Here is a 102,949-nt window from a genome sequence, read left to right as displayed (position 1 = left end):
GAAATTTTCCCAGGTCTTCACCAGTGAAATATTTAGCATTTGAGCTGCTACCTTCCTCTAGGGACTAATTGGGCTTCCATCAACCAGGATGATCATCCTCTTCCCCATCCCCTCGGAGACAGTCCCAAATCGCCAGCTTGCCACTGTTTCCTCAGACCATTTATGTTATTTCTGGTCCTTCCACAACAACAGGACTCTATGTGCAAGAGACTTAACAGGGGGAACACGTGTGAGGGAAGATGAGCAGGGCACAGGTCAAGGGAAAGTTGGGAGGGACATCAGGCAGTGATGTAGGTGTGACCCCTGTGAACAAGAGACAGAGGGATGGAAGGTGGTGTGGAGTCTTTGGCTGCAGTTCAGATCTAAAAGGAGCAACACCACTGGAGAGCCCTTGTGCCAAAACTGCCTGCCGGGGAAGTCTTGTAGCTCCCAAAAAGGAACCCACCTTAATCGTTGGCTGAGGGCAGCCTGTGAGCCTCAGCACAAACTGTGAGGATATCAGAGCGCAGCCACAGGGGCCAGTCTGAAATCTGAGAGGTGCATCTTCATAGCCACCACACATGGTCTAGGGGTTTCTCTCCATTGTTGCTCTAGACCCAAAGGAACAAAGGTGTCTGCATTTTCTACCTGAGGGCGGTACATACTGAAGCTCCTGGCTTTGTCACATATGAGCTTTTTTGGCCTAACTTCTCTGAGCCTTATTTTCCTCACCTATAAAATGGGAATAAAAGTTGTGATGATATGTATGAAAGTGCCCAGCACAAATGGATTCTCAATATATCATTCGGTTGAATCCGATGTATTCAAATACATAATAAACACCTAATACAAGCTGGGCACTCTCACTCCCGAGGAATCTCCAGATAAGATACAGCACAGGCCCAGAGAAGCTCAGAAAGAGACCATCTGGGCAGCCCGGGTGGCTCAGCGGTTTAGCACCACCTTCAGCCCAGGGCATGATCCTGGGGACCTAGGATCGAGTCCCACGTCGGGCTCCCTGCATGGAGCCTGCTTCTCCCTCTGCCTTACGTCTCTGCTTCTCTTTCTCTCTCTGTGTGTCTCTCATGAGTAAATAAATAAAATCTTAAAAAAAAAGAGAGAGAGAGAGAGAGACCATCTGTGGTGTGCAGAATAATGCCCACCACCGCCGAAGGCATCCACGTCCAAATCCCCAGATTCTGTGAACATGCTACGTGACGTGGCAAAGGAGAATTAAGGTTGCAGGCAAAATTAAGCTGCAGATGAGTTGACCTCAAGAGATCATCCTGAGGGGCCCAGTGTCATCACGAGGGTCCTTATAAGTGGAGGAAGGAGGCGGAAGTGAGTGGCAGAGAAACGCAACATGAGAGACACGGCCAGTCATTGCAGCTTTAAAGATGGAAGGCGCAGAGGCCAAGGAATGTGCGCAGCCTCTGGAAGCTGGAAAAGGCAAGAAAACATCATCCACTCAAGCCTCAGAAGGCATGCAGCCCTGCCAACACCTTGAGGTTAGCCCAGTGAGACCCATTTGGACTTCGGACCTTCAGAACTGTTAAGATAATAAATCTGGGAGGTTTTTAAAAAATTTTTGTTACATAAATGAACCCATTATAGGCTAGCAATGTTTCAAATGGTGGAGCTTCTACTGGCCTCAGCTCCTCCCGTCTGATGGCAGACTTGACTGTGACAGCAGAAGTGTTGCCGTGGGTCCAGACACCACTAGTTTTCAGGCAGGAACCCCAACACCAGATGCCCACAACTCCTCTCTATCTTGGTTTTGCCCTAGAAGGAGTAAGTGTACTTGGCTTGCTGGCTTAGATTTCCACTTTCTCCACCACTTTCCTGAGAGAGGCACTATAACAGATTCCACATTTAGCACATTTCTGCCCTTCCTGGTGCGTTAGTCCATGTCACCACAGACTAGGACTGAGCCCAGCGAGCAATACATCTGTTGTTTTAAGTCACTAAGTTTGTGTCATAGCAGCAACAGAAAACTAACACAGCATGAAACAAAATGACCTGCTGTGATCTGTACGATGACAGAAGTGTGTGCCGGGCACAGGAACCCAGGACAGGGACGCTGCATGCAAGGTGGCCCCAAGGGAGGCGAGAGGGAGGCAGAGGGCCGAAGTGCCGTGGGAGGTGTGGGCTTGGGGGGCTGCGCATGCAAGGGGGGCTGCGCCTGCAAGGCCCCGACAGGGGGTGCTCACACACATACCTACAAACACAGTCCTGCCACACAGACAACAGACAAGGGCATGCATGTTCACACACGTACACTTGCACACGTGTCCACCCTCGTGACACAGGCACTTTGCATGCAGACACCATCAGACACAGGCCTGCCCATCACCTAGGGTCCACCTGTTTATGGTGACCTCTCTCAACATCCACATTTCCGAGGGGCAGCTGAGTTTAGCAGGTGGGGCTGGGGGTCCCTGCTGTGACCCCATCACTGGAGGCCTCACCAGTGGGAGGTGGCCTCGAGTCATTTCTCTGCAGGGGCTTCAGTACGTGAGGTGCCAGGGCAAGCCTGACCACGCACGTGTTCCCCTCAAGCCCCCCCACTGTAGGATGGAGCCGACTGGGAATGGGCTCGTCCCCCGAAATCACAGAGTGCCCATCTTTCTGTGCATTTGTCTGCCTGTTACGCATTCAGTCAACATATGTTTATTGGTATTTGCTGTGTGCCAGTGCCTGTTCTGAGTTCTTTGGACCCCAAGTAAAATAAGCTGTCATCCATACTCTCAAGGTAGGATATCGAGCATAATCTGAGCTGTGACCAGGTGGGGACAGCTAGGGGCCTGCAGAGAAATGGGAGCAACCTGGGGCAACAGAGAAGACTTCCCAGCATGAAAAACTGACGTGACTGGAGTCATTTTAAAACAGTCAGGGAGGCCATGACAGAGAAACCGCCTTACCTGGCCTTGTTTGAACTGGGCCAAATGGCAGTTGTTTTAGGAAGTCGTCCACAGAGTCAACAGGACAGCGGGCACCCTGGCCATAAAACTGTTGGGGACTTTCTGAAAACAGAGTAGTTAACTAAAGCACACCAGGAATGGTTCTGTTTACGAACAGCAACAGAATAGTCAATCCGTGTGTAGCCAAAAGCAGTGCAGCCTGTCAGTACCGAGTCTTGGACTTGCCACCCCCACTTCCTCTCTCTCTCACGAAACCCCTTGCCTTCGCCGAAAGGCAGGACACTTTTCTGGTTACTGCCAGAATCTGTGCTCCCCAAGCTGCAAATCTCTGATCTCAAATACACACCCATTTGCCTCTCATTGTGGCTCTTTATTTTCAGGTGGACATCTGAAGAAATGACATTTACACTAAGCCTTAGACAAGACAAGGACAAGAAGGAGCTAGCTGGGCAAAGGGGAAGGAGAGGAGGGCAAGGAAAGGACGTTAATTAAGGCAGGACGTGACATGTGTTTAGAAAGATCTCCCTGGTGAAGATGCACAGGGAGCCAGGGAAGCAGGGAAGGTAGCTAGGGGAGGCCGCTGCTGTGGCTGTTCAGATCTGAGAATGCAGGCAGTAGGGCTGGAGAAACATACCTGGGGTGGCATCTGTAGAGGGGATGTGGGGAGAAGGAGGGGACGGACAGGACTGTCAGGATGGTGCCTGAGAGACCTGGACATGGCCACAGCCTCAGAGTCCAGTGGACAAAAGATGGCCCTGGCGCCACAAGCAGCCGCACACTTCCTCGGGGACCCTGGTGGAGAGAGGAGGGTGGGCAGCATTTCCAGGGTCTGGGAGGGGTTATGTCCCACAGCGTCAGACAGGCGACCCCCTGGCCCCAACCCAGACACACCATACAACCTGAAGGAGAGAAATCAAGTAGCCACTCTCTGCTCTGCAGCTGAGGGCTCCATGCTTTGGAGAAGTTAGATGACCTGCCCAGTTTCCAGTAGTGTCTGATGCACACAGGTTTGAGTCCAGGCTTGGGTGACTGAGTCCTGCTCTCACCCCCCCGCCCAGCCATCATACTTCAACCAGGCCAGTCTTGGCACCAGAGGACGGAGATTACAGGGGACCTGTGACCTCTACCTCCTACTCAGCCAGGCCAGGCCACTTAGAGGGCCATTCAGGGCCAGGAGCACACTTCTATGACCTCACTCTCCTGGGGACTGGACCAGGACATAAAGTTTCCTCTGCTGGTAGAATGAGCTAGGGCCTCCAGGGAGAGGACAGAAGGGCCCATAGCTGACTCAGCACCCTTACAGTCTCTCTACACCGGCTGCCCACCCCACACACCACCTGAGAAGTATATATCCCTGTCTGGAAGCAAGGGTGCTGGCCTCCCTGCCAAGAAGAGCCTGGCCCGGCTCGGCCTAGCCCAGCTCACCCCCCACCATCACACAGCTCAGGGAACCTGGGCCTTCCAGGTCAGAAATGCATGCCCGGTCAGGAGAAACAGTCCAGGGCTTAGAACAGGGATGTTCATGTGATCCCGGTGAGGTCTGGTCCTGTCTGAGCCTGTTTCCTCATCTGAAATATGAGTTTCGGCTCGTGTATCCTAAAGCTTCAGCAGCTGGGATGCTCTTTTTGTGTCTGCTCTACAGACTCTGGCCCCATTCCAGTCGAGGGGTTGGACACCAGATGCCTGGTCCCTACAGAGAACCCCCGACTCTGGCCTCAGAGATCCACCTCCTCACTCCCCGCAGGTCCCCCGAGGTTCACTGCAGCCCCAGCCAGAGGAATGTGAGCCATTCCCGGCATCTCCTCCCCTGTGGCCAGCCCAGAGAGGAGCTGGGGCCTCTGGGCCATTCTGACAGGAAATTAGCTGGGCCTGGCCTTCCCCACTACCAGCTGCTCTGCTGACCCTGACCCCGTGTTTTCTGAAACCTGATACTGCAAATTTCAGAGCCTCCTCTCCATTCCCAAGGAGGCCAGGGTGAGCTCTGTGTCTAACCTCCAGCCTGCATGCTGGTTAGCCTTCCTGCCCTGGGAACCCCAGCCCTGCTGTGACCCTAAGCAGGCCCTACTCTCTCTAGGAGAGCGGTGTCCCCATGTCTGAGGCTTGAGGCAGAACTCATGTGCAGAGTGGCTACAACGTGGAAAACTTGCTTGGAGGGAGGCAAGTGGGAAGGGCTGTGGAGAGACCACGGAAGAGGCTGTTGTGGTCCAGGGAAAGGGTGCTGGTGGTTAGGATCAGGAAGGAACTGGGAAGATGTGAGGAACTGGACAGAGTCCAGAGCTGCTGAGGCAACATGATGAAATGGGTGGTAGTCTGGCCATGGAGACTGCAGGAAGAGGTGTCTGAGGCCCCCTAGTTTCCTGAGTTGCAAAGCTGGATGCCGGGAGGTGCCTCTTGGGGAGACAGTGAGCACCAGGGGCTGAGCAGGGCTGTGGGAGGAAGAGAAAGGACCCCAAGTTTGCCTTGGACCATACAGGCTTTCCGATGTCCTAGTGAACATGCGGATACCAAGAGGAATGGGCTGGAAATGCGCACTGGGGAGGCAGGAGAGTAGATGGTAACCCACTCTGAGAGGCGGCCAGGGGTGCCACAGGGAAGAGAGATGCCAGCCGGCGCCCAGGGACACCCAAGCGGGCGACCTGCGCGGGGTGGACGCGGAGGGCGCGGGCGAGGAGCGGCGAGACGCGGGAACCACGCGAGAACGCTGTGCCCACCAGGGACGGAGGAGGGCGGTGCACGCGGCCAGCGCCGGCAGCTGCCGGAAGCCTCGGAAGAGGAAGCCCGGAGAGTGTCCTGGGGTCGCAGAGCACCTCCGGGAGCCCGATCTACGGAGTGGGCGGCCCAGGGGACAGGCCTGCAGCGGGCCGAGGCCGCGGGAGGCGAGAGCGGGCGGCCGGGCGCTGGGGCAGCGGCGGGAGGCCGTGGCGTCAAGGGCGAGCGAGAGGCAAGTGTTTCCACGCAGCCGAAGAGGCCGCGTCACCGAGAGGTCGAGGCAGCAGCCGCGGAGGCAGGGCCGACCCCCGAGGAGGAGGCATCGCGACCGCGGGCGCCTTGTGCGGGCCGCTCCGCGCCTGCGCGGCCAGCGAGACGCACGTGCGAGCGCTCCCGCCCCGCCCCGTGCACGCACACGCACACGCACGCACGCACGCCGCACGCCTTAAAGCTCGGGCATCCTGACGTAAAATCCTGACGTAAAACCCCGCCTCAGGTCGTCTGTCCTGGAGGTGACGGCCGGAGGCGTCCCCGAGACGTCAGGTGGCGTCCAGCGACAGGCTCCTTCCGGAACGACGGCAGGCTACTGTCGCACGGAGTCTTCCGCTCACGGGTTTTCCACGAAACCTGCGGTTCGCCTCCGCCCGGGAGGAGCCCGGAGCCTGCGCCGGTGCCGAAGGGCGCCCCCCGGGGGCCACGTCGCGGCCCGGCCCTCCCTGTGCGCCGCGCAGCCGAGCGGGCCACCTCCCCCCGGGGCGCGGGAACCGGGTTCGCCCCTCGCCTTCCCGAGGTGTCGGCGGCGCCTGGCGGTCCGCCCTCACGCTGAGACATCCTCTCCCCCGCCCCTCCGCCCAGGGCGCCCCGACCCCGGACCTCGTCCCCTCTGCGCCGCCGCCCCCCGCACCCCCGGGGCTGGCGCCGAGTCCCGCGTTGGAGTCGTCGTCGTCGTCGTCGTCGTCGTCACCGTCGTCACTCGGGCCTAAAGCTCTTGCCGAGCCGCCTCGGGCGCCCGCTGCCTCCTGACGCCTCCACGCGAGCACCCGCAGGCAGCCGCTGGCTCCCTGACCTGGGACGGGCGCATCTCCTCCCCCTGCACCCCCGGCCCGCCCGCCGAAAAAGAAACCTTGCTTCTCTTCCTCTGAAACGGGAACTCCGTCCTTACACTTGCCCCGGCCACGGGCTGAGTCGTCCTCCACGGAAGGTTCCGTGCTCTCGCACCCACAGCTGACCCTACCTTCAAAACACACCCTACACCTGACCACTTGTCACCTTCGCCCACTGCCAGCCTGGCCCATCTCCCGCCGGGGCTTGTGCCGGAGCGTCCTACGCAGCCTCCCTGCTTCCACCCACCAGTGGCCAGGGAAGGCTCTATAGATACAAGTTCATGGCATCCTCCGCCCAGCATCCTCCAGTGCCGTTCCCTCTTCCTTGGACTGGAAGTCTCTAAGACCTTACAACAGCTTCCAAAACCTGTGGTGATCTCTCCCCCTTCACTGCCTGTTGGACCTCGCCTCCTGCCATGGGCCCTTAGCTCACCTGCATCAGCCGCCACCACACCTGTCCTGCCCTCCTGTTAGGGCACTCCTCCCCCAGACTTCCATGAGCTCACTTCTCACTTTCCTCTGCTCTCTGCCCAGAGACACTCCCTGACATGACCTGTGCGTGACAGCACTCAGCCCTGGCCTTGCCCCCGCACTCCTCGCCTGCTCTCCATTGCCCACAGCATTGCCCCTCACAAACAGCTGCCTGTCTGTCCCTCCCCTCAGAAAGCAGGCTTCGTGAAGGCAGTAACTTCCTGTTCACAGTCTTACCTCTCTCAACACATGGAAGCATGGTTGAGGCACAAACATGCACATAAATAAGCACTTGATAAAAAACTTGGAGGAAGGAGCAAGAGTAGCTGAAGATGGCTGCTGGAAAAAGGCTTGGGTGCCCACGCAGCTGAGGGGGAACCAGGAAGGACAGACTGAGAGATCCACAAAAGATGAAGAGAAGAGCTGTCCTTCCTGACCTGGCGGTTCTAATCTGCGTGAGGCTTGAATATTGGTGAGTTCTGCACACCAGTTCTCTGGTGAGTTTTTTATCTTCAGCCATCTGCCACCTCTTTCCTGATGATACAGGTTTCTGGTCCTTGCAACCAAAATAGTCTTGACTCAGGCACTATCCTTCCATCCACCCTCCACATCTCCACCCTACAGTTAGCCTCCCAACCAGCTAGACATCTGGTCATCTGTCTTAACATCTGTCTGCAAATCAAACAGCCTACTGGACTCTTCATCCCCAAGAGTGCCTACCTGCCCAGAATCCACCCATCCACCTATCACAACCAATAACTACCCCTCCACATGTCAACCTCTCAAAACACACGTGGTAGTGTAGGGCCAGATCATGAAGAGGTTTGACACCAGCTAAATGGTAGGGACCTATGGAAGAATTTTGAGCAGAAAAGTTACATAATCAGTTCTGTATTATAGAAATAGAACACTGGCAGTTGTGAACAAGATGGATTAGAGGGGTGGAATCTAAAAGCAGGAGGACCAGTTGGGTTAATAATCCAATATTCCAGATGATGAAATGGGGCAGAAGCAGAGTGGCTAGGGAAAGGAAACTTTGAGGAAAAGACAGGGAAACAGCCGTGGGAGCAGGCCTGCCCAGATGGGGGACCATCTAATGGGCCGTGGCTTAGCAACCCTCAGGTGGGCCCAGGCACTGTGCTTGCCGCAGCTCTCAGGTAAGGCTGCGTCTCCTGTACATTGGGCCCCAGAAGTTCAGGATGGTAGTTCCCGGGGGCCCAGTCCAGAACCAGTACTTTCTGGGCCCATCTAGAGCCCTCTGTCCTATAGCTCAAACCCCTGAACAAGTAGTATTTCCAGAATACACTGCCACCACCAACTCCAGCATCACAACTCAGCCCTGGCTGCAGAAAGCTGGGGCCTCTTTTCTGTTAATTTTCTCCAACTGCTCAGAGGCTGGGCCTCAGGCCCAGTGAAGTCACAGTTTGGGAGGCAGCCCTGGCTCCCTGCCGCCCACGGAGTCTATATTTGGAGCAAGACAACTCCCTACAGACATAGACTAGGGACCCACCCTGCAGCACTGCCCCAACTGATTTTACCTATTCAAGCAGTCACTTGCATTTTCATTTATTTGCTTATTCATTCATTCGGTCACTCGTATTCATTCCATCCCCCTAGTATGATGTGGCAGGGACAGTAGGATGTGTGGCAGGCATGTATCGGTGTGTCAGTATATATGGGTATCTGGGTTGAAATAGGGGTAGCAGAACAGTCTCCCAGTGCTCTCCTCAGGGTTCAACAGTGTCGGTGACTCAGGATCAGGTCTAAGTGGCGTCTGTGGACACCTGTGAGTATGTGCATGCAGGCACGTGCTCTCTCAGGAGGCAGCTATGACTCAGCTGCACACGGCGTCTGTGTGTACCTGTGCGGCTAGGGCTATGTGTACAGGCGCGAGTTCTTGCCGCCACAGGGTGGGGGAAGTGGTTGCAACTGACTCAGCGGCATGTGGTGATTGGGTGCCCACAAACCAGCTGTGACTTTACACCTTGCTCACTTGCCAAACCAAACAACCAGCGTTGGGTGCAAATATTCTGCATAGAGTGTGCAGGGACAAAGTTCCAAGCCAGGGGCCTCCAATAAGCAGTGTGGGTCCAGCTGATTCTGTCCCTCCACTGGCATAGGGCCCCCATCTCAACCTCTCTGGCCTGGCCTCCTGGAGGCTGGGAGACTGTGCCGCACATGGACTCCTCCACCACCCTCACCCACCAGTCCGAGTCTGCACACGTTAGGAATCAGGCCAAGAGGTACAGAGCTGCCAGCCCAATCCATTTTTCTCCCACTCCCCAAACGCCTCCTGTTTCAGCCCAGATTGTGTCTTTCTCCATCTGAGCCCAGTCGCAAGCTTAGCAAGCACGACCCTAGGAGCATTTCCATTCCTGGGGCTCCAGACCCACTGCCTCAGCTATGGCACTGCCTGGTCCCTCCCCATCTTCTTCCTCTGTGTTCCTTGCCCATCTATCCCCGACTGTCTCTCTCCTTATCTGTCCAAGGGTCTATCTTTGTCTCTTTCCGAGGCAGACTGTCTGCAGTGGAGGCTTCGCAGAAGTGGAGGTGCTGACAGGGTGGGGGTGTGAGGAGGCCACTCTGTGTCCCTACTTGAGCCTTATCAGGAAAACTGAAGTTACTGCTTAGGGCTCAGGCTGGAATTTCGCCCTAGATGACCTTGCTCTGTTTGCTGGGGCCTCCCCAGGGACAGCCAGGGTCAGACCAGTCAGAAAACAGGCCCTTGCTTGTTGGCGGCTCCCCCTCCCTCCTCACCCACTCTCATCGCACCGGTGGCCCCCAGCCAAGCCTGTCCGCAGAGGACACAGAGGAGAAAGAGCTGCCCCTTCCTCGGCTCTTACCGGAACAGGGCCCGAGCTGTGTGCGTGCTGGGGGCAGCGGGGAGGGATGAGTCATGACCAGAATGCTGCAGGCTACCAGCAGGGCACTCCCCAGGCCTCCAGAAGGAAACCTTGGGGCCTTTGGAGGAAGGGGGCTCCCCCACCTTCTCTTCTCATGGGCTTCCAGGCAGGCCTGCACTGCAGACGTGTGGTACATGCGGAAGGGCTGGGAGAGGCTCTGGAGTCAGGACACCTAGGCTTTGTCCCCCATCCGTCACTGCCTTCCCTTGAGCAATTACTTAACCCTCTGAGCCTCGTTTTCCTCATCCGTAAAGTAGGGGGAAATAGCACCTTTTGGGGCTTTTGAAGACAAAATGGGCCCGCCCACGGCTGGCTCTGGTGGGCTCCGCGTCCAGTGGTTTTCTTCAGCCCTTGGCGGGGCAGGGCCCTTACCCACCCGCAAGGGACCGATCCTGCTGCGGGTGGGACAAGGGATGGCAGGGAGGCCAGGCCGTGGCGCACGCCTGCCACCTGGCGGCCCCCAGCAGCGTCACTCAGGCCAGCGTCCCACTTCCCCAACTCAGTCTGCCCACGCACAGGGACACAGGGTCATTCCTTCAAAAGTGCCCACAGCTTACAGCCCCTGGCCTGGGCCACTTCAGGACCTGCCTGGCAGGCTCGGCGGGGACGGCTTCGTAGGGGTGTCCCTCTTTCAAGCCCAAAATAGGCCTGAGACTGCTGGCAACCCCGGTCCACTGTCCGGGGAGGGGTGGGGATGGGGGTGGATTCTGGCAATATTTTATTCTCTCTCCATACCTCTTTTGTCTCCATTTTCCACATTGAGTATTACTTTGTGTAAAAAAGAAAACTACAAACGTTATTTCTTTTATTAGATTTTATTTATTTGAGAGAGGGGGTGGGGGTGTAGGAGAGAATCCCAAGCAGACACTGCACCCAGCGCTGAGCTGGTTGCTGGGCTGGATCCTTCCATCCTGAGATCATGACCTGAGCCAAAATCAAGACTCTGTTGCTTAACTGACTGAGCTCCCCTACCTCAGGTGCCCCCAAACGTTTTTTTGTTTTTGTTTTTGTTTGTTTTTGTTTTTAAATCAAGGAGAGAGGGGGCCTAACTGGCTTATCCATCAGGGAATCCTGGAAGTTTTGACTTTCTAGTATCTCTGTTTGCATGAAGTCTCCCATGGTTCGCTGGGAGGAATGGAGACTAGGACTTGAGGGCCTAGGATTGTTGGCCCATCTTCATGTGGCTGCCATTAATGCTCTTAAGAAGAAAGGCAGGAGAAAGTATCCCCAGCCTCAGGACAGGGTGGGGTAAATAAACAGACCAGAAATTCTGTAGAACAGAGTTGCTTGCAGGTCACTGTTGTCTCCTGTGAGCTCTGATCAGGCTCAGGGGAATATATCAGGGACATATTTGAGGACAAGGTTGTCTTGCCAAAAGGGGCCATTAGGGACACCTGGGTGGCTCAGCAGTTGAGCATCTGTCTTTGGCTCAGGGTGTGATCCTGAGGTTTTGGGATCAAGTCCCGCCTCAAGCTCCCTGTAAGGAGCTTGCTTCTCCCTCTACCTGTGTCTCTGCCTCTTTCTCTGTCTCTCATGAGTAAATAAATAAAATCTTTAAAAAAAAAAAAAAAGAGGGGGCCATTAAAAAGCCAGCCTTTGCTAAGGACCTACTAGGTGTCAATATAGCCATGAAGAGTCTGTCCCGCCCTTACAGAGCTTTGGGCTCACCTCTGAGAAAGTTCATCAGAGCTGAGTGCACTAGGGAGCCTAACCCCACAGGTGTTGAGACAGAATCAGCAAGAACATCAGAAGTGGCAGTGGGAGCAGCTGCTGGGTGAGGCCCTGAGAAGGGAGTGGCTACTGCAGGATCCCAGAGGGGAAAGCAGAGGCAGGGGTTTCTGGGGCTCCTGGGAGTGGCAGTCCCAGGCTTTTGAGACCCACTTCAGAGCCTCGCTGTGGCCTTCCGAAGGGCTGGTGTGACTGGAAAGTGGGAGTCTTGCTGAACAGGAGCCCTCATCCTGACTTCAAACATTTGCCAAGTACCTGTCTTTGCAGAACACCTCAGAAGTGACACCTGCCTATGGAAATGCAAAGAGCACATTCTCCAGTAGCTTTGCATGATCACCTATCTCAGTCACCTGCAGACTTTTCTCCGGTCTGCAAGTCTTTTGCCAGTTCAACAGCCAAATCCCCATTTTGTGTCCTGGCCCAGCCAAGTTGGAAAGCCCCTCATCACATGACTTTTGAAAGAAAATGCACCAGGTTGAAACAAGGCACGTGGGGGTTGGGGGGAAGGTATGTCTCTGCAATGTGAAGAAACCTGAACTTGTTGATATTCCCTCACCAGTGATGGACACCTGAACAGTATGTGAGACCCCTGGACACCCCTGGAAGGATACTTGACCTGTGCATGACCCCCGCTGAGAAGAGAGAGTCTCACTCAGGGTGACACAGGAACGTAAAACCACGAGTAGAACCCAGATCTGGGTCACTCGGAAATCCAGCCTCCATTCCCACTCAGTACTTTTTTTCTTTAAAGATTTTATTTATTTATTCATGAGAGACACAGGCAGAAGGAGAAGCAGACTCTGCATAGGGAGCCCGACATGGGACTCGATCCCGGGTCTCCAGGACCATGCCCTGAGTCAAAGGCAGACACGGTTTCAACTGCTGAGCCACCCAGGCGTCCCCCCACTCAGTACTTTTGAAGGCCACTGACTTAAATAAAATCTTTAAAAAAGGGCAGCCCTGGTGGCGCAGCGGTTTGGCACCGCCTGCAGCCTGGGGTGTGATCCTGGAGACCTGGGATTGAGTCCCGCATCGGGCTCCCTGCATGGAGCCTGCTTCTCCCTCACCCTCCTTCTGCCTGTGTCTCTGCCTCTCTCTGTGTGTCTATGAATAAATAAATAAAATCTTAAAAAAAAAAAAAGGGATCCCTAGGTGGCTCAGCGGTTGAGCATCTGTCTTCAGCCCGGGGCGTGATCCTGGAGTCCTGGGATCGAGTCCCACGTCGGGCTTCCTGCATGGAGCCTGCTTCTCTCTCTGCCTGTGTCTCTGCCTCTCTGTGGATAAATAAATAAAATCTTAAAAAAAAAAAAATGAAGGCCACTGACTACTTGTAATCTCAGGCTGTGAGGATAGCCACACTAGAAAAAAGCCATTCACCCTGTCTCTTTAGCCATCTTACGGCTGATTGTGCTGTGGCAAGTACAGGGCCTTGGGACTCAGGGGTTAAGTTTTCTACACTCCTTTTAGGATTCCTTGTGTGTTCCGGGGAAACATATTTCAGATGCGAATGGCCTTCAAATGGGAACAGAGAGCCCAGTTTGGCAGCCCTAGGCAGTGGTGCTGCTGCTTCTCACGTGGGAGGAGGGGGCTGGGCCTGGGCTTCTGAGGGGAGCAGAGGGACAGAGGAGTGTGGAGGTGGCAGCGATCCCGGCACCCTGAAAACCAACCTGTGGGCTCACAGTACATCCCTGGGAAGCTGGCCCAGGATGGCCCATCAGGAGGGCAGAGCATCTGAGATCAGAGGGAGGAAATGCACAAAGTGGGGCCCACAGAGGCCTGCTCTGAGACCCAGTGTGGGCGGCAGGGGTCAAAGCAGAGTATCAGCTGAGGGGAAGAGGCAGGGTAGCAAGGGACAGGAAGTGAGGGGTTCAGATGGGGAGGAAGAGTCAGCTGCTAGCCTCAGGGACTGAATGGAATGGGGGCTGCTTGCCTCTCCCCACTCCACGCCTTGCTGGCTCTCAGCCAAGCCCTGTAGATTGCTGCTGAGGAGGTGGACATTAACAGGGGGAAGGTCCGCAGTCCTGTGGGTACGCAACCCTAAGACAGAAGAGGACAGAAGAGGAACCTGAGGCTAGCTCTGGTTGGAAGTTAGTGTCCACCACAACTTGGCGACTGCGCAGGGCCGAGGACTCAGCAACCTCAGGCCTACAGAAGCTGAGCATAGGACTAGAGCAGTCAGGGCCCTCCCTCCATAGAAAGCTGAAGCATGGACACACAACTGGCTGGGGTAATGGGGGACAGAAAGACACTGAGGTAAACATGTTTGATGTCCAAATGTAAAGAGGAGGCAGAGCGTATAATGAACTGCATCCTAGAAGACGTATTCCAGTGTGGATTTGGCTCGTCCCCTTCCAGGTACTTCTCTGCAAAGTGAGGGGTTTAGACAGACTGACCTCTAGGGACTAGCCTGGCATTCTCGAGGCACTAGAGTTACAAATAGGGACCAGAACAAACCTTGTGTGTGAAGCTGATACATTTTACTTATAGAACAACTATGCATTTCCAGCATCCCAGGAGGTTCACTTACGCTCTTTTGCAATCAACAACCACCCTTCATACCCCAGGGTCACTAGAATTCTGACTTGGAAATCCACCAATTAGCTTTGGTGGTTCTGGAAATCAATAATCATGCAGAATGTTCTCTGGTTTCTTTGCTCAACGTGATGTGAGATTCATTCATGTTGCATCTCTCAGTGATGTGTTAGACCTAATAAAAAATGCAGTATCCTGGGGCACCTGGGTGGCTCACTCAGTTAAGAATCTGCCTTCGGCTGAGGTCATAATCCTGAATTCCCTGGACCAAGTCCCCAGTCTGGCTCCCTGCTCAGCAGGGAGTCTTCTTTTCCCTCTGCCCCTCTCCCACTGCAGGCACGCTAAGTAAATAAGCAAGGAAAGAGGAAGAGAAAGAAACCTATATCTTAAATGATTCCCAAAACTGATCCTTTCAATACATTTTGAGCCCCAGCTGTGAACTGGTGAAGGCTGGGCAGTGCCTCTTCCCACCCCATGTGGCCTCAGGCTAACTGCTCCTGGCTCTGCGGGCTGCTGTGCCTTGCTGGCACTCCTCTGAGGGCACAACAAGAGGCTCTGTCAAGCGGAACGGGCACCGAGGCAAGGCACACCACCAGCTGGACAGTAAATCTGACACTCACTCCTTACCACCCACTCAGTGGTTCTGGTAGACCCTCCCTCCCTCTTCTGGAAAGAAAATCAAGGTCATGGCAACTTTTGTATTTCACACCTCAGCAACCTGCATCGCAGAAAGACTTTAGAACATAGCCAAGGCAATTCTCTTTGGATCTGTGTTAAAAGGGCAATTTTACAGAGTTTCTGAAGCACAACGCCCCACACTGGCTTGTGCCAAGGCTCCTGCCATCTGCTCTCTGCCAGCTCACAGAGCAAGTGGCCTCCCTCCTTCCCATTTCTACCGAAGAGGTCAACTCCTGGGACTCCTTGAGGGAAAACCCTGACTCGTGTTCTGGACACTAGAACTTGCCTCTCTGTAGGGCAGGTTTTCTCAGCCTTGGCACTACTGACACCTCAGGCCAAAAGACTCTTGATTACAGGGGACCAACTGTCCCTGAATTATGGAATGTTTGGCAGCATCTCTGGCCTCTCCACACCAGATGCCAGTAACACACACAGTTGTGACAACCAAAAATGTCTCCATATGTTGCCAAATGTCCCCCAAGGGGGCAAAATTGTCCCCTGTTGGGAACCACTACAGTAAAGAAAGATGTTTAAAAAAATACCAGTGAGTGTGTGCTCTCTCCTTCTAGAAGGGAAAGATCAGCTTTCCAAGACACAATCAAGCTAGACCGAGTGAGTGGGCCAGCTTAGTCCACAGTAGGCATTTTAATCCTGGCAACCGTGTGAGACTAAAACAAAAAACCACACTGTTTACTCTGGTAAAAACCGAAAGAAAAACTAACAGGCATAAAAGGAAAATTCGGGAAAGCAGAGGTTAAGAGGATTCGGAGGTAAGGGCAACAATGAGGGAGAAACCATCTTTGTAAGTTCCCGTTTATGAGCGCACACGTCGGCCATGGTTTCCCACATGAGTGACTCAAACACCAAACATGAAGCCATAGCTAACCTCATGACAGCTCTGGTTTGGGGGGGTCCAAGCTCCAAACTCAGTATTTTCAGGAAGTATCCCTAAACTCAAGTTCATCTCATTCTATGAAAATACACACACATACACACGACCTTACCTTCTGTTAAATCAGACAATTTAAAATGCATGCTGTTCTGGTACTTTTATTTTCTTACTGAGTCCATTTTACTAAAAAACAAAACAAAAAAAACCCAAACATACAAAACATTTTTAATACATCTTAGAAAATTAGCAAAAAATTAAGAAAGTTCAGCATATTACATTGTACAATATTTAGGTAAGAATACTTGAAAATTATAAATATTTGTTCCCTCTCAACATAGGACATCATAAAAATACATTTTTAAAACTTTCTTCATGTATAATTCCTATAAATGATCAAGTCCCTATTTATTAAGGAAAGGCCTGATTATGACAAGCATTCACACATTCCTGAAATGTTCTGTACAGTTAACTACAAAAGTAAAAGCAAGGGGTCTGGCAGCACACTGACCGCTGAAACCATCTTAAATATTAGAAAGGCTTCAGTTAGTATCAAATTATCATTCCAAATGGGATTTACCGAGTTCATCTCTGCGCTGTCTTTGATTCCTAAGTTTCTATCTCCGCCAAAGCACTGCGTGAAGGCATTTCCTTCCTGGAGCTGATGCCACGGGGCCGGGATGTCAATCAGCATCAGCAGAAACCGATACATAGGGGACAGCGACCTCCCAGCGCAGGCCAGGACCCCCCGGGCCATGGGGACCCCTGAGTGGGGGCCACTCGCAAGTAGCCATGGCAACTGGCTCCACGAGGCAGGCAGAGCAGTCAATCTAGCTGGAAGGGCATGTGCTGGGGAAAGGCTGAGCAGGGGCCCCAGCGGTGCCCCCACCCCTACCCCTACCCCCGTACCCATGGCAGCTGGTGGCACCCGCCCCCCGCCGGCTCTGTGCTCTGCCTGATTCCAGCAAGCACCTGAGGGAGCTAAAGGGAGTTTTCAGAAGCTGAAGTTTTCCAAGAAAGTAAATAAAGAGCATGATAGTGTCGACTTTTTCTTTTCATGTAGGCCCTTATTTTCAGGAAGATAAACAAGAAGGCTTCCTTCGTATATTGAGCTGACAGGAGGCAGGGAAGGAAGAAGGGTTGGAAGCAGCCAAGCCAGTTCCTGTGTGTCCAGCATCAGCATCCCAGCTACAGCCAGAGGGTGCACACTCGACGGGGCCCCTGCCCGCTCGTCACTGCGTCACTGGTCACTCAGTGCTCTTCTTCCCTTTCCAGCTCTTCTCTCTCTCTTCAAGTTCCGCCTGGGTGAACGCTGCAGGGCCCCAGTTAGTGATCAGGTGGGGGTTTTTGGAACCTAGGGACAAACACACATTACATACAGGAAGTCCCATACCCTTCACTTAACACAACCGTTTTCCCACAGATAAAACAGTAACTTTCTCTTTTATTTCTGAGAAATATCCATAAATGTCATACTGGCCAAAACAACCAGAAGACGTGCACAAGAGGAATTACCTGGGCCTTCTGATCCTTTACACAGCAAATTATTTAAGAGAAATTGACCCTAACTAGCTTTTTTTTTTTCTTTTTTTTTTTTTTAAAGATTTTATTTATTTATGAGAGACACAGAGAGAAAGAGAGAGAGGCAGAAACACAGAGGGAGAACAGGCTCCATGCAGGGAGCCTGACGTGGGACTCGATCCAGGGTCTCCAGGATCACACCCTGGGCTGAAGGCAGCACTAAGCCGCTGAGCCACCTGGGCTGCCCCACTAGCTTGGTTTCTATATATTTGGGCTAACGAAGATTTTCAGCACAACTCAAATACAAAAATAAAACAAAAATAAACTGGAAATATATCTGAACACTTCAAGGAGCATGTTACCTGGCTCTATCAATCGGATTAACCCTTCATGCTGTGCCACTTTGTCCTTCCAGCTCTTGGTCTTACTAGTTGCCATCTCCAGCTTCTTCTTAACTCCCTGGAACAGAAGTAGATTTCGGATCATGCAGACACAGTGGGAGTTTAAGAGCCAAGTAATAATGTCTGGGCACTTACTACATCCTTTTGGGTAATCCCACGGAATCCTCCAGCCACTCTAAAGAGGCAGGAACTCTTACTACCCGCATCTGACAGACACAGAAACCGGAATGCAGAATCTGACTAACCTGCCCAAGGGCGCCCCACACACCTAGTTGCAATGCTGCACAGGAATGTCTCCTGCGTGCACATCAGGCTCACCGCCCCTAGGCTCCACATCCCGTCTTCCCCTCCTGCGTGTGACTTTAGGGTAACTCTCTCTGACAGCTGACACCACTTCAGCTTCATCAGTAAATGGCCCTGAAGGGACGCTGAGGAAGGAGGTTTGCTTCCAGGTTCCACTGGACCCTTCTAAGTTGCTAAGAACCTGCCACTCTTCTCAGCAGCCTAGCATGTGGGGCACCCAGGTCTCACCCCAGTGGGACTTAGGGACACCGCCCTGTGGGCTGCTTCCTCCAGTGCTCAGAGGACAGCCTCCCAGTCACAGCTGTTCTGCTGTCCAGGGGGCCAAGGCCAGGCCCTCTTCAGGGAGGTCAGGATCACTGGCAAGGAGCCAGGGGAACCCTCCTGCATCTGTATTCCCCCTCTGGGTGCTCGGCCTCAGCCTCAGAGGCACGGGCTGCCTCCCGTAACTGCCGTTCTACCTGTAGTTCCTGCATCCTTAGAGTCTTCTCTATTGCTTAGCAGGTAATCCCCTTGTTGTGGGTAATCACTGCTTCTATTAAGCTTCCCGTGTTCAAATTACTGTGTGCCTCCTCACTGGACATCACCAGATCCACCTCACCACCTGCAAGAACTACTTCTTACAGCTAAGCAAAATTCTCACTGTAGCCTCTTAAAATAAGCAAATATTATTTCTCAAGGTTTCAGTTTTTACTTTAATTCCCGTTAGTTAACATAGAGTGTTATATTTAGAGGTCTAAATGTTTGGTTTTACCACTTTACATGCACATTTGCAGGGATGAGGTTAATTACCTCATACTGCTCAAGTGCCTGTTTCCGCTCGAGCTCGAGTTGCTCCAGCTGTTCCATGGCTTCCTGAAGGGCCTGTTCTTTCATGACACGCTGATTCTCCAACTCCTGCTTCTCTGCCTCGGTTGTCTGAATGGCCTGCTGCTGCTCCAAGTGCCACTTTTCTAGTTCAGCCCTCTTGGAAGATTCTTCCTCTAGCAACCTGTAACACAGAGAGTCAGGATCAAACCTGCCTGGGCTCCCACACCCACCCTAGCAGGTGATAGAGCCACTGAGAGGAGCACACAGACCTCAGGTCATCTAATCCACCTCCCTCATTTTACAAGGAAGAAACTAGGAGCCACAGAGGCCCATATTCACAAAGTTGGTAAGGTAACCCATGTATCCTGCCCTGCTCCTGTTTCACCCTTTTTTTTAAAACAAAAGTAACATTTATGAAAGGTTTAATGTGCCACAAACTGGGCCAAGAGCTAAGTGTATTTTCCCAATCCTCACAATAAACTTAAGTGCTATCAATATGCACAGGTCAACGATGAAGAAAGTGAAGTGACCTGTATCAAGTCATTCACCTGGCAGGTAAGAGGGCCAAGTTTTGAAATTTGCCTGGTTGCTAGAGCATTAAAACACTTTTCATCTAATACAAACCTATTATCAAGGACAAAGCTAACAAACTAATAGAAGGTGAAGGAAGAAGGAGCCAACAAAAGGCAGAATAAAACAGATACCACTTACTGAACAATCACTACATGTCAGAACCATAACTTCATGATTGCTAACCCCCCATCAATCTGCAAGGTATTATCATCCCTCCAGATGAAGCAATAAAAAATCAGGGTGTTTAAAAGTATGTTGCTCAGGTAGTAGTGGATTTTAACCAAGGTCTGTGTGACTCCAAAATGTTATCTTTGAATAACTGGCTATCTAAGAATATCCAATTACGGAGACATTTAAATATACTAACGTATAATCCAAACCTGTACCCAAAGTACAGACAGTGTAGTTAGATGCCAGCCCAGCACGGGGCACACCTCCAGTGGCCTGACCATCAGCATGCTCTTTCAAAGCCAGTGACTGAAGGAATAAAGTAATAGTCCAGACAGCCTCCTGTCACCACTCCCAGCAGGCCCTCTATGATACCCTGCGGGCTGGTTATCCTGAGGGATGGGCCACCCACTGCTTCACAAATTTGGTGAGTTTATTTACAGGCAGCCTCATCCCTAGGAAGTTCTTCCTCAACTAGAAGGAGCTCTCCCACCCACTACCCCTAGTACTACACAAGACCATTCACTCCCTCCCCCTATGTCTCCTGGAGTGTGAGATCCACAACTGAACACAAGACTGCAAATGTGGTATGACCAATGTTTACCTACTCAGTGTACATGTAGTATGCACCTTCTGTGTGCTTTTCTAGGGACTGAATGAGACTAGAAAGGCCTGTTGTTTCTTCATCCTAGTGGTAAGAGTATGGAGGGGAAATGGACATTTGGAGGTATTCAGGCTACCCAGTGTGAATCCCCTTCATGTGTCCAAGGAATCTACCACAGTAGGAGTCTTGGTGGGAAGCAGGGCCCATCTCCCACTACATAAGCCACAGACCCCCGCCCTCCTGCCCTTTGGCAGCCAGGGCTCAGTGGAAGCCTGAGCTGGGCTTGGCTAAGCAGATGCCCTTCCTGGCACTCTGACACTGAAGCAACTGACACACAGGAGCAGAGACAATGGAGACTTTATCTTGCTGCTGGTGGCAACATCCAGTGTTGAGTGACAGCAGAGGCAATGGTGACATCAGCAGCATCCTCAATGATCTCTCCCCCATGGATGGGTTTGTGCTGTGGTTGGGCTGCTCAGCCTCCTTTGGTTAAGCCAGTATTCAGGTCTGGCCACCTGTCTGCTCTAAAATAGATAGAAGGCCTGTCCAGAGCCCCAGAAGCAAGGCTCTATCAGGGCCCGAGAATGAGAACAAACAAGTTGGCCAGCCAAGCCTCCAGGGTCTTTCCAATCTGGCAGACAGTCCCCCCTCTTCACCAGGACCTTAAGTCATTCCTAGAAATGTCGTTAGCCCAAGCAAAGTACTTAAAGGCACAGGATACAAACTGATGTGGCACCTGGCCTGAAGCTTCCTCACAGTCTCCTCATCTTGCCGGGCCTGTCTCTCATCCTCGAGAGCCTCCTGCAGCTTTAGGTACATGTCTTCCAGCTCCCGTACTCGCTGCAAATACTGTTCCAGTTCAGAGGACTTCTGGGCAACCTGTTCTTCCATCTGCTGTCTGATCTGATGGCATAAAAGGGTCACGTTAAACTCAGGTTGCTTTTACCCTCAGGGCAAGTCTCCCACTGCTCCACCATCATGAACGATGCCACTGCCCACAGTGCATTGGGGTGGGCAGGGCCCAGTCCTTCCCTCCCAGAATGGCAGGTGGAGGAAGGAAAGCACCAACTCAACACCAATACCAACACCACACCCAGAGTCTGGGGACACAAACTATGATTCCTCCCCAGTAGGGTTCCATCCCTTCCATGCCACACTTTAAGGTCAAGTCAAGAAAAAAAAAAAACTATTTCCCTGAATAATTTCTTTTTAAATTCTTTTCTATTATAATGCCACAACCTCTTTACCCACAATCTTCTCCAAAAGGAATGAATCTCTGCCTTAGAACAGTCAAAGGATTAAAATAAAGGGGAACGGGAAGACTGAGCAACAGCCAGGGTCCTCTCACTTCTGGCTGCTCAAGGCCCCTTTGCTCCGTCCCTGGGGCACATCCAGCCCTGGGGGGACTCAAGTACCTAAGTTAGTGCCCTAACAAGTATATGTGTTCTCCTTTCTGAATTAAACAGTTTTAAATCTCTGCCTTAAAAATTGAAAGACAAGGACATCTAAATGTAACAGCACAGTATGTGTCTGTAGTTTATAAAATTCTCACTGCTCACTTCATCCTCAGAAGAGTCATGAGATATCACATGACAAGGCCTCCAACTTAAAGAAGAAAAAAACTAATGCTCAAAAGCAGGTGCAGAGAGGAAAGAAACCCAAATCTTCTGGCTGTGAAAGCCGTGCTCCTTCACCCCACATCTGCCTGCCTGTGTAATTTTCTCTCATAACAGGAACACGTCTGTCTCAATGCGAAGCAACAAAAAGTTACTTAAAAAATGTCAAGAGCATCTACTTAATGGAGAGTGGGCTCAGTTCTCTTCCACACATTACAACTCTGTACACAGACCTGTGTTCCAATGAACTAGCTAATCACCTAAAGCAACCTGGCTCTTGGGTCTCTTGGGGGATGGGAACCTCTAAGATGAATCAGAGCTGCTAAGAGCAGCAGATCAGAATTCGTATGTTCTCATGATCTCAGAACCTCCCCACGAACTTTGCTCATTACAGAAGAGAAATACCATGCTTACTTTTTCCATAGCTATTTATTTTCCAAGCCAGGACTCTTTGAGAAGGAAAAGGGATGCTGTTAATAACTATATCCGGATAGCAAGGACTATCCTAGGCAAACCAAGATATATAGTCACCCTAACCACAGTATTTAGCCCCCACCCCATTCCATGAATTTCTCTTCTGGAGTCCTGAAAGCAAGGTTTATATCTTTTTATCTTTAGATCTTTGGCATGGTGCCGGGCACACAGAAGGTGCTCAATAAACCCATAATGAATAAAGAAACACAGAACTTCCCCATAGCTCACTGCATGTCAGAAGCATAGCCTAGCTGACACAAAGGCCTCACTCTGGCTTCCCAGGCCTTGGCCCCTCCCGCTTCACCCAGACTGGCTCTGTGAGCCAATGCAGCAGCATTCCAAGTTCCCAGCTGTGTGGTACTCACAAGCTTCTCTCGCTCCAACTCTGTGCTGAACCTGGCCTGTAGTTCCACTTGAGTCTGAAGGCGTTTCTTTTCTTCTTCTGCTGCACGAGATGCTGCTTCTTCCAGTTTCTACCCAATCAAAAACCCACCCATAGAAAAGCAGTAAATATTAGAGTGGAGGTGTGTTAGAAAGTGAAATGGGGGCACCTAAGGTGGCTTAGTCAGTTAAGCATCTGATTTTGGCTCAGGTCATGATTCCAGAGTCCTGGGATGGAGCCCTGCATCTGGGCTCCCCAATCAGTGGGGAGTCTGCTTCTCCCTCTGCCCCTCCCACTGCTCATGCTCTCTCTCTCTCTTTAATAAATAAAATCATGGGGGATCCCTGGGTGGCTCAGGGGTTTGGCACCTGCCTTCGGCCCAGGGCATGATCCTGGAATCCCAGGATCAAGTCCCACATCGGGTTCCCTGCACAGAGTCTGCTTCTCCCTCTGCCTGTGTCTCTGCCTCTCTCTCTCTCTGTCTGTCTCTCATGAATAAATAAATAAAATCTTAAAAATAAATAAACAAAATCTTTTAAAAAAATCTATATATGAAAAAAAGGAGAAAAATGGCCACACTTAAGCACATGGGAATAGCCAAACATTCTTAATGTTCAATCAAGATGGAAAAAAAGCTTTTAGATCCACTGGAATTCCATTCCAACAATTTTCCATTCAATATACAAAATAAATTAGGTAAATGAATGACTTTTTAAGTCTGAAGAACATCATGAAAAGAAAATTTTGTATAGTCATTGAGTTAAATTTAACTTGCAAATGTACTCATGAGGTTCAACATCTATTTCTTTTTTTTTTTTTTAAGATTTTATTTCTTTATTCATGAGAGACACAGAGAGAAACACAGAGGCAGAGACACAGGCAGAGGGAGAAGCAGGGCCCATGCAGGGAGCCTGACGTAGGACTTGATCCCATGTCTCCAGGATCACACCCTGGGCTGAAGGCGGCACTAAACCGCTGAGCCACCCAGGCTGCCCTCAACATCTATTTCTTGAGTTCTTTCTGTACGGTTTTATCATCTCACACATTATTCCTTAAAACTTAACAGAGCTTGACTTAACAAGGGTGGCAATGAGGAGCTCCATGGACCCATTCCCCTAGTGGAACATCCATAACTGGTGAAAATAATTTAAAAAACAAACAAACAAACAAAAAAAAAAAAACACCAAAACAATGATTTAAAGTCTCTGGAAATTATCTTAAGAGCATACAGCAAATTGAGACCATTTATCCAAGAAAATCTACTAAATCTTACTAAGAACAGTGAGTCTGTGGCATTTGAGCCATAGTGTGCCTTCTTCCTTTCCTCCCTACAATGTCAGTGAGAACAAAGTTCTACTCCTGGTAAAGAGGGAGCTCTTTCCTCAGCTCATAGTCTAGCTACAGTACCCCACCCCAGAAAGAGCAGCCACTAGTATTCTCATTCTTTCCAGCCCCATGTTGCAGAACCTCTATTCCAAGCAAAAGTGACTAAGAGGTCTGAGACTCTTTCTTCCACCCAGCCCCGCTGAACTCAGGGATGACAGGCGGAAATTACTAGGCACAATCAGCCCCTTGTCCCAATTACCTGTACAGAAGAAATTCCACACCAAAAGAGGCAAGCCTAGAAGACCAGAGGCTACCACCTCCCTCTGGTGACAGGCTCATAAAGCAGGAATACCATGCCAATAGAAAGAGACTATTTGTTTCTGCCACGAGCTCCAGAGCACTGGCACATCGGTTTGGCCAGACAGATAGGCAAGATCAGAAGTTCTCCCCAAAAGACATGACATAACTTTTTAAAAAGATTTTATTTATGGGATACCTGGGTGGCTTCAGCGGTTGAGCGTCTGCCTTTGGCTCAGGGCGTGATCCCCAAGTCCTAGGATCGAGTCCCACATAGGGCTTCCTGCGGGGAACCTGCTTCTCCCTCTGCCTATGTCTCTGCTTCTCTCTGTGTATCTTTCATGAATAAATAAATAAAATCTTTAAAAATATTTTTTTATTTATTTATTAGAGAGAGAGAGAGAGAGCATACAAGCAGGAGGGGGCGTGGGCAGGCAGAGGAAGAGGGAGAAGCAAGCTCCCTGCAGGGCTCAATCCCAGGACCTTGGGATCATGACCTAAGCCAAAGTCAGATGCTTAACTGACTGAGCCACCCAGGCGCCCCAGAAATGTTATTTAAAAGGTTATTTAAAACACAGGGTGAAGAAGTTCAAACTTAATGATACTCTTGAAAGCAACAGAAATTTTAAGGAATTAAGAGGTGGCTCATTGCTCCACAAGACCAACAAACTAAACCACAGATCAGCTAGAAGTTAGAAACTGAGACAGAAAAGAGCCCTCATGTAATAGGAACAAGTCTCAAAGACCACAAGTGGGCTTGAATTTAAGTAATATCAGACTCCGGAGCAATTTAGGTCCAGTGCCACTGTTGAAAACAATAGAACTCTAACAGCTGGATAGGATACCAAAAGAGGCAGACAGCTTAACAGAGATATCAGAGACAGAGACACACAAAGAGAACCGTGCTAACGTCCTGGTCATCCCAGGGTGCTTTGTGCGTGCCCAAGGCTGTGCCTGAAGAAGACAGTCAAGAGGCTTCACAGTGTGAAGAAAACAGACCTCACTGTAATAGCCCAGCCACTCACTAAACAAATGAACAAGCAAACAGCATGCCCTGAGGGGAGGGAGGAAATCCATACCCAGAGTTGCTACAATATATTGTCTAAAAAGTCCAGTTTTCCAAATGGAAAGATATTTCATGATCATGGATTGGAAGAATAAACACTGTTACAATGTTCCACCCAAGGCAATCTAATGTAATGTAATCCCTATCAAAAACCAACAGCATTTTTCACATAACTAGAACAAATAATCCTAAAATTTGTATGGAACCACAGAAGACCCTAAATAGCAAAAGCAATCTTGAAAAGGAAGAACAAGACTGGAGGTATCACAATCCCAGATTTCAAGATAGACTATATAAAGCAGTAATAATCAAACAGTATGGTACTGGCACAGACACACAGATTAATGGAAAAGAACAGAAAACCCAGAAATAAACCCACAATTATATGTTCAATTAATGTACAACAAAGGAAGCAGGAATGGGAAAAAGTCTCTTCAACAAGTGGTGCTGGGAAAACTGGACAGCTACATGCAAAAGAATGAAACTAGATCACTTTCTTACACCATACACAAAAATAAATTCAAAATGGATGAAAGCCCTAAATGTGAGACTTGAAACCATAAAAATCCTAGAAGAGAGCACAGGCAGTAATTTCTCTGACATCACTTCAGAGCATCATTCTTTTAGATAGGTCTCCTGAGGCAAAGAAAACAAAAGCAAAAATAAACTATTGGGACTATATCAAAATAAGTTTCTGTACAGCAAAGGAAACAATCCATAAAACTAAAAGGCAATCTACTGAATGGGATTAAATATTTGCAAATGATCTATTTGATAAGGGGTTAGTATCCAAAACACATTAAGAACTGATAAAACAAAACAAAAAAAAGAACTGATAAAACTGATAAACTCAATACTAAAAAATATAGTAATAATAATATAGTAATAATAATCAGTTTAAAATGGGCAGAAAGGGGTGCCTGGGTGGCTCTGTCAGTAAAGTGTCCAACTCTTGATCTCAGCCTGTGTCTTGATCTCAGAATCATGAGTTCAAGACCCGTGCTGGAGCCTACTTAAAAAAAAAGGGGGGGGGGGGGGGACAGAAAACATGGGCAGACATTTCTCCAAAGAAGACCTACAGTTGGGCAAGACACACGAAAAAGATGCTGAACATCACTCATCAATCAGGGAATGCAAATCAAAACCACAATAAGATGTCACCTCACACCTGTCAGAATTGCTAAAATCAAAAACAAGAAACAAGAGGCGTCAGCAAGGATGTGGAGAAAAAGAAAGCCTCATTCACTGTTGGTGAGAATGCAAACTGGTGCAGCCACTCTGGAAAAAGTGTGGAGATTCCTCAAAAAATTAAGCACAGAATTACCATATGATCCAGCAATCGCACTATGGGGTATTCCTCGAAAGAATACAAAAACATTAATTCAAAAAGATATATGCATCCCTATTTTTATTGCAGCATTATTTACAATACTAAGATATGGAAACAACCAAATGTCCATCAAAAGATGAATGGATAAAGAAAATGTGGTGTATATACACACACACACACGCGCAATAGAATAGAACTCAGCCACGAAAACGAATGAAATCTTTACCATTTGCAACATGGATAGATCTAAAGGATCTACTACAATGGTAAAATTCAGAGAAAGACAAATACCATATGATTTCACTCATATGTGGAATTGAAAGAAACAAAACAAAGAAAAAAAGAAAGGAAAAAAAAACAGACCCTTAAATACGAGAACAAACTGGTGGTTACTAGACGGGAGAGCTGGGTAGGGGGAATGGGTGAAACAAGTAAAGGAGATTAACAATACACTTACTGTGATGAGCACTGAGTATTGTATGGAATTGCTGAGTCACTATAACGTATACTTGAAACTAATGTGACACTGTATACTAATTATACTGGAATTAAAAATATTTTTTTTAAAGATTGTATTTATTTATTCATGAGAGAGAGGCAGAGACACAGGCAGAGAGAGAAGCAGACTCCATGCAGGGAGCCTGATATGGGACTCAATCCCGGGACTCCAGGATCACGCACTGGGCTGAAGGCAGGTGTTAACCCGCCAAGCCACCCAGGGATCCCAAAAAAATAAATTTTAAAAATAAAAAAAATGTCCAGTTTTCAACAAAAAAAAATTATATGAGATGTACAAAAGAAATATGTGACACATATATAGGGAAAAAAAGCAGACAACTGATTGCCTTTGAAGGGGCCCTGATGGTGGATTTAGCAAACATTTCATAGAAGTTATATGTTCAAAGAACCAAAGGAAACCATGCTTAAGGAAGTAACAAAGTATAGAGATTATGAATAAAAATATATAAATTATATAAATTATAAAATATAAAAAGAACCAAATGGAAACTCTGGAGTTGACAAGCAAAATAACTAAAATAAAAAAATCACTAGAGGTTCTCACCTATGTATTTGGGCTGCAAGAATCAAAGATCAATAGGGAGAAATGCAATTTGAAGAACAAAGAGAAAAAGGAATGAAGAAAATGAACAGAGCCTCAGAGAAATGTGGGACACTGTTAAGTGTACCAACATCCACATAATGAGAATTTCACAAGAAGAGGAAAGAGAGAAAGGAATAGAAAAATGTTTAAATGGCTGAAAACTTTCCCAATTTGATGGAAAACATTAATATACACATCCAAGAGTTCAACAAACTCCAGGATAAACACAAAGAGACACATACTCACACACATCATAATAATTAAACTACAGAAAGACAAAAAGAAACTCCTGAAAGTAGGGATCCCTGGGTGGCGCAGCGGTTTGGCGCCTGCCTTTGGCCCAGGGCGCGATCCTGGAGACCCGGGATCGAATCCCACATCGGGCTCCCGGTGCATGGAGCCTGCTTCTCCCTCGGCCTGTGTCTCTGCCTCTCTCTCTCTCTCTCTCTCTCTCTCTGTGACTATCATAAATAAAAATTGAAAAAAAATATTAAAAAAAAAAAAGAAACTCCTGAAAGCAATAGGAGAAGAATGATTCATCACACACAAGAAAACACCAATAAGGGGCAGCCCAGGTGGCTCAGCGGTTTGGTGCCACTTTCAGCTCAGGGCCTGATCCTGGAGACCTGGGATCAAGTCCCACGTTGGGCTCCCTGCATGGAGCCTGCTTCTCCCTCTGCCTCTCTCTCTCTCTCTGTCTCTCATGAATAAATAAATAAAATCTTAAAAAAAAAAAAGAAAGAAAGAAAAAGAAAACACCAATAAGATTGAGAGCTGACTTTTCTTAAATTTTTTTTTTAATTTTTTATTTATTTATGATAGGCACACAGTGAGAGAGAGAGAGGCAGAGACACAGGCAGAGGCAGAAGCAGGCTCCATGCACCGGGAGCCCGACGTGGGATTCGATCCCGGGTCTCCAGGATCGCGCCCTGGGCCAAAGGCAGGCGCTAAACCACTGCGCCACCCAGGGATCCCGAGAGCTGACTTTTCAACAGAAACATGTGACTAGTACTGAGCAAAGTACTGTAAATAGAAGTGAAATGTGATACTTCTGGGCTGGAGTACTTAATCAGCAAATCATTGAACACTTTTTTTTATTAAAGATTTTATTTATTTATTTGACACAGAGAGAGAGAGAGCACAAGCAGGGGGAGTGGCAAGGCAGAGGAAAAGGGAGAAGCAGACACCCCACTGAGCAAAGAGCCCAATGTGGGACTCAATCTGACCCCAGGATCATGACCCAGGCCAAAGGTAGACAGCCAACCAACTGAGCCATCCAGGCACTCCACTGAACACTTTTTCCTCTGGTACAATGAATAGCAAGACTTGAAATAGTAGCTATTGCACCAGCTTGGATTTCATAATTATAGATGTATATACTCTGCTCCAGCAATCCCACTTCTAAAAATTTATTCCAGATACATTGAAATGTGTATAAAATGACACAGGTACAAAGTAATTCCCTGCAGCACTGCCTATTTAATCAAAGATTAAAACAACCCAAATGTCCATTGAGAGGGGACTGGCATTGTTTTCTTAATTTCTCTTTCTGATAGTCCATTAGTAGTGTATAGAAACAACAGATTTTTAAAAATATTTTTAATTTAATTTAATTAATTAATTTGAGAGAGAGAGAGCACACACAAGAAAGCACAAGCAGAAAAAGGGACAGAGGGAGAAGTTTAAGCAGACTCCTCACTGAGCAGGGAGCCCGATGTGGGATTATGACCTGAGGATCATGACCTGAGCTGAAGGCAGATGCTTGATTGACTGAACCACCTAGGCACCCCTAGAAACAACAGATTTTTGCATATTGATTTTTTATAACTTTACTGAATGTTTATATTAGTTCTAACAGTTTTTTTGACAGAGTTGACAGTTTTTTCTACATAAAACATCGTCATCTGCAAATAGTGACAATTTTATTTCTTACTTTTCAATTTGGATGTCTTTTTCTTGCCTAATTGCTCTGGCTAGGACTTCAAATACTATGTTGAATAAAGGTGCTGAGAGTAGGCATCTTTATCCTGATCTTAGAGAAAAAGCTTTCAGCTTTCCACCACTGAGTACAATGTTAGCTATAGGCTTTGCGTGGTATTTATTATGGCAACATAAATTCTCTCCATACTAAAGAAATCATGCAGTATTAGCAAACCAAGTTAAAAGAACCATATACCATGATCAAGTGGGATTTATTCTTTTGTATCATTCAAAATTTGAACCATATGATTATATTATCTATACAAAAGATTGTATTTTTTAAAAGAAACCAAAGTATAAACAAAAGTTATTTGGGAACAGAGGGGGATGAATAAGTAAAACACAGAGGATTTAGGGAAGTGAAAATAAGCCTGAATGATATTGTAATGGTAATACATGTCATTATACATTTGTCCAAACCTACAGAATGCAGAACACCAAAAATGAACCTTAAAGTAATCTATGGACTTTGGGTGCTATAGGTGTCAGTGTAGCTTCATCAACTTTAACAAATATATCACTCTGGAAGGGGAGGTTTATACCAAGAGAGACCATGCATCTGTTGACACTGGAGGTATATGGGAAATCTCCATTATCTTCCTTTTAATTTTGTCATGAACCTAAAAGTACTCTACAAAAATAGTCTTTTTTCAAAAAAGAATATTTGGGCAATCTCTTTAAAGAAATCTATTACTTTACAGAAACTACCATAATTTCTTGTTCCTTCTTCCAAGTGAGGCCAATCAAGTCTTACAAACCTCACAAATGTTATCAAATTCCAGGTGATTAAAATATTCATCCAAGCAGGTTTTTTCTAAATATGTTTCAATGAAAATTGATGAATTTTATTTTTTAACAAGAAAAATAAAATTAAAGATTATGAAGGGATCTATTATAATTCTCAACATTTACCATCAAGTTAGTTGCTTAAGTAATTCTTGTAAAACTAGGTAGTAGGAAAACTGTCTACTTTGGCCTAGGTCCTTGCCAACACTGGGCATACATTCACATAAAGCAGAACAGAACATGTACATGCTCATGGGAGGCAGAGTTTAAAAGAGTCCATATATAGTTTAAAAGGATGCCAGATGCCTAAGTCTCAAATGCATGATGCTAAGTCAACGAACCCAGTCTTGAAAACTTATATACCGTGCAATTCCATTTAAATGACAATTTGGAAAAGGCAAAAACATAGAAACAGAGAATAGATCAGTGATTTCTAGAGGTTAGGGATTAGTGGACAATCTGAGTATAGGGGACAGTGTGAGGAAATTCGTTGGGGCATGAGAATTTTCCTTCATTCTGTCTGTGCTGGTTACAAGAATCTAGACACATATAAAAACTCATGAAACGATATATAAACCATGAATCTTACTGTTTGTAAACTAGTAAAAAATTAAAAGGGACACCAGAATTTTGTAATATAAATATACATATATATATAAATATAACTTGGAAAAAAAATAAATAAATAAATATAACTTGGGTAGTAATTTCAGGGGTATTCACTTTATGATTCTTTGTATATACTCTATATATGATATGTGTATATATAATGGAATATTCCTCAGCCACCAAAAAGAACGAAATCTTGCCATTTGCAATGCTGTGGATGGAACTAGAGGGCATCATGCTAAGTGAAATAAGTCAGAGAAAGACAAATACTGTAGGATTTCATTCATATATAGAACTTAAGAAACAAAACAGATGAACATAGGGGAAGGAAAGGAAAAATAAAATAAGATGAAAATAAGGAGGCAAATCATATGGGACTCTCACCTATAGTAAATAAACTGAGGGTTGCTGGAAGGGAGGTGGGGGGATGCAGTTATTGGGTGATGGGCATTAAGGAAAGCACCTAAGGTAATGAGCACTGAGTGTTATATGCAACTGACGAATCACTAAATTCTACCTCTGAAACTAATAATATACTGTATGTTAACTAAATTGAATTTAAATTAGAAAAAAAAGGAGGGATGATGGATAGGAACAACTATTTCTAACATCAGATGCTCACATAATTTGTAAGGTTATAAAAGTATTAGAAAATTATTTGTGAGTCTACTCAGAGGATGTCAGCACAAAGTGTGGCATTTTCATGGACTGCAAAGAGAGAACCCCATCAGGAATGTGGGGGCTGGGGATCCCTGGGTGGCGTAGCGGTTTAGCGCCTGCCTTTGGCCCAGGGCGCGATCCTGGAGACCGGGGATCGAATCCCACGTCGGGCTCCCGGTGCATGGAGCCTGCTTCTCCCTCTGCCTGTGTCTCTGCCTCTCTATGTGTGACTTTCATAAAAATAAATAAATAAATAAATAAATAAATAAATAAATAAATAAATAAATGAATGAATGAATGGAATGTGGGGGCTTATACTGTGAGCATCTCTCATACTCCAGGAAAAAGGTGCTACATAGGAGACACAAAAGGGTCTTTGATCTTATAGTTAGGAGGTGCTCACTCATTTAAGGCAGACAGGCTCAACCCATCCCAAACAAGGACGGTGCTTATACACTGAGGACCCACTAACACCCCCAGAATCATGATACAACTGAGCAACCAGTTTTTCCAATGAATGTCAACTATATAATCTACAGTACTTGACTTCCTAGCCCTGAGATAAAAAGAGAAACTAACCCAGACTCTGTATCTTTGACTCCAAATGGTAAGTGAGACCCACAGTTCTATACTAAGGGTATTCACAAGTAAGGATGGGAGCTAAGGGGAGAAAAACTAAAAAGGCAATACATCCTGCCCAGATCACCAAAAGTGACCTTGACATCCTTAGGGGAATAAAATTCCTCATACTTCTCTGACAAAATTCAACTGTGCTCACTATTCTTATTCTTTTTCGGTCAATGAAATGCCTTGGGCTGGGAAAACCAGGATATCTCTCTCACTCAGCAATCTAGACATACTTCCTGAGAAAACAATTTACCAAAACATCTCGCTAAAACTGTGCACCTGGTCTTGATGGAATCAAAGCTTATAAGGAAAGTAGCTGTGGCCCCCACAGTGAAACAGCCCTCCTCGGGCCCAGTGGCCATTCTCACCTTCCTCACGGTCTCCAGCTCCTGCTGCTTGTTTTCATTGGCAGCCTGAAGCTCCTTCATCTGTCGCTCCAGCTCCTCCTGTTCAGCCAGCAGCTTTTTCCGGAGTTCTTTCCGTCGCTGACGGGCTTCTTTATGTGGTGGGGGACTGCCCAACTTCAGCAGATGGATAGTAGAATGAATGGCTATAAAAGGTGTAGGTCAGAAACAGGGACAGACTGTTTATTCTTCATAAGCCTAAAATGCAGATGGCATACTGGAAAGAAAACCAGAGACCCAGTGTAGATTCTGATCCTGCCACTGAGTAGTGGTGTGACCTTGAGCGGGTCAAAACCTGCAGCATCAGTCTCCTCATCTCTAACATGAAAGATGTCATCTCTAGAGTCCCTACCAGCTCCAAAATTCCATAACTGCTTATCTCTGCTTAAATAGGTACTTGATTCAGGAATATCGCACACATTTGAAGAACTTAACAACACTTTCAGTGCCCTTCTCTATGTTTCTCAAAGGACCAAGTAAGAACAAGACATAGTAAGAGTTGAGGTTCAAAGTTCCTGATCTCTGATTTGCTACCTGCTGGGTTTAGTCTGCCCCTTATCTATGCCTTATGAAACCATATCCTTATACACTTCCTTCCTGAGATGGTAAGAGTAGCTATCATTTACTGAATACGTACTATAAGGATACCCTTTACATGCATTATCTAATTTTTATGTATTTTCCTTACTATCTGAATTAAATTTATTTTTTTCAATAGCTAACACTTTCACATTGTTCAAATTCAAAAGCATGAAAAGACATGGGAAGTCTCCCTCCTGCTCCCCAAGAAGTGGCATCTCCCTCTCCACTACCAACTAATGCCAACAGTTTCCTGTGCATCTTTCCAGAGATATTTTAAGCATATACAAACAAACAAACAAACATATAGATCCTCCATCTTCTTTTCACCTAATACACTCTCCTGAGCCTTGAGGGTTTTTTTTTCACTCAATTTATCTCGAGAGCTAGCAATAATATCTCTTTAGAGCTTTCCATATCAGTATATAAAGCATTAAACAGGCTACCTGGGTGGCTCAGTCAGTTAAGTGTCTGCCTTCGGCTCAGGCCATGGTCCCAGGGTCCTGGGATCAAGGTCCACATCAGGCTCCCTGTTCAGCAGGGAGTCTGCTTCTCCCTCTCCCTTTCCCTGTCCCCTCTGCTCATGCTCTCTCTCTCTCTCATGCTGTCTCTCAAATAAATAAATAAAATCTTTAAAAAATAAACAAAGCATTATACCCCACTGTGGGGACGCCTGGTTGGCTCAGTGGTTGAGCATCTGCCTTCGGCTCAGGGTATGATCCCAGGATCTGGGATCTAGTCCCACATCAGGCTCCTTCCAGGGAGCCTGTTCTCCCTCTACCTATGTCTCTTCCTCTCTCTCTGTGTCTCTCATGAATAAATAAATAAAATATTTTTTTAATAAATAAATAAAATCTTTAAAAAAATCTTAAAAAGAACCCCATTATGTTTCTTCCATTATTTATTCAACCATTTTGCAATTAATGGACATTTAGGTTGTTTGCAATCTATCACATTTCTGCAATGACATGGCATTTTTAAAATGTGTAAGTCTATCTTCATTATCAAATTATTAAACCTTACGAAAACCTCGAGAGGTACGTACTGTTATTATCCCCATTCTACAGAAGAGGAAAAACAGTTACAAAATTCATAACTCAAGTGACCCAGGGAAGAGGATTCAAACCTAGATACACTTGCCTCAAAATCTTAAGTCAAATCAAAATGACCACAATTTTCAGTATAACATAATTTTACTTATGTTCAAGAATATATGCAGAAGCCTCTTCCATGATTAAATAAAAAACCTCATATATGGTATTTCATGCTTTACTAATTTTAGAATAATACTTTAGTTTAAAAGTTATTAAATCAAAAGTTTGTACTCTTGGGCATTGGTGCCTCAGTTGATTGAGCGACTGAGCATCTGCTGTAGGCTCAGGTCATGATCCCAGGGTCCTGGGATGGAGCCCCCATCAGGCTTACTGCTCAGTGGGGAGCTTGCTTCTCCCTCTCTCTTTGCTCCTTCCTCTGCTTGCGCTATCTCATACTCTTTTTCTGTCAAATAAATAAAAATCTCTAAGAAAAGTTTGTGTTCTTAAGACAATTATTTGAAACTAGTGATTTCTTGTGAAAATAACAGATCTTGAAAATTACTGGAAATATTCAAAAGTGACTGCATTATTCCTCTTTTGTTATCTGTATTATTAAAAATTCAAGATGGTCACTTTAAAATTCTTCATAGTCTTTAAAAGGGGAAATTCCATTCTCTTTAAATAGTATAAGTAAATAAAATCTGAAATGTCCAGTTTATAATTTTCCCACAAATTCATTATGCAAATGAAATTGATGAAAAATTTGGGAACTCCTCTCACTTTTTCTTTCAGCTACTATGCTGCATGCAGAAATAACTACAATGAGGGAACAATGCTTTTAGTATCTTTAATAACGTTAAAAATACAAAGTCAGAACTCAAGTTATGTCATGACAAATAATAAAAATTGCCTTACCCTGAATCCACTCCTGTTTCTTCTTCTTATCTGAGGCACTGATTTCAAAAGTCTTATCAAAACATTTTATGAGAAAAAGGCACTTCTTTCCATCTTTGTCAGGCAAGGACTAACACAGAAAGCAAAAACAGCTTTTTAAAATTTTATTTTTAAGCATTTAAATTAAATCCAACCTTAATCATTTATACAAATCTGGCCGAAATTCAATGTCAGTGAAAAATGTCTATAAGGGTATATTTCTGGTTTACAGAATGCTATCCTCTAGGCAACAATACCTATGGTAACAGTGAACCCTGATTAGTATACTCCATCTGGACTGTGAGAACCACCAACACCTGATGGAGACACCATGCTTTGGCCTTCCTGAGCACAGTGACTGATACATGAACACACCACACCCCTTACAGGAACCCTGGAAGGTATATCCACGTTGTTTTAACAGGTATTGACTCCAGCGCACCATGAGGCTTCTGAGCCAGGGTGATTTCCATACCTGCCTGATGCAGATACACTTTCTTTGTACCTGAGATATTACTGCTAGCAAGCTATAGTTCCTGTCCTATATCCTTATAAGTAGACTGGTATGGCCTATGTTAATCTCGTGAATCTCCACGAATCTAAGACCCCTTAGTGGCAGTGCACACCCTGAGACATTAATATATCTATACTATTTCATCCATCAAAACACACTCATTTATAAGCGAGATTTTAGGTATTTTAAATGTTCTTCAACAAATACAGTTATGATAGTTCCGATATAAATCAAAAACTCAAAATGTATGTTTCTTGAAGACTTCACTTTATAGAATTAACAGCTATTAAGTAAGGTGTCCTGAAGGTCACCTAAAATATTCAAAGGTAATACTCATATTTTCTTTAGTTTTATTTACTGTATTCAAAATGGCCCAGAGTTCCTCATATATTCATGATTTCAAACCCTGTCTTACTGATTTTTTTTTTGCTTTTTTTAGAACTCCATTTTATTGAATAAGTGTGTTTCCTTAAATGTACAAATAAATCTGACTTAATCCCTATACTTTGTTCATGAGACAGAAAACAAATTCACATTATAAAAAAAACTTGTCAGGGATCTTTGGTTTTTGGTTCAGGAAGTTTGGCAACTGTACACCTATACTATTTTAGAAATGTAAATTTTAAGAGTATTTTAAGGTTCTAAAGACCAGAAGCAAGATAAAACACTTGAGCAGCAGGGGGCAGCATCAGAAAGTGGTAACAGTAGATTCTTACCTCCACACAGCAGTTTTCATCCAAGAGAATGTCTCCTTTCTTATCTTTCAGATCCTCACTCACATAATAAGAAATTATGTTGGGTTTTAGTACAAACCAACGTTCAGTCCAGTTTTTCCGTCTGTGGCCTTTTTTCATCATGTAACCCTATGAAAGATTAAATCTGATATAAATGCCTGGCCTTTTACTTTAAGAGCTAATATCTCTTCCTTGAATACACAAGTATCAGTGGTTCTTGACCTTTATGGATCATGAACCTATTGAGGACATAAAGGCCAAGGGCACTAAACCCAGTCAAATTCACACAAATACGTGCACACAAAAGTTTACACAGAATTCTGGATATGCAGAGACAACTGTCCACTGCACTCGCCATCCCCTAGTGCTATATAGATAAGTAGCCTTAGAACTCCTGGTGCCAAAAGCATTGTGATTTTTTAAAATTCTTTTTTTTTTTTTAAAGGAGGGAGAGAGAATCTTAAGCAGGCTCCACACCCAGCATGGAGCCTGACACAGGGTTCAATCTCATGACCCTGAGATCATGACGAGCTGAAACCAAGAGTCAGACACTTAACTGAGCCACCCAGGTACCCCTAAAATTCCTTATCTTTTAGGGATGTCTATTGAATTATTTATACATAAAATGACTGTCTGGGATTGTTTCAAGGTATCTTGAAGGTATTAAGCAAGTAGGAAGAGTAGGATTAACCATGTGTCAGTGGTTACTGAGGCTGGATGAATGGTATATGTGAGTTCACTACACTATTCTATTCTGATTAAAACACACACACAAAACTCTAAGTGATTGTCAGTAAATTAAAACCTCAACGAAACGCAAATTTATCTTTCAACCAACCAATCACCTTCTGGCACCAACCTCCCCTTCTACCTGACCTCTCGCTATTCTGGAAAAAAGAACTCTGCTTCAGATGAACAGAAAAGGAACTAGCAGGATTCTGGCTCCATTTTTTTTTTTTTTTAAATATTTTATTTATTTATTCATGAAAGGCACAGGCAGAGGGAGAAGCAGGCTCCATGCAGGGAGCCCGATGCGGGACTTGATTCCCAGAACTCCAGGATCACGCCCTGAGCTGAAGGCAAGCGCTAAACCACCGAGCCACCCAGGGGTCTCAGGATTCTGCTTCTAAATGTAGCTCCTACACTCACACTTCTAGGCCTATACTTCCTTCACTCATATTAGTCACAAAGGTGATATGACTGATAAAGTAAAAATTCATATTTTCACTTAAGCAAAATGACACGTTATCAGCCAAAGCCCTTCAGGGTTGTTTGAGAATAGCTGGGTTTTTTTTTCCACACTTATTTAAGAGAAAAGAGTGTGCACGTACACAAGGGGGTGGGCACAGGGAGAGATAATCCGAAGCAGACTTCCCACTGGGCATGGAGCCTGAAGCAGGGCTCAGCCTCACAACCCTAAGATTATGGCCCCAGCTGAAAACAAAAACCAGATGCTTAACTGACTGAGCCACCCAGACACTCCAAGAATAGCTGACATTTTAATCATCAAATGTGTAAGTGCTAATAACCAGTAGTAGATCATACATAACCATTAAATATATATTAGCTTGCCATATTATTTAATTATTATACCAAGTTCTAATCATATTACTTGTTCAGTTCCCTATTCCTTGGACATTTAAGTAAAAGCTATCTCATACTAAAATTCATCTGTAGTCAGATTATCCTGCTATCCTGGTGGGCTTACAAGTCTTTGAACAGAGACCATGTCTCATGCCTTGTTTTAGCACTAAAAACCTACACAGGGATCCCTGGGTGGCACAGCGGTTTGGCGCCTGCCTTTGGCCCAGGGCGCGATCCTGGAGACCCGGGATCGAATCCCACGTCGGGCTCCCGGTGCATGGAGCCTGCTTCTCTCTCTGCCTGTGTCTCTGCCTCTCTCTCTCTCTCTCTCTCTGTGTGACTATCATAAATAAATAAAAATTTTTAAAAAAAGAAAATTAAAAAAAAAACCTACACAAATGAAACCTCAATTAATGTTTATTGATGGGCTCAATTAGGAAAAAAGAGTAAAGACAACATCTGCTGAGTAAATAAAAGGCCAAAGTAAGGAAATCTCAATTTGGAGTTATTATTCAGTATAATAATTAAGAAAGGGCAGCCCCAGTGGCACAGTGGTTTAGCACCGCCTGCAGCCCAGGGTGTGATCCTGGAGACCCTGGATCGAGTCCCACGTCAGGCTCTCTGTATGATGCCTGCTTCTCCCTCTGCCTGTGTCTCTGCCTCTCTCTCTGTCTCTATGAATAAATAAATAAAATCTTTAAAAAAATAATAATAATAATAATAATAATTAAGAAATTTGTAAGATCCACTAAAAAATATATAAATTCTATTTAACAAGCATCAAGCTTCCCATATGTATATCAGATGCTATGTGGGTCATAATCTAATAAGTATAATTTTGCTACATAAAGGTATTTTCTCCCAAAAGTAAGGGTATTTTTCTGATTTCATAAAAATATATAATCATATACATACATTCATGTATAGAATCATATATAAAGTAGTAAGTCCAATAATTAAAAAGGAATAAAGAAGAAAATAAAATTTACAGAGATCCCACAATCCAGAGACAATCACTTTTAACATTTTCGTGACCATTCTTCCAGATAGCCCTACACGCATATATCACATTTCATGAGCAGGGTTACAAGATACTTCCTACTGAACAACTTGTGTTTTTTTCTCTGAATAATATGCTATGAGGATCTTTCAGATCAACAAATGGATGTACACATGACATGAAAGTACTTTAAAAACAGTTAGAAATGTCATTTAAACAGTTCTTTCAAAATAGTAACTTCTCAATGCGTAAGTGTACTTCAATATTGCACCAGTAACTTTTTTAAATGAAAGCCTAATACAAGCCTGGGAAATTAAGAAACTTTATTCCTGTTCTAAATCAGTGTAAAAGTATAAATGACTAATAAGGAAAATGTCTTATTTCAAATATGTCAAATTCTAAAGGTGAGGAGAAATACAGTGTTACAGGACTCTTACCTGTTTCAACACATCTAATATAAGCTCATTAAAGACTTCATTAATTGCCATGGACACTGTCTGCCGATCCATGCCTTTGCTGAACTGTCCATTTCCAATAAGCTCAATCAGTTCCCACACAGAAAGGCCATCTTTACTGTCATCAAAGTTGATTTTATAATGTTCAAATTGTTCTTGCTGCCAACCTCCTCCCATAGCTTCTGTAAGTTTCTTAAGCAGGTATTCAATCTGTACAAACAAAAATGTAAAATTATTAATTCCTAGGAAAAAACAAAACTTAAACTTAGGTATGTATATGTTATTTACACTCATAAAGTCAACTTAGGAAATTTTTTTTTTGTTACAAAAGTAAATCTTTAAAGAATCATGAAATTATCATGGGGAAAGGTATAGATAAAATGCCACTGGTCCTATATTAACCTTATAAAATAAGTAAAGAAATATAAAACTGATAACCCTCTAATAGCATATAATATCTGTATGATAAAACTATAGAACTAGGGGATCCCTGGGTGGCTTAGCGGTTTGCCCCAGGGCACGATCCTGGAGCCCAGGGATCGAGTCCCACGTCGGGCTCCCAGCATGCAGCCTGCCTCTCCCTCTGCCTGTGTCTCTGCCTCTCTCTGTCTGTGTCTATCATAAATAAATAAAATCTTAAAAAAAAAAAATAACTATAGAACTAAAGCAAAGTGCATGCATATAGTACCACAAACTAACTGATGTGATTTGATTATTCTGTTGGATATTTCAATATATCAAAATATTGCTCTTACTGAACTAATATGCAAGTACTAAATTAAATAGCATCTCAAAATAGTATGTACAAATTAGACTTCGATTTACAAAGTTTCCATGTAAGCCAACTATTTGAAACAGATTCCTCCCATTATAGCATTGACAATATTGGCAACAATGGCTGAATTCCTAGCCTGGGATGGAAAGCTTATTAAATCCTGAAACACACACACACCTTTGTGTAGAAAAACAGTAGAAAATGTTGCTATTGAAATAACAGCAGGTGAACAAAACAATGAGGCAGTAATACTCACTGAATGAAAAATCAGTATCTGATCTTCTGGAAAGCCTGAGTTTCCCATAGTGCTCTCAAATTCAACACATACAAAAATGAGTGAGTCACTTCTACCTTCCAAATAGCTTCCCCTTCTTTTTTTTTTTTTTTAAGATTTATTTATTATTATTTATTCATGAGAGACACAAGAGAGAAAGAGACAGAGACATAGGCAGAGGGAGAAGCAGGCACCTTGCAGGGAGCCTGATGCAGGACTCGATCCTGAATCATGGGATCACGCCCTGAGCTGAAGGCAGATATTCAACCACTGAGCCACCCAGGCATCCTGATAGCTTCCCCTTCTATTATTGAGTTCATCTGGGAATGACACCATATATCCATACCAATCCTTGTCTACCCACTCCCTTATATCAAATCAGTGATAAAAACCTACTGTTTTTACTTCCCTAGATCAGTGTTTCTCAAACTGTACGTTATAACCCAATATGAAATCAACATACTAGGTAGTAACCAAAATCTTCTTTAATGGAATGGAAATATTTTTCATCTAAAGACAAATGTTTTGTGATTAAGTTTGGTTATGGATGCGTCTATGTGTGCTGGATCATGAAATAAAATATTTATCTTTCTATGGGTTACAGTCAAAAGAGAATTAAAAACTTTGTCCCAGTGGTTCTCAAATCCATCCCCTCCTACTTTGTTCTACTTTTTTTTTTTTTTTTTTTTTACTTTGTTCTACTTTGCCTCTCAATTGGTATCCTTGCCTCCAGCATTGCTCCCTTGTATCTATATTCTGCTAGAGAAATTCTTCTAAAACATAAGCTAAGCCTGTCACCTCGCTCTTTAAATCCTGTCCTGGCTCTCTATCACCTCAGAGATATAGGCCAAGCTCTTCTGTGTCCCTTGGTGACCACCATCCCTCCAATCAGGCTTACTATCTCTAACACGTCCTCCACTATGCCTGCTTCGGATTTTACACTTCACTATACCACAGATCAGAAGTCTCAAACTAATTCTGTAAAGGATTAGGGAGTAAATATTTTAGGCTTTATGCATCTCTATTATGTTACTCTTGGGTTGTTGCTGTTTTGCTTCGTTGTTGTTGTTTACACTGCTTTAAAAATTTAAATACTATTCTTAGCATGTGGGCTACACAAAAAATAGGCTATGGGCTAGATTCTGCAGTGAGCCATAGTTGCCAAGACCTGCCATAGATTATAAGGAGCTAGGGGATCCCTGGGTGGCGCAGCAGTTTGGCGTCTGCCTTTGGCCCAGGGCGCGATCCTGGAGACCCGGGATCGAATCCCACGTCAGGCTCCCGGTGCATGGAGCCTGCCTCTCTCTCTCTCTCTCTCTCTCTCTCTCTGTGTGACTATCATAAATAAATAAAAAAAAAATTAGGGATCCCTGGGTGGCGCAGCGGTTTGGCGCCTGCCTTTGGCCCAGGGCGCGATCCTGGAGACCCGGGATCGAATCCCACGTCGGGCTCTCGGTGCATGGGGCCTGCTTCTCTCTGCCTGTGTCTCTGCCTCTCTCTCTCCCTCTGTTACTATCATAAATAAATAAATTAAAAAAAAAAATTAAAAAAAAAAAAAGATTATAAGGAGCTAATCCACTAACACACTTTTTTATGCTTCTGTGCCTTTCCCCCATGCTATCCTTTCTGTTTTGAATACTCTCCTCATTTCTATATCTGACTAACTAGTATTCATTCAAATCCTGTATCATCTAGGATATTCCTATTCCTGTATGTGGAACAGCAGCAGCAGCATCACCTAGAAGTCTGTTAGAAATGACGAATCTTGGACCTCACCAAAACTCAAAATCTGCATTACAACAAGAACCCCAGGTACTTCCATATGCTCATTAAAGTTTGAGAAGCACTGCTTCTAGCAAAACTGCTCGGACCAACCCTAATCCAGGTCAGGATGAGGGTTCTTCGATGATCTTTTTTTTTTTTTTTTAAGATTTTATGTATTTATTCAAGAGAGACAGAAAGGCAGAGACACAGGCAGAGGGAGAAGCAGGCTCCATGAAGGAACCTGACGCAGGACTCGATCCTTGACCCAGGATCACGCCCTGAGCCGAAGGCAAATGCTCAACCACTGAGCCACCCAGGCGTCCCTTCTATGATATTCTATGTCACTGCACTTAGCATGCTGAAATTATCTTTACTCATTTGCTTCCCCACCATTTTCTGAATTCCTCATAGAAGGGACCACGTCCCACTCATCTTTGAATGTCCAGAACTCAACATCATACCTAGAATGTGGTAGAGCTCAATTAATGTTTACCAAACTGAAATAAATTAAACTAAGCCTCAATGTGTTCATCTATGAAATGGACATAGTAACACTTATCATTTGGGGATACTATGGGGATTAAATGAGACGGGTACCAATTATTTTGCATAGTGTCTGACACAGCAGACACTCCATCAATGTTACTTACTTTTGCACTGAGTGGTGTATTATTCAAACATTTAAAATTATATTTTAGAAAGCATTTATGAAATAATATAAAGAAGAATGCAAAATTAAATTTATCTATAATTTCCACTGCATAAAAATTACATAAATATTTCGACAAATACTAGAGGAAAACATAGAAATAGTCTAATTTGTTACAGACAAGATTGTAAGTTACTTTTTCTTTTTTTTTTTTTTGTAAGTTACTTTTTCTTATTCTCCTTTGTACTTCCACTAATTTGGTTAAAATCATGTCTCTGAAATAACATATTTTAGCAGAAAAAGAATGTCAACAATAGGAAAAACATGCTTGCAAAGAAATGTACATCCACAAAATATCACAAAGTCATAAAATAACAAGAGTGCTATAGATTTAATTTGATGGGATACTATAAAGTCCTCTAGGATGGAAATTATCTACTCTCAATCTACAATATAGTAGGTAGTCAACAAATATTTAATTGTCGAAAAACAACTTAGGTCTTGCCTTTCTCTTGCTGGAGACAGATCATCTACTGTTAAGCTTATCAGGGGGGTGCCTGGCTGGCTCAGTTGGGAGAGGATACGATTCCTGATCTCAGGTGGTGAGTTCAAGCCCCACATTAGGTAGAGCTTACTTCAGAAAAAAAAAAAAAATTTCACTTGCACCTGGCAGGCGCAGTCAATGGAGCATGCAACTCTTGACCTTGGGGTTGTTGAGTTCAAGCCCCACATTGTTTGTAGAGATTACCTAAAAATAAAATCATTAAGGGGCACCTGGGTGGCTCAGTGGTTGAGGGTCTGCCTTTGGCTCAGGTTATGATCAGGGTCCTGAGATCAAGTCCCGCATCAGGCTCCCCTCGGGGAGCCTACTTCTCTCTCCTTCTGCCTCTGCCTCTGTCTGTCTCTGCCTCTCTTTGTGTCTCTCATGAATAAATAAATAAAATCTTTTTAAAAACATAAAAAATAAAATAAAATCCTCAAAGGAAGAAAAAAAAGTAACAGGAATAGTCAGTGGAGGAGAGAGAAAGAAAATGGTTGAGAGAGAAAGAAAGAATGCGAGAATGGGGCAGAAAAGGAAGAAAGACTACTGACAAGAAGAGATTAAAGAGAGACAAGAGAGAAAAAGAAAGTCAAAAAGGACATTAAGATAAATAATTGCCCAAAGTAAAATATCTTAGAGGCATTAACATGTTCAGTCTCCCTAATGCAGCAAAAAGGGGGGCCTATGCCATCTGATCACAACTTGGGATAAAGATAAAGGCAGTGCAAGCATAAAAGCTGATAGAACGCTCACATTGCATATAGTCACATGTACAGGCGTGACAAAAACTGGTGCATCCAAATGACCATTCATACTACCAGTCAGGAAACAGCCTTAGCTTTTTCTCACCTACCACTATGAATACACCCAAGCCCCTCCCACTCCAAGCTTCAGTTCCTCTTGTGTATCAAATCGTCTTTTATAATGTGAGTAACTCCGAGTGCCTGTGAGTAGCAAACTCAGCTCTACAGGCAGTTTCCCAGGATCATCCTGAACCTTTCTGAAGATACATTCCCAAACCCTCTGAGTTTGTCATCAGCACAGAGCATCTGCTCAGCATTCCCAGTGAATGCCCCGGACAAATTATCTAGATTCATTTCCTGCTGCCTTTCAACACAATCATACACTTATCATTACCAAATAATTGAAGGGCCTCTTAATTCATTATATTGGGCCAGGGGGAGACAAACATTCCCATTCTCAACTATTCAATTATACTAAATAATAAATCACGTGCTGCCGTGTTAGTCTCAAGTGGCCTGCATCAATTCTAAGAGCTCATTCAGTTTCAGGAAGCAGCTTACTTCCTCCTTCCAAGCAAGTTTCACCAAAAATAACAAAGAATAAACTTTCAGGCTGCATGTGATTCTCGAGGCCTTTGACTCCAAAAATTATTTTGTTAAAAGTTCTTTCCCTGTCATCATAAAAAGGGCCTTTATTGGCTTAACAATTCAGGTTTTACTTCACGAAGGGCCTCTTAAAACTTTTTCAGGCTTGATACTTAATTGTATCAAGGCAATTCCTCCAAATAAGCCCACAACAGACACATCCTGTTTTGTTCTTGGCTCTGTGGAAAATAAATACTAATGAAAAAACTACAGATACACATTTCCAGGAATATCATTTGGCAAAAATTACAGAACTATCTTAAACAGGAACTACTATATCTTGACTTCTGTGTGGTTAAGTCACTTAAATATCTATTTATATTTTTGATGTTATTTTCTGGATAATGGGAAACTGAGTCAAAAGCAAACATTTCTATAATTTATGTCATTCATGTAACTACCACTGTTATGTATATCTTTTATAGCATTAATCAAAACTAGAGAATAAAATCTTAGTTAAAAACTTTCTGGACTTAAGATACAAATAGTCATTATGGTAGATAAATGTTTATTAGGAAACATAAAAATTACCTTAAATGTAGAAAGCTTAAAAAAGTTGGTAAGAAAAAAAAAAAAAGTTGGTAAGATTACAAATTAAATTCATATATACACTATTGACAAATTAAGACATTATATTTCAAAATTTATTTTTAACATGTATCTGTCTTTACATTAAATTTTATTAAATCTCTAGTCTGAAACTAGTTCAAAATATGTTTTTTAAATGTTATTAAAGTATTCAGAAAGGAAGCAAAACATAACAGACAATGGGCATCTTAAGAAATATTATGACTCTAGTATTTTCCATAAAATAGTGTGACCTTGAGTTTACAGTGCTTGACACAAGGAAAGATATGCTAAGAACTTAATAAATACAGAGCTGCATTTTAACCTCAGGAGGCTGGTTCAGCAACCAGACAAAGCAATTCCACATAAATCTGTCCCAATGGTTCCTTCTTTCCCCACACAAGTACTCTAGGCCACAGAGAAATTCTACATCTAAGCAGAAGAAATGCTGAGGGAGTTAAGGATGTCAAAACAGAGTAAGTCCAAACAATAACATGACAAGGTATGCCGTCTGGCTTTCCATACAAGTCAAAGAAAAGCTGTCGCGTTCTCAAATAAGATTAATTTGTCTAGAAAGAGAACCAAAGACATTACTGTTAGCTCTCAAAGATGAAAGTAAGCATGCTGTGGAGTCTTGTTGGGGCTCTATAGTACAGAAAAGGATAGAATCATGGCACACCACAAGGCTCACATGGGTCCCACTTCTTCAGGCCACCTGGTACATAAATTTTTGAGTCTCTTAGCAAAGCAGTCAGGAAGCCGGTGCTGGCCAGCTCCCTTCACAGCCTGTGGCTCAACAATGATTTAAAACCAATAACAAGTCCTCCATAGCAAGCAAGTGCTACCTTGAGGAATAAGGTAAGTTCCCTTATTAATTTCTAATACTGAAACCAGGGCAAGATCACTTTCAAGTCCTCCACTGTGAATATTTTAGTGATGGAAAGAACCCAAACATCACAGGTTCACAGGTAAGAGACCCACCGCACCTCTAGTTCCAAAGAAAACACAAATAGGGATCCCTGGGTGGCGCAGTGGTTTAGCGCCTGCCTTTGGCCCAGGGCACGATCCTGGAGACCCGGGATCGAATCCCACATCGAGCTCCCGGTGCATGGAGCCTGCTTCTCCCTCTGCCTGTGTCTCTGCCTCTCTCACTCTCTCTGTGTGACTATCATAAATAAATAAAAATTAAAAAAAAAAAAAAGAAAACACAAATAAATAAAAAACACAGCATAATTACATGTCTTAAGAGACAATACTGAAAGTTTTAATAGCATAATTCTTCCAAGCAACAGCTAGGTTTTTTTTTTTTTTTTTTTTTATTTACGATAGTCACACACAGAGAGAGAGAGAGAGAGAGAGAGAGAGAGAGAGAGGCAGAGACACAGGCAGAGAGAGAAGCAGGCTCCATGCACCGGGAGCCCGACGTGGGATTCGATCCTGGGTCTCCAGGATCGTGCCCTGAGCCAAAGGCAGGCGCCAAACCGCTGCGCCACCCAGGGATCCCAACAGCTAGGTTTTTAAAATACCATCAGTACATCTTTTTCAACACTATCAATATTCCATTCCCTTCAATGTGTCTCTGTATTGAGCTAGACAATTTTGGTGAACAACTCTGTATCACTTTTTTTTCCTATAGCACATTTTATTCTTTATTTCCCCTTTAACATACACACATTATCTCATCATTCTTGTTACTAAGCACTAAGAAACTATTCCCATCACTAGAGTAAAATTGCATTCTATGTGATTACCAATGACCACCTAACTGGTAAATCCAAGGGCATCTCCCTCATCACCCTGTAACATCTAATCCAAGTAACTACTTTCCCATTTCTTAGAACTTTTTCTTTCCCCATGACTCAACACTCCTCAGTTCTCCTCCTACCTTATAGACTATTCAATTCAGCTTCCTGTACCAAATCTACTTCCTCTTCCTGCTACAGAAACAGTCCCAAGGTTCCATCCTCAGCCCTCACTTCTCCCACAACAGTTTCTTCCTCTCTGATCTAATCTACTTCCATGGCTTCCTCATCTCTGTCTCCAGTCTTGGCCTCTCACTAGCTCTAGCTATGCACTTCCAGTTGAAAACAGGACTGCTCCACAAGTATGTTCCACCTCAAATAGCAATATACCCAATCCATCATCAGACACCATATCCCCAACTTATTCATCATCTAGTCATTCATTCATACACACACACACACACACACACACACAGACACATTTAGTGAGCACTTAACATAGGGCCAGATGTTACATTTAAATGCTTCACATCATCAACTAAGTCCTCACAAGAGTCCAATGAATGAAGCAGTTATCCCCACTTTTACAAATAGGGGAACCCAAAGAGATTAAGCAATCTCTTCAAGGTCACATAGTTTAAAAAAGAGTCAGAATTTAAACCAAGTAGCATGATTTTAATCATGCTTTAGACAACTCCACTATATTACCTCCTGATTGCCCAAGCCTGAAAAGTGTCCATAGTCCTACCCAGCCAGGCACTATGAACTTAGTCCTGTCACCTCTGGATTGGTCACATCTGACCACCCTTTCTTTTTTTTAATTTTTTTTTTAAGATTTTATTTATTCATGAGAGACATACACAGAGAGAGAGAGAGAGAGAGAGAAAGAGAAAGAGGCAGAGACACAGGCAGAGGGAGAAGCAGGCTCCATGCAGGGAGCCCAATGTGGGACTCGATCCTGGGTCTCCAGGATCACGCCTTGGGCTGAAGACGGCACTATACCGCTGAGCCACCCAAGCTGCCCACATCTGATCTTGTTTTCCATTCTCACTGACATTACTATACTTCAGTCCTCAAATGCCACTTACCTTCTCTCAACTTTCCATCTCCCATCTCTCCATATTTTATCTATTTATACTTGTCAGTCTCTTGCTTAAAAATCATCAGTAGTTCATAGCTCCCTACTGCCTACAAGATAGTCAAAACTCTAGCCTCATCTACTACTACTCTTCTTCACAGCCATCATGTTCCATTTAGAAAGGGCATGTGTTATTCTTTTTTGACTGCCTACCATCTAATCCCCTTCTCATATCTAGGCAATTCCCTACCTCCCAATAAAGAAGCTAAAAATGCAAATAGATCCTTTACAGGCCTCCTTTGCAGCTACCTCATGGCACCTGACATAGGCCATACCAATTAGATGTGTTATCCTTTCACTGTGAATTGGAAAGCAGGCACAAAGAATCCTCTCTAGTAGCAAGAACAGCTGCAGGAATACTGGAGTCCTGGGCTGTACCCAGCGTGCAGGGCCAGAGGTGTTCCACAGCACAAGTATAATCCCTACTCTCTGGTGGCAGCAGCATTTTCCTTGTGATAGTTCCAGACTGATAGCTTTCAAACCTGGTTTCTCAGTCATCATGGCAATTCTGTGAGCTCCCCCATATCCTTTTTGGCTTAAATTAGCCCATCCAGCTGTTTCTTTTAAGATTTTATTTTATTTGACAGAGAGAGAGAGGGAGGGAGAAAGCACAAGCAGGGGGAGTAGCAGGAAGAGGGAGAGGGAGAAGCAGACTCCCCGCTGAGCAAGAAGCCTGACATGGGTTTCAATCCAGGACCCCAAGCCAAAGGCAGATGCTTAACTGACTGAGCCACCAAGGCACACCATCATCCAGCTGTATCTAAGTAAGCATCCTGACTAATTATTTAGACAAGCGGAATACCTCACTCACCTTAGAACATAACATGCCCTTTGCTTTCCTGATCCATAGAACCTTTCCCACTGTTTCTTCCATCCAGAATTCTCCATTAGTCAAAATTCTTCCTATCTTTTTAAGGCCCAGAACAAGTGCTACTTTCCCCATAAACATAAAAGCTAACATGTAATGAGCACTTTCCAGGGGCCAGGCATTCTCCTTGTCTGATCTTCACAAGAACAGCAGGAGGCAGGTACTAGCATTAGCCCTATTTTATAGTTAAAGAAACTGCAGCAAAAACAAATGACATATATCATCCAAAGTCACACAGCTAGTATTCAAATCCAGGAAATATGACTGCAGACTCCTGCTCTTAACCAGGAAACAGTAAATGACTGTCACAAGTCAATTCTAGTCTATCAGCCAAATCTGGCTCATGGCATGTCTGTCTGTCTGTCTGTCTGTCTGTCTGTCTATCTATCTATCTATCCATGACCTAAGATCAGTTTCTGTATTTTTAAGTGGTAGGGAGGGGAAATAAAGAATATTTCAAAAAAAAAAAAAAAAAAAAAAAGAATATTTCAGGGCAGCCTGGGTGGCTCAGCGGTTTAGTGCCGCTTTCAGTCCAGGGCCTGATCTGGAGACCTGGGATCGAGTCCCAAGTCAGGCTCCCTGCATGGAGCCTGCTTCTCCCTCTGCCTGTGTCTCTGCCTCTCTCTCTCTGTGTCTCTCATGAATAAATAAATAAAATATTTTAAAAAAAAGAATATTTCATGACCATGAATATAAAATTAACATTTCAAAATCCATGTTATTGAAGCACAGCAACATACTGTCTAATGATTTCATACTATAACAGCAGATTTAAGTAGCTACAATAGAGACAGTATGGCCCATAAGGGCCACAAAACCTTAAATAAATTCTTAAATATTTATTTAAATATTTAAATACAATATTGTATTAAATACAATATTTATTGTCTGGCCCTGGAAAAAGTTAAAGACTCTTTTACCCATTATATTGCCTCTTACAAAACCTTCCTTCCTTACTTCCCCCAAGCTGGAATAAATCTCTCCCTTCTCTGTATTTGCATGGCCTTTGCACCTCTCTAATAACAGGTAATCTATTTTGCTTTGAATCACACTTAAATTTCTTTACTTGAGCAGACTTCAAATTCCTTGAAGGCAGGAAATAATCTTTTTCGCTCTGCATTTCTCTTGGCGCCTTGCTTATTGTTGGCAGTCAATAAATGCTTGCTGACTTTAAATAAAATATTGCAGTGTGCACAAACAGATTTTCCTAACATAAGTATGGATCACAGAAATCACAGATTAGACTCTGTATTGGCAGGATAGGTAATAATGGGCTCTCTTCAATCATTACTGGTAGGTGTATAAACTGGTACAGACTTTGTGACAGGCAAGTCTGTCTTGTCCTCCAATGCTTTGAAAATGTGTTTTTTAGGACTCAGAATTCCACTGTTGGAAATCTGCCCTAAGGGATCCCTGGGTGGCGCAGCGGTTTGGTGCCTGCCTTTGGCCCAGGGCGCGATCCTGGAGACCCGGGATCGAATCCCACGTCGGGCTCCCGGTGCATGGAGCCTGCTTCTCCCTCTGCCTGTGTCTCTGCCTGTGTCTCTGCCTCTCTCTCTCTCTCACTGTGTGCCTATCATAAAAAAAAAAAAAAAAAAGGAAATCTGCCCTAAGGAAATAAGCAGACCAGTGTGCAAAAATGCAGTAACAGTAGTCACAGGAGTTAACACATTTACTGAGTATATATTACATACCAGGTACTGAGCTATGTCTTTTTTTTTGTTTTTTAAGATTTTATTTATTTATTCATGAGAGACACAGAGAGAGAGAGAGAGGCAGAGACACAGGCAGAGGGAGAAGCAGGCTCCATGCAGGGAGCCCAATGTGGGACTCGATCCCGGGACTCCAGAATCACACCCTGGGCTGAAGGCAGTGCTAAACTGCTGAGCCACCCAGGGATCCCCGAGCTAGGTCCTTTAAATGCAGAACCTCCTAACCCTTAAGCACTATTATAAGCCCTATTTTATAGATGAGTAAATTAAAACTCAAGAGGTGAAATAATTTGTTAAAAGTTAAGAACAGACTTTTTTTTTCTTAAGAACAGACTTTAAGGGGAACTCTATACCTAATTGTAATTCTGAGAATTAGTCTTTTTTATATTTACTATTATAATAAGCATGATTAATTTTATATATATATAATTTTTTAAGGCAGTAAGCATAGAAACCTTACTCTTGGGATCCCTGGGTGGCTCAGTGGTTTAGATCCTGGCTTCGGCCCAGGGCATGATCCTGGAGTCCCAGGATCGAGTCCCGCATTGGGCTCCCTGCATGGAGTCTGCTTCTCCCTCTGCCTCGGCGCCTCTCTCTCTTTTTCTCTGTGTCTCTCATGAATAAATAAATAAAATCTTTAAAAAAAAAAAAAGAAAAAAAGAAAGAAAAGAAAAGAAAGAAAGAAAAGAAAAGAAAGAAAAGAAAAAGAAAAGAAAAAGAAAGAAAAAAGAAAAGAAAAAAGAAAAGAAAAGAAAGAAACCTTACTCTTGTCTCCTTTTTCCTGTGGAAGCTCAAGGAAAATAAGTCAGAACAGAATAAGAAAATGTCCTGTTTTCATTTACTTTGGAAAATAGAATAAAAAGTCATGATCCTGGACTTTGTTTTTTTTTTTTTTTTAATTTTTATTTATTTGTGATAGTCACAGAGAGACAGAGAGAGAGAGGCAGAGACACAGGCAGAGGGAGAAGCAGGCTCCATGCACCGGGAGCCCGACGTGGGACTCGATCCCGGGTCTCCAGGATCGCGCCCTGGGCCAAAGGCAGGCGCCAAACCGCTGCGCCACCCAGGGATCCCTGATCCTGGACTTTGAAACAAGGATAGTATTTCCTCACATGAAACAGCCTTGAGAACACTGTGGATCCTATGTTTCCCATACAGCATCATTCAGCCAATTTTGCCCTGTTTTCCTAAAACGCCACACTGGTTTTCCTACTATGTAAGTAGACAGAAATTATGTTGTGACTTGTATGGAATAAAGACTCTGGATATGAGGACAGATTCATCTATAATTACAGTACTTTAGAGAGGAAAAGTCCCACCCTGTCTGCAAATCTCCAGGGATAGTATATGACCCCAATATACTGAGTTTTGGACTTCTGGATTCAGGCTATTTTGCCTCTGATCCAAAAACACTAGTCCCAGATCTCCCTCTATATCTATACTGAATTAACATAATACTCTAAAGCTGGATCTATTAATGCTATGATGGCCATGTAAGAACTTCCCAGAGCCACACCTTACCTCTTCTGGCACAATAATTAATGGATACTTGTCCTCAGACAAAAAGTTGAAAATAACCCATACTTTAAATGCATCGTCTTCTGTAATGAGCAGGGGACTCTTGGTGAGATTTTTTTTGACACAGAGGGTCCAACACATCCTATTGAATTCAATCTTGTCAAAGTTGTCTTGGACCTAAAAAAATAATGAGTTAAAATTTCAGTGAAAAAATTCCGATAAACAAGGAAATATTCCAAAATAAGCAGGTTATAAGCCAAGTAAAACAGATACAGCTTTCCATCATAACCAATCCAATTAACTAATAATCATTTTCTAAGTATTTGGTTGTATACCACACTTTGAAAGCCCAATTAAGAATGTTGTGTTTTTTTTAAGATTTTATTTATTTTTTCATGAGAGAGAGAGAGAGAGGCAGAGACACAGGCAGAGGGAGAAGCAGGCTCCACGCAGGAAGCTCAATGTGAGACTCAATCCTAGGATTCCAGGATCACACCCTGAGCAGAAGGCACTCAACCACTGAGCCACCCAGGTGTCCCCAAGAATGTTATAGTTAGCCTGACACTAAAGCAGTATCTATCTGTCCCAATCACTCACTTGGCACATAAAATACTGGGTAGTTATTTTTTCACGTGCACACATTCTCTTCTAAATAACCCTACCGATCCTGGTACAGATGAGTGGAGAATGTCAATTACTGAGTATGAACCACATGCAGATATTTCATCTTTACTTATATAGTCAAAGATGGTATTTCTTTTGGAAAAAAACCTTAACTGAAATTCTAAAAAGACAGCCCTACCATACGGTCATTCAATCATACATTCAACATTCCCTCAGCCTCTACTATGAGCCAAGTACTATGCTACAAATTAAGGATATAACAATGAAGAAGTTGGTCTCTGCTCATAGAATAAATACTCGGTTTATTAGGGAAAAAAGATATTCAGTAGACAAGTTCTAATATAATACCATGTATAATTCAACAGTTTTTCACTCAACAGATAAAATTTAGATAGTAATTATTATCTGCCAGGGATAATACAAAGATTCTTAATATAATACTAGCCTATGTCTTCAAGGAATGCCAAGACAATTACAATATAGTGTGATAAGCATTATAATAGAGATAAGCAGAGGGTTCTGTGGGAATACTGAGGAGTTAATATAATCTTAAGAACTGGAGGGGGCACCCCGGGTGCCTCAGCAGTTTAGCGCTGCCTTCAGCCCAGGGCGTGATCCTGGAGACCTGGGATCCAGTCCCATGTCGGGCTCTCTGCATGGAGCCTGCTTCTCCCTCTGCCTGTGTCTCTGCCCCTCTCTCTCTCTCTCTCTCTCTCTGTGTCTTCATGAATAAATAAAATAAAAAATCTTAAAAAAAAAAAAACTGGAGGAAGATTTGCAGAAAAAGGGATATGACAGAGTAGAATCCTAAAGGATCATTAAAAGTCAAACAGTCTATAGTCCCTATGGAAAACAATATGGAGGATCCTCAAAAAACTAAAATAAAAACTGCCATATGACCCAGCAATTCCACTTTTGGGAATATACCAAAGGTAACAAAAACACTAACTCAAGAAAATATCTGCACCCTCATGTTCCTAGCAGTATTATTTATAATAGCTAAGACATGAAAACAACCTAAGTGTCCATCGATAGACGAATGGATAAAGAAGTTGTACTATCTTGATGCCAGGACCTAATCATGACCAGAACTGAAATCAAGAATCAGATGCTTAACCAACTAGGCCACCCAGGCACCCTTTATAACCTGCATTATAAAAGCCATATTCTGGGAAAATAAGGAAAATGTAGTGGAGAAGGCAGAGTGGGTGGCAGGACAACATGAACAAAGCCTTCCTTTTTGAAGATATCAAGTGTTGTGTGTCCTGGCAGCAGGGAGAAATATCTCTTGATCTCTAACTAGAATTTGTGGTTGGCACACCAGTTCCCCATGAGTATGTAGATAACCTCTGTGCTCTGCCTTCAGTACCCTGTTTCAGTCTGGCATACCTTCCCACACTCCAATCATACACAATTGATCCCACGAAGGGAAAACAGTGAGTGCTGCTGCAGTTTCTTTTTTCTTTTCTCTTTTTTTCTTTAACATCATTTATGAGGACTTTTAGCATATGCTTGGCATTTTATATGCAGTTTCTTACTTAAACTTCATATTAGCCTTGTAAGGCCAAATATTGCCCCTATTTTACAGATCAGGAAATAGAAGTTCAGAAAAATTGAAAACTTAAACTTCACATGGCTTGTAAATATCAGGAAACAGAAGTTCAGAAAAACTGAATACCAAGTTCATGTGGCTGGTAAATACCAAAACTAGAGTTTAAATCAAAGTTCAAATGCTGTCTCTTTCCACTATGCTAAACTGCTTACAGAACTCAGTAGATGGAGGATATCTACGTGATGGACATCTTCACTAGTTTCACAGGCCATCAACTCTATCCACCTGCCCCCTAAAAAACACTTTGGGGAAATGACATGTACACAGAAGCATATAGCCTTACCCTGAGGAACAAGAAGTGATACTATATAGGTTATATGATGAATTATAGGGTTCCTGAGGCAGAGTGGCTAGACTGATGGCTAGAAAAGCAAACACAGATCAAATTACAAATAGCTTTTGTAATTTTAAGAAACAGACTATAAGAAACCCCTAATTGAAGGGTTTTAGAGCAGAGAATGAGAGCAGATCATCTGCTGCCCAGATGAGTATTTTGCAGAAAGATGGTATTCAAGACAGACCTTGAAGTATATTGAAGAGTGCAAAGAAGATTATTACAAAAGACAGGAAAGGAAATGACATGAGCAAAGGAATGGCAAAACATCACACCAATCAAGTTTAGGGAATAGTCATAGGACGGAGACAAAAACAAGGGAGAAGGAAAGATAAAGTCTTCAATTAGGAGCATCTTCAAACTCAAGGTTGGTAAGATATTTAGGTGGAGGTGTCCAAAGACAAACAAAGAATTGGGACCGTAATCTAAGAGGAGAGGCAGATTTGTGAGTCAACTGTATGGTGATGATGACTGAAGCCATGATGGTCAATGAGATCACTGACAGAAAATATAAATTGAGAAAAGAGATGAGATCAAAAAACAGAATCTCAGGGGATACAGACATTTACAAAAGAGGAAGAAGAGAAATTATGATGACCAAAAGAACAGTCAAAGTGGTAGGAGAACCACAAAGATAAGAAAATTGAGTGAGGAAACAAAGTTTGATCAGTAGTGCCAAATGCTACATTAAAAATGAGTTAAGGATCCCTGGGTGGCGCAGCGGTTTGGCGCCTGCCTTTGGCCCAGGGCGTGATCCTGGAGACCCGGGATCGAATCCCATGTCGGGCTCCCTGCATGGAGCCTGCTTCTCCCTCTGCCTGTGTCTCTGCCTCTCTCTCTCTTTGTGTGACTATCATGAATAAATAAATAAAATTTAAAAAAAAAAAAAATGAGTTAAGAGGGATCCCTGGGTGGCGCAGCGGTTTAGCGCCTGCCTTTGGCCCAGAGTGCGATCCTAAAGACCCGGGATCGAATCCCACATCGGGCTCCCGGTGCATGGAGCCTGCTTCTCCCTCTGCCTGTGTCTCTGCCTCTCTCTCTCTGTGTGTGTGTGTGTGTGTGTGTGTGTGTGATTATCACAAATAAATGAAAATAAAAAAATAAATGAGTTAAGAAAAGATCACTGGTTTTTTTTTTTTTTTTTTAAGATCACTGGTTTTGCAATTTGGTGGTTCCTAGTTATCTTCAAGAAAGCCAAGAAGTTTGGGTAAAAATCAGACTGCAGTGCATTAGAAACCGAGCAAATTCTCCATAAATTTTCCCAGGAAATAAATAGTGGCTTTTTGATCCAAGTGCACTGTATAACTTAATTTTAATGAATTGTCTATTTGGCTCATTATTTCTCTAAAATTTAACACACTATTCTCTAGTTTAATCATGCTCAGGGATAAAAATATACTAAATGATGGCATTTACATGTTTTTGTTTTTGTTTTTGTTTTAATTTTTATTTATTTATGATAGTCACACAGAGAGAGAGAGAGGGGCAGAGACACAGGCAGAGGGAGAAGCAGGCTCCATGCACCGGAAGCCCGACGTGGGATTCGATCCCGGGTCTCCAGGATCGCGCCCCGGGCCAAAGGCAGGCGCTAAACCGCTGCGCCACCCAGGGATCCCCATTTACATGTTTTTAAAAAGTACAAATGAGATCATGTGTGGAAAGCCCCCAGCTAACACTATACACAATAGTGGAAAACTGAGTTTTCCCTCTAGGATCAGTAACAAGACAAGGATGCCCACTCTCACCACTCTGATTCAACACAACACTGAAAGTCCTAGCCAGAGTAATTAGGGAAGGAAGGAAGGAAGGGAGGGAGGGAGGGAGGGAGGGAGGGAGGGAGGAGGAAGGAAGGAAGGAAGGAAGGAAGGAAGGAAGGAAGGAAGGAAGGAAGGGGAGAGAAAGGAAAGGCATCTAAATTAGAAAGAAGTAAAATTACCTGTTTGATGATAACAAACTTTCTTATATGTAGAAAACACTAAAGACTCCACAAAGAAAACCTGTTAGAACTAATAAATCTGGCAAAGTTGCAGGATACAAATCAACACTTAAAAATCAGTTGTGGAGGAGGATCCTTGGGTGGTTCAGTGGTTCAGTGCCTGCCTGCCTTTGGCCCAAGGCGTGATCCCTGGAGTCCCAGGATCGAGTCCCACGTCAGGCTCCCAGCATGGAGCCTGCTTCTCCCTCTGCCCCATTCTCATTCTCTCTCTCTCTATCATGAATAAATAAATAAAATCTTAAAAAAAAAAAAATCAGTTGTGGGGTATCCCTGGGTGGCTCAGCGGTTTAGCGCCTGCCGTCGGCCCAGGGTGTGATCCTGGAGACCCAGGATCAAGTCCCACGTCAGGCTCCCTGCAGGGAGCCTGCTCCTCTCACTGCCTGTGTCTCTGCCTCTGTGTGTGTGTGTGTGTCTCATGAATAAATTAAAAATCTTAAAAAAAAAAAAAATCAGTTGTGGAGGCATCTGGGTGGCTCACTGGTTGAGTGTCTGCCTTTGGCTCAGGGCATGATCCCGGAGTCCCGCAGCGAACCTGCTTCTCCCTCTGCCTATGTCTCTGCCTCTCTCCCTGCATCTTTCATGAATAAATAAAATCTTTAAAAAAAATAACAAAACTACAAAATGTTACCGAAAGAATTATATAAATAAACGGAAAGACCTTCCATGTTCATGGATTAGAAGACTTACTATTGGGGGATCCCTAGATGGCTCAGCGGTTTAGCACCTGCCTTCAGCCCAGGACCTGATCCTGGAGTCCCGGGATCGAGTCCCGCATCAGGCTCCCTGCATGGAGCCTGCTTCTTCCTCTGCCTGTGTCTCTGCTTCTCTCTTTCTCTCTGTGTCTCTCATGAATAATAAGTAAAATCTTAAAAAAAAAAAAAAAAAAAAAAAAAAAAAGAAGAAGACTTACTATTGCTAAAATTTCCACACTACCCAAAGCAATTTTTACAGATTCAATGTAATCCCTATCAAAATCCCAATGCTGGGATCCCTGGGTGGCGCAGCGGTTTGGCGCCTGCCTTTGGCACAGGGCGCGATCCTGGAGACCCGGGATCGATTCCCACGTCAGGCTCCCGATGCATGGAGCCTGCTTCTCTCTCTGCCTGTGTCTCTGCCTCTCTTTCTCTCTCTGTGACTATCATAAATAAATAAAAATTAAAAAAAAAAATTATCAAAATCCCAATGCTCTTTTTTTTTTTCCCCCAGAAACAGAAAACATCATCCTGAAATTCATATAGAATCTCAAAGGAGGGCAGCCCAGGTGGCTCAGCAGTTTAGTGCTGCCTTCAGCCCAGGGCGTGATCCTGGAGACCCAGGATCGAGTCCCACGTAGGGCTCCCTGCATGGAACCTGCTTCTCCCTCTGCCTGTGTCTCTCATGAATAAATAAATAAAATCTTAAAAAAAAAAAGAATCTCAAAGGACCATGAATAGCCAAAATAATCTTAAGAAGAACAAAACTGGAGGCCTTATACTTCCTAATTTCAAAACATATCACAAAGCTACAGTAATCAAAACAGTATAGTACTAGAGTAAAGAGAGACACATAGACCAGTAAAATAGAGCCTAGAAATAAACCCTTATGTATGTGGTCAAATGATCTTTTCTTTTAAAAGATTTTATTTACTTATTCACGAGAGACACACACAGAGAGAGGGGGGTGGGGGAAAGGGAGGCGGAGGCAGGGGGAGAAGCAGGCTCCCCACAGCAGGGAGCCCAACAGAGGACTTGATCCCAGGACCCTGGGATCATGACCTGAGCCCAAGGCATATGCTTAACCAACTGAACCAGCCAGGTGCCCTGATCAAATGATCTTTAATAAAGGTTCCAAGACTATACAATGAGGAAAAGATAGTCTTCAAAAATTGGTGCTAGGAAAACTGAATATTCATATGCAGAATAAAATGGGCCCTTATACCACATACAAAAACTAATGCAAAATGGAAAGAATACAAATCTAAAAGTAAGACCTGAAACTATAAAACTCCAACAAGAAAACATAGTGGAAAAGCTTCATGACACTGGAAAGGTCAAGGATTTCTTGGATATGTCACTTATAGCACAGGCAACAAAAGCAAAAATGGACAACTGACACTACATCAAACCTTAAAACTCCTGCACAAATGAAATCAATCAATAGAGTTGAACAATGGTGAACTAGTCCTTGCCATCACAGAAGTTACACTCCAGGAGGGGTATCAGGTATCAAACAATACAGCAATGACATAATCATCTACGTGATGAAAGCTATGGTAATACTACAAAGGGAAAACACAGGATACTGTAAGAACACTTTATAGCACAGCAGGTTAGCTCTAGGAAGGATAGGGAGGTGCTACCTGGAGAACCCTCCCTGAGGAAGTGACAATCAAGCTGAGACCTACAAAATGAACAGGAATTAGATGCATGTTATGGGTGGAGCAAGCTGTACAGCAGAGGAAGCAACATGTCTGAAGGCTCTGTGGCAGGAAGGGTCTTGGTAATATGAGGAACAGAGAGAAGACCAACATAAGTGCACTAAAGTGAACAAGAAGGGGAGAGGAAGAAAAGGAGGCTGGAGAGGGTAACAGAAGCCTTTATAGATTAAAATAAATCTATACATTGAGAAGATCTCAAGGTCTAACTACAAAAGATCTAGAAATCTGTGATTCCATACTCCATCTCATCTAAGATTACAAACTGTGCTCCAGAATACCAGTTTATATCCCATATAATTAATCAATAGGCTCACACTTTTGGAAAACTAATAATGGCTGCCAGGGGCTTCAAGGTATCCAAATGGACGATAATATCCTAGAAAGAAATGCATAGAGCTGTTCTCATTTTCAACATGTATTTCTTTTTCACTTAAATTCATACAAGAGGAGGATCCCTAGGTGGCTCAGCGGTTTAGCGCCTGCCTTTGGCCCGGGGCGTGGTCCTGGAGTCCCAGGATCGAGTCGAGTCAGACTCCCAGCATGGAGCCTGCCTCTCCATCTGCCTGTGTCTCTGCCTATGTCTATCATAAATAAATAAAATATTTTAAAAAATAATAATAATAACAAACAGATCAAAATATAAACAGTGACTTCCTTTAGATGGTAAGGTTATGGGTGATATATATTTTCTAAATAAGTTCCTCTTTATTCTTAATTTCCAACAATAGCCTGTATTACCTTTACAATTAAAGAAACCATGCTTATTACAATACTTCACATTAATCATCAGGGGGAGATGCAAATCAAAACACAATAAGACACCACACTTCATAAAATGTGGCTTTATAACCAAATGATAGAAAATAACAGGTATTGTGAGGATATGAAGAAACTGGAACCCTCACACATTGCTGGTAGGAAAGTAAAATGTGCGGCTGCTTTGGAAAACAGTCTGGCAGTTCCCCAAAAGGTTAAACCACAGAGTTGCTGGGACACCTGACTGGCTCAGTCAGTAGAGCATGGGACTCTTGATCTCAAGGTCATGAGTTCAAACCCCACACTGGGCACTGAGCTTACTTTAAAAAAATAATAAAATAAAAATTAAAATAAATAAAATAAACCTAGGGGAGCTTGGGTGGCTCAGTCAGTTAAGCATTTGACTCTTAATTTCAGGTCAGGTCATGATCTCAGGGTCGTGAAACTGAGCTCCATATGCAGGGTGTCTGCTACCTCTTCTTCTGCTCCTCCCCAACCCACACGTACTCTCTCTTTTTCTTTCTAAAATAAATAAATCTTTTCCAAAAAAGAAAATAAACGTAGAGTTGCCATATGACCCAACAATTTCATTCAGGCAGTATACCTGTAGGTTAAGTACCATCATTAACCGTTTTAAAGAGAATTGGAAATGTATATCCACACAAAAACCTGCACATGAATGCTCAGAGAAAATTTAAAATAACCAAAAGATGAAAACAACGCCAATGTTCATAATCTGATAAATTTGCAAACAAAATGTAGTATAGCCATAATAAAATAAATATCCTGCCATCAAAAGGAATGAGGTACCATTACACGCTACAATGTACCTGAATTTTGGAGACATGCTCAATGAAAGAAGGCAGACACAAAAGGCCTCTCATATTACCAGTCCAGAACAGGCAAATCCATAGAGACTGAAAGTAGATTAGTGTCTCCTAGTCCTAGGAATATGGGGAAGGAGACAGTGAGCATTCATGGATACAGTTTTTTTGGAGGAAAATATTCTAAAATTGACTGGTGATGGTTGCACAAAAAAGTGACTATATAGGGGTGCCTGGGTGGCTCAGTCAGATGTCCAATTCTTGATTTCCGCTCAGGTCATGATCTCAGAGTCATGAGATCGAGCCTCACACTGAGCTTCATATGGAGCTTCTCACTGGTGTGGAGACTGCTTAAGATCCTCTCCCGCCCTCTCTCTCTACCCCTCTCCCCGCAACCTCCACTCACATGCGCATGATCTTTCTCTCTCAAAAAAATAAAATTTAAAAAAGTGTTGGGATGCTTGGATGGTTCAGTGATTGAGCGTCTGCCTTTGGCTCAGGGCATGATCCTGGGGTCCTGGGATCAAGTCCCACATTAGGCTCCTCGCGGGGAGCCTGCTTATCCCTCTGCCTATGTCTCTGCCTCTCTCTGTGTATCTTTCATGAATAAACAAATTTTTTAAAAAGTTTTTAGTGCTGTAGAACTTCACAAATATGATGAAAATAGAGAGTCCAACTCAGCCATTGTGCCAAAATATTACTATATATATATACTATATATACTATTATATATACTATATATTATATACTACATATAGCAATAAATATATGCTATATATATGTCACATACTATATACTATATATTATACTATATATAATATACATACTATATACAGTATATATTATACTTAACATAATAAGAGCAGTAGGACTTCCTACTAAATGACAGTTGTTAGGCACCCATTTGAAGACATTTTGATTGCTGGTGGTATACGGATTGGAATAACAGAAATTTGAAATCTCATTTTATTGGAAGAACTACAACCGACGTGAACAGCAAGCATTTGGTACGTCAGCCTAGGAAAACAATGCAGAGGCAACTAACCTCTAGAGAAAGGACATTATATTGAACTAAAACGTTTCTTTTTGTTTTTCTTCTATATGTATATATGTTTCCAAAAAAGCCAAAAGCCAAAAAGAAAAGGATTATTTATACTAGAAAAACAGCAGATTCCTCAATGAGGACTTGGCATGTTGCCAATGGATTACTGGCTTTAGTCATACTACCTCACACCAACCCTTAACATGTGGAATCAGGAAAAAGAACTGACAATGATTCAGACCCAAAGGCCTAATAGGCTATTAAATCTCATGAAAGAATTAGATTGCCACATAAATATGCTGAAGCAGAACTAGCTTTTGATGTAATCTATTAGGGCTCTGTAGTAAAAATGTAACAATATACTGCTTTTTTCAAGTATTCACTGCCAGATAATCCAGGTATAATCTCTCTGCAAAGACATGGAGGGGAAAGCTCACCAAAAAAACATTCTTCCTAAATGTTTACAGAATTCCATTCTTTACTAAAGCATTTAACAAACAAGCAAAAAACTAAAAAATACCTGGGAAAGACAAAATATCTGATACGAGAACACAAGCATATTAATCATTTGATGTTTCAGGAAAACTGAAACTCTATCAAGATAAAGAAAGATAGGAATATGATTATCTCTGAAGAAGCAAATACAGGAAAATTACTTTGTAGAAAGTAAATTTTAACATGATTTATCTCTTAGTTTCAACTCCTTTAGAATAATTCTCCTAGGCAAAGACAGAAAACCTCTAAAGCCACCCAGAGGAAAAGTAATAAGAATGAACACTAAAGAACACCAGATACTAATTAAGAGAAAAGAATCATCTTAAAACTTTCGAGAGAAAAACCTAAGAAAACTGAGGCTGACAGTTTGAGATTTGTCAGAATAGTCACTCCACCCTTTCCCCTTTATAGCCAATAACTGGAACAATGATTCTAGAAGGAAGTAATTAATCCCTCAACAGTAGTTAAAAGAACACTGATCTAGATATTAAATGGCTTAGGTTTAAAATCTATCTAACCCTTATTAGTTAGGCAACCTTATGCTGTTTCCTCCTGAGTTAAATGGGAATAAGAATTCCAGTTATGCACTGCAGGATTAACATGAGGATCAAATGAGATTGTGTGTGTGTGTGTCTGTGTGCGTGTGGGGGGGGGCGGGATGTATATGACACACAGATATGTATATCACATCTTGCAAATGTTTAATCATTATTTTGTATTTCTTTTGTGTAACTGACGACAATCTCTAAACTATGTTAACATTCTCCAGTCACTACTGGCATTTTTTCAACCAAGTTTCAAAACAAGGACTAATTTTTGCTCAATTTAAACCTACACCATGGAAACCTTGGCTACTTTATTTGGACTGAAGGACTGGCAAAATTCCACTCCAGGTGGCTAAGCAATAATAAACAAGAACTTTCTGTTTCATCACATCCTCACTCATATTATGAATAAAATTTTTCTCCAAGTTTAGTGGCTATTTTTGAACTTTTTAAATACTGCTATATTTTCTCCCCCAATTACAAAACTTTAAAATACCTAAATACTAAAACAAAAAACATTTTAAAACTTAAAATTCAAGATATTTAAAGTTACATCAAAGAGAACAAAATTCAGTATTAGAGTATAGCACTTTGAGATATGAAACCATGTTTCTCTATTCACTGACCCACCCCTCACAAATTCTAGCTCTGAAAAGGCAATTTTCAGATTTCTGAAAATTTCCCAGTATGTTCTATATTTTAATAACAGACAAAATTCTGCTTATGGTCTTTAATTGGGGAGGGGGGAGGTAGGGGGCAAAAGAAGAGGAGGAGAGAGAATCCTAAGTAGGCTCCATGCCCTGTGCAGACCCCAATACAGGGCTCAGTCTCACAACCCTGAGATCATGACCTGAACCAAAATCAAGAGTTGGGACACTTAACCGACTGAGCCACCCAGACACCCCTCATTGTCTTTAATTTTTAAGATTAAACACAGTCATACAGCACATCATCAAATATTTGTAGAATTTAAGACATTTACTAGTAATACAACTACAGAGCACAAATGAGCTACCTCATCAATGAACAGAACAGCACCCAGGAAAAGCTCCGGAAAATAATACGGCATTATATTATGAAGCTTTGAGATCTCACAAATTAGCTTCTATATAATATGATTAAAACATTTTTTATTGAGCTATAATCCACAGGCCATAAAATTTGCACTTTAAAGTATACAATTCAATAGTTTTTAAAACATTCACAAAATTTTGCAACCACCATCACTAACTCTAGAACATTTTCATCATCCCAAAAAGAAACCGCAAGCCCATTGGTAGTTACTCACCATTCCCACCTCCCCTCAACCTCTGTCAAGAATCTACTTTGTATCTCGATGTGTTTGCCTATTTTGGGCACTTCATATCAATGGAATCATACAGTATGTGGCTTCTGTGAGTCTTACTGAATTTTACATTTCATTATGATATGATTTCTCTTTTTATTCCTAATTATGATCAAAGCAATGTTATCATCTCTGCAGGTGATACTTAAAAAACATAACATATATACACACAAACACAAATAAAGAGCAGAAAGTACTGCGAGGCTGATATGGAATAAAAGATGTAGATACAAAGAATACTACATAAATAAACTCACTGTAATCTTGACAACCTTTGCTATAAAATTTCTGAGAAATGTGATTTTTATTTAAAAGAATCCTCACCAACATTTTGACATTTTCCAAACTACTAACATAACTTACTATCATAAATTTTAATTACTGCACTTACCAAGTGCAGTGAAGTCTTCTTTATAAGAAGACACTAAACTATAAAAAATGTATACATAGGGGATCCCTGGGTAGCTCAGCAGTTTGGTGCCTGCCTTTGGCCCAGGGCGCAATCCTGGAGTCCTGGATCGAGTCCCATATCGGGCTCCTGGCATGGAGCCTGCTTCTCCCTCTGCCTGTGTCTCTGCCTCGCTCTCTCTTATGTCTATCATGAATAAATAAATAAATAAATCTTTTTAAAAAATGTATACATATACGACAATAAAAATCCAAAGAAGCCTTAGAAAAAAATATGTAAATAGTTGTGGGTTTTTTTTAAGTTTACTTATTTATTGGAGCATCTGGCTAGCTCAGTCAGTAGAACATGCAACTCTTAATCTCGAGGTTGTGAGCTGAAGCCCCACGTCAGGTGTAGGCAGTACTTAAAAATAAAAAAAAATTTTAAAGATTTTATTCATTAGAGACACAGAGAGGGGGGGGCGGGCAGAGAGAGAAGAGAGAGAAGCAGGTTCCATGCAGGGAACCTGACATGGGACTAGATCCTGGGTCTCCAGGATCATGCCCTGGGCTGAAGGCGGTGCTAAACCGCTGAGCCACCCGGGCTGCCCAAAATAAAATCTTTATGCAAAAAAGTTTATTTATTTATTTAAGTCATTTCTATACCCAACATGGGGCTCAAACCCATGACCATGACCCCAAGATCAAGAGTCACATGCTCCTCGAACTTAGCCAGGTGCCCCAATGTATTTTATTTTTAACTTTGAAGTATTATCATTATCACTTTTTGAAAGGCATTTTTTAAATATATACAAAAATTTTATGCTTAGTGTTATAAACAGGCAAAAGCAGGAATTTTCTAGCCATTCATGTGAATATGTGATCACTTTCACATCTAAACTAAGTGTACACAAATAACTAAATAAATAAAGAATACACAATATGGAAAAATGATACTAACATATCATTCAGTTAAAAAAAAAAAACAATTTGAAGAACTTTATGTATAGCAAGATCTTAGCCATACAGAAACAAACACTATGCATTATGTAGGAGTATATTTGCATGTAATATATTTAAAAAGATCTGCAAAGAATTCACCAAGCTGTTAACAGTGGTTACTCCTGGATGGTGAGATTAGAAAGAGTAAAGTGACATTCACTTTTTATTTCATATATTTTTGTATTAATTGCCAATTTAATAATAAGCATATGCTACCTTTTATAATTTTTAATGACCAATTTTTAAAAATTATTTGAAAGTGCCATGAGTTTAGTTTCTTCTAAAAAAAAAGAAATACATGAAATTCAATACCTTCTTGTGTCAATTTTTAATTATCCAAACTATAAGAGAAACTGAAAAAAAAAAAAAAAAAGAAACTGAACACAGCAGCAATGCCAATAGATTATATTTGGCTACTAAACACAAAATAGGTTTTTGCAGCATCTTTTCTCATACCCCATAGGAAGCATCTGAGTGGTACCCTGAAAAGTCTATGATGAAAACTTTGCTGTACAATAGCTATTTAGTAAAGATAACTAACATCACCTTTTACCCTAACATACTCATGCTTCAACAATCATTGCCAGTACATGTGGAACCAAAATTTTAAAAGGAAAAAAGAAAAGCACTCTAAGAAGACATTACAAACTAATACAAAATACAGCTCTTAATTTCAAACAAAATGACCCAACTTATAAAATATCACACCAAGTTTTAGAAGACAGTGGAGAAGAGGAAGAAACAGGAAATGTCTGTCTCCCATTCTCTCCTTTCTGATTTATCTCCTGATGTCTCATACTTGAACTCCTTAGTGAACTCACTAGCAAGGGGCTCTGGGGCCCACTTGAAATGTGCAAATCAAACAACGCTGTAAGCAGGAAGACATTAGAAGCATACCTTTTCCAAAATGAACTTGTTTAAGTACGGCATGTAGCCCTGATTGGAGACAGGCCCCTCATCATCATCCCTGAAGTGCTCTTCAAGGGCAACAGGGTCATGTGGAACCTTCAGCACCGTGCACAGATTATGGGACAGGACCTAAGGGGAAAAGAAAGTAGTTTAAAGGCATCCACTACACTAAGCAGTTTCCATATGGCAGCCTCACTGTCTGAACTCACCACTCCTTGCCCTAGGGAGACAAAGATAACAAACATGGGGTGAGTACTACTAGGCTGCCAGCTCCCCTCGTAGTTATTACTTCATTCCCTCCCTGGTTCTGGTTCACTTCAAACAAGTCTCTTTAACATGCCTACAATGAGCCAGCTCCATGCAAGAATCTGTGACTATACACAGGAATAAAAGGAAGAGCGTCAGGAACGCAGTCAATGACACTGTCACAGCACTGTGTGATGACAGACGGTAGCTGAGCCTCTAGTGAGCAAAGCATAACATATAGAGAAGTTGAATCACTATGTTGTATGCCTGAAACTAATGTACACTGTGTATCAACTATACTCAAAAAGAAATTTTTAAATATCCATGACTATAATATTCCTTGTAGTCTTTTAGCACTTGGCCTACATTAGAAAGAAAAAGAGGGGAAGGACCAAGAGAATGTTTTCAAAATTAAACTTTTCCCCAGGGAGAGCAGCATCAGTTGGTGAGAGCTGTAGGAAAAAGAGCACGGATCTGGGCAGCTACAGGATCTGGGCAGCTACAGCCGAGGCTTCTGGACCAAGTGACTGGGCGGGGCCAATGACACCTCTCTAGGTTCCGATGTTCTTACTTGTTCAACAAGAAGGGCCAAGTTAATATATAAATGTTACCAAATATTAAGTAGCAATCTCTAAGTGTCCCAGTATCTCTAAAATTCTGTGATACTAGGCTACACTTTCAGCATGAGTCTAAAAGAGCATAACTATAAAAAGAAAAGAAATCAAGGGCCTAGTTTAGAAATAGGAGAAAAATTGCAAAAATATCTCAGAAGTCACCAAAATGGTTGAAAATCGGGGATCCCTGGGTGGCGCAGCGGTTTGGCGCCTGCCTTTGGCCCAGGGCGCGATCCTGGAGACCCGGGATCGAATCCCACGTCGGGCTCCCGGTGCGTGGAGCCTGCTTCTCCCTCTGCCTATGTCTCTGCCTCTCTCTCTCTCTCTCTGTGACTATCATAAATAAATAAAAAAAAAAAAAAAAAAAAAAAAAAAAAAAAAAAAATGGTTGAAAATCTTTTGTAGAAAACTCGCACTCCGTATATAAAGCATTACTGGTATTGGCATAATATGAGTCCAATACTTTAACACTCAGGAAGTTCAATTAGCAGTTTGGGCTATCTGAGTACTAATCTCATTTTGCATTACATGAAAATTTTACAGTGAAACTTAAATCCCTCCCATTTCATTTTGGTATTCTAAACAGGACAATTACATAGTTAACACTGTACTTACTTCAACAAAGAATCTTATCAGATGTTAAATCCTAGGTTTAAATTTTCCCTTCTCTCAGCCCTACACATTTAATCACGTGAAGATCTACATTCATCTCAATGAAGACTTTCAATGCCATAAGCAAGTCACTTTTTTCTGCATACACATTTCAGTTAGGATTTTTTAAGGTTAAAAAAAGTAATCTATAAAAAGAATATTTGCATATCTTCTCTCTATATTTGTTTTGTTTCTCAAGGCTTCATTTATGTGGAGATCCTTTTCCACACGCTTTACTGGTTTTAAGGAAGTTAGTAAAGTAAAGGAAGTAAATTCACAAATGGTTATAAATGAAGTAATGAAGACTTTTATCAGCCCCTACAAAGCAGGCTGTGTTTCTCAAGCAAAACCTCTATTTGCCAACACTAGAGCACATGAAAAGAGCACGGTAGAGCTTTTTCTGAAAAATCTTGCCCCACAGCCAGCAAAAACCTAAATCAGTATTTCCTTTCTCTATTTACCTAGTAAAACTTATGGAGTAATTATCTACTCCCAAAGAGGTTTTGTGAGGATCAACTTCAAGAACATAAAATACTTAAACCTGCAAAGTCCTATAAAAATAGGAGTTTAGAGAAATAAAGAGCAATTTTCTCCGAGAAGGCTCAAAGGTCATTCAAATTTGAAATCATTTGAGATTTAATGAAGTAAAAATTCCCAACCACTGATTAAGTTACAGTGCATTCATACAATGTTAAGAACAATAAGGAAGCTCACTGTGTTGGTGATATGAAAAGATCTCCAAGATAAGTTAAATGAAAAAAGCAATATGCTTAAGATTATGTTTAGTATGCCATCTTTTATGTACAAGAAAAAGAAAGAAAAAATAAGAAACTCTAACAGAATATGTAAGAAACTAATAACAGTAGGGGAAAGACTAGCTTGGTGGTAGACCTGAGGTAGAAGACCTTTCACTGTTTATCTCCCCTTTTTCCCAAGTTTGAAAAAAATTTTACCTATTCAACATGTTCCAACTATTTAAGAACTTAAACATGTATTTTTAAAAAGCTGACTAGCAAAAAAAATAAAAAATAAATAAAAAATAAAAATAAAAAGCTGACTAGCCTAAGATCACACATCTTAGATCTATTTATTCTTGAAGTCTCTATTTTTCTTTTATATTAACCTACTAGAAATTAGGTATATAAGAAAGGCACAATCCACAGTAATGTACCATGATTAACACATGAGTGTTAATCACGGAAGGGCAATCAATGAGTTCAGAAAAGAGAATGTGTGCTAAAGTGACTTCAAAGAGGAAGTGAACGTAATGTAGGCCTTGAAATAAGGAGAGCTTTTTGGATAGGAAAGGGCAACTGGAAAGCTTTCAGATAGAGGAATAATATGAGAAAAGTAGTTGATTAATGCAAACTCCTCAATCTCTCCTGTACTCCCCTTTCTCTACCTTCGGGTTTCATAGATCTTTCCAAGTCAAGTCCTGGCAGGGGCTTTGGATGCCATATTGTCATCCTCTTCATTTTATAGATGGTGAGTACTCACTCAAAGGAATAAAAATTTGTTTTGTTTTGCTTTGTTTTGTTTTTAACCAAGGTTACTTGGCAGAACTGAGACTAGAATTCAAGTTTTGTAATCCCTGGTCCAATACTCTCTAGTAATAAGGAACATCATGGTTTTAGTTCTCTAAAGTCAACAATGTTCTTTGTATATGTAGGTGCTTAGTTCAATTCAGTGATCCCACTAAAGAAGATTTACATTTGAACCCTAGACTTCAACCTTGGACAATTAAACAGTACTTTTGATAAGAGGGACAGCTGAATTCAGTGACAATTTTCTTAACTTTATCTTCATTTAGTTAGACAAATTGTGAGGGAAACAACACTTAATAGTAGCAAGGACCCTAGAGGAGATCTGAGCACCAGCCCTGCTCTCACACAGTCTGTTTCTGTTTAGTGGTTTGCCACTTACTGTTTTATAATGGTTTAATGTTTTGCTACTTATATGCTCAGCCTCAGTATCCTCACTGAAGAATAAGGTGTTAACCTTGTTTCTAAAAAAAAATTTTTAAAGCCAATCCTTAATTGTCAACCCCAAACTTGTTTTATGAATTCAGCAAAAGAGCTACAATCTGATAAGAAATACAGCTTTTTTCATTGTTAATATGGCCTAGAATAGGTAAGTTTTCATCAAACAAAATAAACTGAATAACGGATAATTGAAAATGTTTTGTCACTAAAAAAGAAAAAAAAGTGTGCTTTTTTTTTTTTTAAGCTTTTATTTATTTATTCATGACAGAGAGAGAGAGAGGTAGAGACATAGGCAGAGGGAGAAGCAGGCCCCATGCAGGGAGCCCGACGAAAAGTGTGCTATCTTTAAACCTTTTCCAAAAAAATTCTTTTTCAAAGATTTTATTTATGTGACAGAAAGACCAGGGGGAGCAGCAGAGGGAGAGGGAAAAGTAGGTTCCCTGCTGATCAGGGAGCCCGATGAGGTGGCTAGATCCCCAGGACCCTGGGATCATGATCTGTGCTGAAGGCAGATGCTTAACCAACCGAACCATCCAGGAAGCCCCAAAACTTTTCAAAACTTCTATTAGCAATCTTTTAAAAGCCTAAACAGTATCTCAAGGGTTTTTTTTTTTATTAAAAAATATAATATATAAAGAAACCAAAATCTCAAAAGCCAGAATATAAACTACTAACAAGAAGTAAACACTCCAGGGACACCTGGGTGGCTCAGCAGTTTAGCACCTGCCTTCCGCCCAGGGAGTAATCCTGGAGTCCCAGGATCAAGTCATGCATCAGGCTCCCTGCATGAAGCCTGCTTCTCCCTCTGCCTCTGCCTGTCTCTGCCTCTCTCTCTCTGTCTCTCATGAAGAAAGAAAAGAGAAAGAAAAGAAAAAAAAAAGAAAAGAAAAGAAAAGAAAAGAAAAGAAAAGAAAAGAAAAGAAAAGAAAGAAAAGAAAAGAAAAGGGGGGATCCCTGGGTGGCACAGCGGTTCGGCGCCTGCCTTTGGCCCAGGGCGCGATCCTGGAGACCCTGGATCAAATCCCACGTCGGGCTCCCGGTGCATGGAGCCTGCTTCTCCCTCTGCCTATGTATCTGCCTCTCTCTCTCTCTCTCTCTCTCTGTGACTATCATAAATAAATAAAAATGTTTTAAAAAAATTGGAAAGAAAAAGAAAGAGAGAGGAAAGAAAGAAAGAAAGAAAGAAAGAAAGAAAGAAAGAAAGAAAGAAAGAAAGAAAGAAAGAAAGAAAGAAAGAAGAAAGAACTTACTTCATAAGTTTGTATAATAGCTTATGCTTTTTAGGGTAGACTCACATCATCCATTAGTTGGTTTCAGTCTTGTCCTTGGGAAAAGTAGATATTATTGCTATTTTACAGATGAAGAGGCGGAGTCAGAGATTAGGAGTTGTGCCTCAAATCACAGTTTTATGTGTAGTAAAACTAGGACTAGAACCCAAGCTTCCTGCTCTGATGCCTTTTCCACACTTGCCACTTTCCCTCTTTCTGGAAGAACAGAAAGCCCTAAGACCCTGTGGCCATGTACCTCTGTTGTAAGGCTCAGGTGCAGTGATGGACTGATGTTCACCTAGTCCTACCTAGTCAATTCTAGGACTCAGTGAGGTGGCTGGCACAATTTTGTGGAGCAGAGTTAAATCCAGTGGTGAAGAACTACATACGCCTAGAACTCTGGGACCCTTCTCTCTCAGGGAGCCCCTATCTCCTAGCACCAACCTTTGGGGGAACCAGTTCCAAGAGGCACTAGTATCTCCAGATGAGGAAGCTGGAAAGCAGACCAGGATGAAAGCAATCAGGAAGAAAGAGGGCTGCAAGTTCTTGATTTGTTTAAGGACTGCCCCTGAATCACTCTAATCAGAATGTCTGCAAGTTTCTTGAAAAAGCTGAATTTATCCCACTTCAAATGCCTGCTCCTCCAAAGGCCATTCTTTTAGCACCCACATGATTGCTAAGCAACTTTGCTCTCATTCCTGATATGAAGAATAAACTATTGTTACTACAATAAAAGATCCATATCCATGCCAATAATCCCTCTCTCCAGTTCTTTCATAACTATCTACTATTGCCTCTGCAAGGGCCTTTGCTGACAAGAGATGACTGATTAACTGTATGAGCCCTGTTCGTTGGTCTGTTCCTGTTCAGTGGTTTGCCATTTATCCTCTTTAAGCACTTTATTCCAACTATTATGAAAACAAAATCAAAGATGATGAACTACTAAACAGTGTTTTAACACACGAGTGCATGTTTACCCTTCACCCTCCCAAAGATGTAGAGATTATAAATGTCCTCTGAAGCATGCCCCCCGCCCCCAACAAGTCACACAATTTCCCTTTACAGGATGTGCGTAATGGGCAAACTTCAACACTGAAGAAAAAGGGAGGTGGGGATCTCTATTCCAACATGCTTATCTGAACCAACACAATTACAGAATTATAATTTATAATAAGCAATCTTTAAAAAAATGAAAATTCCTGTCTGATTTATAAAATTTCAAGCTAATGGCAAATTACCAGAAAACTCTTCCTAACAATGACCCAGAATGACCAATTTCCTACCAGTATTATGCCCTGCCTTAAAGAGCATTGTCTTAATAGAAGTCCTGCCCCTTTACCACACAGAGTCATTTTCCCTTTCCTGACAATATTCTTTCATCCTGCTTATCACTATTTAAGTCTTGCTTGCTTTCTCTTAAATTACCTTCATTGTAATCAGCCTCAGAAATCTCCAGGTCAGTGTTGACTCAGTTCCTAAAAGCAATCACCATCCTGACACTTTTACCAAATTATTCTTATTAAAGTGCTGCTTATCACATTATCCCCTCATCTAAAATTCATCAAAAGCCTACAGAAGGAAAACCCAAATAAGTATCTCAGCCCTGTATTTAAGTCACTCAACAAGTCAAGCCCTCTTTACCTTTCTAGCATTTCTTCTTACCCATCTGTATGAACCATACAAATCCCACCAAACAAATTTACTCACTGAAACATACACAAATCCTGTACCACTCCCCCTTCCCTCCAGGCCTTTGCTCCAACCACCCCTATACCTCCATTCCCATCTAACATAAATGTCATCCCTTTCAGAAGCCCCCACCACCCAAAATCAAGATGGTCTTTCCTCATTCTGCATTTCCCAAGCACTCTGTATTTCTTATTTTACACTACCACACATGGTTTTTCTCTCCCAAGATTGTAAATTTCTGAAAGAAAGGGCCATGTCTTACCTATCCTTGCATTCCCACAGTACCTCACATGCTATCCAGAGGGCAGAAAGCTTTCAATAAATGCTAAATGAATCCTTTCTAAAAATCCTCTTTTAACAGTAAAACTATAGTATTTTAATAATGACAACCTTAGGAAATATTCTACTCCTGCCTCTTAGCTTCATGGATAAAAAGAGCGGGGCCTGAGACTTGGCCTAAGTCACAATGTGATTAGTAACAAAACAGGGATGAGACTCCAGGTCTCCACCAGCCTGTCCCACAACAATGGAGTGCTAGAAACATTCCATTTGCTTCATTACATCCTTCAAGACTGGATCATTCTCCATAAACTCTGGAAACCTTTACTGGCCCTCCTGTCTGCTGAACTCCTATGCATCATTTAAGCGAATTGTCTCATATGCTAGCAGTATCTCAAATACCTAGCTGCAGCTCAGTTAAGGGAGGAAACCGTACCTAATAGTTGTATTCCATATTCTTCACAAAGACTACCAATAGAAGCATCACACTTATGGACAGATTAAGGCAGGATATGTAACTCAAAACCACCTGTTGTGATGTTGTCTACAGACTGTATGCCATGAAACTACCTAAATTAAGCACCTTTAATAAGTTATTTCAGATAATTAACTTAGCCCTCTTCAGAAATCAAACAAAATATCAGTATATTTAACCACATAAAAAGATTTTTAATTTCCCTTTAAAAAGAGACACCACAGGGGCACCTCCATGGCTCAGAGGTTGAGCATCTATCTGCCTTTGGCTTAGGTCGTGATCCTGGGGTTCTGGATCTGAGTCCCACATTAGAGCCTGTTTCTCCCTCTGCCTATGTCTCTGCTTCTCTCTCATGAATAAATAAATAAAATCTTTAAAAAGAGAGAGCGACACCACAAAGAAACAAAGAAAAAAGGCTGATAGCTCCAATATTCAAATTACTCTTAGAAATCAAAGATGAACACCTAATGAAAAAAATGGACAATGGACATGAATGGGAAATTCATAAAAGAAACAAATGGCTAATAAATACAGGAAAGATGCTTAACCTCACTAGTAATCAAAATAATGTAAATTAAAAGAGCTATCACTTCTTGAATGAGTAACAATACCTGGTTTTTGAACAGATACAGGGGAGTGAAGATCACCACTACCCAACACTGGAGAAGGAATAGAGCAGGTTTTCTCCATCACTACTGACATTTTGGACCAGATAATTTTTTTTTTCCTTTAAGTAAGTTCCATGCCCAACATGAAGCCCAAGGCAGGCTTCAATTCACCAGATCAAGATCTGAGCTGAGACCAAGAGTCAAACACTTAACTGACTGAGTCACCCTGGTGGCCCTAGACCAGATAATTCTTTGTTTAGGGAGCAGGGGGAGGTGTGTCCTATGCATTGTAGGATGTTTAGCAGCATCCCCAGCTGGAAATACCTAAACATCTCAAATATCTATGAATAGGAAAGTGGTTAAATAAAACATGGTGCATCAACACAGTAAAATAGTTCATAGCCATTATTAAGGATGTTGTCTGTATCTATCAGACAACAGTGATATGGAAAGTGATATGGAAAGAGGACTCTATCACCTCTTTAAGAAATAGGTTACAGGAACACTTGCGTGGCTCAGTGGTTGAGCGTCTGCCTTTGGCTGAGTGATCCCAGGGTCCTGGTGTTACAGTCTTATATCAGGCTCCCCGCAGGAAGCCTACTTCTCCCTCTGCCTATGTCTCTGCCTCCCTATCTCTCATGAATAAGTAAATTTTAAAAAAAATAATAATAATAAAAAATTTTAAAAAGAAAATAGGTTACAAAAGCATATGAAATATAGTCCCATTTATATAAAAGGATATGTTTGTGTATAACACATGTACATATGCATGTGTATATGTGTACAGAGCAAGGAAGGAGAGGAAAAAGGTATGGAGAAGAGAGAGAAGATTTTAGAAAAATATTCACTGAAAAGTTCATTGCACCTGCCTCTGGTGGTAGAATTTTGGGTACTTTTACCTTTGTTTCTATACTTTAATGTGTTGTTTGAATATTCTATGTATTATCTTTATAATCAGAAAAAGTGAAGCTTTTATATTTATGGAAAATTTTAAAATTAAATATGTCGGGGGGTTCCAGCTAGAGAACACCAATAAATTTACAAAATTACAAGAGATCATTGTAAGACTATAGAGTTGATGAAATTAATTCAGTTCAGTCATTCACAAAAAACTATGCTTTGCCATACCTCTTGAAGAAGCCACACAGTAGGCAACAAAGTCCCAATCTGGGACAGCTTCCTTAGATTCCAGTGTCCCACTGGACTATGCAGAAACAAATATCTTTAAGATAAATCATTTATAAAAAGATTTAACAGGCAGCCTGGTGGCTCAGCGGTTTAGCACTGCCTTCAGCCCAGGGTGTGATCCTAGAGACCCGGGATCGAGTCCCACGTCGGGCTCCTTGCATGGAGCCTGCTTCTCCCTCTGCCTATGTTTCTGCTTCTCTGTCTCTCTCATGAATAAATAAATAAAATCTTTTTAAAAAATTAAAAAAAAAAAGATTTAACTCCAATAAGTGTCTACATCTACCCTCCCACTACTCTGTAAGTTCCATAAAGAGAAGGTCTGGGGACACCTGGGTGGCTCAGCGGTTGAGCGTCTCATCTGCCTTCAGCTCAGGGTGTGATCCTGGAGTCCCAGGATCGAATCCCACATCAGGCTCCTTGCATGGAACCTGCTTCTCCCTCTGCCTGTGTCTCTGCCTCTCTCTCTCTCTCTCTGTCATGAATAAATAAAATATTTTAAAAAGAGAGAGAAGGTTTGTATTTTATCCATCTGTGCAATGCCAAAACCTAAAAAAAGTTCCTGATGTTCAACAAATGTTTGCTAAATTAGCCCTATTTAAGAATTTTCTTTTCTCTCTTTCTCTCTTTTTTAAATTTAGTTTGCTTCTCCATCTTTATCTAGATAGGTCTTTGAATTTATTTCCCTGTACTACCACTATATTCCACTGGGGAGAATTTTTGTTTAATTGGAATCTCTAATTCAGATCACTTTTAGAGTAAAAACCAATGTCTCCGCTAGTTATTCATACCACCAGAACTAGTAGGCGTAACTCGTCTGGCCTGAGGTCTAGTAGAGCAATCTAGTTCCTCAAAATTCAAGTAGAGATTTTTTTTTTTTTAAGATTTTATTTATTTATTCATGAGAGACTCCCAGAGAAAGGCAGAGACAGAGACAGAAGAAGAAGCAGGCTCTGTGTGGAGAGCCCAAAGTGAGACTCGATCCCAGGGCTCTTGGATCACCACTTGAGCCAAAGGCAGATGCTCATCCACTAAGCCACCCAGGTGCCCCTCAAGTAGAGATTTTTGATAAAAGGACTCAATAAGAATTAACAAGTGTGAATGAGAATTCTATAACAGAAGAGAGATAAATTAGGTAGGTAGTACACTCCATCCAAAAGAAAATCTGAAGCCACAGTATACACGCAAAGTGATCACAAATCTGAAGTTTATGTTTTCTGTCCCCTCGTCTGACCACACTGTCTCCTTATGATCTCCATAATATGGCTTCCATCCGCATCAATCTCATGAAATTGCTTTTTCAAAAGGATTCTGTGGCAGACATAGAGATGTACCACTCAAATCCCTCAAGAATAGAAATGCTGGGATCCCTGGGTGGCGCAGCGGTTTGGCGCCTGCCTTTGGCCCAGGGCGCGATCCTGGAGACCCGGGATCGAATCCCACATCAGGCTCCCGGTGCATGGAGCCTGCTTCTCCCTCTGCCTGTGTCTCTGCCTCTCTCTCTCTCTCTCTCTCTCTCTCTGTGACTATCATAAATAAATAAAAAAATTTAAAAAAAAAAAGAATAGAAATGCTGCTTAGCTACAAGGACTGTAGTTAGCTGAGAGCCTCCAGCTTCCTCAGGGTCTTCCTCAGCCAACGACTAAGCAAGATGGTCGTATCATTTGCTCCCAATTTTGTCAGGTCCATACCACAGTTTGATAGCTCCTCTTCCCAGTCCTGCTTCTACTCTCTTTTCCCCCCATAGGTGTTTCTTCTCAATAGCCCTTTTGCACTCCCAACTCTGTCTTAGCAGATGCTAAGGTTCCTGAAGAACCTGAGACAGACACTTTCTGAACCAGGCATTCTCCGAAGTTGCTGGCACTTGGCAGTCTAAATCATCCCCCCTCCTCTCAGACTATTTTGGTTCTTCTTCTTCTACAAAGGTGCCTTTGTAGGACCCGCTACCTCATCCCTCATTCTCCCAAACTGGACATTTCCCAAAGCTCAATTTTCAGCCCTGAGTTCTTTCTCCTTATTCTCTTTTTCAAAAATGCTTTTATTCTGACAATGTTAAGTAACCTTTATTCTAATAACTCTCAGATCTCCTTCTGGTCTTTCCCTCTCAACTGAACTCTGATTTACAACCCTAACTAATACTAGAGATTTCTACACTAAATTTGCCTCACATCCAAAAAACCCAAAGAAGAATTCATCTCCTTTCTCCCCAAAACAGGCTTTCCACCCTGATGCTGACTTTGGTACCACCATTCCTTTAACAAAATTATAGACTCTCCTCTTCATGTACCTCTTGTACTTTGAGTTTGTATTGCTGAGTCTAATTCAGAATCCCCAGTGCCAACTCCTCTCTCTACTGAATGAGCTGCTCTATCAGCTTATGGCTAACCAGAGAATGTAATGCTGGGGAAACAGGGGCTCCTTGCCCTCAGTAACAGGTCCCATTCTCCCTTCTGAGACTCCAACAAAGAGCTGCTGCAGAGCAAATACTCAACAGGATATGACTGTGGTAAACACATCAAGCTAACATAGTTAAATTAGAAGGCTAACCCTCAAAGACCTCATGTGGTACTTCACATTTTACAAATGAGCAAACTGAAGCCCAGTAAGAAGTGACTTCCCATGGTTACACAAGTATCAGAGCACAGACAGGTCTCCAGACTCCCCAACTAGTGCTCTTTCCTGACATGTTTTCCTGCTTTCTCAGGGGATTGATCTTCCGTATTTTTCATCATAGATGTTCTTATAGATGAATTTGACACATCCCTTAAGGTCAGTGACAAATGTCTCTTCCTCTAGAAGCATTCTTTGACCTAAATCCTCCGATCTTCCCCATAGGCTAGATAGGTTCCCCTCCTCTGTGTGCCCAAGCACCTTTTTGTGAGTGTGTGAAAGTTTCATTTAAAAAGAGCTGAAGCGGGGCAGCTCCGGTGATGCAGCAGTTTGGCGCCGCCTGCAGCCCGAGGCGTGATCCTGGAGACCCGGGATCGAGTCCCACGTTGGGCTCCCTGCATGGAGCCTACTTCGCCCTCTGCCTGTGTCTCGGTCTCTCTCTCTGTGTTGCTCATGAATAAATAAATAAAATCTTTGAAAAAAAAAAAAAAAGCTGAAGCAAAAAAATTAAAATTAAAATTAAAAAAATGAATGAATGAATGAATGAATGAATGAAGAAAGAAAGAAAGAAAGAAAGAAAGAAAGCAAGCAAGCTGAAGCGGGCACCCCAGATGGCTCAGGCTCAGCGGTTTACTGCCACCTTCAGCCCAGGGTCTGATCCTGGGATCAAGTCCCCCGTTGGGCTCCCTACATGGAGCCTGCTTCTCCCTCTGCCTGTGTCTCAGTCTCTCTCTCTCTCTCTCTCTCTCTCTGTCTCTCATGAATGAATAAATAAAAATCTTTAAAAAAAATAAAGATAAAAATAAATAAAAAGAGCTGAAGGGACGCCTGGGTGGCTCAGTGGTTGAGCATCTGCCTTCGGCTCAGAGCATGATCCTGGAGTCTCAGGATTGAGTCCCACATTGGGCTCCCTGCATGGAGCCGCCTCCTCCCTCTTGCCTCCGTCTTTCTGTGTCTCTCATGAATAAATAAATAAAATCTTTAAAAAAAATTTAAAAGTTAGCTAAGCGCCTCCAGCTATTCCAAAAACATTTGGAAAATTAACATTCATCCTTACACAAGAATGACAATAAAGGGACAAAAATGGTAGAATTGGTCTTAAAAATCACTATGTTGCAGCCAACAATGAAATAATCCATTACAGGCAAGTGTCATGAATAGATCCCACAAGACTTAGGTGAAATGTGTACTTCCTTTATCTCACTATATTTGAATTGCCAGTTTGCTGGGTCTGTAACATTCACAAGACTAAAGCACTATGGTGTAAGGAACATTATCTGTTTTGATTCCCACTGCCACCATCCCAGCCTTGCACTCATCAAAGGACTCATCAACTTTCACAGAAGCTCCCCAAATGGTCACCTGATCTCCAGCCTCTCACCTCCATCATCAGAATAATCTCAAAACTCTACCTTTGTCATAAATACCCAAAAAGTTTTAGTAACCTCCCCTCTTTGTAGGATCAGTTCTGGACTACTGGTTCTAATATAGTCAATCAACAAATATAAGTTAACCATCTATTCCGTGCAAGAACAAAAACACGTAAAATGTAACCCCACATCCATCACCCTATGAACTGAAAGAATTGATGGGGCTGTCCTGCCTGGCAAGGTCGATAATGCTCCATTCTCCCAGAGCTGCTTATGCAATGAAATATAATACCTTTGACACCATCCAGCATGTGTTGGAGCATGGTTGGTACACCATGCTCACATACACCACTTGCATGGTCCAAATCAAACATACTTGATTACCAAACAAAGCTCATTTTCTCACTGGGTGTTATGCTCTATGTTGGCAAATCTAACTCCAGTAAAAAAGAAAGAAAGAAAAGAAAGAAAAGAAAGAAAAGAAAGAAAAGAAAGAAAAGAAAGAAAAGAAAGAAAAGAAAGAAAAGAAAGAAAAGAAAAGAAAAGAAAGAAAGAAAGAAGAAAGAAAGAAAGAAAGAAAGAAAGAAAAGAAAAAACCCAAAACAAAACAAAGCTCATTTTCTTAAAGCAAAAGGTATAGGAGGCACAGAAGAATTTTGAGCTGAAAAAATGTTTTTCCAATAATGCAAAAATCTCTCCCTAATGACAACAAGATCTCTTCATTTATGAAATTCAACTATATGCAGATTTACTCCTAAATACCTTTCCACAGTTAATTAATCGCTGAGAATTGCAGTTTCAAGAAAGCACAGATTTTCAATCAAAAAAAAAAGGAACCTGAAGGTATAATGAGAAGGAAATAAACCAGTAAGCAGAGCAGAAAAAGAGATTCATGAAATGAATCCCAGAGGGAGATGGAGGAAGCTGAGACAAAGAGCTACCTTAGACTTATGTTGTAGGACGGGAACAGGGACACACATAAGAGAGACTGCAGAGGCAAGCTGGAATACCTCAAACTCAAGTTCTAATGTGCTAATTATCCACTGAGGGGACTACATAATAACCCTTCTGTTCGGACGGAATGAGAACATAGCTACTCTGTGATGGCAAATGGGGTAAGTGGGAAAAGGTCACGCAAAGCCTCTTCTGTCTCTAGCTTCAGGTATGATGCACCTCAGGACTATAGTGAGACCTGAAAGGAAATATGAAATGGAGATCAAAAAGGTTAAGAACTCTGAGTCATAAGATTAGAAATGCATATTGGCTCGTAAGATGGAGGGCCACACACACACATACACAGTGCTTCACAGTTTGTATATTACCTTTCAAAAAGCAGAAGTTTACATGTTATTTCAAAGAAAACCCCAACTTCCAACTTATCTCACTGAGGTTATGAGCAAAGAAAGGAAATAACCCAGAAGCCATTATCATTTTAAGATTTTTAAGTGTCTCTTACATGTTATTTGGAGAGCTATCTTTACTATTTTGTTTTAGTGAAATATGAGAAATATTTACAAAGACTTTTGTAGGCTCTTTCATGATTCCAATTGTCTCACCCTTTTTTTAAAATTAGATTTTTTTAGTTCCTCAATAGAAACAACTTTTACCAGAGGTTAATAGAAATATAATACTAAAGATTAGGAGAAAATACTATACATGCCAAAGTCACAAAAATTAACCACATTTTTACATAGTGCTTCACACGATAAAAGCCCTTTACTGCACCTTGCTTCCATTATACATTTGTTCTGCTTACGTAGAGGACATATTCCAAGTGGATGCCTGAAACCCAAGTGGATAGTACCAAACCCTAGATACATCTCTTTTCCGATACATACATATCTATGATCAAGTTTAATTTATTAATTTATAAATTGGGCACAGTAGAATAACAACAACTAATAATAAAATAGGTTAATTATAAACATACTATAATAAAAGTTATGTGAAAGTGGTATCTCTCTCAAAATATTGTACTATACTCACCCTTCCTGTAATTATAAGAGATGATAAAAGGCCTACATGATGAGATGAAGTGAGGTGAATGATGTAGGCACATATTGTTATGCTACTACTGAACTTCTGAGGCTATGTCAGAAAGAGGATCATCTACTTCCAGACCACGGATGACTGCAGGACTGAAACCGTGAAATTCGAAAATATGGATAAGTGAAGACTACTGTATTTTCAACTGAGACTTTGGCCAGGCTCAATTACTTTTGTAAGTAGTAAGGTTAAAAATTTTTTTAGACTAGGGCAGCCCCAGTGGCTCAGTGGTTTAGCGCCGCCTTTAGCCCAGGGCCTGATCCTGGAGACCCAGGATGGAGTCCCACGTCCCGCTCCCTGCATGGAGCTTGCACTCCCTCTGCCTGTGTTGTGTCTCTGCCTCTCTCTCTCTCTCTGTCTCATGAATAAATAAATAAAATCTTTAAAAAAAAATTTTTTTTAGACTAAATGCCTACATGGGAACAGAACATATGATATTCATAAGATATATAAACCAGCTGCAAAGCAAAGAATAAAAGATATTTAGCTGAAAAATCTATCACTGAAGAAATGAATAAAGTCAAACTATCCATGTTGGGACGCCTGGGTAGCTCAGCAGTTAAGCATCTGCCTTCAGCTCAACGTGTGATCCTGGAGTCCCAGGATCAAATCCCACATAGAGCTCCCTGCATGGAGCCTGCTTCTCCCTCTGCCTAGGTCTTTGGCTCTCTCTCTCTGTGCCTCTCATGAATAAATAAATAAAATCTAAAAAAAAAAAAAAAAAAAAAAAATCAACTACCCGTGTTGTTCCTCAAATTCTACACTTAGATCCTCTTTTACTTCAAAAGGGCACAATTTAAAAACAAAAAACAAAAAAACAAAAAACAAAAAACCACTGTGTTTCTAAAAACAACACGATAAAAGTACACAGCCAAAAAGCTTATTTCAAGATATTTCCAGGACTGACATGTAATTCGCACTGTAACCATAATTGCAAAGTAAAGTTATAATAAAGGTTGCAAAAAATATCACTAGACTTTGCTATATTTAAAAGGACAACATTTACTAAAACAATAAGAGTATTAATTTTAAGGTACATTTTGATCTCTGGAAGGAACATAATAATGGTTGCCTCCAGGGCAGGAAAATAGTGTGGGCCAGGGGTTGGAGAAAACTTTTCACTTTTATAAATGCCCTTTTGAACTCTTATGAGTTCTTTTTTTATGAATTTTTTTTAATTTTTTAAGGCTTTATTTTATTTATTTATTCATGAGAGAGAGAGAGAGGCAGAGGGAGAAGCAGGCTCCATGCAGGGAGTCTGACGCGGGACTCGATCCCGGGTCTCCCGGATCACGCCCTGGGCTGAAGGCGGCGCTAAACCACTGAGCCACCGGGCTGCCCGAACTTCATGAATTCTATCTCATGTGTATATATATGAACTATTCCAAAGTTTCTCTTTGATATACAAATGCTTAAATAATACCCTTCATCACCTTATCTTCTTGTATGTGTTTTTTTTCTTTTTTTAACTTCTATGTTATTTTAATTCTAGCACAATTAATATAGTGATATATTAATTTCAGGCATACAATATAGTCATTAAAGAATACATTACTCAGTACTCATCACAATGCATGTACTCTTAATCCCCTTACCTATTTCACCCATCCCCTGCAACCAACTTCCCTTTGGTTAACTACCAGTTTGTTCTCTATATTTAAGAGTCTGGTTTTTTTTGCTTGTCTTCCTTTGTTCATTTGTTTTGTTTCTTATATCCCACATGAGTGAAATCATATGGTATTTGTCTTTCTCTGACTTATTTCACTTAGCATTGTGCCATCTAGACCCATCCATGTTGTCACAAATGTTGCAAATGGCAAGATTTCACTCTTTTTCATGGCTGAGTAATGTTCCATTGTATTATATACCACATCTTCTTTATCCATTCATCTATCAATGGACACTTGGGTTGCCTCCATATCTTGGTTATTATAAATAATGCAGGGGCACTTGGTTATTATAAATGCTGCAGGGGCACCTGGGTGACTCAGTTAGTGTCTTTTAGCTTTGTTGACTGTTTCCTTTGCTGTGCAGAAGCTTTTTATTTCGATGTCCCAATTGTTTATTTTTGCTTTTATTCCCTTGCCTTAGGAGACATATTTAGAAAAATGCAGCTAAGGCCTATGCCAAAGAAATTACTGCAGGTGCTCTCTTCTAGGACTTTTATGGTTTCAGGTTGGAATTGCATGTATTTCTAAGTCACTGGAGATTTATCATCTTTCAGCAAGATCACTGAAATTCTAAATCATCTGAAGATCATTTTAAAACAAAAGTAGAGGGCAGCCTGGTGGCTCAGCGGCTAAGCGCCACCTTCAGCCCAGGGCGTGACCCTGGGGAGCCAGGACCGAGTCCCACATTAGGCTCCCTGTAAGGAGCCTGCTTCTCCCTCTGCCTGTGTGTCTGCCTCCCTTTCTCTCTGTGTCTCTCATGAATAAATAAATAAAATCTTAAAAAAAAATCTTAAAAAAAAAAGTAGAGAATAATTATTGCCTCTAATTCAACTAATATGCCCTATACCTATTTCCATGGACTTCTGCAAATTGATATCAAAACCTAAAAGAAAGTCTGCTTCAGATGGCATATTAATATGGTTTCCTAACATAATCTATACACAAATATCCCTCATTAATATATATATATATATATATATATATATATATATATATACACACACACACACACACACACACACACACACACACACACAGGGGTGCCTGGCTGGCTGAGTCAGTGGTCTGTGACTCTTGATCTTGAGGTTGTAAGCTCAAGCCCCACATTGGATGTAGAGATTAATTAAAAATAAAATTTTTAAAAAATACACACAAAAGCAGGACATAAACACCAAAACAAACCAAGAGAAAAAAATGGGTGAAAAAAAAAAGTAACATTCAATTCAATTCTATTTATTCAGCTACCTAAATATACCTAGCACCTTCCTATAGGTATGTGTCCATCAATCACTCAGTAGTTTTTTATTCTCACACATCAGTTACAGGGTATATTAAAATTGAATTCAAAACAGTAATAGTCTTATAGTTTATTCTAAGGAAAAAAAACTATTCATAAATACAAGGGTTTTTTAAAGATTTTATTTATTTATTAGAGAGAATGAGCATGCATATGCAAGAGAGAGAGAGAGAAAGAGGGCAGGAGCAGAGGAAGAGGGAGGAGCAAACTCCCTGCTGAGCAGGAAGCTGCTTTGCAGCTAGACCCCAGGACCCTGGGATCATGACCTGGGCCAAAGGCAGACACTTAACTGACTGAGCCACCCAAGTGTCCATAAATACAAGTTTAAAAGCAAGCAGAGAATGTTTGTGAAGACTTTTCCCCCACCATATCTACTTCAGCCAACAAATAGATGAGTACACAATTAGGAAAAGTTTAACTCGGGCAGCCCCAGTGGCCCAGCGGTTTAGCGCCGCCTGCAGCCCAGAGTGTGATCCTAGAGACCTAGGATGGAGTTCCGCGTCGGGCTCCCTGCATGGAGCCTGCTTCTCCCTCTGCCTGTGTCTATGCATCTCTCTCTCTCTGTGTCTCTCATGAGTAAATAAATAAAATCTTTAAAAAAAAAAAGGAAAAGCTTAACTCAAAATAATTCAGTTTAATGTCCCTCTGTATCCAGCCTGAAAAACAGAGTAATACCAAATCAATACAAAAATTTTAAAAAATGAGTTGCCTTCTAACAATCTCATTCCATATTAAACTAATACAGCTGATGACTCCTATAAGGGTACACAGTCTGAGTGTGGTGAGGGGTAAAGACTCATATGGCTGCAACTCAGGTGGGGAGTCAAAATTGGCACAACTGGAGCCCAAGAGACAGAGGTTTCCTACAGAGGGTGCAGACTGCAAGAAAGAACCCTGGGAGATCATAGGGAATGAGAAAGGAAGAGAAAGAATCAAAGTTAAGAAAAGTGAGGCAAAAAAAAAAGTGAGGCAGAGGTGGTTCCCCTTTTGTTGGAGGGTACAGGGAGCAGGGGCTTGGGGGGAGGGGAAGGGTACATTAATGAAGATCAGGAAGACAGTGACCTACACTGTGACTAAACAACCTCAACATCTTGCCTCTATAGTAGCTTATACAAGTCACAAATGGTTTTCAAATTCTGGTTTCCATATTTTTATCTTGTTGATAAATTCAATGAAAGTCTATGTTTGCAACAACAAAATAATAACTTACGTTGTTAATTTATGCTAAATATGTTAAATATGCTATTAATAAAAATTAGGTATAAAACATAAGTTTTTTTGTACTAAACTGGAGAAACTGAAAGAAAATATTTGCTAATTTTTTTAAAGATTTTATTAATTCATTTGAGAGAGACCACGCACATGCATGTGCACATGAGTAGGGAACAGGGTAGAAGGATAGAGAGAAGCAGACTCCCCACTAAGCCGGGAGACAGATATGAGGCAGGGCTCCATCCGAGGAGCCAGAGACCATGACCTGAGCAGAGGATAGACACCCAAGCACCCCAAAATTTACTAATTATAGCAGTGACTCAAACACATCTATCTAAATGAGTACTATATTGGGCAGCCGGGTGGCTCAGTGGTTTAGCGCCGCCTTCGGCTAGGGGCGTGATCCTGGGGACCCGGGATCGAGTCCCACGTCGGGCTCCCTGCATGGAGCCTGCTTCTCCCTCTGCCTGTGTCTCTGCCTTTCTCTCTCTCTCTCTCTGTAAATAAATTTTTAAAAATCTTAAAAAAAGAATTTGTTTTTAAAAAATAAATAAATAAATAAATAAATAAATAAATAAATATTTTATTAATTCATTTGAGAGACCACGCACACGCATGTGCACATGAGTAGGGAACAGGGTAGAAGGATAGAGAGAAGCAGACTCCCCACTGAGCAGGGAGACAGATATGAGGCAGGGCTCCATCCCAGGAGCCAGAGACCATGACCTGAGCAGAGGATAGACACCCAAGCACCCCAAAATTTACTAATTATAGCAGTGACTCAAACACATCTATCTAAATGAGTACTATATTGGGCAGCCCGGGTGGCTCAGTGGTTTAGCACCACCTTCAACCCAGGGCCTGATCCTGGAGACCCGGGATCGAGTCCCATGTCAGGCTCCCTGCATGGAGCCCGCTTCTGTCTCTGCTGTGTCTCTGCTTCTCGCGCGATCTCTCTTTCTGTGTCTCTTCATGAATAAATATATAAAATCTTTAAAAAATAAAATAAATGAGTACTATACTGCAAAATAATCTCCTAAAAGTAAAAAATGAATTTATTCCCAAGATGATGCCAATATTCTAAAGTTTTCACAACTTCTCTTTAAAGAAGAAATATGGGGCAGCCCGGGTGGCGCAGCGGTTTAGCGCCTGCCTTCAGCCCGGGGTGTGATCCTGGTGACCGGGGATCAGGTCCCACGTCGGGCTCCCTGCATGGAGGCTGCTTCTCCCTCTGCTTGTGTCTCTGCCTCTCTCTGTCTCTATCATGAATAAATAAAATAAAATCTTTCTTTAAAAAAAAATAAATAAATAAAAATAAAGAAGAAATATGTAGAGGTACTTCAGTGGCTCAGTGGTTGAGCATTTGCCTTCAGCATAGGTCATGATCCCGGGGTCCTGGAATTGAGTCCGCATCAGGCTCCCCACAAGGAGCCTGCTTCTTTTTTTTTTTTTTTTTTTTTTTTTAAGGAGCCTGCTTCTTCTTCTGCCTATGTCTCTGCCCCTCTGGCTTGTCTCTCAAGAATAAATAAAAAATAAAATCTTTAAAAAAAAAAAAGAAATGAGTCACTCTCATTACAATCTCCAAAATATGTGTATAGAACAATAAAAATAACAGCTTAACTCTCAAAAATAAGAGATCATGTCTTCCTTGAAAACTCTTCTCCTTCAGTTCCAGTGCTGCTCTGAAGTGGTTCTTACTCTTGTTTCCATTCCCTTGACTTCTATTCTTCCTCTCACCACATACTCTAGCCATTCCCCAAGGCCATCAATTAATCTTTCCTCTCTTTTTTTCCAAGTTTCAAACTACTAGATCCTGTACTGACAGCCCCACCCTTGCCAAGGACATCATCTCCAACAAGGGCCTCAAAAACAAAACAATATAAATAAAACCCTACATGTTCAAAGTTAACTTTCGTTTCTTCTCTAAACAGCTCCTTTTGATAACTTTCCTGTTTCTATTAAAAACCACGAGTATCCATTGGTCATCCACAGTTGAAATCTGAAACATTTCTGACTCTGTCCTTTTCATTTCTCCTCACACCCAATCATGAGTCCAGGCTAGTAGACAGCAAAATTCCTTCGCTCACCATCTCCCATTCGTCCATCCTCACCACCTCCACCCCTATTACCTCTCATCAAGACTACTGCAATGGTTTCCTAATTCCAACATGTCCAATCCACTCTAACCCAGGTCACATGCTACAGCCCAAGTGATTTCCTAAAGTGCACTTCTTATCATGGTCCATCACCTCTCCAAAAACTTGGAGGCTCTATGGCACCTACCTCACTAGCCTGGTACTAAAAGTCCTCTCTGTGCATTAACCACAATCTATTTCTATTGCTTTATCACCAGCAATAACTCTCTCTTATTTTTAAAGATTTATTTATTTATTCATGATAGACACACAGAGACAGAGAGAGAGAGAGAGAGAGAGACAGGCAGAGGGAGAAGCAGGCTCCATACCGGGAGCCCGACGCGGGACTCAATCCGGGGACTCCAGGATCATGCCCTGGGCCAAAGGCAGGCGCTAAACCGCTGAGCCACCCAGGGATCCCCAACTCTTAAATATACAAACATACACTCACTCATACATTACACTGCAATCAAAATAAATTACAGAGAAGTCCCCATAAATGTCTGATTAATTCCAGACTGCTGCAATAGAGGACAGGGATGCCTTGGAACTACCAGCAGTCAACAAATATCCAATGAATGAATAAATGAATAGAATGGCTTAGCTTTCCCTCCTGCATTTCTATATGATCACATCCTGATTGTTTTCAAGTTTATTTCAAAGAAGCTTTTTTTCATGAAATAATCTCACCAGTAAAAAACTAATCACCTTTTCCTTTAAAATCTCATGGCCCCTTATCTTCTAATCCACTCAACATCCTCTATCCAATTATATTTATTTATCTCAACCATCAGATTTTACATTTCTTAAGGATAAGGTAACCGAGTAATATAATTGAGAGAAAGAACCAACCATCTCTAATACTTGATTATTTTCTTAATTTGCCTACCAAAATTTAAACTCCTTGAAGGCAAAGATTTGTCCCCCCACCTCTACTACCACCCCTAGCATTGGGCACAGTATTAAAATGAAATACTAAAATATATTCAAATGATCTGAAAGAAGGAAAGAAAGAAGAAACAGTGGAACAAAAATTGGAAAACAGAAACCAAATAGTAAAATTAGTAGCCTTAAATCTAACCATATCAATAATTACATTAAATGTAAATGGTCTAAACACAACAATGAAAAAACAAGAGATTGCAAGAATGGATTAAAAAACAAGACCCAATTACAAGTGATCTATAATAAATTCACTTTAAATATGGTGGTATAGGTAAATTAAAAGTAAAAACAGTAAAAAGTAAAACACAGCTCTATTCATAATCACCAAAAAGGGGAAACAACACATATGTTCAAAGGTGACTGGATTAACTTGGGTACATCCATACAATGGATTATTTAATAAAAAAGGAATGATTAACACATACACACAATAACATGGGTGAATCTCTAAGTCATTACCCTGAGTAAAAGAAGCCAGTATCAAAAGGTTACATACCAAATTACTTCATTTACATGACACTGTGGAAAAAGACAAAACTATAGCAATTAAGAACAAACCAGACCATTGGTTCACCCCAGCTGGAGGTGGAGAGGGCAACATGAAGCTTTCTGGGATGACAGAACTGATGGAAACCCGATTTTGGTAGCAGTTACAGAAATTTATACGTGTGTTAAAATTCATAAAACTGTACACCGAAAAAGTCAATTTTACTGTAGTTAATTTAGAAGTAAAATAAGCATTAAGAGAATGATCTCTCTGAACCCTTCCAAACTATAATTTTATGAATGAGAAGGGAGGAGTGTGAAAGGAAGATGGGGAAGGAGAAAAGCAAATGCTAAATCCTACTGGCATCAAAGCCACTACTCATAAAAACCTCCTGATTACTGCACAAAATAAACAAAGCAAACCCAATCTTCAGAAACTCATTCTCAGAAGAGGCTAAGAAAACCAGACATTCAGATCCAAAATGTGGATATTAGAAAATGCCTGTGAATGGCTCTTCTTGTCTGTTTCTATATTTTATACTTTCAAGAAGCTGCCAATTTCTCCTGGCTAAGTGCCACTTTCCCGGCTTGGGGTTACTCAATTTACAAGCATTCCTTTATTTATACCCTATACTCTCAATTGGGGTCTTTGGCAGTCACAATAAAGCCTCTGGCAGAGAGATCGGGGCTCCTCACCGGGAACGAAGGTCCCTGCGGGACACAGCACACGCGAGACTGACCTGAAGCCCCTGGGCCGGGAGGTCTTTCTCACAAGTCAGAGAGCGTCTCCCACCACCAAAGCCCCCAAAGGAGGAAGCGGCTGGAGGCCAGGCTCTGGGCACTTCTCCCTCCTCTGAACAGCCAGGCTGCCTCGGCCGCAGCTGGCCGTTTCGGGGCCGCCCGGCTGTGGAGCGCGCGCTCGGCACAAGGCTGTGCCCCAGTGATCTTGGGCAAGTCCCTTCCTCTTCCAGAGGGCGACGGTACTCCGGGCGTGCTGCCTAAGCCAGCTTCCCACCGCCGCTCCGACTCTGCGACTTTCTGCCCCCCTCCCTTCGCCAACAGGAGCCCGGCTCCTCAGACCCCATCCCCGCCTAACACACCCCCCCGCCCCGCCCCCCACCGCTCACGAGGGGCCCCGAAGGGCCTACCCACCCGCCCGAGGGCACCGCCCGAAGGCAGCAGGGAGGCTGAACCACCGAATCCCGGTCTCTGGCCCCTCAGCGCGGAGCAGGCCGCCCGGCCGCATTCCTGCCCGCCCCTTCCTGGGGTGCCGCCCGCCGGGGCCGGCTTCCACCTGGCGGGGGGCGGGGGGGGGGGGGGGGGAGAGCGCACGCGGGAGGGTCGGAGGGGGACCGGACCCGGGCGGGGTGCCCACCTTGAGCTGGGACTTAGAGACCTTGCCGCTGTGGTCCAGGTCGAGCGCGGTGAAGGCGTGCCAGATGCCCTTGAGCAGCTCGTCCTTCAAGCCCCCCATAGCCGCCGCGTGGCTCCCCCGACTGCCAGCCCGCCTCGCCGACCCTCGGGCGAGTCTGACGCCCCTCCGCCGCCGCAGCCACGGCCGCCCGCTCTTCAGTCACCTGACCGCGCAGGCCCCGCCCCCGCCAGGCCCCGCCCCCGCCAGGCCCCGCCCCCTCGGCGTCCGCCGGGAGCCAGGCGCGGAGCGGGCCGAGCGGGCGCACCGGGCGGACGGGGCTTCCCACCCCGCGGGGAGGAGTGCGGGCCTTCCCCGCGCTCTTGCCGGCGGAGCACCACCCCGCAGGTCGCTCGGGTTCCCCAGGCCGCCTCGGGCCTGCTTCGGGGCTTGCGTGCCCACCGAGCAAGACCCTCATTCCGAGTTAAAATACGAGAGTCGGGGTGAGCAGCCCGCAGCCCGCGCCTCGCAGTAAGAAAAAAAAAAAAAAAAAAGCCCCGCGTGTGTCCCGCGGACGCGCCAGTGTCTGAGGAGAACTGAAAAGTCCCCGAGCAGGGGCTCCAAGGCCAGCGCTGATCCCAGCCGGGGGAGGGGGAGGGGAGGCAGGAGGGACTTCGGAGGGAAGGGTTTTATTCATTTTTCACACGTTTCTTTGGGCTGTGGGGGGCCTGGAGCCGAGGGTTAAGGTTGGTTTAGAAGCCACAGAGTCAGGCATGCTTTGCTTCCTAACCCTCAGCTCTCGAGGGTCAGTACACAACTTAAGGGTTTGCCGCTGGTCAGTGTGCTGTTCCTGGTGTTTCTGTGCTTGCACAATAGTTAATGAGAGAGTCCCAGCAAATCACTCCACCTATTTTACTAGTCAGAATGGGTGGACCATTTAAAAGAACACATCCAAGCCTATGAAGGCGTCCTCTTCATCGTAGATGTTTAATTAGTATCTGTTAAGTGTGGTCACCTGAGCTTTGGGGGCTTCAGATTCTTCACATATAGATGAACACGTTGCACCAGATGTTCTGCAGGGGTTCTTCTCAGTGTTCACATCCTAGGATAATAAGGATTGCTGGCTGACTCCAAACCGATGAAGTCACCAGGCACAGTCAGTGCCTTGCCTCTCCAATCCAAGACTAAATCTGGACAACATGGACAGAAGAACAAATACCAAGACTTTTCAAAAGATCATTCTCATTTCGAGTTTGGTTTTGTTTTCCTCTATTATGTTCCTGAATGCACACATATGCACCTTATAAAGAAGGGAAAGGTCATCATTAGGAAGGGGAGGTGGGAAAAAGCAGAAAAGGAAAGAAGTGCTCAATGAGCTAGAGACTAAAGGGAATTTAGCGGGCCAGAGGAAAAGATAGCCTAGAGGGGTGGAAGAGGAGAGACTGCTGGTGCCTCGCTGTGAGGAACCTTGAGGCCCTACCCCACTTTACCACTTTTCTTGACATGCTAGTATCACTTTTATCATTTACCCTCCCCAACTCCAGTCCAAATCTGCCTGTAAGGAAAAACATGATTCAACCTTTAATTTCTGAATGCCAACTCAGCTTTCCCCGGGGAAGTGACAAAAAAATGAAACCCTCCTAATTCTCAGGATTCAGCTTAACCACTAGATGGTTCTCTCAGTATCTGTTAGCACCAAACAGGTATTTCAAAGCTATATATATATATATTCACATAACTAGGACCCAAATTCCCATTTCTTCCTCAATCTCAATTCTCATAATCCAAACAAATTTTAAAGCAGAATGATGTCATGAAAAGACTGTTTTGGAACTTGACAGATTATATTAGTTATCTATTACTGTGTAACCAGTTAACCCTAAATTTAGCTTCAAACAATAATAAACATTAGCTCAAAAAAAAAAAAAAGAAAAAAGAAGCATTATCCCATATTTTTCAGTAGCAGGTGTGGGACACACTTGTCTCTTTAATTCACAGTTCTTCAGATGAAGAAGAGCTCCAGTCAAGGAACCTCATACACCTAGACCTGACTTTGAGGCAATCTTGGACTTCAAGGCGATTCCATGAAAGGGACATGAATCGTAGTGGCTGGGATGAAGCGAGGACTATGGTGGATGGTCTCCAAGATGGCACCAATTAACTCTTTCTCTATGGGTCCAAAGTGTTCTAAATATGAAGAGGTAAATCTAATTCCCCTCCCCTCGGATATGAGCTGGACTGAGTGGCTTGTTTGATCAACAGAATGTGGCAGAAGTAAAAGCCTGGGACTTCTGAACCAGGTCACAAAAAACCTGGCTTTCACCTGGATTTCTTGGAATTCTTACTCTTGGAATGCTGCCTCTTGGAACCTTGCTGCCATGCTGTGAGAAGCTAAGGCCACATGGAAGAGTCGCTTAAAAGAGAAAACAATGCTGGCAAGATCCCAGCTGTTTCAACCATACCAGCCTAGACATTAGCTATATGAAAGAAGGAACCATCATAGACATTCTAGTCCCAGCAGATACTACATGGAAAAGAACCCAGACATACGACCCCAGTCAAGCTGTCCCTGCCATCTCCAGCCATTTTGGGGTCAACACAGCTGAGGCCCCAGACATTGGAAAGCAAAGACAAACCGTCCTTTCTTTGCCCTGCCCAAACTTCTGATCCACTGAATCATGACCAAAATGAAATGATAGTTGTTTCATGCCACTATGTTTTGAGTGGTTTGTTATATAGCATTAGATAACTGAACAACAGTGAAAAGATAATGTTCCCAACATAATGTTTCCTTCCCCTGCCCACCAGAGAAGATTCTGGTCTGGCCTACACATTCTTCCCCTCCCCTGCCTTCCAGGAGATTCCTACCTTCCCAGACTAGTTCTTAAACTCTTTTTGTCATGGAGAATTAGGAAGAAAAAAAGGAGGAAAAGAAGATCACAGTGCAAAATCGGTGGTGGGGGCGAGGGCAGGAGTGGGGAGGAGCCACAACTCAACCATAGTTGTTGAGAAGAAAGGAAAAGCTGCTCTAGTATGTGAAGGCAATCGGTGAGAAAAGGGGCATTCTAACAAATCTCATGGAAGACTTTATAGCTCCATAGCATTTGAAAGGTGTAGATAAAGGACTTGAAAGCTTTTCAAATACTTTTGGCTAGAGAGACTTTGTTCTTTTATTCAGGACTAGCTTAATTATAGCTAATACTTGTGGCTTCTAAGTGTTGCAAACAAATGGCACTCCCTCCCCTTGGACTGCATTCCAGACCATCCTGTGTTTTTTCTGCTAAGGGTTACAAAGGGAAAGTATGTGTACAGGTGAATATGCTGCTCTCTTGAGAACAGGGAAGGCTGCAAAAGAGGAGTGACGATGAGGCTGAGTCGCAGCTAACTGAGCAAAAGTGAGAGAAGAAACTTCCACACAGAAAACAGTCTAGACAAAGCATGGTTTAGTCAAGAACCCCAAGCAACCCCAACTCCACTAGTGTGGAATGTAGAGAACAATGACAAGAGCAGAGATATGAGAAGAAATTGGACAGGTTAGCATCTGAGGCTATACAGGCAGGAGACCTAGGCCTGTCAAGTCTGTAGAGCTCTTATCTTTCTCAGGCTCTGAAACTGCTCTATAATCAGTGGCACAATCTAGCAGCAAGAAGCAGAAATGCTGAACGACTGTGCCTGAAGCTGCAGATGTGGGAGTGGTGTCCAGCCCCTGCCCACTCAGCTGCTGATAGCATCTTCATTACTGCCATTACACCCGCAGCTCTTTTGGGGACGAGGGGAAGCTTTCTGGGAAATTTCATAAACTGGTCCCAGAATTTAAGTAGCACCCCAGGGAGTCAGGCCCACTCCACATCCAAAGAGCTAGAGGAAATTGCAGTCAACTAGGAAAAACAATAACCCTCTCTGCCTCACAGGAGTGAGTTATTGTAAGGAACAAATAAGATACCATCTGTGAAAGCACCCATAATCATGAAAGCCTATCCAAATGGGAGGGGCAGTAATGACGAACAAGAAGGAGATTATAATAATAGAGTTCTGATGCCAATAAGGACTGAAACCTCTAAGGCTTTAGGGTTGGGTCTTTTGCTCAAGGTGCAAAAGCAGCAAAATTTGATCTTTTAATGATCAGACCTATGTGACAGGACTAATTCTTAAAGCATCTCAGACAACAGTAGCCGGAGTTTAGGCTGAGCCCAGTGTTCTATAGAATATCCTGATTTCATGATCTTCTACTGAGACCAAAACCAGCTCTACTGACCCACTGACTGCATGAATATCAATGTCAACATTACCCACTGAGGATAGGGATAAGGGTAGGCTTCTCAAAGGTGGAGATTGAGTCTTGAAAATTAATAAAAATTGATAGACAGCTGGAGAGGAGAAGGAAGGGCATTCCAGAAAGAGGTAGCTGAATGTGCAGAAGTATAAAAGCCTACATAAATAAATAAATAAGCCTGTGGGAGATGAAGGAGAAGGAGGAATATAGAATGGTATTTTGGCTAAGGGTGCCTAGGTAGCTCAGTGGGTTAAGCATCTGCCTTTATCTCAGGTCATGATCTCAGAGAGTCCTGGGATATAGCCCTGAGTTGGGGGGGGGGTAGTCTTTGCTCAGCGGGGAGTCTACTTCTCCCTCTCCCTCTCCTTCTGTCTTCTTTCTCCCTCTCTCACTCTCTCTCAAATAAATAAGTAAAATCTTAAAAAATAAAAAGAAATATGTACATAGCTGATCCTTGAACAATGTGGGGGAGTAGGGGCCTCGACCACCTTACAGCTGAAAATCCACATAGAGTTTGACTTTCTTTTTTTTTTTTTAAAGGTTTTATTTATTTATTCATGAGAGACAAAGAGAGAGAGGCAGAGACACAGGCAGAGGAAGAAGCAGGCTTCCCGCAGGGAGCCCTATGTGGGACTCAACCCCAGGGCTCCAGGATCACGCCCTGAGCCAAAGGCAGGCGCTAAACTGCTGAGCCACCCAGGGATCCCGTGTTTGACCTTCTCAAAATATGACTGCCAATAGCCTACTGTTGACTGGAAGCCTTACCAATAACGTAAACAGTGGACATATATTTTGTATACGTATTATATACTGAATTCTCACAATAAAGTAAGCTAAAGAAAAGAAAATGTTATTAAGAAAGTCATAAGGAAAAGAAAATACATTTCTAGTACCTACAGTATCAAAAAAATATCCACGGGATCCCTGGGTGGCGCAGCGGTTTAGTGCCTGCCTTTGGCCCAGGGCGCGATCCTGGAGACCCAGGATCGAATCCCACATCGGGCTCCCGGTGCATGGAGCCTGCTTCTCCCTCTGCCTATGTCTCTGTCTCTCTCTCTGTGACTATCATAAATAAATAAAGAATTTTTTTAAATGTTTAAAAAAAAAAACAAAAAGTATCCACGTGTAAGTGGACCCATGCCGTTCAGAGCTGTGTTGTACAAGGGTCAACTGTATTTGGTCTTCATCCAATCCCTGACACAGAACTCCTAAAACCCATGAATTTCCTAAGTGATGAGTGTGATTAAATTGTTTTTGTCATGTTAATGAACTTTTGGAGAGCACCTAAGGCTAGGGAGCCAACCGTACCATTAGAAGGTTGGAACCTCCTAGGGAGAGGAGAAGTGCTGGAGATTTAATCTATCTCCAATGGCCAATGATTTAATAATTCATGTCTATGTAATGAATCCTCCATAAAAGCCCAAAAGACAAGGTTTGAAGAGTTTTTGGGTTGGTGAACCAGAACACGCCCACATGCAAGGCCCCAAACTCCAGAGAAACAGAAGCTTCTGTGTATAAGACTTCTCCCTATGTATCTCTTCATACGGCTGTTCATTCACATTCCTTAAAATCTTTTGTAATATGCCAGTAATCTAGTAAATAAACTGGTTTCATGAGTTATGTGAGCCACTCTAGCAAAGCAATTGGACCCAAGGAAGAGGCGTGTAGGAACCTCTGATTTCCAGCTAGTCTGTCAGAAGCACTGGTAATAACTTGTGCTTGGACTGGTGATTAGCATCTGACTTGTGGGACTGAACCCTTAACCTGTGGCATCTGATGCTGTCTACCAGAAGACCATGTAGAACTGACACCAGCTGGTGTTGGAGAATTGCTTGGTGTAGGGGGAAAAAAACTACACATCAGAATTGGTTTCAGAAACATAGGCTAAGACACCTTGGTCTTTGCAGTCAGAAAAATGACCCAAGAGATTTTTTTTTTTTTTTTTTTTTAGATGATACTGAATACAAAAGCTTCCAAATGAGTAAAAATCTACTAGATTTCACTTCTGGTAAAATGACTCGACAGAGAGTAGGGGAATTTGGTATAAAAGCAGTGGGGTAGAAATCAGGGAGAGCAGCCAAACCAAAGCTCCAAACACAAAGGTAGGAGGCAGAGCCTGAAGCAGTGCTTGATTTGTACATGGTTCCTATGGTCAATAGCAAGGGTGTGATCTGAGGGCTTATGGGTGATATCCAGCCCAGATATACAATACAAGTAGATGAGTGGAAGAGAACAGACAGAAGAAGTAGAAGATCAGACAAGGGTCTAGAGCCCAGGGAACACCAAAATTTAAGGAGTGGTTTGAAGAGGAATCCTTTTAAAAGGGCTAAGAAAATGCAGCTAGAGAGGTCCAAAGCCTCCCTAACCAGCTCCACTCTCCCTTCAGAGTGTCCCTCATCCTTGAGTTAATTCTTGATCCTTTCCCTCCACCCTCTCCATCAAAACTCCTCTTCTTCTGAGAGTAGGAAAGCAATCTAAGTTAAATCGATCCACATTTGGGTTTGAATGACCAATGCTTCTCTACCTTTAGCCAGTTATTGAGTGTTAATCTCTAAGTGTAAATTAATCTACAATGGATAAACTTTCAGTCTACTTGGGAATGGTAAAGAAAACTTCAGTTGTATGTAACCACCCTGGCTAATTACTTCAGCTTGAGGAAGAGAAGGAGAGGAGAGAGTTGAAAGCAGCTATAAAGCCCCTCTGAATTCCTATTTCAGTGAACTGTGGTTCCCTCCTTCCCACCCCCTATTTTTTTTTAATTTTTTAATTTATTTATGATAGCCACAGAGAGAGAGAGAGAGAGAGAGAGAGGCAGAGACACAGGCAGAGGGAGAAGCAGGCTCCATGTACTGGGAGCCCGATGTGGGACTCGATCCCGGGTCTCCAGGATTGCGCCTTGGGCCAAAGGCAGGCGCCAAACCACTGCTCCACCCAGGGATCCCCTTATTTTTTATTTTACTTTATTTGTCCTTTAAGTAGGCTCCACATTGGTCATGGAGCCCAACACAGGCTTGAACTCATGACCCTGAGATCAGTACCTGAGCTGAGATCAAGAGTCGGACACTTAACTGACTGGGCCACCCAGGAGCCTCTACCCCTCATTTTTAATAGGGGGCATCCAGGTTTGAATCTGCTGGAAACTTCTAACTCAAAAGCCATGCATACCTAGAAATTCTGGGAACTAGGACAAGCCAAACAATGATGTCCTAGTTGTAGTTCAGTTTCAGGTTGAATATCCTTCTTTCTTCTTCCCCTTTACTGACTCTCAGCAAGGACAGAACAATTTAGGCCCTCAGACTGCACACAGGAAACTGATGAAGAGAGTAGTAGAGAAGAGGACATCACTTTCCATCCATCTTCTCCTTCTGGGAGAGACATCAAAAATCTTTTTTCTGGTATAACCATTATGAAAAAGTTTGGAATTTCTTCAAAAAATTAAAAATAGAATCATCTTATAATCCAGCAATCTCACTCTGAGTATACATCCAAAGGAAATGAAATCAGTATCTTGGAGAGATACCTGTATTTCCATGTTCATTGCAGCATTGTTGACAGCAGACACACTAGGGAAACAACCTAAAACTCCCTAAGTCCATTGACAGGTGAATGGATAAAGAAAATGTGTGTGTGTATTATATATTATATGTATCTATAACTATATATATGTGTGTATATATAAGACTATATTTAATGGGGAAATATATATATATAAATAATGGAATATTATTCAGCCTTTGCAAAGAAGGAAATCTTGACATTTGTGACAACATGGGTGAAACTGGAAGACATTATACTAACTGAACTAAGCCAGACACAAAAGGACAAATACTACATGATCTCGCTTATATGTGAATCTAATATAAGTCAAACTCATAGAAGTGGAGAGTAGAATGGTGGTTGCCAAGGATTGGGGGAAGGAGGAAATAGGGAGACGTTGGTCAAAGGGTACAAAGTTTTACAAGGTAAATAAGTTCTGGAGATCAACTGTATAGCAATGTGAATATAGTTTATAATACTGTATTGTACACTTGAAATTTGATAAAAGGGTAGATCTTAAATGTTCTCAACACCAAAAAAAAAAAAAAAGAAAAGAAAAAGGTAGCAAGGTGAGATGACGTGCATGTTTATTAGCTCGACTGTGGCAATTTTTTTTAGTGTATTTTTTAAATTTATTTATTTAAGTAATCTCTACACCTAACATGGGACTCAAATCCATGACCCCAAAATCAACAATCACATGCTCTTCTGACTGAGCCAGCCAGATGCCCCTGACAATTATTTTTTAAATTGTGTAGGGGTGGCCCCGGGTGGCTCAGTGGTTTAACCTTCAGCCCAGGGCCTGATCCTGGAGACCCCGGGATCGAGTCCCACGTTGGGCTCCCTGCATGGAGCCTGCTTCTCCCTCTGCCTGTGTCTCTGCCTCTGTGTGTGTGTGTGTGTGTGTCTGTGTCTGTCATGAATAAATAAATAAAATCTTTAAAAAAAATCTTATAAATAAATAAATAAATAAATAAATAATGTGTATATCAGAACATAGAGTCATATACCTTAAATATATACAATGTTTTTAAAATATTTTTTTTCAATTTTTATTTATTTATGATAGTCATAGAGAGAGAGAGAGAGGCAGAGACATAGGCTGAGGGAGAAGCAGGCTCCATGCACCGGGAGCCCGACGTGGGATTCGATCCCCGGTCTCCAGGATCGCGCCCTGGGCCAAAGGCAGGCACCAAACCGCTGTGCCACCCAGGGATCCCTATACAATTTTTATTTGTCAATTATACCTTGGTAAAGATAGGGAGAAAACCAGCAATATCCAAGAAAAAAGAGAAAGAAAAAGAAGACAGAAAGAAAGAAAGAAAGAAAGAAAGAAAGAAAGAAAGAAAGGAAAAGAGAGAGAGAGGGAGGGAGGGAGGGAGGGAGGGAGAGAGAGAGAGAGAGAGAGAAAGAAAGAAAGAAAGAAAGAAAGAAAGAAAGAAAGAAAGAAAAAGAAAACAAACCACATCTTTATTTTTCACTCCTTTCCTTTCTTCCTCTGTGCCTTCCTTTCCTTCTTATTTTTTTCCTCCACAAATAAGCATTGAGTACCTTCTCTGTACCAGGGATTGTGCCAGGTGCTGGGAATCCAACAGTGAGCTTGCAGGTAACCCTTCGCCACATAGACTCATGGTTAGGAGGAAGCTCTGCCCCTTCTGCTGGTGACTTGAAGGGAACCATGTGGGTGTTACTTAGTTACCATTCCAGACCTGCTCATTCCTCTTGCTCCTTCCTATATTTCCAATCTTTCCCCATTTTTCCGGGATCTAACTTTCAATATGTTAGTAGAGTCATCCAAAGGTTTTACCTCCTGGGAAGCAAAGGACTGAGTTTATGGAATCATAAACTTCTTTCTGATATTTGATTAAAGCACCATCTTGGACACCCCCCCCCCCTTTTTTTTAACTTGGTAATTATGTGACCATGAAGTTAATCTTTTTTTTTCCTGTTCTTAGTACAATTTCTGCTTTTTTTCGTAACTTTTGGCCTCCTCACAGTTCACTGCATACACTCTTCCCTCATTACACAGAAATACCTATTTATATTTTATATGCAGAATATACATAACAGAAGAGACAAAACAGCCAAAAATATTAACATCTACTTTAAAAATTGATAAAAATTTTAATACTTTTTTTTAAGATTTTATTTTATTTATTCATGAGAGACACACACACAGAGAGAGAGGCAGAGACATAGGCAGAGAGAGAAGCAGGCTCCCTGCAGGTAGCCCGATGTGGGATTCGATCCCAGGACTCCAGGATCACACCCTGGGCCGAAGGCAGGCGCTAAACCGCTGCGCTACCCAGGGATGCCAATACATTTTATTATGTATATATCTCCTGCTTTTATATTAGAGTTACTTTTTATTTTTATTTTTTTATTTATCCATGACAGACACAGAGAGAGGCAGAGACACGAGCAGAGGAAGAAGCAGGCTCCATGCTGGGAGCCCGATGTGGGACGCGATCCCGGGACTCCAGGATCACGCTCTGGGCTGAAGGCGGCGCTAAACCACTGGGCCACCCGGACTGCTCTCGAGTTACTTTTTAAATACTTACTTCTTTTAAACTTCTCACTTTGATTCATGGAGTTTTACACATGTAATCATTAGGAATGCCCAGGTAGCTCAGCAATTGAGCCTCTGTCTTCCGCTCATGGCGTGATCCCAGAGTCGCAGGATCGAGTCGCGCATTGGGCTCCCTCCTGGGAGCCTGCTTCTCCCTCTGCCTGTGTCTCTCCCTCTCTCTGTGTCTCTCATGAATAAATAAATAAAATATTTAAATATATATATATATATAATCATTAACTGTAATTATTGTTCTCTTTGACGCTCAAAAGAATCATGACATGGCCAGTGGGATCCCTCTATGGCTTCATTGTGCAATTAGCACGATTTCAAATATTTTTGGAAGCATCCTTTTCTTAGACGTGACAAGCCTCTCCTGATTTTCCCCCGCTCTAAGACATGGAATTGACTGTGCTTCAAAAAGCCTTGGTTTCTGTTTAAGGAACATAAGAGAATCCAAAATCTGGATGTTGTATTTGGTAGTGAATAAAGTTATTTCCAGGTGACAGATCTGAAGATTGTTCCTTTTAAATCCATCAGTTTGGGGTGCCTGGGTGGCTCAGTTGGTTAAGCAACTGCCTTTGGTTCAGGTGATGATCCCAGGAGGATGGAGTTTGCCTGCTCAGTGGGGATTCTCTCCCTCGCCCACTGCCCCTCCCCCCACTCATATGTGCGTGCTCTTGCACCAGGAGACATTCTCTTTCTCAAATGAATAAATAAATCTTTAAAGAAAAAAAAACCTTTCAATTTTTATCCAACTGGAAATTACTTTGGTTCTAACATAAAAATATACTTCCTTAATATACCATATACTTCCTTTTTTAACCTTTTGCCAAATCTATAATTATAACCTCTTCTCTTTTATAATCTTTATTTGAATCACCTATCACCATTCAGATGTTTCTTGACTGATGCAAATTTGTTTGAATTGTGTTTTTTTTTTTTTTTTGGTCCAAAATAAATTCAGTATTTATTACAGTATTCAACTGTAAGAAAGATTTTCCAGTTAACTGTTATTATCTATACCGTGGTTATTTATAAATGCCTTGTGTTCTTCTTCAATTCCAATCCTTTTTTGTAAGAATCTTGGTATAAATATAAAATAAATGAATAGTTTAGTGTTGTAATCAAGTTAAACTTGGTAACAAAGCAACTCCTACATATTTCATGATTTATTATTGTGGGAATAATTCAACACGTATGGAAAAGTTTGTATAAATGGTGATAATTACATATGAAGATGGTATGTTTAAGGGTTAGATGGTAGGAGAGATGGAGAAAAATATGGGTAGGAGCAAGAAGTTACTTGAAGGGCCCATTGAACAGTTCTAGAATGGTAACTCAGCAACACCAACATAATACCCTTCATGTTATCAGCACAAGGGCCAGGGGCCTCTTCCCAACTGTAAGTCCAGGAGAGAAGGGCCTCCTGCATGCTCATTGTTA

At 42.6% G+C, this 102,949-nt stretch overlaps 1 protein-coding gene and 2 long non-coding RNA genes across 5 annotated transcripts; 2 read left to right on the top strand and 1 right to left on the bottom strand.

Annotated features, from left to right (window-relative positions):
* Window positions 1-6,943: 6,943 nt before the first annotated feature.
* LOC125753228 (uncharacterized) lies at window positions 6,944-13,094 on the top strand. The gene is made up of 2 exons (XR_007404515.1): window positions 6,944-7,655; window positions 12,082-13,094. It is a non-coding gene; the product is annotated as an uncharacterized LOC125753228 (long non-coding RNA).
* A 2,964-nt stretch (window positions 13,095-16,058) lies between these two features.
* Window positions 16,059-91,347, bottom strand: SWAP70 (switching B cell complex subunit SWAP70). Of its 2 annotated transcripts, none has more exons than XM_025459453.3 (12): window positions 91,149-91,347; window positions 66,994-67,134; window positions 52,722-52,895; window positions 39,765-39,992; window positions 36,726-36,872; window positions 35,478-35,586; window positions 32,914-33,095; window positions 22,746-22,853; window positions 21,027-21,193; window positions 18,928-19,126; window positions 17,797-17,893; window positions 16,059-17,267 (listed from the first exon to the last, which is right to left on the bottom strand). In XM_025459453.3, the coding sequence occupies exons 1-12, from the start codon at window positions 91,245-91,247 to the stop codon at window positions 17,161-17,163; spliced, it is 1,758 nt and encodes a 585-aa protein (XP_025315238.1). In that variant the 5' UTR covers window positions 91,248-91,347; the 3' UTR covers window positions 16,059-17,160. The 2 variants fall into 2 exon arrangements, with proteins under 2 accessions (XP_025315238.1, XP_048954730.1); XM_049098773.1 differs by lacking the exon at window positions 91,149-91,347 and adding an exon at window positions 61,287-61,400 and having other exon boundaries at window positions 66,994-67,123.
* On the top strand, window positions 35,703-70,764 carry LOC125753229 (uncharacterized). Of its 2 annotated transcripts, none has more exons than XR_007404517.1 (3): window positions 35,703-35,919; window positions 42,527-42,643; window positions 69,934-70,764. It is a non-coding gene; the product is annotated as an uncharacterized LOC125753229 (long non-coding RNA). The 2 variants fall into 2 exon arrangements; XR_007404516.1 differs by lacking the exon at window positions 69,934-70,764 and adding an exon at window positions 42,762-43,108 and having other exon boundaries at window positions 35,707-35,919.
* Window positions 91,348-102,949: the final 11,602 nt, after the last annotated feature.

This window comes from Canis lupus, chromosome 21 (genome assembly GCF_003254725.2).
Source record: "Canis lupus dingo isolate Sandy chromosome 21, ASM325472v2, whole genome shotgun sequence".
In the NCBI taxonomy this organism is placed as follows: Eukaryota; Metazoa; Chordata; class Mammalia; order Carnivora; family Canidae; genus Canis; species Canis lupus.
Note: the sequence above shows the minus strand (reverse complement) of the source record. Positions and strands in the feature narration are given on the sequence as shown.

Excerpts from the sequence above, each read along its gene's own strand:
- SWAP70 (XM_025459453.3), bottom strand. The coding sequence starts at position 91,247 with ATGGGGGGCTTGAAGGACGAGCTGCTCAAGGGCATCTGGCACGCCTTC. Across the intron at positions 21,194-22,745 it reads AGTTGGAGCGAGAGAAGCTT|ATCAGACAGCAGATGGAAGA; the intron begins GTGAGTACCACA and ends TTATGCCATCAG. Across the intron at positions 17,894-18,927 it reads AGGCACTTGAGCAGTATGAG|GGAGTTAAGAAGAAGCTGGA; the intron begins GTAATTAACCTC and ends CTTCTGTTCCAG.